Genomic DNA, 110,527 nt, shown 5'->3' on the forward strand with positions numbered 1-110,527 from the left:
CCCGGTCCATACGCAGGCCCGGTCCATCCATGGGCCCAACTGGCACTAGGCAGGCCCGGTCCATACGCAGGCCCAGTCCATACGCAGGCCCGGTCCATACGCAGGCCCGGTCCATCCATGGGCCCAACTGGCACTAGGCAGGCCCGGTCCATACGCAGGCCCGGTCCATACGCAGGCTCGGTCCATACGCAGGCCCGGTCCATACGCAGGCCCGGTCCATACGCAGGCCCGGTCCATACGCAGGCCCGGTCCATCCTAGGCAGGCGCAATCGGCGCTAAGCAGGCCCGGTCCGTCCTGCCCTCCCTTGCCCCCTGGCGAGCAGGCCGAGGTGCTGCGGGCGCTCCTGCTGGGCAGCCCCCCTCGTCCCAACAGGCACAGGCGCTGCTCCAGCGGCCCCTCAGCTGGGCAGGCGGCTGCCCCCTTTGAGGTGTCCCCGCCCCACTGCAGAGGTGGGCAAGCTCTCCCCGGGCTCAGGCAGAGCACACCCGCACCCCCCAGGCCGGGCGCTCCCTGTCCACTCCCCCAGCTCCCCGGCATGAGTCACACCAACCCCCTGGACACACGCCCGGCGGGGATGGCTCCTGCCCTCTGTGCTGCTCACCCCGCCAGCCCCGAATGCCGCAGGGGACAGGGCATGCGTCACGGGCAGGGACTGCAGCCACTGGCCCACAGCCGGCCGGGCTCTGGCCAGCACAAATCGCAGTCCCACAGCACTCCCCAGGCCGCTTGTCGGGCAAACGTTCTTGCACACAGGCCACATTCCCCCCATCCCCCGCCCCCGCAGTGGGGAGCAGAAGGCAGGATCTTGGGGGTCAGCCTGGCAGGCTGCAGGGAGCCCCACGGCCTTTCCAGCTGGGGGGACACGCTGCCCCCCACGGGTGGGCTCCCAGCCCGGGGACGTGGCACAAGGAACCCAGCACCCCCACTGATGGGCGCTCAGCGCTGGGGGGCAGGCGGGGGCTCAGTGGGAACCCGAGCACAGGGCCTGGACACGCCCTGTGGCTGGGAGCAGCCGCTGGCCTGTCCCCAGACCTCGGCCCAGGGCCCCCGCAGCCCCTGCCTGGGCACCCCTGGGGGTGGCGGAGCCAGCGAGTGCTCAGGTGTGTGTGGGGGGGGGCGGCCTGGAGCGACTCAGGAGGTGGAAATGGAGAAGGGAAACGAGGGTGGATAAAAGCGCCGCCAGCAGACTGACCCGGAGCCCTCCCGGCCCCGCACCCCGGGGACCGGCCCCGCCAATGCAGAGCTAGTGCCCGCCCTGGCGAGAGGGCATGGCCCCAGGGCCCGGCGCCCCGCTGCAGCCCAACCCCCTGGCCCCTCTGCCCGTGCGCAGGCGGGCTGGGATTTTGAGACGCTCCCTTCTGGCTGCAGGAGCGCGGGAGCGCAGCCAGCTGGCGCCGCGCCCGGCCCGGTTTGGGGCGATGGGATCAGCTCTGCTTGTATTGACACAGGGGACGGGCCAGAGCCGCAGCCGCGCTCCCAGGGACACGCTGTGACCACGCAGGCAGGGTTAAGTCAACAGTGCCGCTGCCGGGGCAGGGAGAGACCCAGGCAAACAACGCGCAGCCCGGAGCAGCCCCCGGCACCCGCGTGCCGAGCCCAGGCAGACCAGCGCCAGCCCCCGGCACCCGCGGGCCGAGCCCGGGCAGACCCGCGCCAGCCCCCGGCGCCCGCGTGCCGAGCCCAGGCAGACCCGTGCCAGCCCCCAGTGCCCGCGGGCCGAGCCCAGGCAGACCAGCGCCAGCCCCCGGCGCCCGCGTGCCGAGCCCAGGCAGACCCGTGCCAGCCCCCAGTGCCCGCGGGCCGAGCCCGGGCAGACCAGCGCCAGCCCCCGGCGCCCCCTCGCTCCCCCGTTCCAGGGAGCTCAGGACGGCCCAGCCCCATCCCTGAGGACCCACTGCAGCGACAAGCCCTCCCAGCCCTTTTCTCCACCCTGAGCCTCTCCCTGCCACGCCCCAGCACCCTGCATGGCGCCCAGCTCCGGCCAGGGGGTCCCCCAGGCCAGGGGGCCGAGCGCTGCAGCTTGCTGGGCTCCCGAGCGACAGAACTCGCCTCCCGAGAGGGGACAGCTCCAACTCCGGCCAGGCTCTGGCAAAGTGCGGGGGCTGTAGCCCAGCAGGTTCACGGGCTGGGCGAAGGCTTTGCCCTTCCAGCGGGGTCACAGCCGTGTTTGGAGGCCTGCCAGGCTGCGAAGGAGAGAGGCGGAGACTTTTCCAGCCTGGCTCTTCACTTTAGAAAGGTTTTTTTTTTGCCAGCTGTCACATTACCGGAGTTTAAGAGAAGCAGCCACGTCACTGCTGCGCCCTGGGGGTGGAGGCTGTTTGCCCCAAAAGTTGGTACAAAGGGGGGGCTTGTGAGATGTCAAACGAAAGCTTCCCTTCCCCTGAGGCTGGGTATGCTCTTCATATCCCTGTATAATGTCTGGCTGTGGCGTTAGGAATATGTGCTCTGTGTGGAGACTGGGAGTTTCTCTGTATGTGGTTAAGCGATGGGCTCAGCCTATGGACATGCTAATTAGCAAGGCTCCAGGGACAATAGGCCTCTTAAGTACCCGAGACCCACCTATGAAGGAATCTAGGTGCCTGGTCAGAGACCATGTGACTCTCTCCAGCTTGGAAGAATTCAGGAAAGGGTATAAATAGGCCATGTGGCCGACTCCATCTTGGTCTTCAGATCTGCTCGAGACCCCAGATGTGGCCTCACAGGGAATCACGAGCCGGGAAGAACTGTGGACCCATCCTGACATAGGATGTGCACCAAGGACTTTAAGCCAGTAGTTATAACATCTCTGCCGGAGCCTGTATCGAGAACTGGGAGATTCGATGCATGTAATGCACTATCCTTTAACAACCTCACTCTCAGACTTTCCTTTCTCTTAGTAATAAATCTTTAGATATTAGATGCTAAAGGATTGGCTCAGTGTGATTTGTGGGTAAGGTCCAGAGGGTAAATTGACCAGGGATCTGTGGCTGGTTTCTTGGAACCGGACAGAACTTTTTCGGGGTAGGTGGGATTGGGTGCTAGGACCCCCCACCTGTGTATAGGCCCGGGGCCATCTGGGGCACGGATATTGCTGGGGTGTCGGAGGGGTTTTGTTTGAGAGGCTTCTGACTGGCCAGGCAGGCAGCTGAAGTGCTCTGTGGGGCTGGTTTGCGGCAGTCTGGGGGCTAGAGAGTCCCGAATTCGAGTAATTCGCCCTCAGCTGTGCCCAGACCCGGCCCGTCACACCAGCCCAGACACCTGGGGCATGGCAGGGTGATGATCCTCCAAGGCCCAAGGCAATGAAATCTAGAGAGGCCCCTCTGAGCCTGGCTCAAGCAGAAGAGGGCAGCTCTGCTTGGTGTCTCACTTCTGGCTTCAAACGAACCCTGGGGAGAAAGGTACAAGCGCCCCCCCGGCCGTGTGCTGGAGGCAGCCGCGGGCCCAGGGACGAGGTGGCAGACCAGGCAGCTGGAGGCTCTGGGGCGGGGCGGCGCGCTGCATTCACCCTAGCGGCGGACTACACGGCCCCCAATGGAAAAGGGAGGCAGCGCGGAAGGAATCGAACCCAGGTCCTAGAGCAGCGCGGCGCGGGGCCGGGCGTGGTGCGCACCAGGGAAGCAGGTGCGAGCCCAGCTGGGCACTAGCGGATTCCCGCTGGGTGGGGCTGGGAAGGCGGGCGCAGTGGGCAGAGCCAGCGCCCAGCACGGTGCCGGAGATGCCGAGCCATTGCCACTGTTCGGCAGCAGGGCCAGTTCTCCCACAGCAGCGGCTACCGCGTCTTGCGCAGTCCCGAGGGCTCAGAGATGGGACCCTGGGGCTGACCCAGGCTGGCCAGTCCCGTGTGCCATTCTGACCAGCCAGTCCAACCCGCCAGAGGGGGCCCCAGCCAGGCGCCGGAGCATGGCCCCCATCCCGGGGGAAGGGCAGAGCATCCTGCCCCCATGACCGGCCCCGAGGCTCTTGGGACCGCCCTGCCCTGCCCATTGGAGCTTTCCTCCCGGCATGGCCCCTCCGATTCGCCTCTTAACCGTCTCTTCCATCCTCCAAATCCACGGCAGCACCACCACGCCGGGAGGGTGAGCCTGTCAGTGCCTAGTGGTGAGAGCATGGATCAGGCCTGCTGGCTAGAGCAGGAGGCGTTGCCCGGAAAGCGCGCAGGCTCCGAGCCGGGGGCAGAGGCCAGCGCTGAAGGCAGGCGTCTGAGCTGGGGCCCGGAGCCAGCTCGCCTGCAGAGAGGCAGGGCTGGGAACAGCAAGCAGAGGTGACGACCTGCTGCTGGGCGTAAGAGCCGGCCCGCTGCCACTTCCCCTCCTGTCAGGCCACGGCGCCGCCCAGGCAGCCTGCCCCACCCGGCTTTGCTCGTTTGGCCGCCCGGAGACCGGCTCCTGCAGGCCTTAAGCCCCGACCGCGTCATGGTGCAGCCAGAGCCGCCCGCCGGTTGCCGGCCCCGCAGCAGCTCCCCGGGCACTGGCAGCGGAGAGGAGGCCGGTGCTGCTGCACCAGGCGAGTGGGGAACCATCCCTGCCTTTCCGGGAGCACAAACGAAGGAAGCCGCCTGCCCGTTTCCCCCCCGCCGAGGTTAGAAAGTCACCAGGTCTCCTGGGCAGCCCGCGGCTCCTCGAGGGGGCGGACACAAGCACGTGCAGGGGGCCCTTTTCCTGTTTGGTGGTTCTACAACAGCTGCACTGCACAGAGCAGCGCCCGGCGCCTCCCCGGCCCCCGCAGCCACTGGAGCAAAGGCCCGAGGTGCCCCTCCGAGCCCCCCTCGGTACAAGCACGCGGCGGGACGAGGGGCCTTGCAGGTGGGTGTCTCTTCCCCCGGAGAGCCAGCTCCACCATGCTCGGGGCTCTGCAGCCCAGCGAGGGGGGTGGGAAGGCCCCAGAGGCTCTGCGAGGGGATGAGTCACCCAGGGTCACGCATCAGCACAATGCCGGGGAGGGAACCCTGCTTCCCCACCTCCCTGGCTGGAGGCAGACGGGTGGGACCACCCTGCCCCCAGGCAGCGGCTCAGGACGTGTTCCTTTCCCGGGGCCGCCCGTGCCTGGGCGGCAGGAGGCAGTGTCTGCACGGGGACCACCCCCCTCGCCCTCACTGCAGGGACAAAAACTCCCCGTCAAGCCAGCCAGCCCCTGACGCTCACCCTGCCCCAGTCCTGCCGCAAACCACCCAGCAAGGCAGGGGCGGACCGGCCTGTTCCACCAGGCTCTGTGCTTGGGCAGGCCAGCGGATTAGCCGAGCCCCACAGCCAGCAGCACGGGTGGTGCACACCTTTCTGTTCCTCAGTGCACATTTATTCCGCACACGCATGGAAAACCAGAGGGAACATGGTTCCCCCTCCACAAGCCGCTCCCGGTGTTTCCATCAGCCCCTCCTTTCGATGGAAGCTCTTCTGCAACAGGGAGTTCAGTTCCCCAGCACAACAGGCTGAGGACAGGCAGGCCTGTCCCCCACAGCCACCGGGCCTAGGACGGCTGGTGCGCGCCCCTTTGCCCCGGCCTGGCCCGCAAGGGGTGTCCAGCCGGCCCCTGGGGGCTGGCGAAGCAGGAGCAGCGTTTGCTGCCAAACATTTCAGCCCAGACCCATTTTTACACTTTGTCCAAACAAACCCAGCGTCCTTCAGCCAGCAACAAGCTTTTGGGGCTCAGGCTCTTTGCAAAACACCGTCTTGCCGAGGGCGGCTCATCTCCCCCTCTCCCCGCCCAAATGCCTGCTTGAGCCCAGACAGCCGTTGCCCAATCTGCCACCCAGCCGCGCCACCACAGGGAGTGGCTCTGGGCAGCGAGAGCCCGTTGCGAGGGGCGTGGGATTTGTGGGGCTAGGGGGACCCCTAGTGTTCTGCCAGGCTCACTTAGAACCAGCTTTGCCTCCCCCGGGGGGCTGAAGTCGAATGACTTTCACCCCCGGCCGAGGGAGAGGAGAGCCCTCTCGGGGCCCGGCTTGGGACCAGCGCCCTGTATCGCCGGGGTTCCTGCTGTTGTCCCTGCTTCTCTCTAGGAACCCGAGGGAGACACCCTGATTCCACTCAAGTCAATGGGCATTTTGCTCACGACTTCCCTGGGCCAGATGTTCACCGTGAGTTAAATTTAGGCCCACAGTGCGGAGAACGTGCTGCCGCACCGAGTTACGGCTCCCCACGTGCGAGGGAACGCTCCCCGTGGACTTCTCCTCAGACCTATCCAGCCAGGACACCGGCCTTGGGCCAGGCCCATAACACGTCTCAGTGATCACTAGGACAGAGGAAAAGTGACTCAAGTCACCATGAACACACAGCAGGGGGGTTGTTCTCACAGATGCAGCGTCATCCATTCCTGTTCTGTATCAAACAGGATTATTCTTCCATCACTCGCTGTCTGCCAATGACCAGGTAACAGGTTTGGCTTTTAGGTCATTGATGTAGAAGACTCATGTTCTCCTTAGCGCCTGGATTAAGGCTTAATCCAGGGTTAACCTTACTGGAAAAAACACTTTTGAATTTTTTAATGTCTGGATTTTGCAGTAAAGCTTTCCAATTCCATTGATGCAGCGGCTGGCTTTCAGGTGTGCTCTAGAGACACACGACAAGGAAGTTAGGCTCACAAGTGAAAGCTGACAGCTGGTACACCCCTCGGATTCTGTTGTTTCCACTCCAACTCACCTGAAGAAGTGGTGTTACCCACGAAAGCTCAGGATCCTGTGTATATTTGTTAGTCTCTAAGGTGCCGCAGGACTGCTTGTTGGATTTAAAATTTTCTGTACTGAAATAGTAAAAGCCACTACGAATAGAAGACTCAGGATTTAAAAGGCAAACAAACAAACCGGCTTTGGAGGCTTGAACAACGCTCCCAACGTGCAGGAATGAAGCGCTAGCATGTGAAAACCAGGAAACGCAAGAGTATAAAGCAGGAGAGAAACTAACTAGCAAAGTTTCACCATCCAACATTGGAGAGAAAAAAATAAAACTTCATCTACCCCACTGGACTGTGGATGCTAGCCCTCAGAGACAAGGCATCAAAGGGTAGCTTCCAAGTCTTTCCCCTCCCCAGGCCTCAGTTTCTTCTTTCCCGGCTCTGCGTAGGCCGTAAGCTTTCATGCACTGTCTTGTACAGCTAGCACAACGGGGCCCAAGGTGCTACCTTCCCATTTCTTCAGGCAGCCGGACGATTCGCATCCCCATGGGCCACTTACAGAAGTGGAAGGACATCCTGGGACGGTTTGGTGCTGGCTTTTTTAATGCTCTTTCGCAAACCTCCCATGACAAGTTTTGAGGAAAGCAAGAACAATGGCGTTTGCTCTGAAGATTGCCCTGGAAAACCACGCCCTCTCTTCCAGCTGCGCTCAGCGGTCGCGCTAGTCCCTGTGGCCTGTCTGAACAGCAAAATGCCCGTCACCGCCCGGCCATGCCGCGGAGCAAAGGGCCAGCACTTGCGTCCCTGGCGTGGTGCTGCGCAGAACAGCTTCAACTAAACTATTTCCAGAGCCAAGGTGACTCCACCAGCTGGGCCGCCCCTCCAGCAGTGCGGACGGGACAGCAGTGGGATGACGGCGTAAGAAACCGGAGCCTTTGCTTCTCTCCCACCCAGGGGAGTCTCAGAAATAACCCGGCTAGGCCTCCTGAATTTACAAGCACCAACCAATCAGCTCTGGGCGCACCACGGAGCCGCTGTTCCAAGGAGAGCTGACTCCTCTGTGCCGAATGTGCTGGTGTTCGCAGCTTACAGACGCCTCTAGCGGGGTGCCGAGCAGGGGCCCAATTGCTGGCCTTTCCCAAGGCAGCAGGCTGGACGGCCTTAGCACTAACCCTGAGCGCTGGAGAAGGGTGCAGCCGGCCCAGCCCCGCCAGTTAGACACCCGCTGCTGGGGGGCGTGCCGGGGCTCCCTGCCCCTTTGTGGAGAGGGGAGCCCTACCACCGCCCCTTGAGGACCTGGAGTGTTCCCCGACGGTGTCTGGCTCTCCGGCGTGGGGAGCGGCCCGCTGTCCCTCCAGAGGCGGTGGCCATGCCCAGGGGAGAGCGCGTCACTTGGCTGCCCCTCTGCTGGTGAGAGACCTGGGCACAACCCAGCCCAGTGGGAGCTGGGTGCCCCCTGCCCGGCGCCCTGAGCAATGCAGCTTGGATTTCAGCTCTGCCCGGTCAGGCAAGCTGCGTAGCATTGGCCGTACTCACCGAGGAGCGGCAGCCTGGCCAGCCAGGCGAGCACTGAGGGGGTTACTCGGTCTGCCAGGCAGCAGTGCCCTTTGGGGATCTGCCTGGAGGAGGAGCAGGGAGGAGCGTGTGCTCTTCCCGCACTAGCACGTGCAACATGAAAACATGGTGCGCGCACCGGCGGCTTAGAAACATGCTTTGCGGGGCCCTTATTCTGAGTGCGGCAGCCGCTAGAGGCCCCCCTGCGAGGCCACTGGGGCAGACGTAACACGAACGGTTGTGCCAGCAAATCTGTCGCTTGTTTGCTGGTGGAAAGCAAGCACCACGGGGTGTAAACCCGGCCTGGGCACGTTGGTATTAAAATTCAAACAAATATTTGCTGGGAATGTTTTTCTGTGTTTGCCCCAGGGCGAAATTCAGCTCTAGGCAGAGGCCAGGAAGGGGGCTGGGATCCAGTTAGCACTTGCTCCAGCCTCCCAGGTGCTGACGCCTTGTGCTAGACGCAGGGCTGTCTCCTTGTGCGTCTCCTGAGATTGGAAGGGTCATTCCGAAAGCCCCAGTTCAGGAGCCAAGCGAGCGAGGGAATCTCACCTTCATTGGAAAACTGGACTTCACGGGGGACAGAGAAAAGCCAGAAATAGAGACCTGAAGGATCAGAGACTGGAAGGCAGAGAGAGAAAATCCACCCCCCCCCCCCACCTGCCCTTTTAAAATCTCATGATTCTCAAGCCAAACTCGTTTTTGGGGGCTCACTTTGGCACGCCCCGGGTTGGCAATGCAGTGGCTGGAGACTCCTTCCCATCTGGGACATTCCGAACTTTTGGAAATGGGCAAGCTTACGAAACTCCATACTGCACCCCGGGGTCCTCTCCTGAAGCAAGCGGCCAAGGCCTGCAAGGAGAGGCCGGGAGGAACCCCAGCCTGTGGCAGACGAGTGCCAGAGGTACAGGAAGACAACACTGGCTCTGACGGCCGATTTAGCTACCCCGAGGAACAGCAGTGCGCCTGATTGTATTGAACGGCTTCGCTTCCACATCGGTTTCCGTGACGCGACCAACGCATGGCCCCTCCTGGGTCTAGTGGCATGGCAAGCTCAGCAGGGGGTTCAGGGGTTTGCGGAGAGCCTGATCCAGCGCACCCGGACAGGGAGGAAGAGCTCCCCACAAGCCAGCTCACTAGACACACGGCCACCCTCGCCAGCCTCCGTCCTGCCGTGTCTCGCTGCTCAACCCACCACGCGGAGCCGGCGGGGCAGAGCTCCTTGCCGGCGGGGACACGGGTCAGTTCAGTCACTTCCCCTGCCGAAGGGCACTGGCCGGGCTCTCCCAATGCGCCCACGCGGCTTAGGAGCACAAGTGCATGTGGACACGGGACTCCCGTCGAGGGGAGGAAGCCTTACGGGGAGAGGACCCGCAGACACCTACAGCAAGAAGGGCCCTGGGACGGAGCCCACCGCTCGAGTCCGAAGAGGGGCCCCTGCTCAAAGCTGCCCGCAAGCTGCTAAGCCCTGCAGCGCAGGCCATGGCAGCCAAGGACGCCCCGCGGTGCTTGGCACGACAGCACGCGCTTGTCCCCTCCTCAGGCCGGTGAGTGAGTCTAGCAGAGCCGAAGAGACGCAGCCGGCACGGCGCTCGCAGGGGGCTGACAGCAGCAGAGTCGCTGTCTCACGAGAACCAGAGCAGCTGGGCAGACTGGGGACAGTCCCGCGTCGGGGGCCTCTGAGCCGTGTCTACGTAAGGCGCTGGAACCGTTTCACCCTGGACAGCTCTCCTGGGCAGGGGCACCATGGAGGGGCCAGAGCCCCTGGAAAGCCGTGTGCTGCCTGAGGGGATGCATGGCACCCAGACGCTTTCTTCGCCCTGGGCCTGGTGGGCAGCCCTATCCCAGACAGTGCAACTGTCCTGCAGACGCATGGACGGCGAGGCAGCCACGCCGGGGGCCCTGCCTTGGTCCTGGCGTTTTGAACACCAGGGACCCGGCTGGACACGGAAGCGAAGTGGGAGTCAGCGAAGCGGGGGGAGGGGAGGCGTTCCCAGCTCAGCCTCTCACGCAGGTTCTCTCGGCGTTTGGCCCGGGGGCGGCGTGTGGGTACGTGGATCCTGGGACAGGGCCTGCGCGCCGAGCGGGAGATGGGAGCAGGTGCATTCCTGGCAGGGACATAGCCTGGTCGGCTGGGGGCAGGAGCCAAGTGGGACCCCCCTCCCCATTGGCAGTGCAGCTGTGTCTGCTTGGAGCGCCACGCCCAGGAGCTGGAAGGACGGCGGCTGTTCCGTTGCACGGCTGGCTCTGAACGTGCCCGTGTGGAGACTTGCCTGACGGGGCTGACGTCAGCAGGCGAGCGGCTGTCAGACGAGCGGTGGCTGTTCCGCAGGCCGAGCCAAACAGGCGTTCCCGCCTGGCTGGGAAGGAGAGCAGCGTTCTCGGGCGACGACCCTGACCCACGGCCCGGGCCAGAGCCCCCGTGCGGGACCCACACCAGAGACGGCTGTGCTGGGATGCCATGGCTCTTCCCACTGTGCACGTGGGGAGGCGGGGTGGCGACTAGGCAAACCCTGGCGCCCCCATGGCTGCAGCTCCCCTGGGCTGTGCCCGTGGCCCAAGTAGTCTCCACTGCCCCAGGTACTGCCCCCGGTGGAACCCTGGCCAGAGCGCGACCTGCCGAGGCGTCGCCTGGCTCCTGCTTTGCGGCAGCGCGCTTGTGGCAAAGCTACAACCAAGCCCGAAGTTCCTTGTCCTGGGCCAGGTGCCACAGGGCCCATCCCAGACAGCGTGAGAGGCCTGGGGGGGAGGGGAAGGGGAGAGGGTTGGCCCCGGCTGCACAGAGCTGGAAACCCACAGCAGCCAAAGGGAGACAAAACGCCGGCCCAGCTCTGTGCCTTGCCAAGCTGCCTGCTGCGGCCCTGGCACAGGGAGCTTCGCACGAGGGGCCAGCTAAACACAAGGCAGCCGGAGGCACGTGCTGCTCTGTCTGGCCTGCACTGCCCCTCTGCACATCAACAGCCAGCCAGCCTGGGCACAGAGTCCTCCTGCCCGGCCCATTGCACGTGGCCCTCCCCTCGCCAGACTAGGGATGTCAACTCCCAGTTAATCCGGCCACTGGGTAAACTTTAGGTTAACCGGGATCCGGGCAGGGGACCACGCCAGCCCGTTGGAGCAACCCCGAGCCGGCAAGGCTCTCGCTCCTAGCACCTGCCAGCTCAGCCCCTACCCGGGGGCTGCCCAGACTCCCACGGACAGAGGCTGCTCCACATGAGAGCAGCCCCCGCCCGCGGTGGAGCAGGCCGGGACAGCGCCAGCCCCCACCGGGTACCAGTGAACCGGAACCGGTAAGCGTCAGCCATTAAGGCAAGGCCAACCGGTTAACCTTCCACATCCCGGCGCTCCCGACTGGATACGTCGGACCCAGCTTCTGGGGCAGAGCGGCCGGCAGGCTGGGCAGGGCTGCCAGTGCCAGCCACAAAGAGAAGGCCCGAGGAGCGTTTTTCCTGCCCCCCAGCTAATGAGGAAGAACGCCGACGGGGCGGAAAAGCGGGAGCGTCCCCCGTCTCGGGAGAGCCGGCCGCGGGCAGAGATCTCGGCCGTTCAGGGACTTCAGCCAAGGAGGGTTTGAACGACCCGTTGCTCAGTGCAGCCCATGCTGCTTTGCATCGTGGGTAGGACGGAGCAGCCAGCCAGCGCTCAGACAAGTGAAACCTGGCACCCCTTCCAGTGGCTCCAGGGCTGGGTTGGCGTTTCCAGGTGGTTTCATGCCAAATATTTCCCACTAATTGCTACAGGAACAAGCAGTCCTGGCAGGGCACCTGAGGTCAGAGGGTGGGTTTCCAGGCCCCGAACAAAGATGAAAGGTAGATGTATTTGTTGGAGCCAACTGCCCATCCTGCTGCCTTCGCCTCCCGGAGATGTGGGTGATATTTCTGAGTGCAGAGTCCGAGTAACCCAACGATGCCAAGGCCCAGCAGAGGAAGAGCTGGCGGCACGTTGGCTGGAAGCATCGGCCGATGCCAACACTAGGGCTTCCATTGCCTGTTTTCTCAGAATCCTGAGATAAGAGAGAAAAGCTGCGCATCTGGCCAGTGTCTCTGGCATGTTCACACTGGAAACACCCAGCAAGGCCTGTTCCGATGGGAAAGTCACTCCTGCTCTTATCTCGACAGGCAAACAACCACAGCTGCCAGGTATGTAGTGCGGCGCTGACTCGTCCTCGCTGAGCACACGACCGCGAAAGGGGCCTCTGACGTCTGCGATGCACAGTCTCCGGCAAGAACAGAATTTACGTAGGGAGACCCAAATGACAAACCAGCGCCTGGCTCAGCCACTGCTGGCACGGATCCGAAAGTGAAACTTGCTGGGGCCAGGCCCGCACTCGGGGCAGCGTCTGGCTGTTCAGTCAGGGCTGAGACGGGCCCCGCTCCTGGGCACCGAGAGGCATTGCTGGAATGTACCTGGACTGGCGGGAGAACGCCGCGCCCAGCTGCAGAGAGGGACAGAACAACAGGACCTCGGGATGCCGATAACGTCGCCTTCCTCCTCTCCACGCTGTGGGGGGGGGAGGCTGGCAGCAGGTGGGATGAGATCCTAGCCCCCCCCATCGACCTGCGCCCCTTGCTGGTGGAGCTGGCGCTTAGGAACTGCCGGCTCAGCCTGCCCGTCGCTCTGTCTGGCGCCATGCGGGGTGGAGGAGGAAGCCCGCACATGCCCAGAGGGCATCTCGAGCTCGGTTAGGCCTGGCTGGCATCGCGCCCTGTCCCGAGCCGCCTGGCATGATGCTCTTGGTCCTCTGGCAGGGGAGTGTCTGTGGGGCAAGCCCTCCTCCTCCCCCCCGGTCCTGCCTCCCATCCCTTGGCTGCAGACGCCCCAGGCCCTGCTCCCTGGTTTCACACGGGGAGGAGTGCCAAGCAGACCCCCCCGCCGTGCCAGAGAGTGGGAATAAAATGGTGGTGAAGGGGACAAATCCACAAGGAGCCCTCACCAGAGGCTTCCAGCATCCCGCATGACGCAGCCGCCCTGGCAGTATCTGCACTCACTTGGGGGGTGGAGGCGCCGACCGCTCTCTCCAGCCAGCGCCAGCCTCCTTTTGGGGCCAGAGGCGGCTGGGGAAAGGGGCAAGTGCAGGCTTTGAGCTCCAAGCTCCCGTTTGCTACGGCCGCTGGTCGCTCCAGGCTAGCAACGGGCTGGGCAACCCGGAGAAGGAGAGGGCGGGTGGGCGCTCTCTTCCCTTCTAAGATCCTCGCACAGGCTCTGGTGCCACGGTAGCCAAGGCGCTCCCCGCCGAATGCCGCATGCTCGTGAGCGCCCTGTGGGGCCGGGCAGGCTGCTGGCCCAGTGACACAGGAGAGCCACGGCAGAGAGCAAGGGGCCGGTGGGAGGCTTGCACCGGAAATCAAAGCCTCGCAACAGCAAGCCACGGCCACCCTCGGCCCGCCTGCCACGGGCCTGCCGGCAGCTGGCTTTGACCAAGCTAGCACGGTGCATCCACATGCCGCCCACATGCCTCTCCCCGAGCAGGCCACCAAGCCCAAGTCTCCAGTGAGCGCCCCATCCCCAGGCCAGCCTTCCTCCACCCGGCGGCTGCCGTTCGGGTGACATTAAAAGCCCCCTCGGCCTGCCTTTCAACCCCCGGCCTCCCACCACACTGGGGTTGCTTTATCTTCGATGCTGCGCCCTGTTTCATAAGCCTCTTTCCATCCGAGCTGGCGCGCTGCCACTTGTCAGTCAGCCATACGGATCTCTCGCAAACTCTTCCATGTAATTCCTGCTTTGTTTGGCCGCAGCACCCTGCCAGGGGAATGCGGTTACCGTGCGGAGCGAGGGCAGGGCAGGCCTCGGTTCACTCCACACGTGTGCCCGCGCCTGCTTGCTCTGGGATTGGGAACGCTAGCGCTTCGCGTATGGACCGCTGCCGTCTGCTGGCAAGCACGGGCGCTCCTGGCCGGGCACTGTCCCTCGGCCGATTCTGAAACATTTCTTCATGCTTCCTTTCCCAGCTCACTCAGCCAGTCCCGGGGGCGGGGGGAGGGGGTCAAGGCCTCCACAGAGCGGAAGCCGAGGGGTTTTGTTGTCAATGGTTTGCTAGGCTCCGTCCACAACAGCCTTGCACGCTCCAGTGGGTGCTCAGCTGGAATTGTCAAAGGCGCCCCAAGGCCAGGTGCCTAATTCGAACGGGATTGGAGGGCCGAACGCCCTTAGACCGCGCTCGTGCAGTGGGCAGATGAGGAGTGACCTGGAGAGGGCACTGTATTCAGCAGGGCAGGGGGCGTGAGGGGGCACTGCGAGTCCCGACCCCCAGCTCCAATCTCCATCATGGGGAGCCTGGGAAACAGAGACAGCTGTCTCCTTTCCCCCTTCCGGAGCCCCCTGCGCAGGAGCCCTTGGACTGCTCCCCTAGATGAGCCCCAGCAGTGGCTCTCAAAATGCAGGTGGGGCCTGGTTTAATGGGGGCACCAGCACTGGCTTAGACTTGCTGGGGCCCGGAGCTGAAGCAAAAACCCCAGAGCTTCATTCCTGGGCAGCAGGGCTCAAGTGACCGGTCCCAGCTGGCTACCCCTGTGGTTGGGCTCAGACTTTGACACCCTCCTCCCCCAGGGCAGGGGAGGTGGGTGGGAGGGATCCGGCAATGACCCCCCTCAGAGTCCTGAAGGAATTTTTGCTGCCAGCTGGGGGTACAGTCAGTGGTCCCTGTAAGCTATGAGGCCACTTGGGAGACATTCAAATGCCACTCGGCTGATTAGAAGAGCACCCACAGCTAGGGTTTTGTTTCTACTGGTGGTGCACATTCACACCTGCCTCGGTGCATATACAATTATTCTGCACATGGGTGGAAAAGATTAGAGGGAACATTGGGCATGGTGCAAAAGCATCCTGTCAAAACTGGAACCCCACCAATTGCAGCCCTCCGTGCCAAGGGGCTACCCATAGAGCAGCCATTGTGCGGAGAGCCCTGCTGCTGGCATTTGCCTGGGAGACTCATTCCACGCATGATGTTTTAATTGCTGCAACCACATGTCCATGTGGAGACCTGGCTCTCAACCATAGAGCTGGCAGAGACCTCAAGTCCAGCCCCCTGCTCTAGGCAGGACCAATCCCAACTAAATCAACCCGGCCAGGGCTTTGTCAAGGTGAGACTTAAACACCTCTAGGAGATTCCACCCCCTCCCTAGGGAACCCATCCTAGCGCTTCGCCCCCTTCCAGGGAAAGAGTTTTTCCTACTATCCAACCTAGACCTCCCCGACTGCAACTTTCCATATGGGCATCCCAGAGCACCCCCCAGGAACACACATTTCCCTTCATTGCTGTGTCACTCTACCATCTGCCCTGCACCTGCCTGTGCTCGCACCTCGGTTCCATCTCATTAGCCTACAGCCCAGCTCTTCACTCCCTGGGCTTGCCCAGAGCGTTACAATTACCCACCAACCCCTACGGTTTCGTCATTACATGAGTCACTTCCAATAAACCCTAGACGCCGAGTAGCACTCTGACCCGAAACGCCAGAGGCGCAGCTGCCACGTGTGCTGTTCCTGGAGGGTATAAAGTTTCTTGGGTTCAGCCTTGCCAAGCTCTTCCTGTGGCTTGTGTCTGTGCTCACAAGAACTTGCCACAACACGTGTGTTGCAAGTACAACCGCAGAGACTCCAGTGCTGCTCGTACCAAGCTCAGTGACGTCGGCTCACGCCGGGGAGAGGCTCCCTGCCGGGTTACTTCGGTGGCCCGGTGAAGGACGCGGCCTCCTGAGAAGCTACCCAGCATGAGTAGCGGCTGTTTTCCTCCCAGCTGCCCCTGAAGTCGGTGGTGGCCAGAGTCAGAGTGGCCTGGGCTGCGGCAGGCACCAACTGACTGAATGCACATGGCGAAGGCTTTATTAGCCCACCAGGCTCCAGCTCACTGCAGGCCCTCAGGCCAAGACGAGCTATGGGAGAAGTCCACCTCCTCCCGCTTCTGCCCCCAAACAGGAACATGCAGCCGGCAAGAGCCCCCTCCTGCTGCCCCTCTCCCTTCTCCACTCCATGGCTGTTGTCCCCGGTATTTTCAACCCACCGAGACTTGGGGGAGCAGGCGGCTTTGGGCTGGGGCGGAAGCGTGTATGGAGCTCTGCCACAGGCTGCTCTGGGACGGTGCTGGGCAGGGAGGTGACTCTCCCGGAGAAATGGGGCGGAGCAGAACTTTACTAGCACGCAGAGGCTGCAGGCACCGTGGTCCCTGCTCTCTAGTATTCCAGGGCTGAGGTGTTCCAATGACCTGAAGTTGGACACGGACTTAAGGCCACAGTAAAATCTACCTTCTCCGTGCAGTCCAGTCTCCAGTTACATTTTACATGGCAGGCTCCTTTCACCATCTTATTCAAATTGGAGTAAGCACCAGTACGATGTCCAGAGTGCACCAGCCAGGTCGCTTCAGGTCCCGGAATTACGAACCTCAACCAACAAGGAGAGTTTACCTAATGCAGATTAGGGTTTTTGCGAAGCAGAGCTGCCGCCATCTTTCACAATCCAGGACAGGCGCGTCATGTGGATATGATTTGTTCCAAAGCTGGAAAATAGTCTAGATTTTGCAAACACCACACACAAGTCAAACAGGGATTTCATCCCTAACGACTGAATGGGATCAATTAGGAACATGCTGGGTCCCTTTCTGCCTTCATCCTTCCCTAATTTAGAATTCAAATATAGTAGGGGCAGGAACTGAACCTTTTTTGGGGACATTTTCAGAAGGGTGTGAGCCACATTTGCAATGCCTGGACTCTACTGTGTGCATCAAAGCCTGGATTTGTACATACATGTTTGCAGAGGTCTGGCCTGTTACATGCCCATTGGACCTTGCACGCATTCTTGAAAAATCCACTTGTTTGAAGTGCCATGCACACCTGACACGATACTGCAGAAGTGTTAAGGTATCTGTACCCCCTTCATATTTCACAATGCTCTCCAAGTTTAAATCGGTTCCAAAAGGTGCTGTGTCTGCCTGCCAAAGCCTCAGCACACACGTCTGTTTCCCATGCGCTCCACGGGGTGCTACTTTCCAAAGCAGAAGGCAAATGACAAACTCCTGTTTCAGGAAAGCAAGCGAACGCGGAGTGGGGAAGGGCGGCCATGTGTGTTCTTAGGGGCGTTGATGAAAGAGAAAAGAAATACACAGAAGAGTTAGAGCGCAGGGCCAGCCTGTAACAGTGGCTAGCCAGAAGCTTGGCGGGGCTCCACTTGTTCCCAAGTCTCCGCATGACGGATGCTCCGCACACATAGCTCCGTCTTCCCTGCATCACCCACCTTCTTGCCCAGTCACCATGGAAGGGCACAATAGAAGAGCTCACTAGGCCTGTGAACAGTAAAAACGGGGCTGTCCAGCCCAGGAGAGTGCTAAGATCCTTCTGGAGCCGTGTTGCTCAGCAGAGAATGGAAGGGAAAGCACACAGCACACCTCCAGCCATAAACTGCAGTGCACCCTTTGTAACTGCTGTCTGCAATTTCTTTGCTCTAATTCGATTCTAGGCCCTCTCCAACTGAGCTTCCACGTCTTACTCACCACAGGAACTGCTCTGCCAGTGTCTCAATGACTTCTTTCTAGCCAAAGCTCAGTACTAGCACTTCCTCCTCCTCAAGCTTCTTTCAAAGCTTTGGCCACATTTCTTGATGTTTTCTCTTCCCTTGACTTCTGTGACTGTCTGCTCCTGGTTTTCCAGTTTAGAATTCTGTGAATCTGATGGGGGTTCCCTTCTCTTTTCCCTCTACACCTTCCCCAGAGATAATCTCATCTGCAAATAAAAGCTATCACTCTTTAGGCTGGCAACTCACAGATCTACCTCTACTCCAGACCTGTCTTTTCATCCACACACAGTCTCAGCCCATTTGACACCTTTTGGAGTTTGGCCATTGGCTCCAGCTCAACGTGGCTAAAATGGAGTTCCTCATCTTTCTCCCCAACCTCTCAATCCCTATGGCTAAGACCACAATTCTACCCATATCTCAGGCCAGTAACCTGGGTGCCTTTAGAAGCTGCTCAGGGGTTTGGAACCATTGGCAGCAGCGCGACATGGCTTAATCAAGTCAAGTAAGCTAGTGGAAAACTGATTGATCAGTTGTAGAACTGGAGCAGGATTTGTCCAGGGATCAAGCCAGACCCACGGCCTTGCTGGAAGATGCACATGACTGCACATCTACTAGAGTTTTGTCTATGGACCTTGCTCAGGGCTCCGCTGTTTGTAATAATGGCAATGTGATCTATCCGAAGCCCACAAGCACTCCTCTTGCAGCTGGAAGGGAGGAGGAATTATTTGTCGTCTCTGGTTTAACCCAGGTTTCTGAATGGGTGTAGCTCTTCTGAGCTTTTATCCCACTGAGAGTGTATTTTGGACTTCCGTGCCAGCCTTTACTGTTGCTCAGAGCTTTCCCAAGATGCAGGGGAGTGAAACTGACCTGAGACGTGTCTGTTTCACTGCTGTACACAAAGGAGAGAGAAGACTAGTCAGCTTTCATTGTGCTAGAGCCTAGGCACAGGAGTCGTTTGCAGACTCAAGGCAAATGCTCGGCCATCACTCTGGTTCCTTTTGAAAGTTTTGCTTCACCTGTAAGGGCCAGATTTCTTCTGTTTTTAAAGAACAGATCTTCCAGAGCCAATAGCTCCCACCTATCCAGGTGACTAACTGCGGCAAGTGACTGGATGCTGAGATTTTTGCATGCACAAAAAAGGCACGGAAGGAAGTGACTTATCAGAGCTGGGCATTCTTAAATGTGTTATGAAAGATCAGAACCGTGGTCTGTGCTAGAACCCGTTTCCATACAACAATTCCTTGGCAGTGACTGCAGAAAGTGAAGCCAGACTGTTCTGGTTTAAAACCAGTCCTTAGTAATGGGAGCCGAGCATTGCAACTGCACTGTCTTTGTGGAGCTCTTGATAAAGACAGTTGTAGGAAAAATGGCTTAGCCCTGGATAATTTTGCCAGTAATTGCAGGCATATTTCATTGATGGGGGGTGACTTTAGAAATCTTGCCATCCACTTCTGGCCCTATCAATGACTGAGATTTAAAACAAAGTCAGTCATATGAAATGGGTTTCCATCAATTCAAACCCATGCTCCCTTTACAGCATCTCTTGCGACCGAATGCTCAATGGATGTGCCAGCTTGGTTATGACAGCTCATCACAATGATCACAAAACCCCCACAGCTTGTTTCTCCAGTAAAAGGCTGAGGACCTCGCCAGGTAAGGATAAACACAGCTTTTCAATGTGAGGTCTGGTTCCCCCAGGGAGCATGTTGCAGAAAGCGTGAAGGCGCAGCTGAGGGAGGAAGGGGTATACAGCGGCACTGCCAACTCTGGCCAGATACTGCCCTAACATAGCAGGGGAGAGACTGGCTGTAGTTTCCAAAAGGGGGCTCAGATTTCAGAAAGCCTGCTCTAGTCTGTACATATATCATAGCCACATCTGATGTCTTGCCCTTGTAAGCCAAAGGCTTCTAAACTCCGGCATCAATACGCATCAGACCCACAGGGCCTGTTCGGACAGCAATGGCCATGCATGCGCCCGCAGGGAGCCATAGGCTATGGGGCTCTCATCCTGAAGATGAGTGAACTAGTGGGCTGCTTGCTGGTTGTGCTGTGCGATCAGCTGCCCTTGTGCTCTAATGGGAACCACCCGAGTCTCCTGAAGGAGTGAAAATTCTGTTACCCTCAAGCTGAGTCAATGGAAATCTCCATCCATCATCTCTTTAAAAGCTGTGCCCATGATCCCAGCGCTCCTGACAGCTCACCGACAGGATGGAACCACAGGGGAGATGGGGCAGAAGTTCAGGGCACATGGAGGTGGCTAAGCTGACCATTCACGTTCAGTCTTGGGGCTTTGCCATCAAGGGAGGTGCAATCTAATGGCTTCATTGTGGGCCGCACAAATACTTCAACTGGTTCATAAGAACGGCCGTACTGGGTCAGACCAAAGGTCAATCTAGCCCAGTAGCCTGTCTGCTGACAGTGGCCAGCACCAGGTGCCCCAGAGAGGGTGGACTGAAGACGATGAAGAGATTTGTCTCCTTCCATCCCTCTCCAGCCTCTGACAAACAGAGGCCAAGGACACCATTTTATCCCCTGGCTAATAGCCTTTTATGGACCTAACCTCCAAGAATTTATCCAGCTTCTCTTTAAACTATTATAGTCCTAGCCTTCACAGTCTCCTCTGGCAAGGAGTTCCACAGGTTGACTACACGCTGTGTGAAGAACTTTCCTTTATTAGTTTTAAACCTGCTACCCATTAATTTCATTTGGTGTCCTCTAGTTCTTCTATTATGGGAACTAATAAATAACTTTTCTTTATCAGCCCTCTCCACACCACTCATGATTTTATAGACCTCTATTGAATAAAGATATATTTAAGCACCTGCGAGCTTGATACACTGGCCAGTGTTCGGGATTAAATTTTCACAATCATTGTAATAGAAAAACATTCTTTACTCTGCAAGGGTATGTCTACACTACAAAGTTAATTCAAACTAACGGACGTTAGTTCGAACTAACTTTCATAGGTGCTACACTAGCGCTCCGTTAGTTCGAATTTAATTCGAACTAACGGAGCGCTTAGTTCGAACTAGGTAATCCTCATTCCACGAGGATTAAGCCTAGTTCGAACTAGCTAGTTCAAATTAAGGGGTGTGTAGCCCCTTAATTCGAACTAGTGGGAGGCTAGCCCTCCCCAGCTTTCCCTGGTGGCCACTCTGGCCAACACCAGGGAAATTCTACTGCCCCCCTCCCGGCCCCCTTAAAGGGGCACGGGCTGGCTACGGTGCCCGTGCCAGGTGCAAGCCTGCCAGCACCCAGCCAGCAGACCCTGCACCTGGCACGGATCGAGCCACCCACCCGATGCCCCCCAGCCCTCCCCCTCTCCCCAGGACCAGGCTGGCGGCTCCCGGGAGCTTGCCCGGGAGCGCAAGAGGCGGGCACCCGCCTGGGCTAGTGCGGACATCGTGGACCTCGTCCATGATCTCCGCACTAGGCACAGGAAAGTGGCCGGCTTGGGCAGCAGAGCTGCCAGCCTCGCCACCCAGGAGCAGGTGTGCAAGAGAATCAAGGTGGTCCACTGAGACCCCCGACCCTGAGCCCTGAGCTTACAATGGCCGTACTGGGTCAGACCAAAGGTCCATCTAGCCCAGTAGCCTGTCTTCTGACAGTGGCCAACCCTAGGGACCCTGGAGGGGATGGACCGAAGACAGTGACCAAGCCATTTGTCTCGTGCCATCCCTCTCCGGCCTTCCACAAACCTTGGGCAGGGACACCACTCCTACCCCTTGGCTAATAGCACTCCATGGACCCAACCTCCATGACTTGATCTCACTTCCCTTTAAACTCTGTTTTAGTTGTAGCCTTCACAGCCTCCTGCAGCAAGGAGTTCCACAGGTTGACTCTTTGCTGTGTGAAGAACAACTTTCTGTTACTAGTTTGAAGCCTGCTACCCATTCCTTTCCTTTGGTGTCTAGTCCTTCTTTATGGGAACTAATGAAGAACTTTTCTGTATGCACCGTCTCCACCCAACTCCTGCTTTTAGAGACCTCTATCCTGTCCCCCCTCCGTCTCCTCTTTTCTAAGCTGAAAAGTCCCAGTCTCTTTAGCCTCTCTTCATATGGGACCTGTTCCCAACCCCTGATCATTTTAGTTGCCCTCCCCTCTCCCAGCCTCTCTCTTCCCCCTCTCCCACCTCCTTTTCCCAGTCTCCCCCAGTTTTGTTCAATCAAGACAGATTCCATTTTGGAAGACACGTTTTCTTTATTTTGTACATCAAGAAGAGGGGCTAGGGAAGGGTAAGTGGAAGGAGGTGAGGGAGGAATGGGGCACGAGCCCCCGATGGGGAGGACTGGGCTGGCTCTGCGGGCTTCTGGGGGTGGAAGCTCTCCTGCAGCCCCCCAATTGCCCCCTCTCCCCAGATGGCAGCCTGCGGCAAGTGCAGCCGGGCTGATGGCTGAGTGGTGTGATGTGCCCAGTGTGGGTAGTCTGGGCAATCCAAGCCAGGACTGCTTTGCAAGCGGGGCACCCCTGAGAACTGTCCGTCCAGGGTGGGGGTCGGGACCCTTTAAGCACAGCCCTCGGCTAGCCTGAGACAGCATCTCCACGCTCTAAGTCCTCCTCTGATGCCCTGCCGGCACTGCTTCCGGCCATCCTTAACCCCGCTTCAGGGTCCACTTAATGTGGACGTGCTAGTTCGAATTAGCAAAACGCTAATTCGAACTAGTTTTTAGTTCTAGATGCGTTAGTTCGAATTAGCTTAGTTCGAATTAACTAATTCGAACTAAGTTAGTTCGAATTAGCGCTGTAGTGTAGACATACCCCAAGTGTCTTTACAAATATATATTTATGTATTTAAGCCCATTTCAGGCCATAAAACCCTTAAAAACAACCAGTACCTTTTCAGCAAGAGAAACTGCAATCTAAAAATCGGAGGAGAAAGGCACCCAACAAGGGTTACTTTGACGCTCCTCTGAAGGCCTCTACTTAGCATTTGGAACCATCTTAAGTCATGTCAGCCTTTCATATGCAAGAACAGACTCCATTCAGTCCTGTCCTTACCACTCGCGGTAGGAGGTAAATTGCAATCACTTCTCCATAATTGCTTATTGTCTCAAAGGGGATATTGCATCTTGAAGACCAGTTTTTCCGAGAACCGTTTTTTGAAGAATGAGTTAAAAAATAAGATGCTACTTATGGACCCAATATTTTTGTGCCATCGTCTTAAAAGAAAAGCAGTTGAGACTAAAAAGCTAATCCAGATACGTACAAGATCCAACACTAGGGCTGGTCAGAAAATTTCAGTTTCTAAACAGGAAACAATTCTGCAATATTGTCTGCATAAAATCCCCTTTTTCCTCCCAGCTCTAACACAACCTTTAAAAAGCCACCCTTGTGTCTGTTGTGACAGTGCAGAAGCCCATCCGACTCGTGTGTTCAAGTACACTAGCACTACATTTTAGAAACCCTGCTGGCAAATAGAACGGCCTTAAATTAACTTAGCAAAAGTGATACCTAGAAAATATTCAACATCAAGAGATCTTATAAAAACGTCAGACTACAAAAGCATTCTAAGGCACAGTGTTCTGGAAGAAGTGCTCTCCCATTGGCGCTGCTTTATACACGGCGTGTGAGAGTAGGTCCAAGGGTGCATGGTGTGAGTGTACACACTGCCCCTTCCCAAGTAGCACATGGAAGCGTCACACATAGGCTCCCAGTGCTGCATGGAATTCAGTCAGACACTGCACCAGCTGCTGGAACTTGGGTCTTTCTTCAGGGTCGAGGGCCCAGCAACAGGCCATCACAGCAAACCTGAAGACAACAAAGGGGACACATCAGAAGACGACATTCACAAGTACCAAGAACTTAGGTAAAGAGAGATCCAACCATCAGCAAGGGTTCTTTCTTCCCTTTGACCCTCAATTAGGGTTGTCAGGTGTCCGGTATTGACCCGGACAGTCTGGTATTTTCACCTCCTGTCTGGTAAAAAAAACCCAGAGAATACAGGACACCTAAAATGTCTGGTATTTTCTGATTTTCCTCCCACCCCCAAAGGCGAAAATACCAGACACCTGGCAACCCTAGCACACGCAGCAACCAGGCCCAGCCTCCGGGCACCCCCCGACAGGGGCCCTTCCTTGCCCCCCCCTCAGGCCCCCTGAATGCCCCCGCTCCCCACTTAACTGGTTCCGCAGGGGAGCTCTCTCCCCAAACAGAGTAAGAAAACAAGATGGGCGCCGGCCAAAAAACCCCAAAGGCTTTAAAGGGGCTCTGCTTGCTTTTTTTTTTTTTTTTTGGCTTAATAGCTCAGCAACTTTGAACTCCCTCTCCCCTTCCCCCCCCCAACAGTGGTTTTTTATTTTGAGGGGGGGGGGGGGGGTTTCAGTATTTTTGGTTAAACCATCTGGCAACCCTACCCTCAATTATTTTAGCTTGTGACAGCACCAAAATTGTTTTTTCAGAACTAGTACATCCGGAGCGAGCAGCAGAGGCACTACTAACGGAGGTGCTGATCTGGTGCTCTAAAAACACTACAGATTTTCTGTAAGAGGGCGGAAAGAAAGGTAATATTGGGAAGATAGAAGGCAGCAGACTGAAACAAGGAAGAGAGTAGAAGAATACTGGTTTCCTTTATTTATTCCACTTATATTTCTGAGTTTGCTCTTTAAACGATGCAATTTTTTTTAATGGAGATTTAACACAACCAGGTCAGGCTGACCGACCTGAGATTTCCTCTCTCTGCAGAACTAACATTCTCTTTTTGGTCTGAACTGAAAAAAGATTTCTTGAAAAGTGGAACACTCTCTCTCCCTCCCTCCCCCTTCCAAGTTCACACTTACAGTTCATCAGGGCAGTTGATAGGCTGAGCTATTCTGTAACCATCCTTTAGATATGCAGCCATCTCAAAGGGGTCAATGTCCACATATGGCGTCTGCCCCAAAGTCATCAGCTCCCACAGTGTTACTCCAAATGCCCACTAGAAAAATAAGCAGCAAGTTAGCAGAACAGCAGAGTCTGGGACCTCTCGTTGGTTTCAGTTCCCTCACAGAATCAGTCATGAACACTAATTTTATAAGGAAGAGCTAGAAGCTTCATACATGTTAAATGCCATATTTTTTCTGCCTCAACAGGAAAATGTAAATCTCTCATTTACATGACCGAAGGCTGAAACAGGAACCACAAACTTAGAAACAAGAACTGGTTCAGCTTTCAACAGTAACAGATAGCTGTCAGCACCATGCTTTAAAAAACACTTGAATAAAAACAAAACGCACAGAAGGTACTAAAGGGCCGCTTTTCTGTAAAGCATTTGATTGGAAGATTTCACAATCTTTAAAAACACAAAGCTGAAGTAACAATGTACAGCAGAGTTTACTGTGTGAGACTAAGAATTACATTTACACAGAACTTTAGATGTTCACAACTGTGCAAACCAATCCCCACAACAGGTTCGGTGAGTGAGTTACTGACTTTGTCCTTTGTTCAGCAGATTTTCCACAGAACATGCCAGCCCTGGAGTGCCCCTTTCAGACCAAACATGACACTGCAGCCACTCCTTGCCTCAATTCTCTCCCCCGAGGTGGTCTCTTTCTCAGGGGTTCACACAGCTCAGCCCTCAGTGACTCCTGGGGCTGTTTCACTGCCACGTGGGCTTCAGGGTCAGACTGGCGCCTGAGCTCTGGGACCCTCCCAAATGACAGCATCTTAAAAGCAGGGCTCCCGCCTGAGCCTAGAAGTCACACAGCAATGACAAGCTCTGCAGCCTGAGCCCCGAGAGCCCAAAAACTGCCAACAGATGCAAACACGGGTTTGTAAAAAATCCAAAAGGGTCACTGATCAATGGACACTGGTGAGAGATTGGAAATAAGCAGCAAACTAACATTTAGGAAACTGGATACATGGATAATTCAAGGAAAATAACTTTCTAGAGACACACCAGTCTCGTTTCCCATTCGGTAACAGTATTTTTTCAGAAAATTCACATATAAGGGAAAAAGGCATCAGCTATGCTGGAAAGAAACCAGCGTAAAAACATGGCTCCTGCTGAACTAGGTCCCCCTCCCAACATTTTGGCTGACTGCCGCGGATGGGAAAGAGCCATTTAAAAAAGTCAGCCAAGCTACGTAAAAGAAAAACAGTTGAAGCCGGTTCAGCAGGACGTGTTTGAACCGTATTTTAACTGTTAAAGCACGCCTTCCTTTTTCTCAGAGACCACTCTGCAGAACATGTTGCATGCTGTTGATACCTAATATTTGTTCTTGGAGGAGAAGGCAGCTGAGCGTAGATCAGTAAAACAGGACTAAGGGAAACAATATGAGGGAAGTTAGGGTGGATAAGCCTTTCTTTCCATGTTCGTAAAACGATGAAGGAATGTTAATTTGGACACGTTACAGTACTCTAGTAGGTGGCTACAGTACTATCAATTTATTAACATGATCGATTAGACGTTAAGCGTGGCTGCATTTATTCTGTATAAAACAAAATATTTCCGAACTGAATGTTAAAAGGGGAACATTTAAATCTGTAGGGTCCTTGAGAGAGACCCTACTGCTTTCCGACCTCCTTGCTCTATTGACGGGTTTTGCTGGACAGACTTCAGCCTGGAAGGCGCCATTATAATTATTCTTTACACCCCCTGAGAATAAGCCTCTACTTCTGTCAATGCCAGGAAATTCATTAGCCTCCCTGGCATTTTTCAGTCGTGATAAAAAGGAGTGTTTGTAGACTGGGGAGTTCCAGGGAAGGGGCTCAAGAGAATTGCAGCTGATAAGTACAGTGTTCAAGTGGCAAGGGGTGAATCTAAACCATGCTGCTTCCAACTGTGCTATTTTATATCAGAATTAGGGATGTAAATGGTTAAAACCAGTTAAGCTGAACGGACCGGTAGGGGCTGGAACAGCTCCCCGCCACCCTGCCCCATCCAGGTTACATGCTGGCTCCTGGGGAGACTTTGCTGCAGGCTCTGCACCATAAAGCTGATTTAAGCTTTATATGGCAGAGCCCACAGCGTGTGGAACCGCTACAATTCTTCACGGTTACAGTTAAGTTTTTCAGCGCCTTTTTGCATCCCCAGCTAGAAGCAATACACGCTTACAAATCTATGACGCACAAGTGGCAAGACATGCACTATTTTATGCTCGTTGTGGTTCATAGTATTTCCTAACCGAAAGCGGCCTCCGGTAAAGTTTCAAAAGGGCTTAAGTGAGTTAAATGTCCAAATCCCATTGAAAGTTCAGGGCACAGATGCCAAAGTCACCTAGACTTGAAAACTGTATCCTTATATGATCTTCTCAGGACATGCTCACACAAGTGAATGCTTGAATAATCAAGGTTTAGTACTGGAGAAGATGTGAATACATTGTACTAATTCCACTGAATATACTAACTCCAGTTAATGCTGGCTATTGCCAATGAATCGCTCAAATTAGAAAAGCCACAAGATGTTAGGAGAGACTAGGAAATACCTAGATCTTTTCATGCTAATAGAAAATAGACTCTGCAATGGAGGTGCTGCCATTTCAAGGTCTTGATTAACAACCGAGGAAGTATGGCAATATGCAAGAGGAATGGGAAATGTCAGTGGAATGAGAGTATGTACACACAACATGGAAATTACCCTCTGACAGGAACAAACAGATCACATGGCCAAGTCATTTATCACTGCCTAGTACTGCACAATCTCAACTAAGTCAACGGACTGTGGAAAATAGTTCTTTCCAGTATCTCCAGTTGTTGAAAATGTTCATGAAGTAAAAGGCGTAAGGGATTAATCCTGCAAGATGATCAGCACTCAGCTACCCCAGCTATCAATTGGAGTGCCATAGCCTAAGCGTTCCTTTGAACAGGTCCTTCAATAAGAAACTCGGGACAGACTGAAAAAAGCAGATTTGATCTGGAACCGGCAAGGAGATTTTTTTCAGTGCATGGTATGATCTACATGTCACAACTTTAGTGACTGCACAGTTGTGTTGGGGGAACAAAAACAACAATGTACCAGCTTGATCCATGTGATGAATGTATCAAAGGTGCTTAGTGTAAAAAGAGTAATAATACATTATACGCCAAATTCCATACGCATTACATTCACAAGTCATGTCTAAAGAAAGTGGGAATGCAAAATATAAGGGTTTGTACAGTATGTAATTCTGAGCCATTAAAACGGAACAGAGCGGTAAGACAAGCTGAAGGCTGTCTGCGTAACGTGCTCAGGAAAAAGTGCCTTGCTTTTCAGTACTGCTCCTGCGTGCTACAATCATTCTATTGTAGCTCAGTCGCACACTTCCATTACAAGAAGACAAGCCAACAAAAGCCAGAGTCAATTGCCAGTGGACACTACAAGCAGAGTTGGGAGGAAGAGGACATCTTAAGAGGCACAGAAAACAGACTACAAGAATTCATGTTCTTCAATCAGGTGAGCTGTTCAGAAAGTTTCAGGATTTACACGTAAACCCCTGCTGGCCAACTCAGCGGTGCCAAAGCACAATGGGAAAGGAATGAACAAATCCTGTTGCCCAAGGGGCAAGCCCTCTGCATGAAGGCTAGCTACCATAAGCATGGCAGAGAGTCCCGGGAGCAGGTACAGCCGCTATTCTGGACATGTATGTTCTGCACAGAGGATGTCAGTCAGCCAGCAGCACTGTCAATTCAACTCCTTTTTTCATGAAAAAACTGTGTGAAAGGCGTTTAAGGAATAACCCATATCGTTATGAATTGTTTTGGCAAATGTCAATATAACTTACCACGTCACTGGCACTTGAAAATTCATTGTTAACCAAGCTTTCAAGAGCCATCCACCGCACTGGCCTGTTCTCATTATCTCCCAGACAATGGTAATCCATGGGGAACAGGTCTCGGGACAGGGCATTGTCTGTAATCTTAACCTGAAGTGCATCATCAATGCTGATTAAAAGACAAGAGCATTTAGTCATGCAAGATATGAACTATTTACAGTTGTATTAGTGCATCTTTAAAAAGACTATGTAGGGAACTTCAAAGATGAGCTTGGCTATGTCAGCAATGTTTTAAAACCTAACATTTCCACAGATCACAACACTGCTATGCTGCAGTTACCACTCCGCACATATCACAACTTCAGGATAAAGAGATTTCAAAATTATTTTTTGCTATCAAAAGATGAGCAACAGAAAGACAGAAGTTCACAGGTTGCCTCCTTCTCCAACTTTTACTCATAAGGGCTCCTAAGGTTTTTGCAAATAGTTTTCAAACCTTTTACATCTGAATGTATGTTTGGATAGCTTATGGGTGGAGTATCAAAAATGCAAGCCACAAACCATTAGTTTCATAATTACTTTCACGCGCGTCTTGGCTTCTTGGCACAGCACTTAGTTGCTTCTCTTGACATCTTTTAACCTAAGTGATACAATTTCGTAACCCACACCTCCACTAGCTCTACATCTAAAGCCACTTATTCACAGAAAGTGGAATTTCAGAGAAGACTGAGGAATGACTGCTTCATCAGGAACTTATGAAGTGTTTCTCTGTGGATCATGTCTGGCTATAAAAGCAGCTGGGGTGAGTGCGAACAGCATGCACTTCAGACTAAGGCATTCTAGGGTGTGAGATCCATGAGGGCCTAGCTATCAGGTGTGGAGGGACAAAATTGCCTCACTTTTTTAATGGTCCCTAGAGCAATTCTCCAAGAGTTACAGCTGTGACTCGAGTGCCTCAACTGTTCCTTTCTACACCTTCAAATACGTACATTTAATCCCAACTCTGACCTTTGTGCTTTTGAATCAAGGGGAGACCAGATCCGATCCGATTTCTGAGAGCACTAGAGGGGGCAGGACACGCTGCACTTTTTTTTTTTATTTGAAAAAAATCACCAATTTCTGTCATGACTTTTACATTGTGAGGGTTTGCCCCATTAGGAAACTGTTTTGAGACCTTTTCTCTTCCTTTAAATGTAAGCTAATGTTTCCATTAATCATTTGGTTATTTTAAGATGTCTACCAGGGACCAACAAGCAATACACAATCTAAACTGAGTACTAGAGCTCACCAAGTCCTTTTTAACCTGAAGTCTAAAACATAGATACACGATCAGGAACAAAAGCTTTGAGGGTTTTCAAAATACAACACTTATTTTTCTGCAGCCCATCTCAAAATAGCTCACCGGATTCACTTCATCTTCCATAGACCATACATGCAACATCTGAAACATCTGAGGATATGATTTGAGATGGGAATATTAGATTTATAACAGATAGCATCTCTCAGCCTTAACCACAGACAGGCTACAATCTCACTCCATTAGAGTAACTTAAGAGACAGGACTTACACACAGTTTCTAGCAGCCAGGTCTTTGTGAATGACCTCCCTTCTGGCTAAATAGCTCATTCCACACGCAATCTGAATAGCCATATGTACAAGATCCTGCTGGGATATTGCCTGCAAGAGCACAGAAAAATTATTACAACCACAAAATCCTACACACAGAGAATTTGGTCTGGTACCTTGGGTAATTTCTCTCTACTGTAATATTCCTTCCTTTCCATATTTTATCTCACCTACAAAAATTACCTGCAACTACTGGCTCTCTAGGACACAATGTCATTGCTCCCTAGTATTTCTTGACAGCTTATTTAAAACATTTATCCTTTAGTTTTTGAAAAGGCCCTATTTTTAGCTCTAAACTGGCTTTGAAATATGTCATAGCTTTAATATTCCTTATCACCAAACAGTTTTTCACATAAATCAAGCAAGGCTGGATCGAGACCAAGTGGTATCTGGATCCACCACAATTTCAGCCACCATGCCACACACTTCTCATAAAAGCAGCACCAATTTTCAGGGAACAGACTACAGTCAAGTATATAAAAGGAGCAGCAGGCTCAAATGTATTCCCATCCACCGTAATTTTGTCAGTGTTGATTAAAGGGGAGCTATGTAGACAATGTTTAATTTTAAATTTGTATATGTAAATGTACAAACAGGCTACTATGTGCCTGCGCTTGGAGACCTTTACTATGTCTTCTGGCCTGCTTTGGGATATGGACACTGATTTAGTATTTTAGCATTTTCAGGACCCCATGTCTTCTGCAGCATTTACTGCAGAATCCACTACTTTCCACAGATGTGTGCTTCAGGTGTCCTGTTCACAACGTCTGCCACAGTGGTGCTGCTTCTGTGCAAAGGTCTGTAGCAACATTGCAAATCTGGGCTACAATAAAAGATATTGAATCTAATATCAAATGACAAAAACCCACTGTAATGGTCATATTAATTCAATAAGACACAGATAATGATGAGAAAACAGAAGTATGGCAGCTAAATTGAAGTTCGCTACATTAATTGTTTTGAAGTATTTGAAAAAATTAAGGAGGAATAGCTCACTCAAAGGATTCAGATTTGATGGTGTTATTTCCCACTTTTTACTTTCATCTCACATTAAAGAAAATACAGTCAGAGCTAGTTAACAAGTCAGTTGTGAAAACACTATGTCTGTTTGGATTAACAGGGACTTAAAGCAAGAGTACAGAAACTTATCAAACTGGCTTAATGTTTTCCTTTACACTTTCCTTGGCACATGGGCAACAAGTCCTATGTGAAAACTCAGAACACAAACTCGACTAGATGGGCTAATTCTGGAAGCCTGGGAAGGAGAAGTAGAAGTCTGTAGACATTTGCAATTGAGAGATCAAGTCACAAAGCAGAAGCAGACACAAACATAGTCCCACAGTTGCTCACAGTACAGTAGCTCAGAAATGAACAGGAAGAAAGCCCTTGGCTACTTGGAACTTAGTGTACAAAGCAGGGATGACTTATTGACCTAAGCAAGCCAGATGCCACTTACTTTATTTTTATGAGCTAAGTCAATAATGTAGAGAAAGCCAGGCAGTGTTGTGAGAAGATTAAGAGGAGCCGTATGGAAAATTAACAAAACACTCTGGCACGTATCTGCTGTGGCTGATAAATCCTTTTGAGTTCAGATTTTCCTCACAAGTGTTTTGTTCCATTTTATTTCTGTTTCAGACCAACATTTACTATAAATGTCATTAGCACAAACACTATTAAAATGTTCCATCTTGCACAACAGTAAGTTCTCTTGTGTAGAAAATATCCCCATGCTCAAATTAGCTTGCAAACTTCTCATTTGCGTTTTTCTTAATGCTATTGTTCTCCACTGCCCCTCTTGAAACTCGTGGAACACTTGCTAGTAAACCTTCCTATTCAAATTTAGTAATATTAATCAAGCACTTCTGGTAAACTGTACAGATTCCACACTTCCTCTCCTTCCCACTGCCCCCCCAAAACTGTAATATAGGTCAAGAAAAATAGAGATAAAAGGATGTTAATTCTAACAAGTGCATTAAAATAATAAAACATTGAAGTCTGCACAGTTAAGGAACCAACATTCAAGCAATGATAAAAGTTAAAAGTTTCACACAACACCCCACCCCCTTTGTGGTGCATTATAATTTAATTTTATGGACTAATCTGCTTTTCAAACCTTTTTTTAAAAGTTAAGAATGATACACCTCTATAGCATCTTCCACTGTGTGGTTCTGTGTAGATTAGAAACAGCCTATTACAGCTATTCATGTCCAATATACGCATGAAAAGAAGTATGAAACTAAATTGTATAGCCAACATTCAACAGTTGCATAACCCACAGAAGTGGAGTGAAAGTTGCAGTAGAGTCTTAACTTGGGCATTTCTGGGTGGAGTGAGAAACTGCAACCGTAACATTTTCTTAAAAGTTTCCTGGAAGATTTTCTAAGGAAATGGCCATTCTCGAGCTCTGGCTAGATGACGACAGTGCGCACACAGCATGAAAGCAGTGCACTCATGGACGTAAAGGGGGCCTATGCAGCCATCTGACCAAGCATGCTGAATGAGAGAGGACTCCTAGGCTATGTCTAGACTACAAGCTTCCTTCGAAAGAGCGTCTAGACTGCAAACACTTTTCGAAAAAGCGAGCCGCTTTTTCGAAAAAGAGCACTGGATGCTCGCTTTCAAAAAAGCCTTGTTTGCATTCAAGAACACCTTTTTTTGGAAGAGCACTTTTGAAAAAAGGTGTTCTTCCTCATAAAATGAGGTTTACCGCAGTCGAAAAAACTGCCGCATTCTTTCGATTTAATTTCGAAAGAACACGGCAACAGTCTAGACGCAGGTGAAGCTTTTTTGAAAAAAGATCACGTTTTTCAAAAAACCCTGTAGTCTAGACACACGCCTACAAGGAACTGCTGTTTTCTAGGCACACCTGGCTTAAGCAATGCGGCCATATTAACAGACAGAGTTACAACAGAGCACTGCCTCACTAGCAACGTGCCCGCCAGGACCTGGTGTTACCACGATAGCCAAGGCGGCGCATAAGGCAGTGAAAGGAGGCTGTTGGTTTCTTAGAATTTAAACCCTCCAGCTATTTGACTATAGATTTAGGGACCAGACGTTAGACACCGATATTGGAAATTCTTGTTCTTGCTCTATAAACTTAAACAGAGCACTTCACCCTGCGGCAGGTAAACGATCTTAACATTTTAAAAGAAACTGATGTCTAGCTGTGAAATATTATTCTGAAAACAGATGGAAAGTGAAGTGAAACACGTGATTAATATAACACTTCCAATTTGCAGTCCAAAGAGGGAGTTGCTGAAATTAGCAGCACACTCGAGTCAACAACTGCCTGTGACAAATGCCCTGAAAAGTTACTTTTTCTTGTGAACTACAGAAGTATACACTTGCTATGGCTGCTTTTAAGATTCAATTATGTACCAGGCTTTCCCATTCATGCAGCCCTGGAAGAGTGATTGCTGTACTGTCTCCACAGCTGGATTTTAAAGTCCACAGAAAGTTCAACCAGTTAAAACACTGAGGTGTTACATTAGCCATTTCTCACCTGAGGATTGTTGGCTTCTACTAACTTGCACTGGCGCAGGAAGAGCTTAAGGTTTCCCCAGTTCATGTAAGGCAGCAGCACCATGGGTTTCTCCCCTTCTTCGATACAGACATGTGTGATCGGAAGCAAGTTCCTGAAAGATGAGAGCAGATCTGCCTAATTTTAGAAAGGCAATATCTGATCAAAGTTAGCAAGACAGCTAGGCAGCTAACCATCAGAACCCACCACGAATGGTAATAAAGCACAGCAGAAAAGGCAATTGACATGTTTTCATGACAGTACGAAAGTCTCCAGACAACTTGAAGCTGCATGTTTAGGAATGTGGGCAAACATACGAGTAGTTTTCCATCAAGAAGAGAGAACTTCTGCATGATCCGAAGCAGATTAAGGATACAAATCCCATGAAGATTATTCTTTACACAAACTATGAGGAATGCAGCAAACTGCACTTTCCCCTCGCTCCCTGGTAAAAGGGAACAGCCAGCAATGTCCCCATCTGGTGGGGTGAGCTTCAGGGCCCCCTGCCCTCCCTAAAGGGTGGAGAGTGGGGCAGGTAAGCTAGCTCCTTTCACCTGCTTGGCCTATATGGTTTTATTGGAAGCAATCCCATTCCAGGCACATCCTGTTTTCCTGACGCAACCAAACCTTGACCTTAAGTTATGATAAGAGAATGCTGCATATCAAATTTGGTGGCCCTAGCTTTTACCATTTAGGAGAAGTTCTTGAACAAACTCTTTTAAATATAAAGATTACTTGTATTCCCTTAAAATCAAACTGCTTTTATTGTTTTTTTTAACCCCGTGTGTTTGAATTCAAGTGTTTAGGAAACACTCTTTGGGATAACAAGATGTGTGCATATCCTTTCTACTAATAAAAGGACAGAGCTTAAATAAGCTTGTCCTGTCCAGAAGGCGGCTGGGCAGTTCAGGACACATTTCTGGAGGGAAATTAGGACTGGGGGTGTGCTGGGGTCACCCCACAAAATAACCAATATAAAAAGAGCCAAAGCATTGCTGATTAGCTGAAACACACACAGACACAGCAAGGATGGACTTGTAGCTGGAGGCTGTGAGCAGCCCGGATTGGAATCTACCATAGCAACGGAACGTAAGAGACACTCCAGGCTAGAGGGCAGGCATGACAGATAGTTTGGACAGTACTCTGGGTATGGCACCGTGATGTACAGAAATTATTGGCAGGATTTTGGGATGACTGTGTGAACAATGTATGCACAGTTACACAAAGTTCTCCTGGCTCTGATTGGAAGATAAACAGGGGTGTGGATGGGATGTACATCTGAGAGCAAGACAATACATGTAACAAACTTGCTCCAGAGAGAATATACAGTAAGTGCCAGCAGCAGCTGCGCCTGGGCCTGGGAAGTGGTGAAAGGGGCTTGCTATATGCTCTTTACTTTAAGCAAAGTGGCTTTGGAAAACCTACAGTTAAAATTCTACCACACTGCTCATTATTAAAGGGTCTTTTCAGCTTTCTATAACTTTGCCAAACATTTTTGGACTGAAGTATGAGTCACTGAAGTTTGGAAGTGATTCGTTTCCGAAATTTTTAGTGCTGAAAAGCCACGTATATTGTATTTTCAATACACATGCATATACATTTCATTTCATTCTTATGCTAAGAAGCTTTACAGTAGCAGTATTCACCTGTGATGAAGACCTCTGAGTTTACAGCTTTCTGTCAGCATCATTGTCACTTGCACTTCTGAGGCTTGATCTAAAAGGAGAAAACAAAAAGAAATTGTGATTATTATTCATTCTGAAAACGAACACAAGGGCTTGCTTTCTTTTTAAATAAAACTGGCAAAAATAAAAACCTCCTGGTCTGGTGGTTGAGAACAGACGCCAACCCGACATCACCCTTGTTGCTGTTGCCTCTATCTTAACCCCAAGATGCTCAACAGGCTTTTCTCCAATTTCATACTGAAGCTCTGAGCAATCCTACTGCTCCTACAGCCTCTACCTTCCCGAATCGTTTATACCCATCCTGTTATGTGAGTTACCCTACCACGTCTTGTTATCCCAGTCACACCACAGCTCCTTGACGGTCAGGATTTCCATTCATTCCTGTTTATTTCCCAGGCTGCTTGCATTCTTGTACAGGCACCTTTAATAACTAGCAGATTGCCCTACTTTCTCAGTAGGGACCAGGCGGCTTTCCCTGTGCTTCCTCCTGGTATCCCGCATCCCTACTTCCTGCAGAGCTTAGAGCACCATTCCCGATTAACCTAGTTTAAAGCCTTCTTCACTAAGTTAGCAAGCCTTCCTGCAAAGATGCTCTTCCCCCTCTCTATTAGATGGATCCCATCTGTTCCTAGAAATCCTCCTTCTTGGAACAACATTCCATGATTTTACCTCCCCAATGCGATGGTCCCTACCCAGACCTTTTCTTTCAACAGGGAGGATGGACGAGAACGACTCCTACTCGCTGATGCAGTGCCTCAGTCAGGTAAGGTGGTGAGTCCGGAATAAGGGGGAAACATTTTGCCAAGTGCTGTAGTCAACAGATACAGCATATGGAAAAAACAAGAGTGTGGAGGGAGACAGTTAATGAAAAACTCAGACCAGAAGGAAACAGGAGCAGGATGACAACACTACTGGAGGGCCAGACAGAGACACTTACACCCCATGCAGTACTCCCCCTCAGCCCATACAAAACACTGTTCCATGCTCTCCCCAAAGTCTGAAAACATTGCTCAAATGTTCCTGTTCTTCTGCAGTGTCCCTTGCACTCCCCCCCCAAGAGACTGGTTGCATGATGAACGCTGGAGTTACACATGCTGAGAGGCTGACCCTCATTGCCATGTCCTTGGTTTGCAAAATAAACATGTTTTACCCTTGAGTTAGAGTGAAGTCTTTTAAACAAAATGAGTGTGTGTCACACACAGTAGTTGCTACTAAAATTCAGACAGTGACTGTGGGCAGGAACATTAGCTCAGTACAACTAAAGCTCAGGAAGGATAGCATTACAGGGGTCGTTCAAGTAAACACTGCCTGGCCAAATGCAATACAAAGATGCAATACTGAATGAAGTTCACTGTCAAAATGCTCCTTCAAAGCCTCCCTAATCAGAATAGCTCCTTGCTGAACTCCTTTATTGCCCCGGTATCTGGCTGCTCAAAATGAGCAGCCCCAACCATCCATCCACTGCTCAACTCCAGACAACTTCAATTACCAATTTCACTCCCACTACAGTTCAGTTCAGTGCCAGAACTATGACACTGTGAGGAATGAAGTTGTTGAATGTTATGTTATAGGAGTGTTAGCAAGGGCGTTGTGAGCAAGGCGTGAGAAGTCATTCTTCCGATCTACTCTGCGCTGATTAGGTCTCAGTTGGAGTAGTGTGTCCAGTTCTGGGCACCACAGTTCAAGAAAGATGTGGAAAAATTGGACAAGGTCCAGAGAAGAGCAACAAAAATGATTAAGCGGCGAGGAGCCCTGTGGCACCTTATAGACTAACAGAAGTGTTGGCGCATATGCTTTCGTGGGCAAAGACCCACTTCATCAGATGCATTCGTTTTTGCAGATGCATCTGACGAAGTGAGTCTTTGCCCACAAAAGCTTATGCTCCAACACATTTGTTACTCTAAGGACTCCTCGCCGCTTTTGCAGATTCAGACTAACACAACTACCCCTCTAAAAAATGATTAAAGGTCTAGAGAACATGACCTATGAGAGAAGACTGAAATAACTGGTTTTGTTTAGTTTAGAAAAGAGAAGACTGAGAAGCGACACGTTAGCAGTTTTCAAGTACCTAAAAGGGTTTCAATAAGGAGGAGGGAGAAAAATTGTTCTCCTTGACCTCTGATGGCAGGCCAAGAAGCAATGGGCTTAAATTGCAGCAAGGGAAGTTTTGGTTGGACATTAGGAAAATTTCATAATTGTCAGGGTGGTTCAACACTGGAATAAATTGCCCAGGGAGGCAGAGGATTCTCTGTCACTGGAGAGATTTAAGAGCAGGGTGGATAGATATCTATCTGGGATGGTCTAGATGGTGCTTGGTCCGGTCCCTTCCAGTTTTAGTGTTCTATGATTCTATGTTTTATTTTAAAACCTGTTTGCTTACTCACATAGAAAAGAAGAACCGACTCAGCAATAACATAGTTTTTGTTTTGTTTTCAATCAGAAATTACATTGCAATAAACTTATGTTCCAGGTCAAAGTTCTTTAAACTAACTGTGAAATCTACCAAACAAGTTAAGCCTGTTTAGAAAAACTCCTGAAGAAGCAATAAATTCATCCATCTCTTCGCAATACATTGTTGTGTTGCAGACAGTATAGTGCTTTGTCAATGCCCTTCTCCATCACAAAAGCCAACAATGGCTCACTGAAAAACTCCTGTGTGTTCCACTGTTTCCTTGCAGCTCAGAAAGAACTATATTTTAGTGGTAAGGCACCCAAAGGATGATTGACTCCCATTCAAGTATATACGGAAATCCAAATCTTATCTTGTGAAACAGTTCCAGCATCCGTATTGTGTATTCTTATCAATATTATTTCCTTGTTTTCTATAAATCAACCTGTTTCTGCAGGAAAACAAAATTATACAAATGCAACACATTCAAGACAAACAATAGGAGTACAAATCCTGCAACTAGTTACACCAATGACAATTGAAAGGAACCACATGAGAGTCAATACAATTATTCTGGATTTCTATCAGCTGTGCCTCAAAAGAATTTGATCTACTGCTTCCAAAGTTTCTGTGGAAGAATGGCTCATTGTCAAAAGGATAAATGGACAGAAATAATGCACTTGCCCTGTTGCAGTTATTATAATTCATTCTACTAGCTTTTTTCTTTAGTTACACTGGCCAAGACATTGAAAAATGGGTGCTACAATTAGGGTCGTAAATGCATACTTAGGAACCATCAGCAGCAGCCTAATTGTCAAGAATTCTGAGTATCCAGAAGTTTCCACAGCGAGCCAGCCAGCCAGCTTTGAATGTCTGATAATCATGTAAGAAGGATGGTTTTGATAATGCCCCTTGAGGAACTAGAATTATTTACAAGGAAGATCTACAACTGCCTTGTATTAATTGTGCTGTACTTTGGGCAGAATCCACAAAACAGCACGTGCACAGCCCGTCAGCATCCACAATATTTGACACAGGATACATGTTCTTACAACATTTGGCAGGTGCAGTTTGGCACCTGTAGTGCTAGTCCTATGGGGAGTCTTTGCACTGAGGCTAAGCTATGCAACTGTTTCTAATGATCTTAACTGCCTCTACTTGGGCCATAGGGCAATTCTGTGCTTGAAACCGTAAGTCAAATCCCTTGTATCACAGCCTCTGTATTATGGGCAGTGCTTCTCAAGACTGACACTGAATTCATATCAAGCTGCAACTTGGAGTTTAAGCCAAACATTCCAGGGTTCCCACAAGTTGACACCTTCAAGACTTTAAAGAGCGTTTCTAATTACCTTTTCCAATGTTCGTTTTTATTAACGCTACTTGCCTCTAAGGCTTTGTCTATACCACGCAGCTTTTAGCAACAAAGCCACTTCAACACAGCTGTGTTGCTGTAAGTCAGACAGTGTAGCCCCCAGGGGGACGGACTTTGCGCTGCCCTCCTCCCAGTTCCCCTGCAAGGGGCACACAACACATAGGGGCACATGGCCCCAGCAGCTGGCGACTTCGAGCAGCTTGGTGGTGCAATAGGCAGGGAGCCTGCCTGAGGGTCCTGGTGGTCCGGAGCCAAAGGCTTTGTGGGCCGGATTTTGCTCACTCCTGATTTATCTAGTAACATTATATTTACCGTCTTAGTATTTATCCTTCTCCCAGTGGTTCTTAACATTGTTAGTTTTGCCTCTTGCTGCACATTGATGACTGGTGGTGATTTTTTTTAAAACATGACCTGAAGCATTTGCTTGGAAAAAACAAATATTGTGACCTGATGAAAACCTGTTTAGGTTCTGCATCTATCATCCTGTTAATTCCTTTCTATATGCAAAGGGCAGAAATGCACAGATTGGCAGGTTTGTCTAAACAAGTTTTTCAACTTTTTACAAAGAAACAAACAGTACAAAAAAAAAACCACACACACACACACACACACACACACACACACACACACACACACACACACACAGAGGCTACAGGAAAACGGGTTACTTAAACTTTAAAAGCTTGCTGGCCATTAGTCAAAAAATGAATCCAGGAAAGGTTCAATTTGCTGTGAAAGCCAAGGTAGAAAAGGAAATCTTCAGTATTATATTAGGGTTCAAGATTGCAAAATGGAAAATGGCGAGTTACAGAAAAACCAGTTTATCAAAATGATGTGAGAATGTTGGAATTAAAGCAACACTGGCACAAACGGCTGTTCAGACAACTTTTACAATGTAATACTTAATTGGTCTCATCGTACTGAGTATGTTAACCTCTAAGATTTGTGGAGGGAAGGTCTGTATGAGTTTATTTCATTTAAGATACTGACATGCTAGAGTATGGCTAGGACACGTCTACATGCTGCAGCAATGGACACTGCCCAGGTGCAATTTCTGAAGTGCACTAATTAATTTACATAGACCCCGCTGGGGAGCATTACCAATTCCCTAGTGCCTTTTAATGTATTGTATTAATGTATTACTGTTTGAAATGGAACCGTGTTAAAGTAAACTAGGGACTGCTTAGTCCACAGCAGGAGGGTTTACCTAGACAAATTGGTGTCGCCTACATTGTGCGCATTAGAAATCGTACCTCCATAGTACAGCTCCATTGCTGCACTACGGAAACATGGCCTTCAAATAACTTGACAATGCATTTAGATAGATCTTCCTCAGACTTCATGATTTGCTGATCCTATTATGACTCCTTAAAAGTACGCTTCTGTAAAATATGAACTTTACCAATAAAAGGGAAAGTGAGTTTAACAAGTCTGCATGATTTTAACAGCCATGTAATGTTTTGGCTATCTGAATCATTGTCGGATTTAGAATGGAAGTATCTTGGGCAATAGCCATCTCTTCTTCCTCTATGTTTAATAGACAGACCTGTAAACTTACGTTGCTTTAGATATAAAAAGTTTTTATGGCATGTCTAAGCTAACACTCAATGCATTGTGAGGGGACAAAACAGTGTAAAGAGCTCATGTTTCAATTATTTGTGTGTGTTATCACCATCTGGAAAAAAAGGTATTGGTATTTCTAACTCACATAGGACTAAAGTCATGGAAAGTAAAGAAATTAAGGGTGCAGAAACTGGTGTTTCTGATGGAGGGTACAACCAGCCTTTCTTGCTCAGCAGATGAGAGCGTTCATGTACCTGTAATTCTTTACCTACCATTTTAAAAGGCAGGTTTGATGCAATGAACATGCCATAGTCTATATGAATAACCTGAGGAAGAAACCACTATGAAACCTACCTTTGACTGTTTTGACAAAAACTTGTCTTTCTTTACTGGGGTCTTTTTCCTCTATTAAAATTCCATGAAAAATGCGTCCAAAAGTACCTGTGAAAAGACCACAGAAAATCATTCTATTGTTTTCTGATAAGTTATTTTAGATTATGTTCCTGTAGGACGTAGCAAAAGTTTGGGTACTTCTGTAAAGTGACATTTGGTCAAAAATATATTTAAGACAGACTTTGAACATCTCATTAAAACTGTCAGCCTATGCCCCCATAAGCCACCAGGCCCAGAACTGTGTGGAAGACATCACCCCACCCCACAAGAGCACTAGGACTTTTGGAGCACAATGCCTTCCCTCAAGTGCAGGGAGCAACCAAGACTGAGAGAAACCGTACAGGGGCTGCAGATGGCCTTTAAAGCAAGGGCCCACGGATTCCTGCAGACTGTTTTCTGAAGTATGCATTGGGAACATTCTCTTCCACCATCTGCTCCAACACCACCCCAACACATCCCTTCCTTTGTCTTTTATCATTCTAGACAATCTACAACTCCACTTAACATAGCCCCAGGGAAAGGATATAAAAGAACAAAACTAATTCACTGAACAGGAATTCTGTCATCATTGCACTGTTCCCTCTACTCATGTTATATCCCTTTCCCTACCCTTTGGCCATGTCTACGCTGGCAGAGGTCAAGTGCTGGCAGTTACAGACTGGCTCTCAGAGCCCGGCAGGGAAACTGCTGTGGCGTGTCCACAATTTGCTCCTTGCGATAGAACATGTCCACATTAGCAGCTCTTGCAACGCCACAAAGAGCAGTGCATTGTGATAGCTAGCAAGTGGACGCAGGGTGTTGTGAGAAAGGTTTTTAATGCTGCATGGGGCAGTCACAGTCACATGAAGCAGGTTTCCCAAGCCCATTGCTCCTTGGTCATCCTCCTACATTGACAGCTGCTTTCAACTGAAGTCTGGGGAGAGGTGAGAGCATGACAGAGTGTGTGTGAGGGAGGGAGAGAGAGAGAGAGAGTCAGTTCACACAGCAGCAGGAAACAACCAGCCCTGAGGCAGGGGGAGGAGGAAAACCTGACATCAACCTCCACCCTCACTCCTGGGCTCTTTGCATAGCAATCTCTCGCAGGCTTTGTCTGCACTACCAAGTTTTGTTGCCAAAAACTGCCTTTTGTCAACAAACCAGTGAGAGCACTCACACTGCAAGGGGACCATTGTCTGGAACACCACCCACCGAAAACTTCCACTGCTAGGAGAGACTTTTTTATTTCCCTCCCTTTATCATGGACAAAGGGCCAGTGTGGACTCTGTTTTGTTGACAGAACTGAGTTAGGCATTATGGATACTGGCAGATCTCGTGGCTCTGTGCTCAGTGATTTGCCCTCTGGTACCCTGCAGGCCTGTGCCTCTCCCCTTTCAAAGTGCCAGGAAGTATCTGACAGATGAGCGAGCTGCTTCGATTGGGGAACACACAAACCACTGGAATGGATGGTCCTGTTCTGCCCCTGAAGGGAGAGGGGACAGCTCCTGTGCTGCTCTGACATTGCTCACCCTCCGGCGATTTTTGTTGTGTCAACTTTTAGGTGTGGACGTGAGTTGTGTCAACAAAACTTGGGAGTGCAGATATACCCTCACACAGACGCCTGCTTCTGCATTCAACAACAGAGCATTCCACCTGGCTGGTTTGCCGTGTCCGGGAGCGGATCAGCACAGCATGCAGGCTCGTCTGACAGGGAGCATGTGTATGTCTGCAGGGCAGCCAGAGATCAAAACAAGGGGCAGAGTGGCCATGGTAGGGATTATGGGCCATTTCCAAAGGCCAGTCACAATGCAGCATACAACTGAAGTGTCCACACTGGCAGGCCAGCGCAGTAGCTACGGGGCAGAAAACTCTATGCTTCTTGTTGAGGTGATTTACTGAGAGCACAGCAGCTGCAGAGTTAGTGTGCACTAAATACCTTGCCAGTGTAGACGCCCTCAGGAGCTAGAGCTGGGAGCTGATTTACACAATTATAACTTGAAAGTATAGACTGGGCCTTTGTCTCATTATGTAGACTGGAAACTCTTCAGCGTAGGGACTATGATTATATAGTGCCTAGCACAATGTGCTAGTGCAGTGTTTCCCAACTGGTGCGCCGCGGAACCCTGGGGTGCCGCAAAGCGAAAGTAAGGGTTCCACGCCAACTCAGCACTCCCCCGACCCTCTTAAAGAGACAGAGCCTTCTCTTGTGTTTCACAAATTGCGGCAGGACTCAGCTGGTCTTTATTTATTTATTCCTTTTTTGCTTGACAAATTGTGGCTGGACTCAGCAAGGCTTTTTTTTAAAAAAAAAAAAAAAAAACCTCTGGCAACCGTAGGGGTTCCTTGAAATTCTTTCACGCTGAAAAGAGTTCCGTGGCTAAATAAAATTGGAAAACACTGTACTAGTGTAATAATATATGCAAGTTTCTATATACTAACTAGTAAAAAAAACCCAGATTCCCTATTGTTACATGCAATGATTTCTATTCCCCCACAGGCCCTTTCCTGTAGTCCACATGAAAGGCTCTAAAAGGACAGTGTGCAGCCATAAATACACAACCTGGACTGTTTCAAAAGGCAAAGCAAGCCTTTCTCCTTTAGTCCCGGACTAGGGATGTGATAGTGAACATGGTTAATCGATGAGCCTGAGCTCATCGATTAACCTTCATGATTACATGCAGGCTCCCCTCCCCACACAGCCTCTGTATCTGAGGCAGCAGCATGGGGGAAAAGGAAGACAAACGACAGGCACATTCCAAGTTCCTAATCATTCCCACACCTTCTACTAAAAATCATGAGGGGATCAGAAGTAACAACTGTAACGTTCTTGGGGAAAGAACAAGAGTATATAATTCATTATATCATTCATGACACTTAAGTGTTTGAAGAAAGTCTCGTAAATACCTTCTTGGAGTACATCTTTAAGAGTTATCCTCTCTCTGGAGATTGCTATGTCCTTCACTTTAGCTTTTGCCTCCATCAAGGTGACACTTTTAAGATCATTCTTCTCTATCCGTAATGTAGGATAACCTGAGGAGCCAACAGAGCCAAACAAACCAATATAAATACCCTTATATTCAGAGTCCAAGTACATCACTTCCCGCAATACAACTTACAGATGGAAAGAACATGGAATTAATGGCCAACTGTAAATAACCAAGATTAGCTTTCAGTATAAAATACGAGCAGGAAAATAAATTGAGAAGGCAACATGAATGTAAATGCCTCTGAAGCGTGAACATGCTCATTTAACATATATAACCAACTAATTCCATTTGTCTTTGTTTACCTTTTGAAATACCAAAGCCTGGTATTGCTCTGTTCCAAATGATCAGGTAGTATTCAATGAAGCCAACTTTTTACTACAGATTATAAGAGCAATCTGAAATAGACAGTGCCCTCTTCTGGACATCAGACTTCTAAAGAGAAGACTATATTCAGGAAGGTTTTAATGATATTGTAGAAATGGAATCCATGGATAAATGTTTAAAGGAAAATCTTGAAAGTCATACTCCTCCAAAAACTGCTAACACCTAAGATGACTAAAACCAAACGAAGTCAGAGAAAAATATTTTTTTTCAAGTTTATTTTGGTCATGTACAATCCCATTCAATCAGTTAACTGGTTAAACATTATGTTTAACCAGATAACCTGGAGTGCCCTGGCCATGGCACACTGGGTCAGGCCTATTGCAGACAGAGGCTCGTCTAGTTGGGTTGCACCAGCCCCCGCTGGTTAACTGTAACCAGTAAGCATCACTTAATAAGGGTTATGCTTGCCAGTTAACCATTCACATTTCACACCTCAGACTTCAGAATTCACTTTGTTAGATGAGAAAGTGTAAGCAATTTAGAAAACTGTTGTGAGAAACCATAGGAGCACAACTTCCTCCAACTGGAGGCAAGAATTTTATTTGGGATTAAGACTATTTCTGAAAGCAAAGGAGATTTACCAAAATGTCTCCTGATATACTAGACTGGTGGTGTGGGTAACATCAGAGAAGAGCAGCAAGAAGAATAAACATGAGAACATTTTTGGCCACATGCTTTTTAAAAAAATGAACTATAATATTTTTATGTTAACACTCACCACAGTTGAGATAACAGGATAACAAAATAGGCTTAAAACATCAACTTATCCCACTGCTAAACAATACATCTCAGCCAATATACACAGAACTGCCACATGCTGAGGCAAACAGCTGAACTTTGTCAAGAAAGAACAAAAGAGTAATTGAAGTTTTACTCTTTCTAAACTAGTCAGTATAATAGTGCTGAATCTGGAGATACATTTCTATTGAGAGAAATATGTTGCTGGGGTTAATAGGAACATGGCGTTAGTTCCTCCTCTTGGGTTTCACTGACAGTTCACAAGCATCCTGTGAATGTGGAGAGTCATATTCCTCACCTCCTTTTGGAACTCTCTCTGAAACACAGCATCAAGTTTACATTCCTAGGCTTGGAAAGCCGTCACAGACTTGCCCTTTGCTACATCTCTGACTGCATGCCGCTTTTAGTATTATCTCTATCCCTAGACCCCTCACTTCCTTAACCCTCTCAATATTCCCTACTCCAAGCTTTTTCCTCCCACACTGCTGCATAACCGGAACATACTGCTGGCACCCATTCCAGAAACAGGCAAATCAAACAAAACTTCTGCATAAAAAAATATATTTTTGGAGGGGGGAGGCGAGAAGGAACTCTGCTAGCTAGCCACCTAAAGAAAAGCACCTTGCGTCTGTTTAATACAGGATTCATGCACTCAACCCTTCCAGAAGAGATGTGTCTTTTACAACCTGCACAGCCATGTCAGAGAATCCGCTGCCACTGCTCAGCCCCTCTTCCTGCTGTGGCAGTACGGCACCAGGAGAGAGGCAATGCCTCCTTACTGTTGTGATTTTATAAATTAATCTCTTTTTCAGGAATTCCCCTACCCTTTTTGCAGCTGCATAACATAGTGATCCCAAACTGAATCATTCAAAAATAACCTCTAGCTCCTTTTCAGCAGTACTACTACCTGGCCAGTTAGTCTCCATTTTGTAACACATTTGATTTTCCTTCCTAAGTGAAGTACTTTGAACATCTTTATTTTATCTTGTTGATTTCAGATCAATTCTCTAACTGGCTACGATTGTTTGAAGGACAGGATTACAATTCAAAAATGCTTGCAACCCCTCCTAGCTAGCTATCTACTACTAATTTTATAAGCATATGCTCCACTCCACTATCCAAGTCATTCATGAAAATATTGACTTAGTACTGGACCCAGGACTGACCCATTCTTGTGACCTCAAAAAAGAAATGGGCAGACAAATTGATATCAGAGCCCCAGGAAGTACAGGCTAACCAGACACCAAGCCCAGATCTTATTCATGCTCCTCCCTTCTGGTCAATACAAATATCATCATCAGAGCATGGACAATAGGCCAGCCCAGGGTCACTTGCTGTACATTTTTGTAATTAGATTAATACTTACTGGTTACTGGTGTGGCATTATTAGGGGTGTCAGCTCTCAGGTACTGTGTCGTCTGTGTAGAGGGTTGGGATAAACCTTGTGAACTATTGCTGTCACTTACGCTGTTTTAAAATAAAAAAAGTGACAAAACATCAGACTTACTTCTCTACCATAAAATACTTAAGATGCTGTCAGAGCAACTCCAGCATATCCAAATTAATTGACAAGATTATCCAGAATACCAAGATTAACGAAAGCAGTTCAATTTGATTCTCCACAACCTTATCACTACTTTCCTTTAATGTTCAGTGAGTTTTGTTATTTGATTTGCATACTGATCTATCTTCCATTAAGTTTTCTCAATCCTAGTTGAAATGTTACGGTATGTATAGAGATATGACAAAAGGTATTACTTATCTCCAGGAAGTTTCATAGTCCTTCCTTATTTTATTAATAATAGTCTTCTATTATATTTGAACAGCACCAGTCTGAGCCAAGCATACAGCTGACAGGTGCAGTTCCTGCTTCCATATATACACACGGTGTGCTCAACTCTTTGAGGTAGTGGAATATTAGTAATACAGCACAGACAAATACACAAGGAGAAATCATCTGCCCTTTCATCTTGTCAAAGGAGACAAACAACTGGAGACATTCTAAACTCTTTAGTCCTATTCAGGTAAAAGGCTAGTATATCCTATCAACATACAGTCTGAAGGTTTTCCTTATCTTTCAGAGTGAGGCTTCAGAAAGAAAGTTGATGAGTATACATTCTGAGATTAAAGTCCTATACCACTTTGGTAAGAAATGTATCTTTATAGTCAGGTTACTAAGGTCTCAAGTTCTGCTACCTTCCTGGTGAAAGTGAGAGCTACCAGGAATGCTACCTTCAGGAAGAGATAAGAATAGGAGTGTGTATCCGTAGATTCAAAACGGAGCCCTATTAAAACCAAAAGAACAAAATTCAGATCCCAGAATTGTGTGGGGACTTTTAATAGGTCAGAAGAGCCTGTTGAAATCTTTCAATAATCTAACACTCACAGGATAAGGGAAAAACAGATCTTTCCTTCTATAAGAGGATGGAATGCAGAGATAGGTGCCAGATGAACTCTCAGAGCTGACAGTACTTTCTTTCAGGTGAAGCAGGTAATCCAGAGTTAACTGAAAAGGGTTGCATGAAGGAGAGATCTCTCTGCTGGGACCACACTGAAAATCTCTTCTATTTCTTGTAGTATGTACTCTCGTGAACAGTGTCCCGCTATTTAAAAGAACATCCAAGCCATCAGCATAGGCTGCAAGGACCAGGTATTGTAAAATTATGACCAAGACTTGAGGGAACATTATAGGATCCTAACCTGAAAGGCTCAGTAGATTTAAGTATCAATACTGATGGGGCCAAGCTGGTGCCATTAAAATCAGATGGACTGCCACTGAATTTTGATTGACTGGAGGGCACCCAAACTGCCTGCATTCCTGATTGCTGCCTTTTTACTTATCCAGTACTATGCACTTTTGCTAGCTTACTTCAAGGAACCCAGCTATGCAGCCCAGTGGTCAGAAGAAAAAAATGTCTAAGTACAAGGAAGGAAAGGAGGTACTATGAAAAGCAAACAGTGACAATTTAGTTTCTCGGTTTTGAAAAGTGATTTTCAGTATCTTGTCTCTCTTTGCACAAGACACATACAAGCCTTCACAAATGTCTCTCAATTATAAATGAATAGAATGTATACTTTACCTGTCATCCAACTCTATTCTTTTCATACTATGAAGATGCAAGACAGCTAGTATTATTGCTACCAGGAATATAACAGCACAGCAAACTCCTACACTGATATAAAATACACGGGTAGAAGTGGTGGGAGCAGCATTTACAGGATCAACTGAAATGGAAAGGTAAAGAATGTCACAAATGTATTTTTCTCCAAAAGATATATTACACGTACCAATTTCAAATGAGTCCACATGTGATTGTGCAAGGAATGTGTTTATATGTTTACATCAATCTAATGCTAGCACTTATTTCACTCAAGTCTAAAAGCACAGAATCAAAGAAAGGAGCTCTGATGTGTCTCAATATTGAGCTTTAGCTTAAAGCAAAGATTTAAAGACTTTGGCCAGCAGGGGTCAGTACAGCACAGAGGAAGCAGACTCAGGAAAAGATCACAACATTCCAACAAGAACAATCTTCCCAAATCCTACTGCATTAAACCAAGGCCAAGACAGGGACCAGCAACCCAATGAATATATACTCACCAAGGACATCCTGGTGTCCTCCAGATAAATGCAAAGAGTGAAGGGGTCTCCAAACTGCTGGTCTTGTGAGGCTGTTTACTGGAAACTAACAATCCCTTCCCACACAAACGTACTATTGCTACCAAAGTACACATGGGGGAACTGGGAAAGGTGCAATCAAACCAGCCACTTGCTTCTAACCATCTCTACTCTTTCTTCCAAAGTCTGGAAGAAACTGTACTACAGAAGAGTTATAAACGGGCATCTCTTTGCAGCAAGGAGAAATCAGACTCAGCCTGTAACAAGCCTCATGGGTAGGATCTCAGATGCCTGCGCTACTCCTTATTTAATGCAGTAGCATTTACAGGTGATTCTTAGCCAACCAACAAACCTCAACTGCAGATTTTTGGAGGCTTGTCAGCCACTGGGTTGCCTGGCAGGCTTGCCCCTATGGAGCTAATGAGCTGCCATCTGCATACACCTAAAGGAGGCAAGACCTACTCCTACTTTAGAAAAAACTTAAAACACAACCAATAGTCTAGTGGCAACTTAAAGACTAACCAAACATGTAGATGGTATCATGAGCTTTTGTGGGCCCAACCCACTTCTTCAGAAAGAGCCATACTTTCCTCTATCCCCCCAACATTTTTAAATGACACTCAAGTGATAATTAAGTTTAAAAAAATTAACACCACAGGAAACTGCATAAAGCGGCCAAATGAGTTCCAAAAGGATTTTTAGAAAATGCTTGTGTTTTGGATACCATGAATACCATGGTGTGGTTGACATTTCCGGCTCAGGATAGGGTTGGGGAGATAAAAAGGGCTGAAGTCAATTGACACTGTGCATTTACTTCACCAAGTTATATGGCACCCACAACAGAGTCTAAGTCTAAACCTCAGCTTTGACACATGACTCCAGAGGTTTTGAGCTATCAGGCAAAGTTCTCATTGACCACAGAACAACAACTTCTCACACCCACTATATATTGCTGACTGAACAGGAGAACTGAGTAAAGAAAACTGCAAAAAACCCGTCTCTACAATCTGAACTTGACAGATGTTACTGCTTTCACCTCATTTCCTTCATAAAGAAGATACATCACAAGCTCCCTGTAAAGTTATGACAACAGTAATAAGTGCTCTTAATATTACTTACAAATAGTTTTGCTGCTGTTTCTGTCTGACGGAGTTTTTACTTCTTGTTCAAGTTCTAAAGTGACAAGAGAAAAATGTGAAGTTCTAATATACGTGTTATATTATAATTCCTTTACATCGAATCACCTGCTCCATATTGCTATAAAAATGTGTTTTCCTAACTAGACATACTGAATAAAAATCTATTGTTTCAGATTGTCTCTGATTTCCCCATGATCCCAACTCTCAACAATTCTATTTCTCAACTGAATGTGTCTTGTTTGCTCTCAGCTGATTCTCTCCCCCACCTCAGTTTTGAGAGTCACCTAATCCGGTACATAGACATGAGTGGGGAAATGACACTGTAAAACCTTTGTGCACAAATTCTCAAAATCTAAGGACTACTGATACACAAGAACCCATTTAACCACCATAAGTCATCAAAACTAATTTTCACCAGAAAATTTTTCATTAATAATGACTTTCCTGCAAAATATCAGCTTTCACTCTCCTTGCACTATTTTTTTGTATGGGAAGTAGCTCAACTCTTTTTTGTTCATATTTTCTAAAAACTTTTCTGGAAATACATAACCAATTAGAAATGAAGCCAGGCTGGGTAGGGGCATGAGCACATGCGCACAGGAACTCACCCTCTTCCCCCAAATGCTATCAGGAAACTGTAATAGTATGAAAAGCAGGTGAACCAAGGCAGTGACCATCTCTGCTAAGAGCAGTCGGAGAATAGATGATTTACAGAACTCCCAAACCTACCCTTTGTCAAAATGGCTGCGACTCAAGTAAAAGAGAAGAGCTCAGCTATGAAAAGCAGCAAACAACTATTAATCCTGGCCAAAAAAATATCTTCAAACGTGTAGCTTTGTTCTCCCATTGAGTTTTAACATTATGGGGAGTTTGAAAAGTCTGCATCGTTTTTTACTGAGATCATAAGACGACTCTCGGGGTGCCAAGTTTAAGTGACCCATTTTAAGAACATTTCAACTTACTTTATACATTTACTTTTAAATTCTCAGAAAAGTCTTTCTATATTCAAAATGCTATAATTTGGGGAGATTTATTTCCCAACATAAGCAGTGAAATACAAAATTCAGTCATAATTAGGAAGCTGCAGTCACTATCTCCATAATATAATACCAGTTATTCAATTAAAGCCCACCAACTTTCCTTCCCATTTCTGTGTAAATTTATCATCTTCCATTATTCAAATGTCCCTTATTTTTCTGGAAGACAAGACATCTTACCCATCCCTCCTTCTACTCTCACATTCCAGTAAACCCTTTTATTTCACTCAGATTCTTATCCTAAAACCCATCACCATAATCTCTCCCTCATTCCTTTCCCCTTTACTTTAAGGCTAAAAGTTTTTGAATCCTGGAAGCCGGATGTCTTACTTTTGTAGCACATTTTCCTTCGTTTGAAATTTAAGACTGTGATATTTTTTGAGGAATTTATTGTCAAGTTGAGCTGCATTAATATTGTAACCTCAGAGTCTAGTCTGCCCATGCAGGAGAGTTCAACACGAAACACTGGAAATAGAAAATGAGAGATGTTTGTTTATAACATATTTCAACAGTATTTTTAATGCAATTGTGAAGTGCTTCAGGATATTGTTGAATTTTAACTTAAACATTTTCTTAAAATTTCATTTTGGTGTTCAAACCAAATCTGGGAATATTTAATAGTATGTCCAGCAGAAGCTTTCAGATAATTGAATTGAAAAGAGAAAATGTAAGTTTACAGATCTCAAAAACAGTAACATCTATGGGTAAACAATTGTCAGTCGCTCATTTTGCAGAGGCTCAGTATATTCTGAGCTATCCTGGAAATACACAGAAGTGTATTTATTTTATTTTTTACAACCATCAAGATGATGGCCTTTCTGGGAGTACCCACACCAGTCTCAGCAAATCTGTAGCTTAAATTAATATGACTAGGTTTGTTCCCAAGGCTCTGTGCCAGCATCACCGATATTAGCACAACTGCAGAAATAGGCTTGGCTCTCTACTGCTTACCTGTACAAAAAGGATAAAAAGAAACAAAAAGCCAAGCAGCAGCATTTTACATCTATTGTGCATAGGTACAAGTAACTCTAAAGAGTACAAAGACTTAACTGCTGCTGCAGCAGCAGATGAACACATTTGTGCAAATCCCACACAATGAAGTTTTACTGCAAATACATGTTTTAGAGGAATGATTACACATCCAACCGTTGTTTTCATCTGACTTTTTACAACACAACATGCTTAACATGTTAAACTTATTAATTAAAAAGTTACTTATCTATACACTAAAGAAGTGGGATTAAAATCTATGTTACTATTGGTCATACTGGAATAGGAGCATTGTATATACTCTTGGAATGTGACGCGTCTTTTCTCCTTTTTCCTCTCAACAATAGGGGTAGAGGTTTATTATTGAGCATTTCCATTTATAATTGCCTTCTAACAAGGAGCCAGGGTGATGCACATGCCAGACCCACAAAGAACAATCACTGAGAAAACAGATGTTTGTTAGAAACAAACTGCTAAATTTCTAGCTAGCAGAAGTAAAAAATTCATACAATCAGAAAGGCTTGGAATTTCACTTTGATTTTTCTTTGTTTATAGCATGCTTCAGAAAGTAGAATTTGCTTATCGCGTATCAGTGCATTTCATTTGATGTAGATACAAGTATTAAGATTTTCTACATACAGAATTATCTAGACATATTATAATTGTTGTATTTTGTGTGTTATTTACAACTAAAATTACATGGAATTATATAGCAAGCATTCCCAGGAAAACCAGGAAAAGTTACTGAGTGCCAGATAAACAATGTCCATGGTAGTACTGTGATTGTGCCTTCAAAGCTAAAAAAGCCTGTTTACTCACCTGATAATGCACGAGGGACTTCTCCTTGTACTGAAATGTTAGCCTGAGGCATATCTATAGCCATAGCATTATCTACCTGAAATCCCAGTTTATATTCAACCTGAAATCGTGAGAGAGAAGGTTAAAAATCCTCAGTGACAAAACAATTGATATTAAGACCTCTTCAAGAAATTTTTATGTAATCATTTTCGGGTCTGATTTTGTATCTTAAAGTACCTCAGGTACATCACCTAAAAAGGCTTGATTTTCAGAGGGCATTTTGCTCTGTACTCTGAATAGAAGGCTCTGCTAAGGTATTTCAAATTGAGCATCCAAAAGCACTCTAAATCACTAGTGTTTGAAAATTCAGCCCAGGGCTGTTTTGTTTTTAATAATCCTTTAAAAATTCTTAAGATAAGGCTAATTCCAATACAGTAAGTGTATATGTTCAAAAGAGACCTAATTAAATCTATGGGAATTAAATCAAAAAGAACTTTACCACTCACCTAGTAAATTGAGTAATAAGAAGGCTATAAAGGTAAAAACTTGTTCAACTACAGTTAAGGTTCTGTTTCCATTTTAAGACCCTGGCCCTACAAATGTCTGAGCATGACAAGGATCAAGGCCCATGTCAATTAAAAAAAAAGCCACAACAGACTACACAATCATCTTTGCAATAGCAGTTTCTCAAGATTTGCCGCTGCCTGAATGCTTCCTCCTTCCCCCTGTAACCCTCTCATTAGCTGAATATTTTTTTATTTTTGGGTACAAGACAAGTAAAAGTTATTTCCCCGCTTTGTTTTAAATTTTTTTTTAATTATATAGCTTGTTCTATAGGCAAAATGCCTTGATGTAAAGAGAAATGTAGCCCAGAGAAATCTTCATTGAGGAGTGTCTGATCCAATACAAATTGATTTTGATTTGCCCTTTGAAAACTGCCTCTTGCGCACACTCCACAAAATTAGTATTTTTATGAAGCACTTTTTTGTCAAAGTCCTAACTAGCTGATCATGTACAGGGAATTAAACCGGGACTCCCAGAAGCTCAGAAAAAGTCCTAATAAAAATTCATGTGCATGCACACTCCTGTAACTTGCAGTGTGTTAAGAACACATGCAGCTCATGGCTAAATCAACAGCTCTATTCATGGCAATGGAGAACTCTGCTGTGATAATGACCAAGGACAAAATAATTCAATTTCTCAGAAGCTAGCCTGTATAGCCTATGAAGTTGCCTACAGTGTCCTAAAGGAGAGCCTGCCTACCCTGTACCCAGCAGCTTCCATTGCCTGCAGTGGAATACTCCTAGTTTATAGCAGGAAATGACTCGAACAAAAATTCTGGCAGAACGCATCCTTTAGATATTTGATTGATACAATGTCAAACTTTTTATTAACTTACTCAAACCCAGCAAAATCATTGTGATTCAAACTTCACAAAAACATATACTGAACAACTTCAACTGCAAAAACTTCAGCCACAAAGCTGAAGTAATAAGTAAATCAAAATCCTTTAAAATGGAAATGCTCAGGCAAAATTTTCTACAGGTGTTGCAGCACACTCCAGTTCCATCTTACTGGGACTTGATAATGTTCTTTAAATACCATTCAAATAGATACCTCTCCTCCCTCAAGCAACATCTTTTCTAGGAATCCAAAGAACAAGTGCCCCAGGTTTTCTAAGGTCTGAATTCACAGCTGCCTGTTTCCTGTTTAACTCACTGCCAGTATCATAACTGACAGAAGCAATCTGTAAATGTATGTATTTTGAAGCAGAAAAGATGATGTTCCAAAGAACACTTTAAAAAAATGCTCTCAACATTTTACACATGTTCTGTATCCAACAAGCCATGCTCTTTTCTCTTCCATCTTAATTTCTTCCTGAGTACAATTAGTTGGCTCCCTCTAGCTACATAAATACAAAAATAAACAGAATATCCTTTTATGCCCTAGCATAATGTGTGTACAGGAAAGAGGCAAAAAATGGCCCAACTATTGGTATTGACCTTTGGTTCAAATCGAGGCAAGACATTCATAAATTAAGGCAAGCTAATGTGTATGCTTACCTTGGATTTAGCATGCCAACTGAAATGCAGATTGTTGGTTTCACTGGGTATTAGTAGATTGAAGGATAATGCATAGTGATTAATAAGATCATTCCTCACATAATATAGCTCTGCATCAAGACCTAGAAAAACAACAAAAACCACTAGTAACTGAAAAAACCTAGTCTTTTATTTAAAGTATTCTCAATCTTTGTACTAGAACAGGGGTCTCCAAACTACGGCCCGCGGGCCGGATGCGGCCCGCGTGGCCCTCTCATTCGGCCCGTGGAGACCTTTTTGGATTCAAAGGCAGAAGAAGTGAGATTGTTTCAAAACCCATTTGAAGCAGATGTGGCCAGTTGCCCAGATGAACTGCAGCTGGAAGTCATTGAGTTGCAAGCAAATGACCTCCTTAGGGACAAGTTCAAAATAGGACTGGTGGGTTTTTACCAGTTTTTGCCCAAGGAAGACTTTCCTAATGTCAAAACTTTTGCATCAAGGTACCTTTCAATCTTTGGAACAACATACCTGTGTGAACAAACATTTTCAAGAATGAAATACGTGAAGAACAATTTGAGAACAAACTTGTCCGATGATAATCTCAGGTCACTGTTGATGTTAGGGACAACAAATCTAAAGCCAGAAATGTCTGCTATTTTGGCATCCAGGAAACAATTTCACCATTCACACTAATACAGGTGTTCATGTGTAGTGTATCAATGTGTTATTAAATAATAACTGAATAAAATAATATTAAATAAATAATTAAAAACAACATCCATGTTTTGATTGTTTTTTATTTGGACCTCAAGTGTGTAGTCGGCCCCCGAACTGCTGTTTGATAGTTAATGCGGCCCTCGGGCTGAAAAGTTTGGAGACCCCTGTACTAGAAGCTTAGGTCACTCACACTCACACCTTACAGTTCATGAATTCTATTTTTAGATGTAAGTTGTAGATATACCATCTTTTTGCCAGTGTTGAGAAGTACTGAAAATTCCTAACAAAATCTTAGTTCATAGGAGGTGCTCACAAACTTAGGGCAGAAAGGCAGACCAGGTCAAGGAAGGGGAAACAAAAAGGACTTTCTACACAAACTAAGAAGAATCACCGCAGGTTGAACCCCTCTAGTCTGACACCCTCAGTACCTGACCAGTGCCAAATCTGCTGAACCACAGGAGACCAATACTAGGGATGTAAAATCACAATTAATCAGTGAACCGGTTAAACATTAGCAGGTAAACTGATTAAGTATGATCCAGGGTGGGGAACTGCTCTAGCCTGGCTGGAGCAGCCCCCACCCACTGTAGGCCCAGCCCAGTGCATTGCAAGCAGGGGCACTCCGGCCCTGCCAGAGCAGGCCCTGGCTGCAAGGGTCCTGACCTGGCTGCTCCAGCCCAACTGCCCCCCTTTAAGCAGTTAACTGCTTAAACAGGATTTTACACCCCCAAGACACAGAGCTTATGTATACATAGAAGTTGAACCTATACAGCTAACTCAGTTTCCAAAATTATTTTGTTACTTCAATGCTCCCTCTACTATTTAGAAAACAGTTTAGTCAAATAATTACAAATGCCACGTGGAGAACAGGCCTCAAGTCTTTCAATTTAAACAAGCCGCAGCAAACTTACCCAATTTATCATGTAACTCTCAAAGAAGAAATCCCGTGGCACCTTACAGACTAACAGATATATTGGAGCATAAGCTTTCGTGGGCAGAGACCCACTTTGTCAGATGCATCTGATGAAGTGGGTCTTTGCCCACGAAAGCTTATGCTCCAATATATCTGTTAGTCTATAAAGTGCCACAGGACTTCTCATCGTTCTTGCAGATTCAGACTAACACGGCTAACACTCTGATACTTGTCAAACAAGAAAGTTCTTAAATTTACAGATCTTTGCTCAAACATAATTCTAGCAAAGGTAATAAAACCAATCAAGCAAAGTAGCTTAAGGGGGCAACAGGACAAACATTTTCAATAATACTAACAAGTATAAACCAAGTTTTAACATAAATATGCTTTATTAAATTTTCAATCCAAAATCTTACCAAATAAGCGCTGCTACTGTAGGTGATGGCCAACAACATTATAAAAGTAATTTGGGAACCTGATTCTGCAAAGTGCCAACTTCTTCCTAATATGCTGAGCAATGAACCTCATCTTTAAGTCAAGGAAATGTGAGATGCTTACAACAAAGGATGTTAAATATCGGTTAACTGAACACTCAATTAACCTCATGAATTAGAATAGAACTATAGAATAGTCCCCGGGGGTGGAGCCAGAAGCCAGTGCACTCTGGCCCCACTCCCGAGGAGTGTCCTGCCACTACGTGCTGCTGCCTCTGATACAGAGGCAAGCAGCATGGGGTGCCAGGCAGGAGCTGGTCCGCAAGGGGAGCCAGTTCAAAACCCAGCTCCCCCCGTAGACTGGCTACCGGTCATCCTGTGTTGCTGCCTCTAACACGGAGGCAGCAAGGCAGAGTGGCAGGGGGCTCCAAGGGAGTGGGGCTGGAACGCACTGGCTGCCAGGCCCACCCCTAGGGACTACAGAATAAGAATTCATGAGGTTAACTGACTATTCAATTAACCGATATTTAACATCCTTAGGGTGTATGAGCATTTGGAGTTTCTCCATTTCCTTGTGTTAGGCAAAATTCTGTGTCTGTTCTCATGAGAACACAGACTACTCTGATACAGAGGCAGCAGCAGCTCTGTTTTGAGTGGGGGGGGGGGGGGGAGGGAAGGGGAAGAAGTCTAAGCTCCCAGACCCAACGCAAGCCAGGACTGAGCCGAACTTTTGCTTATCAGTTAATCGACTATACTATTACATCCCTACTTACAACTGCAAAAATCAAGCCCTAAATTAGTAAATAATTGTGTACATCACAGAATAAAGAAGAGAAAACACAGATAGCTTTAGAACAAGTAGGTGGACAAAGCATTTATGAGAAGTCCAGCACTGAATTCTGTATGCAAAGCAGCAAAACAAATGGAAGATCCAAAAATGTTTTAGTGAAGAAACTTCAGATGGGTTCAAACTTCAATACAAGGAGGATTGCGGAAACATTGTAATTATTTTAAACAGTATATTGGACATCAACTAAAACAAGCCAATTCTAAAATATCAAGCTGTAATTTTGCTTTGGCAAGGGTCCTTAAACAGGTTCACATGCAGTGTGTGCTCAAGGCTGCAGGATTTAGTTTCTCATTACTTGGACTTCACTAATCTAAGCAGACCACACTAAAACAAAAAAGGTCGACTTTTTTGCTTTTCATAAAAGTAAAAGGAGCCTTTGCCTTGCCCAAGCAACCCCTAAATCACATTATTAACTTACATATCTTTGTGCCCCACTGTTGGACATATGCCAAAAGGAATAAATTAAATCAAGAGCAAACAAAAAGGTAAATTTAAGCAGCACCATAGAAACAAGATCATTCTTCAAAGTTTTTAACATGACAAAACAGACTGAAGACGGTCAGACAAGAAGGGAAGGCAAGGTTTTCATTCCCAATCAGAGAAGATGCTGGAGAGCCTTATGTTCACTATAGAACTGGATCAATGCTGCTCTAGAAATCTAACAAAGCACCTCTTTTCAACTGCCTCTTGTGCAAATGCAGTCTAGCTTCAACACCTTAAAAGGTTTTATAAAATCAATCAAAAAGCATGCTTCAGTTATCATGGGAAAAATGAGACTTTAGTCATTAAAGAAGGCCCTCTGTTCTGCAGCATGAATAAAGAACCCATGCTCTAACAGAAAAATGGACAAACAAGTGGATTTCATGTCCTAAACAAGTAACAGGCTTCAAATCATTACAGGGCAATGATCAGAGATGCTATTTTTACCTTTACATTCTATTTAAATTTAATTAAAATATGACAATTCAGATGGACACACGTTCCTGTTACAAACTATTTATGCTGCAATAAAGTATGGCTTCAATGTTCACTTTCAAAGCAACCTGGTAGTATTTCAGATTCAGGAATATAATACGATTCGTACATTCAGCTTTAAAACTTCACCTTACACATTTCAACACAACTTCTATGCTGACCCCACAAGATAAAGCCAAGTCCTTGGCCTTCCTAGATCAGTCTTTTTCCCAACTTTATGCAATCTCCCCCCTTAGATTGCAGAGGACAGAGAGTTTCTTTCCTCTTCTCCTCCATGGGAAACCTAGTTTGAGAGATGAATACAACAAGCCCACACTTTCATTTTTGTTAGCTTTTTGAATCACTTTCATCCTATTAATTCAATGTCTTCCCTCCTCAGTAAAACCTCCCACTCCCACTGACAATTACCATCAACTGCAGGGCTTAGAAACAGTCCTTCACACAAACAGTTTCTTACAGCTTCCCAAAGTTTCTTATTCCCCTATCTGCCTATATGCTTCATCCCTAGCCTTGCCAAAAAGAGGGGTTGGTCTGACGAATCTCAGCCAAACAGTAACAATTCTCCTAATCAGATGAGGAAATAGCATTAGGTAAGAACGGGAAGAGTGTGCCTGGCACAGTTTTATGTATCACCAAAACAGAGTTCTTAAAACATGCAAAGGATGCTGCTTCAGATTTGGTGGAACAAGGCCTAATACTAGTGGTAAATGGATTCTTAACACCAAACTTAATAGCCTCGGTGTTTTGTCCTATAAAAGAAATACTGACAGCCTGCAGAAGTTCTGCTATAAATCTACAGTGAATGTTTACTGTGGGCAATGAACAAAGCTGCTTAAATTAAGACAGTAAACCGTAACATCAACATCAGGTGAAAGGAATGCAAACGTGCAAGTTGATGGCTTTTGCTTTTAGCTTCTGGCATAAATGGTGAAGAATGTTCGTATGGAACACAGCCGGAAAGATTAAACAACATGCTCTGACAGGGAATGCAGCTTCCTAGCAGCTTGAGAAGGGGATTCTCACCAGGAAGCAGCTCATGAATTCCAAGAGGATCCCTTCATCCACAGTGTCTACTAGGGATGTTCCAGTGTAAACAACTAACCTTTTAACCAATAAGAGGATGCTTATGTTTAACAGTGTCAGTTCCAGGGAGAAGAAGGCTTCTCTGAGTGTGGGCCCCGAGGGCAAGGGCAGCACCTCGCTCCCAGGGATGTTTCGCTACAGGCTCTGCAGTATAAAGCCGGGAAGCAGGCTGGTGTAAAAGTGCAGGATCTAGGCAGGAGGTAGGGTACAGAAAGGTCTCAATGGGAGGGAGGATACAAGAGGGAGCAGGAATTAGGGTCCGGGCAGAAGACAGGATGCAAGAGTGGGCTGGCCATGGGAGGCTGGGTCTGGGTGGGAGAGGTGCAAGGTCTGGAAGGGAGGGAGCAAAAGCGAGGTTGGAGTATGGGGTGCAGGTGGGAGGGGTTGCACAAGTGGGATGGGAGTGCATGGGATTGGGGTGCCTACCTGGTACAGTTCCCAGGGATAGGTGTCTTCACCTGGCTTTGCAGGCTTCACGAATGCGCTCCCAGCAGACAACATACCCCTGCCAGCCAATGGGAGACACGGGGGTGGTGCCTGCAGAGAGCACGACCCTGGAGTGTGTAGAGCTGCCTTCTCCCTCCCTCCAGGCTTATCAGGCTCACGAAGCCCCTACTGCTGCTCTGAAAGACCCTCAGTAATACCCTACCTCGCATTGCTTGGGGGAGGGGCTTCGGGCAAAGGGACGGGTCAGGGATAGACTTAAGGGAAGGGGTGAAGGGGGGTGGGACAGGGTGAGGCAGAGGTGTGGCCTGCCACAGAGGGGTTGCCTTGGGCCCTGTGTCCCCCTAAGGATGGCCCTGATTCTTGTAAATTAAAACATGGGTGCAAGAGTGGGATTCTTCAAAAATTTAAGTATGTCAAAAGCAAAAGTCTCAATGACTTTCAAGTCACTGGTAATGCACAATCACATATGCCTTGTCTATACACAGAAGTTGTGCCCTTTAACTATTGCTGGCATTATTAACATTATATTACACACCAAGGATGAATGCAATTAGCTTGGCATAGCTTTTTCCATGGTCAAAAGGATAAGCAGCTATATTAATGCAACACACCTTTGAATCAAATAACTGTATCTACAATACGGGGTGTACCATTATAACTATATTAGTTTAAGAAAATCACACCCTCATCAAAATAATCAGTATAAAAATGATACATGCCACGTGTTCAGTTTTTGAAAATTTCACCCTCCACTCAGAGCTGTTAATATGATGAAAACATGATACCTTTTGCATCTGTTTGGTAGTAAAAGGGATGCTGCCAAGCAGGACCAGAAGTGAGAGAACACATTCTCTTTTTGCAAATAGTGGAAGTGTCCAGGTTTTTTTTAAATTTTATTTTTAGTCAACCAGTTGGCTCAGTCCTCAATCATATAGATCTCAGGTTTTTCAAGCTCTTGGCATTTCACATTGGAAGAGCCACAAATGGCATAGTCACTGTGCATTTTTTCACCTGTGCAAAGACTGCATCATATCTAAAACGGATCCCTCAAACCTCATCAGCTGATGCCCATGGTGACTGACTCTAGGCTGTCAATCTTCAGATCAGGCAGCTTTCACTAGGATAATATACTAACAAAGTGAACATTTAGCAATTTCCAATTTCAACAGCACACAATTTAGATTAGGGCAGCAAAGACCAAACACTTCATGTGAGGAATATCAAAGAGCATATAGAAAATACCAACTTCACAAACACTTGATAAAGGAAGGTTTCAATTTCTCCCACCCCATCTCATCAGCTCTTCTGGCTGAAGTACCATCTGCCCAAGTCAAAGAAATCACAATTCAAGTTACCACCAGTGCAAGCAATCTCCACTACACATGCTTTACCTCCCCCCCAAAAAAATTCTAACATTTCAATCCTTTCAAGAATATATGAATTTTTGAAGTCTATAAATTCCATAGTTATAGCATGGTATTTTGTTTACACAGCCACAGATATTTCCTAGGAACACTGTAAGTGTAGTGTAAGGCACAGAATGTTTAAAAGTAGCTCTGGAAAAAGTAAGAACTCAAAATCAAAATTTATCAGAAAATAAAATTACTGCAAACTTCAACATAAATTTGATGCTAGCTGCAGTAGGCAGTAAATCAGAACACCCAAGCTCAGTAAACAATATTATTTAAAAAAATAAACCAGATTGCCTAACTAGATGATGCAAGTAACCTGTTGCAAGATTGTGAAAACAGGATATGTCTAGTCATGTGACAATCTGAAGCCTTTTAAGCTTTAAAAGGCCATTGATACAAATGTAATTAGCCTACAATACTATTAAACTGTTCATTAAACAACAGTCATTTTGTACCATTAGGCTTATCAGATTCCTGGGGGATGTCTCAACAAGAGTTATTCTAATTAGCATACCCAATTAAGTACATTATCCTGTAATATTTTATTTAAGATTACCACCAAAAAATGCGCACTCTTGAGTTTCAAACTTTCAGCACAGGACAGAATTTAAGATATATGGATAGTTAATCTCATTGTATCACCAAGCGGCATTAAGATGGTACCTTTTCCATTTCCTTTGGAGTGATATATCAAAATAATCTGTGCCTATTAGGACGGTCAACTGATGAAAAATAACTGAGTGCTATCATGTCCCTTCTTAGTCTTCTCTTTTCTAAAGAAAAGAAACCCAGTTCTTTCAGTCTTCCCTCACAGATCATATTTTCTAGACCTTTAATAATTTTTGATGCTCATCTCTGGACCTTCTCCAATTTCTCTGCGTCTTTACTGAAATGTGGTGCCCAGAGCTGGACACAATACTCCAGCTGAGGCCTAATTAGTGCAGAGTAGAGTGGAACAATGACTTCTCCTGTCTTGTTCACAATACTCCTGTTAATGCATCCCAGAATTGTGTTTGGGGTTTGTTTTTTTTTTTGTTTTTTTTTTTTGCAAGTGTCACACTGTTGACTCATTTAGCTTGAGATTCAGTATGACCCCTACATCTCTTTCTGCAGTACTCCTTCCTAGACAGTCGCTTCCCATTCTGCGTGTGTGAAACTGATTGTTCCTTCCTAAGTGGAATACTTTGAATTTGTCCTTATTAAACTTCACCCTATTTTCCTCAAACCATTTCTCCTATTCGTTTTAAATAATGACATGATCCTCCAAAGCACTTGATACCAAGTTGGGACGGTTTGCATCTGCAAACTTCATAAGTGTACATTCTATGCAAATATCTAAATCTCACATGACTTAAAATAAATATGCCAAAAACATACGGTTATGTAGGAGCAACCAAAACCGGTCGAGAAATAAACTTATGGGGAATAAAAGGCATAAAACATTCTAACTGGAATCAAATACTCTTAAATCTCCAAACAAATGTATTTTTCAGTAAGCCACTTACTCATTTTAGAGTAACATGTAAAAATTTTAAATCAAACAAAGTTCCAGTTAAGCTCTACTTCATAATTAAGCAAATGTATAAACAGGAGACAGCAACCTCAAGACAGCAATCACAAACTAGATTAAAACAGCATTATTAAGGCTGCAAAGTTAAGCATTCAAAAGTTAAGAAATACCAGACTTCAGATTGCTTGTGCAACCTCAATTTTGTCCTCTTGTCTATATGCATTATGATAATTAATTTCTTGATTGAACACTATTTTTCTACAGGTCCCCAATTTACTCACTGCATAAGATGGAGCTGTTTTGGCAGGAAACACTAAAACGTTAGGTTTTTTTTTTTTTAAATAGAAAAGGGGTTTTTATTTAAATACAGATTTATTTTAAAAACTATTTAAACTTAAATTTGAAATAGTGACAACTTATGTTAAGACCTTCACTTATGACAACTATTCAAGTCCCTTTATAGTACTTTTAAGAATATTAAAACACTACATGTTTGCTTTCAAGTTCAAAAGCCACACCAAGTTACTGGTCAGGTGGAAGGGTCTGACTATGCCCCTGGAACCAGACTTTGGTCTGATTTACACTACAAACCCATGTTGGCATAACTATGTTAGAGGGGTGTGAGACACACACCCGAGCAACACAATTATACTGACCTATCCCCGACAGAGACATTGCTGTCAGTGATAAGAATGTTAAATACTAGCCAACTAGTCAATTCCCTCCCCCCCCCGCCACCTTGCTACCTTTATCAGACAGAGGTAGCAAAAACGGGGTGGGGGAGAAGAAGGGATACTTCAAAGTGGCAGCACCGCATAGAGCCCAGGGTATGGGCTCCATGCAGCGCTGCCACTTTGAAATGCTGCGGCGGCATTTCAAAGAGGCAGCGCTGCACAGCCCCAGGCTACGTGTGGCACTGCTCCTTTGAAATGCACCCGTGGCGATTCAAAGCAGCAGTGCCACATGGAGCTGACCCCAGGCTCTGTGTGGCACTGCCCCTTTGAAACGCCACTGCAGTTTTTCAACAGGACAGCACAGAGCCCAGGATTAGCTGTGCGGTGCTACCCCTTTGAAATGCCACCACAGCATTTCAAAGCAGCAGCACTGCGTGGAGCCCAGGGTCAGCTGGGGACTCCCTAGCTGGCCCTGGGCTCTGTGCGGCATTTCCGTGGAATCTGGAGTTAGCATCCTGGGTTCCGCAGAAATGTTGCACGGAGCCCAGGATCAGCTGGGAAGTCCCAGCTGACCCCAGTTCCACATGGCATTTCAAAGTGGCAGCACTCACATGGAGCTTGGGGTCAGCGAGAAGTCCTGCTGACTCTGGGCTCCACATGGGCACTTCTGCTTTGAAATGCACAAGAGCTCCCAGACTCTTGTGCATTTCAAAGCGGAAGCACCCATGTGGAGCCTGAGTCAGTGGGACTTCCCGCTGGCCTACGCTGCACGCGGAGTGCCAACTTCGAAATGCACAACATTTCAAAGGAGGAATGCAGAAGTGCCTATCGACTAGTAAATTACTTGATATTTAACATCCTTAGTCGGTGAAAGAGATTCTCCTGTCAACACAGCTTTCGACTCTTGGGGATGTGAATTAACTATGACAACAGAAAAACTTTCTCCCATTGGCACAGAGAGTCTTCATTAAAGAACTACTGCAGTGCAGCAGTGCCAATGCAGGTTTTAAGCATCGACCTGCCCTTCACTGAAGTGCTATCTAGCTTTGGATACCTCTTTTACCTTTGGCAGGTAAAGAGAATATTTTCTTAATTTCACAATTCAACTAATTCATTCAAAGTTAAGAAATCCACTGGGAGTTGAAAAAGCAGGAAAGTTTGTTTTCTTTTTCCAATCCATGAACAAGAATTAGGTGTGAAAAGATGAGATACAATAGTTCAAAAATCTGAAGGACAGTCAGACACTATCGGTTTAATTCATTAACTACAGATAAACTTCCAATGAACAAATACCACCTCATCCAATGCATTTGTGTTAAATTAGTTTTAAATACAAAACATTTCTGATAAAATGCTGATAAACTCATGTGTATCCACCACATTCAAGGGAATTTATGTAATAGAAATAATTTCAAAATGCTATTTTATGTAATTAATTGAATTCCATCCAAATAAAGCTTTACAACAAGTGAAAACCTAATCTAGCAAATAAGAAATTCATCGTTCACCATTTCTAACAAAATATAAAAGTTAATTTGAGTGTAAGATTCACAATTGCTTAAATAAATGTGCATGTACACATACACTTCGTACCCTCTTGATCAACAAAAAGCAGCATCACATTTGGTTTAAGCTAGTGTTTCTCAAACTGTGCTCCGTGGAGTCTCAGGGCTCTGTGAGACATCTCCAGGGGCTCCGCGAGGTTGACAAACTGGAAAGCCTTCAAAAGAATAATTGAGAATTGCTTCAAACTGACGCAATTAACACACACCGCTGGGAAGCCACATACATTTTTACGCATGTAAAGGGCTCTGGAGCACAAAAAGTTTGAGAACCGCTTTTTAAGCGCTATATTTTGTCAACCCATGAGAACACCACCTTCTTTTAGGAAAATAATCTTGTTCTGAATTTGTACTTTTTTATTAAAATTATTTCAACCAATGCACCCCATTCTCTAGAGATGTATTAGGATTCACTGAATACATTGCATTATAGAAAGGTATGATCTGCAGTAGGGATGTTAAATATCAGTTAATTGAATAGTCAAGTAACCTCATGAATTCTTATCGGTTATTCAAATATTCTATAGTCCCTGTGGGCAGGACCAGTAACAGCGTGAGGTGCCAGGCAGGAGCTAGTGCATGAGGGGAGCCAGTTTAAAAACCAGCTCCCCTTGTAGACCAGCTGCTTGTTGCCCAGTGCTGTTGCTTCTGATAAAGAGAGCAGCGCGGGGTAGCAGTAGCCCCTGTCTGCAGGGAGCCGGATGCCTGCCTGACCAGCTCCTAATACGCTTTATGCGGAGCCGCAGTGGGGGTAGGTCCTGGACCCAGCGCAACCTGGGACTGAGCCGGACTGCTGGCCAGTCTGCTAAATAATTTACTGGCGGGGGGGAGGGGAGGGAAGAAGAGAGAGGAGAGAAATGTGTGTAGTCTACAGCATTAACTGATAAGCTTTTGCATATTGGTTAATTGACTACACTATTACATCCCTAATCTGCAGGAGCCTGGGTTTTTTGCTGCAGAAATTGAAAGGTGCGGAGTGAATGAGGCAAGGCACTGTATGAAAAGAAAGGATGGTTTGGTGGTTAATACAATTAAATGCTGCGCTGGGGATTTGGATTCCATTCCTGACACTGAGTTCCTATATGCTAGGCAAGTTACTTCATCAATACTTTCAATGGGTGTCTATTAACTGGGCATTCCTCATTTTTTAAGAGTTTTGATTTCAGACATTGCAACTGATCTGCAGAAATGCCAAGAACACTCAGCTACAACGGAAGTCACTGGGAGCTCTATGTTGAACATATAAACTATTATATAATAGGGATATAAAATCCCATATAAAAGGGGGTTAAACTAGGGATGTAAAATCCCATTTAATTGGTTAACTGATTAAAGAGGTATTGGGAAGAGGTGGGCAAGGCTGGAGCAATCCCCCCCACCATAAACAAGAGCTGCTTCAGAGGACTGGTTAAAGCAGACCCTGCCTGCAGTGAGGAGAGGGAAGCAGGTTGGGCCTACTGTGGACAGGACTGCTCTGGCCGCCTGGTTAGAGCACCTCCTGCCTCCGGCACGCCACCTGGACCAGACCCACCACAGACGGGGCAGCTCCAGCTGGCCGGTGAGAGGAGCCCCTGTCTGCAGTGGGCCTTGCATGGCTGAAGCAGCCCCCTGCCCATGGTGGGCAGGCAACCCCTTCTGCCCTTACCAGTTAACCACTCACACCCTTAGATAAGGCTAAGTATTCTGGAAAAAAAACCAGGCTTCTTTGTGCTCTAATCACTCTATATCTGTTTTCCAGCTGTATAAAAGGGTGATAAAACTCCATCTTCTTGCCTAGCCCATGTCATTTCTCCCTTCATCCAATCTCTCTCTGGAGCATTCACTGCATGGACAGAATCTTCAGGGAATTTAGCTACTTAAGTCTCTACTACACATGTAGAAACTGGGATTTTTCAAAGGTTTTTACAACTTGGCTAAGTTGGGAGATTTTCATTGGGATGCTTTTTACATATCATGACACAAAGGTCACCCTACCCTACAATTTAAAGTCCATAATCCAACACATAAGGCTCTCAAGATCAAAGGTCACCAGAATTTTTTTTAAAATGAGCCAAACAGAATTTCCCCTGCCCTTGTTCCTGGAAATGGCCAACCCACTTCTGCTGAAGTTTTAGAAAACAGGTCAGGCTAAACCAGACACCTGTCATGGAAAATTTCAACCAAAACAGTTAAAGTTTGGCCAAGTTATAAAATGAAAACTGATCAAGCAAATGGGGATACTATTTGCCCCCATGTACCATAAAATCAGAGCGAGACACACACACACAGTGACCCTGGGTAAGTCACTAATGCCTCACTTCTTCCACATCTTAAATTGGGAAACCATACTAGCTTTCCTTTGAAAGAAAAAAACCCTTTGCAATTGATGAAATGTAGTCTGTAAGATACATGTATTGTATCTGAAGCTAATAACATTCCCCCCCGCAGTCCTTCAAGTTACCAGGAGAAACAAACCTGTTGACAGCAAGAGCGTCACTCTGCAACAGATTTTAGAAACTAACGGTAAAATAAGCCAGCTTTCCTTGGTTAAAATGGCAGAACCATCAATCCAGCAATATATGGCTATTTACCCTAGCAAATAAATTCACTTTTCTAGCTACACTGAATTCTAACAATTACAAAATATTTTTTCCATGCAGATAATTACAGAAATGAAAGGAAATTGGAGTGTTTTTCCCCCAAGTGTATGCATGCTATTAGTCATGTAAAAACAAATATCTTATTTTAACTATAAATGTTGCTTGATATACCAATTCAGGCACTACAGAACTGAAGATCTAAGAACGGTCATTAATTTTGTTCACATTTTTAAAAACAAATCTGTTCCTTCCAATAGTCTTCTGTAGGAAAGATATGCTTAGGGCCTGCCCTACCAAATTCACAGTCCTTTTTGGTCAATTCCATGTGTTTTTTAAATGATACATTTCATTATTTCAGATAGTTAAATCTCAAAGTTCATGGTGTTGTAAAATTGCAGGGTTCCTGAGCCAAGAAGGAAGGAGTTGTGTGAGGGTTGAAGTATTGCTACCCATTCTTCTGCATAGCTACTGGCAGTGGCTCTGCCTTCAAAACTAGGCAGCTGGAGAGCAGGGACTGTTGGCCAGGAACCCAGTTCTGAAGGAAGAGCCACTGCCAGCAGCAGGGCAGACATGAGGATGGCATGGTATTGCCACTTTTACCTCTACAATGCTTTCTGCAGAGCTAGGCCCTTAGCAGTCTTCACTGTCCAGCTGCCAGGCTCTGAAAGCAAAAGTACAGAAGGGCGACATGGGTATGATATTCAGAGATTCGAGTGTAAACGACTAATCATTTAACCGTTACGTGGACGCTATAAGTTAATGGAGTCAGTTACACTCAGTGAAGCTTTCCCCCTGGGAGCTGGGTGAGTGAGGGCTGCCAGCTCTGCTCCTGGGGAGGGGGGGGGGGGGAGAGGCTTCCCTGCAGCAACCAAGCCTCCTCCCTGGGAGCAGAGGCGGGTGGGCAAGGGCTGCCTGGCTCCATTCCTGGGGAGGCTTCGCTACAGGCTCTGTATAGCCCACAGCTCAGGTAACTGGGTAACCACTGAGATTTTCAGCAGATACAAGGTTACCCTATTGCACAATTTTTAACATCTACAATGGTACTACCATCTTTACTGCTGCAATGCTGGTGATGAGATGCTGCCTTCTAACCTGGGAAGTTGGCCAACACTACAACCACACCTCTCCAGTTGCCCAGCTCTGATGGCAGTGCAGATCTAATGGTGGTAATACTGTGACCCTCCTAAAATAGCCTTGGGATCCCCCTGCAACTCCCTTTTGGGTCAGAACCCCAATCTGAAAAATGCTGTCTCCCTCATGAAATCTGTATGGTATAGGGTAAAAGTACACCATCTGCTACATTTTCATGGCTGAATTTGGTAGGGTCCTACATATGACTAAGGCTATGTCTACACTGTGTTCCTTACAATAGCCCGGCTGTGCTACTACACCTATACTTTCACAGGGCATGCAGCATAGCCACTCTGTCGCTGAGAGAGTGACAAAATAAAACCAACTCCAAGAAGGAACAGTAGCTTCCTTGCTGGGAGCACAGCTCCCACTACTCACAAAAGCACAGTCCACACCAGCACTTTTCATTATTAAAACTTTTGTTAATTAGGTGGTTTTTTTCACAACCACAAGTAACAAAAATTTTAACAATGAAAGTGCCAGTGTAAGACAAAGCATTAGAGTGCCAGGTTTAGGTATGTCTATATTACATGCTTTACCTTAGCCAAAATCTCAGCTATGCATGCCATAATTTCATTTTAGAAGTAAGTAGCATCAAGAGAAATAATTTGATCACATAACCTTCCTTAAAACACCAAACTGTTTACACATGGTCTTAGCCTTGAACAGGCAGAGAAGCAATACTGTAAACACATAAAACAAACATTCTGGAACTAGAGGAAACTACCAGAGAGCTGTCAGCAAATCTCAAGGTTTGTTGATTCACAATTACACCAAAATATAGTGTCTCTGAAGCAGTTCAGATATTTTGGATTCATCATATAAGTTATATAAGCAAAACAGCTAGTGCTATTGTCTTGAGTAATTAACTACCTAGCCATACTGACAAACAGCAGCCATAGAAGATACATTTTCAGGTCTGATTTATTTAAGGAGCACACCCACATGTAGTTTCAATGGGGCGGGGAGTAAATTATGTTCTTTAGTTTGTGTCATTTTGAGGAGGTTTGTAATACACGTTTCAAATACTAGTCTCCTGTTTACAAGTACAGCTTGTAAACAAGAAAAGCTATAAAAGGAGGCTGTCAAAATAAAATATGCAAGTCATCTGACCCTTTTAATCCTACATATTTAATAAAGTAGCTATTCGGTAATAAGTACAACCAATGTAAAAATGTTAAGACAACAAAAAACTAATTGGCACAGCAAGCCGCAGGGGAAAATGTTTATAAAGCTATTCGTCCCCAAGACCCAACAGCTCCAGCTATGTACTCCCAGTGCAGGACTAGTTGGAACCATTTCTGTTTTATGTGCTTTATGCAAATAATGTTTAAAGCCTGCACTGTAAGAAGTTCTATTTCCACTAAGTCACACACAGGCCACCTCTAAAACACCAAACCAATCTAGATGCTTATACATTTCTTTTGTGAGGCTCCAACCATAAAAATCGAACCAAGATCCAACATGCCAAAATGTAAGAGGAGTCCTTATTTACTAAAACCAAACCTCTGCCTCACATGGAGGAACGCAAGCATAAAAAAGTGGCAAAATATTTTGATACCCCCTTCAGAGGAGAAGGAGTTGTATCATGTGCACAAATCCTCCGGCGTGTTTGCGTAGTGATTATGAAACCGCCTGGAAATGGAGATTCCTTTCACACACTTTCCCAATTACTGTCAGGTCTCCTCAGTGCCCTCTGAACGCCACTCATCCCACTAATTAAGCCATGGCCCTCCAGTCGCTGGGCGGCTTACCCCGCTCCAGCCACATCACACCCCGCCCAGCTGGATCGGGGGGGACCTTCCCCCACTGCAAGGGCCCCGCGACAGCACCGAGACGGTGCTCTCCATATCCTACCCCCAAAACCGGGGCCCCCCACGCCCCCGCCCACAGCTGGGGCCCCTGGGAGCGCTCCCCGCACCCTCGCCTATAGCCGGGGCCCCTGGGAGCGCCCCCCACCCCCTCCCCGCACCCTCGCCTATAGCCGGGGCCCCTGGGAGCGCCCCCCACCCCCTCCCCGCACCCTCGCCTATAGCCGGGGCCCCTGGGAGCGCCCCCCACCCCCTCCCCGCACCCTCGCCTATAGCCGGGGCCCCTGGGAGCGCCCCCCACCCCCTCCCCGCACCCTCGCCTATAGCCGGGGCCCCTGGGAGCGCCCCCCACCCCCTCCCCGCACCCTCGCCTATAGCCGGGGCCCCTGGGAGCGCCCCCCATCTCTCCCCAGAGCCGGGGCCCTCGGGGCTCGCCCCCCACTGCCCCAGAGCCCCCGGGGGGGGTCGCCCCCCCCCCACATCCCTCCCCCGCCCCAGAGCCCCCGGGGGGGGGTCGCCCCCCCCCACGCCCCAGAGCCCCCGGGGGTCGCCCCCCCCCACGCCCCAGAGCCGCCCCCCGCCCGCACGCACCGATCAGGCGGCGCACCTCCTCCTCGCTCAGGTAGAGGCTGAGGCCGGGGCCGGCGGGGGAGCCCAGGCCGAGCGGGGCCCCGGCCAGCAGCAGCAGCAGCAGGGGCGGCAGGCGATGGCGGCGCGGGGCCGCAGGGCCGCCGGGCAGAGCGCGACCCCCGCCCCGGGGCCGCCCCGCCTCTGGCCCCGCGCCCCGACTGCCCGGCCCCATGGCGCCCGGGAGCGGCCCCGCCCGGCCCCTCACACGCCGCGGCCCGCCCCGCCGCTCATGCCCGCGCTCCCGCCGGGCCGCTCGCTGCGCCCGCCGCAGGCCCCGCCCCCGGGCCGGGCTCGAGCGCCGCGCCGCCAACCGCCGCGCGCGCGCCCGACCGACCGCGCATGCGCCCCCGCGCCTGGGGCATGCGCGCGAGCCACGCCCTCCCCCGTGCTCACAGGCTCCGCCCCTTCTATCACCTCTTGGCCCCGCCCCATCCTCCATCACTTTGTCCCCCCCCCCATGGTGCAGGTGGCCCATGTCCCAGCCCTGTTCTCCTGCCCACTGGTCCCAGCACCCTCTGCCTCCCCCTCAGGGCCCCCCGGCCACCCTTGGACAAGGACGCCCGTCTCGGGGTCCCCACCCTCCCCAGCTTTCACTTGCTCCCTGGTCACCCAGGCCTGGCCAAAGGGATTGCGGGGCCCAAGGGAGGACGCTGGGAACGGGCCCGGGCCTGGCCGGTGGATACGCCGCAACACAGCACCCTGAAGGCATGGGGCCCAAGGCATCTGCCTTCCTCGCCTTGCCCTAGGGCCTGGCCTAACCCTGCCCCCATTAGCCCAGACACCCCCCTCACCCCCCCACCACACGATGCACTTCTTAATACTCCTCTCTGTCGTTCCTCCTGGCATCCCAACCTCCCTTCCTGCTCCAGTGCCTTTATCTCTTCCCAGGGGCTCCATTCTTGGAGTCATACGGTCACACCACAATTCCAGCTTTCAGCTTTGAAAATAACAAGTGTGAGTCCTTATGGATGGGTAGAAAAGCTTGAAAATGGCACCATAGTGCGACTGAGGCAGTCCTGTCTGCTGGCTATGCAAAGCGAGGAGAACCATAGGCACGCGCAAAACATTTCATTAGGGTGTGCACCCAGGGAATTTTATTTTTTATTTTTTTTAAAGGCAAACATTTATTGAATACTCAGTCATAAAGGACATTTTTTTATATTCATCAAACAAACAAAGGAAACTAAAACGTAACTAAACATGTTTTTTTTTAATTAACTAAACTTTACTTAAAAAATACAAACTTAAGTATGGGACATTGTACTTCTTAGTTTGTTTTTTCCATGTGCAATTCAGCGCTTATTGCATAATACAGCAATCCATACTTTAAAAATAAAAGAGCGTATCATGTGATTAAATTAAAACGCAGACTTTGGAGACATTATAGGGTTACCACATAGTCTTAAAAAAATACTGGACACACTTTATGGGGGGGGGACCGGCCGGGAGGAAGGGGGAGGCCAGGAAGCAGAGCTGGCTGAGGGAGGTGGTGGGGGCTGGCCGAGGGAGATGGGTGGGGAGGGAGGCCAACGGGAAGCTGAGCTGGTCGGTGCAGGAAGGGGGTTGGGCGGAGCGGGACTGGCTGGAGGAGATCGGGGGAAAGGAGGGGTGGCCAGCAGGAGCAGGGCTGGCAGGGGAGCTCAGGAGGAGGAGGGGAGAACTGGCCGCCGGAAGCAGTGCTGGCGGGGGGTGCAGCGGGGCTGGCCAGGGAAGATCGGGAGGAGGAACTGGCCAGCGGGAGGTAGAGCTGGCAGTGGGGGCGGGGGTTGGGTACAGCAGGGCTGGCCGGGGGAGATTGGGAGAGGAGGGGAGAACTGGCCGCGGGAAACAAGGCTGGCGGCAGGTGCAGCGGGGCTGGCCGGGGAAAATTGGGAGAAGTGGGAGAGAACCAACCGACCGGCCAGAAGGGGGCGGGAGGTCGTACCGCCCACAGACAGGGGTGCGATAGACTGGGCCACTAGGCCTTACTGCCCCGCTGTCTGGGGTGCTATAGACTGGGCCACTGTGCTCTACAACCCCACTAGCAGGGGCTGCTAGAGACCAGGCCGCCGGGCCTTACGGATTGAGGGCACTACAGACTATGCCGCTGAGCTATAACGCCTGGCCAAGAGAGGCTAGATTACAGGGTGAGGCGCTCTGCCTGGACAGGCTACCCATCCCGTGACACTCTATATGAGAAACTGACCACGGGCTGAGATGGTAGTGCCAAGCCCAGGGGTTTCCACTTGCCTTAGGTCAACTTTGCCTCTTCCTTTCTTGGGCACGTCTGCTGGCAAGTCCTGCTCTACCTATGGCTTCCATGACATGGTTGGCACATCCAGTTCTTGAAACACTTGTACCCACCTTCCTCCTAAGAGCTCTGTCCCCTGCACGTCCGTTCTATGTCGGTTCTCACACCACAGTCCTCACCGTTGTCTCTGCCCACCGTACGTGAAGCAAGATGACTACCATGTGGCGCATGTTTGTTCTCTCATCCCTGGAGAGAAGATCATTCAGAGGAGTCTCTTGGTTAGTAGGGCTGTTGGTTTCTTTCCTAGGTCCTCACCCCCAGGGTCTTGGATCCAGACACACAAGGTTCTTGGGAAGTCACATTTCAACCCTCCACCTAGCAGCCTGCTGGCAATAGATGACCTGAAACCCGCAAAGCCCGGCCCCGTGTGACGCTCTGCCTTGAGGTCTGATGGGTAGAGTCCAGCGCAACTGGAGACCTGGGCTGTCCCCTGCTCCAGACTGTGCGTTGTGCTTCCTGTGACGCGCTGTACAGTCCTGCATTGCAACCTGGCCCCACTCCGCCATGTAGATACTGACAAGGACTGGAGAGAGATCATTGGGGAACCTCCGAAATGAAAGCTTTTCCCCATCACCGTTTGCTCAATGGGGCATTCTCGAGGAAGGAAGGACCTGCTGCCTCTCTTAAACAGTATCTTGTGATCAACAGTGTGAAATACTAGCGAGAGGCTCAGGAAAATGAGAATGGAGGTCCGCCCTCTCTTCAGGGGCGACCCATGCCTGTGAGACAGGGGGGCAGAGTGAGTGTACCCAACTCTGGCAAGTAAAAGGGGGGCACACGACCCCCCCATGCATCAGCTATGCCTCTCTTCAAACAGATCACCCATCAGAGCCACTGAAGCAGTTTCAGTTCCATGTGCTGGCCTGACTCCAGCCTGCACCAGGTGTAGAATAGTTAGAATTCGAAGATTTGCTTTCTGCCTTCAGGCCATTTCTCTGCTCTTTCCGAGAAACTTACAAATCCTGTTTTAGTTCCTTCTGGGCTGTTTTATTGCATCTTGGGCAGCTTTGATTTCTCTGGTGCCTCAGGTTCAGCTCTTTGTTCCATCTTGGCTCAACAGGAATAGTTTGCAACTTGTGCCTGTTGTTGACACCAGCATTTCCCTGAGACTGTGTGGTGGGCAGGGTTTGGGGAAAGATCTGCTGGGGGACCCCTTTAGGTGTCTTGAAGACAGCGTCAAGGGGACCATCGTGGGGCTCGGGAGTGCCACGGTACATCAGTCTGTCTCAGAATAATCCCGCAGGTCAACGCTGGTTACCAAACCCAAGGAAAGCAGAATAAGCACTTCAGCTGCTCAGCCTCTGCGGGTCCTAACATCAGGCTGGTTCCAGTAAATATTCCCGCACAGTTTTCAACTCCACACTGCTCCCTAGGCCCGGGCCACCTTGCTGCTGTGGCCCCTCCCCGCAAGTGCCCACTAAGGCCCCTCTCACCCCAGACCAGGTGCTGCTGGTGACAGAGACAAGCTTTCAATCTAGAGAAGAGCTCTGTGCACCTCCAACGCTTGTCTCCTTCACCAACACCACTTGGTCCAACCAAAGAGATTCTCTCTCCCGCCTCGCAATGCCTGGCACCGACATAGCTACAGCACTGTTCACTAGCAGCACCTTGTAGCCTATCGAGTGACTTTCCTATCCAGGAGCGGCCCTAGACAAGCTGCCGGCAACTGGCGCCTTAGGTGAAACACGCAATCAGTGCGCGATCGGCGCCCCCGCCTCCAAACCCCGCAACGGCTGTTTATCTTGGCGCCCTAGGCGACCACCTAGCTCGCACCTATGGGCGGGCCGCCACTGTTCCTAGCATGCTAATAATATGTTTGTGTTCATTTAGATTAATTCGGTGATAGTTAGAAGCTGTAATGCAAGAAATCTTCTGCAAGCTGCTCTCAGCATCCCTGTAGGCCCTTTGTGTTAGCTGGACTGATGTCTGGGCTCAGGTGTAATACACTAGGGCTGTGTCTAGACTGGCCACTTTTTCCGGAAAATCAGCCGCTTTTCCGGAAAAACTTGCCAGCTGTCTACACTGGCCGCTTGAATTTCCGCACAAGCACTGACGATCTCATGTAAGATTGTCAGTGTTCTTTCGGAAATACTATGCTGCTCCCCTTCGGGCAAAAGTCCTTTTGCGCAAAACTTTTGTGCAAAAGGGCCAGTGTAGACAGCTCAGATTTGTTTTCCGCAAAAAAGCCCCGATGGCGAAAATGGCAATTGGGGCTTTTTTGTGGAAAAGCGCGTCTAGATTGGCACGGACGCTTTTCCACAAAAAGTGCTTTTGCGGAAAAGCGTCCTGCCAATCTAGACACTCTGTTCCGCAAATGCTTTTAACGGAAAACTTTTCCGTTAAAAGCATTTCCGGAAAATCGTGCCAGTCTAGACGCAGCCTAGGTCTTATGTGCGCCCAAGTTTGTGAAGGCTGCTAATACTAACACAGCAGCACTCAACTCCTGGGGGGGGCCTTGCCATTAACCCACCTGGGTACAGGTCCATGCCCTTTCTTAGCTGGGACCAGGACATGTTGGTATATAAGAGTCTAGCAAGTGCCCAAATTAGTGGTCCTGCTGCTTGTACCTGTCTGTGGGCAGATGCTGCTTCCTTCCCCCACACAGCCAACCACAAGCCTGTTGGCGCCATGCACTGGCTGAGTTGCGTGGCCGTCCAGATGCCATTAGGCATAGGAACAGCATGGGTGCAGGACAGCCCAGCCCGCGGCTGTCTGGTGAGTCGGGTTCCCTGCACTGCAGTGGCTCCTGCTCTAGGATATAACAAGATGGTCCAGCCTCTGAATGCACTTCCCAATGAGTGCCAGGTCTGCAATGAGAGGGCAGGGTGGTACTTGAATAAAAGCACACACACAAGCTCACAGTCCGGGTCAAGTAACGTGGGATTATCTTGTATCTTTTGTCCAGGCTGCAAGAGGCCATTTGCAAGATCAGCAGACACTGAGGTTTGCAGACTTCCGTGGTTGAAACATGGTCGCACCCAGATACCGGTCATAGCTTATTTCTGGTTTCCTGGGACTGAAAAAGGGGAACGTAGGTCTGGACCTCTCACCCACATAGGATGGCAGGAAAAACACCCTCAGACTCAGCAGATGTATTATTAGATAAAAGGCCCAAATAATTGGTTCAGGCTGAGTTGAGTAATCAGGACACAGGTCGGGATAGTTGACCACAAAGGCCCATGGCGACGAATTGACGTATATGATAATAAGTTAAGAGCAATGATACATTGACCAATAGGAAAAGGACACTTCAGCATTAGACACATCCCCTATTGGCTATGCATAAAACATGTTCTCGTCAGTGTCACTCAGTATAAAAGTGGGACCCCAGCCCCGGGGCGAGAGGGAAGAGAAGATGTCGTCCTTGGAAGGGCCAGAAGGATGGCCCCTGGTGATGGGGAAGGGGAAGATAATGAGAAAGATGATGGGCTCACACCTAAGATTGTTCTAGAAGGAATGATGTAAGTGTATGGTATGGCAATATGGATGCGCATTCCCGGTCTTATGAAATCGGGGTGTGTGTGACTGTGCTAACCGTATTAATAAACGACATTTGTAAATACACAAGAGTTTCTATAGGGTGAATGTTGCAACTGTGCACATCAGGGTTCCCAATCATAGTATAATTGAATACTGGGCCTCATCCTGGGACACAGATCCTGTCAACCCTAAAGGTGGGTCACTAGAATTTAAACATTATCTTAGATCAGGTTACAACCTGCTCCCGTATTGTGCCACTTGCTGGAGATACCCTGAAAAGGCCACCTTAGCACACAGCCCTGGAACATGGGGGTATTCCCCCCTGAAACCAGAGGGGCATCTGAAAGCAGTGAGCGGGTTTCTCTGGCCACGTGAGCAATCCCACGACCCACGTATTCAACAGGCTTCCCCGAGCCAGGTTCTCCACCAGCCAGGTCCTCCAGCAGCACGTCGCAGAAACGATGTCTTTGCCACCACTTGAGACCCTAAACTTCAAGAGGCTCTTCCATGGCAGTTTGGAAGGCGAGGGGAGTCGAGCCTTGTGTGACGTAGTGGGGGTACCTGGCTGGTTTCTATGCTGCTGGCTCTGGGGTAACCCCCACTGGCTGCAGTTGGTACCACGGCCCAGCAAAACAGGATGAGTCATTATGCAAAGGGTGTCTCAACCTGTCTGACCAGCCATCCCCCATGGAAAGGAACAATGGAAGGTGGATGCTGCCCTGGCTGGGGGGCAGGGCTGGAGGACAGTAAGTTTAGTTCCTGTCTGGAAAGCAGGGGAGAAGGAGCTGGGGAGGGGGGCTGGGACTCCCCCATCTCAAGGGGGGCACTGAGGCCTCTTAGCCCCAGTTCCTGTAACCAGATGACATCTGTGCTGTGCTGTATCCTGGAGGAACAATAAACTACCTCCATTCTACTGGCTGGGGGAGTCTGTTCGTGCCATTTCGGGGGTGCAGGAGACGGGGGACCCCAACGCGCCGTCACACCTTGCCAAGTGAAGAAAGCCGCTCTCAGTTTCCCCAGCAAGAGAGGTGATAACCACTGTACAGTAGGAAGCTTGGTCCCAGGAGAGGCCTCTTAGCAGTCCCAGCACAGCAAGGGCAGTCGGCAAGTACGGCAGGATCCCGGCCACGGGAGCGGGGCTACACCGGGAGGGTAGCGTCACGCCCCAAAGAGAAAGGGAATCACGAGAGATGCAGCATCAAGCCCAGCAGCATTGCGAGAACACGGACCTCGTCCGCTAACTAGAGCATTAGACAAGCGGAGGCTGGAGCAGAGCGGAGCATCTGAATATTATTACAGCCTGTGGTCTGCAGGATACATACCAGTCTTTTGTTTGCCTTATAAGGGGAGTGGTATGTGGTGTAATAATGCTTCACATGAAGGGAACAGCCCGGTTTCGGAGAACACCGTGGCCTTTTTCCTCCTCTCCGTGCTCACGGGACACGGGCCAGCCGAGGACAGAGTCTGGCTCTTAACGGGGTCTGCGATTCGGAAGCATTTTCACGGCCCGCGCAGGCCAAAATCTCTGACCATCCTGTGAGGAGGGACGACAGTACGCGGCCAGTGACAGGCAGTCTCCTTCTGCTTTGCAGGCAGACAATTAGGGTAGAAGTCTGGTGGGAGATGCCAAAACCCCCCCAGCCCCACGTCACTGGGGACCAAGTGAGCGGTAATATATTTGCTTTCGAACTTCCTTCCAAAATTCCTTGGCCCCCGGGCCGGGCCTGCATTACCCCACAGCTATCGCCCCTGCGTCGAGTGGAAATAGCCATGGGCGATCTTCCATGCACTTCAGCGGCCTTGGATCAATTAAAAGTCACCCTACGATGCTCAGATGGAAGGAGCAGTTCAGTAGCTTTGGCTTCTCCGTCGGCGTCAGATCCAGCTCCTCACTCCACCAAAACTAGGGCTCTGCCTTTTTGTGCCCCTGGGGGAACCCTGTTCCCCCCTTCCTAGGCTTTTAACCAGCCCCCGGCTGTGGCAGGAGGGTCCCCGCTGTGCAGGGGAACACGCAGTCAGACCCTCCCCCCCCACTCACGCCGTTCAGCCCTGGGCATCCTGTTCCACTAGCTTTGCCTCGGCCTTTGAACGTGCTCCCGGCTGGGGCCGCCGAAGCCTGAACAGGATGTTTCACCTCGTTAAAATGCTTCGTGCCTTGGGCTTCGTTCCGCTCTGCAGCGGCCGGCGTGGCGGCAGGGCCTGGCCTTTAAAGCCGGGCTGTGGAGCAGCCGGCGGCGGAGCTGCAGGAGGGGCTCACAGGCGCGGGGGGGGGGATTCTCCTCTGCCTTGCCCCATGCACAGGCATTCCCACCTGCACCAGTGGAGAGGGCCTGGGGGAGGGGAGGTGCGGAGGAGGGGCCCCCTCATGGCGGTCAGTCGCGTAGCAGGCTCCTCTTGTCCAGCAGTCTGTCCCCTTCCGGCTGGGTCACGTTTGGCTCCCCCTTTTGCCCAGGACACATAGCTCAGTGTCCCTGCCAAGCCCATTCCCCACAGACCTCCTCCGTCCCGGGCTCCGCAGGGCCGGCCGCCCCCAGAGTGAGGCCTCCCCGAGCTGGCTCCCCGGAGGCCCGGCTCCAGACTGGGCTCCACTTTTGCTGGTGCCTGGTAGAGGGACCCAGTCCCACGCTCCCGTCCAGGGACCCTGTGGCAGGCAGCTAAACTCTGCTCCCTCACCTCCCACGGTGCCTCCCTGGACTTCGTCCCTGAGGCTTCCTGCCCCCTCCCTGGGCTCACCGTGGTCCTGCCTCGCTGCAGAGGCCTTCCTGCCACCCAGCGACCCAGCGACTCGGAGCTCTTCCTCCTCTGCCTGCAGCGCCCTTCTCAGTCCATGAGCACGCAGCATACAGGGCAGTCGGGAATCCGGTTTTACTCCTCCGTTCTTTTTACTGTTGGCTCGGAGTCCCGCTAGCACCGCCGGGCTGTGCTCTTAGCGGGTTCCTTCGCATTTGTTCCATCTCCGTGTAGAACACATTTTGTTCTGTGCACCGAGGCATGCGTGGCTGTGCACCACCAGGAGAAACGCGAGCGCTCTGCTAATCAGCTGGGCGGTATTTGACTCTCTCCTGGGCGGCTGCCCAAGCGCTCAGCTTCCAGGGAACATAACCCCCTCCAGTTCGTAGGATCCGTTCCCCAAGCTGCCGTCACCTCTGCCGGCCTCCACTCTGCCCCCCGCACGGAGTGGGTGGCATGCCCCACACTGCTCCAGCAGCAGTGTCACGGTGGGAGTCTCGGGAGCTGCGTGACGATGCACAGACATGTCTGTGCGAAGGACTCTGGGTCAGCTCTGTGGCCCGTTCCAGGAGCGCCGGCATTCCGCGTGTGGCGCCGTCTCCTGGCAAAAGCAGAACTCCCTAATCTGTGTGGCTGTCCGGGCGTACCTGGGGGGGTTTCTGTCGCAGGGGAAGGCTGAGGCCCCTTTTTAGGTGACACCTTTTGGGAAAGCAAACCCAGAAGAGCTGGGAAGGGTCACCAGGACACCACAAGGCTGATGTTTTTAGTCAATTAAAAAGAACTCACCCAGCCTTGCATTAATTGGAACAAAACACTGGGCTGCCACCTGCTGGTAGACAGCGGTAATTAGACGTGAGGAGACCAGGCAACGTTTGTAAGGCCTCGTCTTCACGAGGCGGAAGATCGATGCTGCCGCACGTCCATCTTCCGGAGTTCGATTTAAAGTCGCACTAAATCGAACTCCCAAGGAGCCCCCAGCGGTGCCGGGACTCCTGCGAGGCGTGAGGGGACTCTCCCGTTGGCCTCCCTCGGTGGAGCCCAGGCAGACACTCGAATGAAGGGGGGTTGTGCCCGCGAAAGCGCAGGACACTATCTTGGTCGTTTTGTTAGTCCCTAAGGTGCCACAGGACCACTCACTGCTCTAGGGCTAATGCTGTCGGTGTCAACGTAGCTGGAGTTGCCTATCTGAATTCGACCTGCCCCGCAGCGTAGACCTGGCCTCAGAGTCTCAACAGACGTGAAAGATCCTGAGCTGTGGTAGCTGGGCAAATACGGGGCTGGTCAGAACTCCTGGAAGAAGGTTTTCTAGTGACCTGCAGCGTGGGGAGGAGGTTGCTGGGGCTCTTTAGGAAGAGGAACTAGAGCTGTGAGCCTCCGACTGAGGCTCATGAGCCTCCAGTAGCCCGTTAGCTGCCTGGCCCCTCTTTGCAGCGCATTTAAACCCTGTGTCGGTTACTTCTTAACCCATCCGGATGCTTTTACTATGTTATTAGCCGATTACGGCATCAACGCGCGCTAAGTTATTAACGTATCCCTGGAGGGAATCCTATTATAAACCCTAAACGTTCCCCGTCACACTGTTTAAATATGACTGTGTAGTGCTGCCGTAAATGAAACCGTGATCTGGCTGTCCTGGCGCTCTGTTGGGTAATGAGGATGCTGCTTCGGCTCCGGAATCCCTGAGGTTGGAGTGTCACTGAAATAGAGGGAAGAGTTGAGCCTAAATCTTTAATCCCTTGAGCCACCTGAAAACTTTTGATCAACTTTGAAAACTTTGAGAAAACGTTGCCTGTTTGACTAAATGGCTTTGCCCACACTTGTCAGGTTAAAAATGGAAAGCCAATTATTTTGAAACCATTTTGGAGTTTGTTTTTTTGACATCCCCCCCCACTCCACCCACACAGCCCTGGAAAACCCTGAAATCCTTCTCTGCTTGCAAAAGGAAAGGTTTCTTTTTTTAAATCACATTTTTTCCCCCTGAAAATAAAATACCTTTTAACCAGCTCTTAGTCCCCCATCTACCTCCACGGAGCAAAGCCAATAACAGAGCCAGCCTCTCTGAACTAGTGTCGTTGTCAGAAGACAAACTGTAACAAACAAATCTTGTTTTGCTCACAGCTACTCCCTGTGCATCTTCCTTGACTTTATAGATTCCTAGGCATGGATTTTTAAGGCCAGAAGAGACCATGGTGATCGGCTAGTTTGACCCCCATCACGTTTCGCCCAATAAACCCTGAATTAACCCATAATGTGAGGGCTGACCTAGAGCACACTGAGGACAGACTGTTTTTAACAGTGAGAGTAACTAACCAGAGGACCAATTTCCCAAAGGAAGTGGGAGATTCGTCATCACTTGAAGTCTTTAACCCCAGGTTGGCTATCTTTTCACCCCATCCACAAGACTAGACTGGCATGATTTTCCGCAAATGCTTTTAACGGAAAAGTTTGCCGTTAAAAGCATTTGCGGAAAAGAGCGTCTAGACTGGCACGGACGCTTTTGCGCAAAAGCGCTATTTGCGGAAAAGCGTCCGTGCCAATCTAGACGCGGTTTTGCGCAAGAAAGCCCCGATCGCCATTTTCGTGATCAGGGCTTTTTTGCGCAAAACAATACCGCATTGTCTACACTGGCCCTTTTGTGCAAAAGCATTTGCACAAGAGGGCTTTTGCCCGAACGGGAGCAGCATAGCATTTCCGCAAGAAGCACTGATTTCAGACAGTAGGAAGTCAGTGTTCTTGTGGAAATTCAAGCGGCCAGTGTAGACAGCTGGCAAGTTTTTCCGCAAAAGCAGAAAAACTTGCCAGTCTAGACACAGTCCCTATGTGATTTCTTCCAGTGGTTAATTAATTGCCCTCTGACTTGCAAATATGTGCCTTGTTTCCACCCAGAATTGACGTAGCTTCAGCCACAGGATTGTGTTATGCCTTTGTGCGCTGTATTAAAGAGCTCTCCGCCAGCAAAACCAGTCACCTCTTAACCTTCTCTGTCCAAGCTAAACCGCTAGAACTTCCCTCGAAGGATGATTTTCAGTCATTTGTGTAGCTCGTCGTGGGACCGTTTCCAGGTCATCCACATCCTGGCACCCTCGGCGTGGCAGCTCCTTGTCCTGGCATGGTTCGCCCCCCCTCTCTGAAGCCTGCCCCTTTTGTGGCCTCAGGGGGACCCTGGCGCACGCCTGTCTGGAATGGGCCGGGTTGCATCCCCGAGGGGGTTCTGGCTGAACTTGTCTCCACACCTTTCCATGCATCCGTGCCCGGTCCAGGCCCATGAAGGCGTGAGAGCGGCTCGTCCGCCTCTGCTGTCCCTGCCCAAAGTGGCCATGGCGGAGCAGGACGGAAGAAGGGGCGCTCTGCGATTGTGGGGCCTGTTTTCGTCCCTCCCTGCTCTCTCACTTCTGGGCGGAGCTCCTCTGGGCGGCCCCCTACACCGCTGGGAGGAGCAGGGGGCGCTGGCGGGAGTTCTTTGCCGGCGTCCCTCTCCGGGCCTCCCGTCTGATCTCGGCTCCTGTTCCTGTCAGCTCTGCGCTGTCCACCACGCTCTCTGGAGCCTGGGCCCAGTGGTTCCCGAGACCCGCAGCCGTGGCCTTCGGAGCAGCGGAGACGTACTCCGAGTCCCCAGTCCGAGGACTCTGCTGGGGCGGGCTCACTACCGCACTCGGCTCCCGCGTCACTGCAACCTCCTGCTGAGGACAAGTAGAAGCCCCCTGATGGCTGGGGTGGGGCGGGGAGAGGGCTGCCTCAGCCCCAGGCTCTCCAGCCCACGGGGCGAGCCCCACCCTGCCACAAGCCTGCGACGGTGGCCTTTCCGTGGCTGCGTTCCAGACGGCGCGGCACGCTGGCGTTGTTTACGGGCTGCTAGCCTGGGATTCGAGCCAGGGCTCACTGCGGCTGGCAGTCACGGGGCGGGGCTGGGCGCGCTCGGACAGCCACCGTGCTTTTACCACCGCATTGTCCCATCGGGCGGAGCCGGGCCAGCGAACTCAGCGCCCCCAACGCCCACGTCCGCCGGTGGCCCAGCCACACGACCACCTTCCCCCCGGTACCAAGTGGGCAGCAGGGTGTGACCATAGGTCACAGTTTGGCCTGCAGGGACCGCTCCCCTCTCCATGAGATGCTCTCAACAGAACTGGGCCACAGCTGGGGGTTTGTTGGGGGGAGGGATATTTTCTAACGACATCGATTCCCTAGTCCAGTGGTCTCCAACCAGGAGGTCGGGATCTGCTGGTCGATCTTGGAGCCTCTGACAGGTGATCCTGACGGGTTTGGCCAAGGGGTTACCAAGCCCAGCACTTCAGCTGTCCCTGCTGAGCATTTCCTGCCCTTTGCCTTGCAGCTGTCCCCTCAGGAGCTACAGAGCAGAGGGGGCACAACAGGGCTTGGGAGGGAGTTTGCTGTCTGCTTTTGGGAGTGGTGCAGGGCCAGGGCCAGGGCCAGGGCCAGGGCAGGGGTGAGCCACCTGAGGTCAGCAGGGCCCAGCTGGTGCCCACATCCCGAAACCTTACCCCAGTCATGAACCACTTCCTGCACCCCAAGGCCCTGCCCTAGCCCTGAGCACCCCACATCCAAACCTCCTCCGGCCCCAGGCTCCACTCAGAGCCCTTCCAGATCCCTTAATCTAAGACCAGAGCCTGCACCCCAACCCTCTGCCCCAGCCTGGTGAAAGTGAGGGAGGGCGGGGGAGGGAAGGAGGATGGAGTGAGCAGGGGCAGGGCCGCAGAGAAGGCGCACAAGGGAGGCGGGGCCAGGGGATTTGGGTTTCAGGTCGATCGTGGATTGCATTTAAATTCAAAAAATGATCTCATGCTGAAAACGGCTGGAGCCCCCTGCCCTAGTGTGCGCTGCGTGGAGATCCAGGTTTGAAACTGAATTGAGTAATAGAAATGGAACGAGGCCACGCTGCTCCTCCCCTCCGGGCCGGAAAGGTCGGACTGACACCTATTCTTTGTTTTCAGATTAGAAAAAGGCCCCATTTCAATGGGAGGAAAACATGGCACGGACCAGTTCTACCAGCACAAAGCGAGCAGCACTTTTAAAAATGTAAAAGCTTCAGTTTGGTAGCCAAGCTAGGCTGTAACTGGGAACACTTAAAAAAAATGAATAGTCCTGCAGCACCTTAGAGACTAACAAAACATGGAGACGGTGGCATGAGCTTTCCTGGAAACAGCCCACTTCTTCAGATGACTGAAGGATTAAAAGTCCTGATCCAAAAATAAATAAGGGAAGGCGGGAGAAAAGAAAAAAAAATAGTGAATTGGATTGTTCAAGTTACAAGAGGCTGATAAGAACAATTTGCACCTCTATAATAAAATATAATATCAACTATAATATAAGTACAATAGATACTTATAGAGGGGCAAATTGTTCTTATCAGCCTCTTGTATCAGCCTCACCTCAAAAAAGATATTTTGTCCTTGGAAAGGGTTCAGAAAAGGGCAACTAAAATGATTAGGGGTTTGGAACGGGTCCCATATGAGGAGAGGTTAAAGCGACTGGGACTTTTCAGTTTAGAAAAGAGGAGACTGAGGGATATGATAGAGGTCTATAAAATCAAGAGTGGTGTGGAGAGGGCGGATAAAGAAAAGGTATTTATTAGTTCCCATAATAGAAGAACTGGAGGACACCAAATGAAATTAATGGGTAGCAGGTTTAAAACTAATAAAAGAAAGTTCTTCTTCACACAGCGTGTAGTCAACCTGTGGAACTCCTTGCCACAGGAGGCTGTGAAGGCTAGGACTATAACAGAGTTTAAAGAGAAGCTAGATAATTTCATGGAGGTTAGGTCCATAAAAGGCTATTAGCCAGGGGATAAAATGGTGTCCTTGGCCTCTGTTTGTCAGAGGCTGGAGAGGGATGGCAGGAGACAAATCACTTATGTTCTTATGTTGTAACCTGAACAATCCAATTCTCTTTTTCTCTTCCATCCTCCTTTCCCCCCCTCCCTTCCCTTATTTATTCTTGGATCTGGCCTGTTAATCCTCCAGTCATCTGAAGAAGTGGGCTGTGCCCACGAAAGCTCATGACCCCACCTCCATGTTTGGTTAGTCGCTAAGGCGCTGCAGGACTAGTGGTTTTTTACAGTTTGTTTGTCTTGGTTTCCCCCGTTTCAGCCCTCCCGTGACTGAACAGCTTTACCGCCCCTCTGACCCACCAGCCCGCAGCGGAAGGATACCAAGTATTCTTCGGAGGCGGGTTCTGGCCAGCAGGAGGCACTGCAGCGCCCAGCCGGTGAGTGCTGGCTGTGGGTGAGCTCCCAGCTGGGTCTACGCCCAGTCTCCCCTGGACGCCTGCCTAGAGGGGTGGGGACGAAGGCGCAGGCCCGTGTTTTGCTTCGGTGCCACTAGATGTCAGCGTCCCCCAAGATTGAAGGGGAAGAGCCCAGGTTTGTGCCTCCATCCCAGACCGGCATCGCGCCCTGCTGCAAGCCAGTGGAGTGTTTGCGTTGGGCGCTCCTAAGGGACCGCTCTCCACCGGGGCTCGGGGGAGGAGTCCTGGGGCACCAGATGTTTTTGGGCAGAAGCTTTCATGGGCAAAGGCCCCGGCAGCAGGTGCCTCTGACCGAGTGCCCACGTCAATCTGGGAGTGTCTCAGGTGAACCCGGCTCCCCTCTGGGATGCTCGCTGCGGTGGCAGTGTGGGGACGGCGTGAGGAGCCAATCGATCCAGTGCCCAGCCACGGCGCGGGGCGTGTTTGGACCTGACCTGCCTCACAGCGGGTCTTTGCCACCCATGTTTTGCTCGCGAGCAGCAGGCTGTGGCCATTGGCCCGCAGGAAAGGGGACAATAGAGCCTGGGAGTAACAGGGGGGTCCTGGCTCGAGCCGGGCGCGGCGTTGTCCCGCTCTCCGTCGGCTGTGGAAGGTGCCAGGACCAGCGAGGGGAGACTTGTGCCCTTGGCAAGTGGCACCGGCAGGTCGTTCCCAGGCGGCGTCTCTGGCACCGCAGGCGAGAACGGCTTGTTCACTGTCCCGACTCCGCTGCCAGCACGCGGCTACGAGGGAGGCGCCACAGGCCGAAGGACTCGGGCGCTGTGAGGGACCCCGCCACGGGTGCCACTGCTCCTAGGTGAGGTTCTGTCCTGGGGGTACGTGTGGGGCTTTCGCTGACTGCAGCCATCCCCCGTCTCCTGAGGGCTTCACCCCACCCTTTCCCCCAATCCCGCTGCTGCGCTAATGTCGACACGACACGGTGCACGCTGGCCTTTCGCGCCAACACCCCAACCACGGCGCTGCTCTGAGCCAGTGTTTCAGGCTGCCTGCAGACTCAGGAAGGCAGCTCTCCACTGGGCAGGCTACCGTCACGAATGGGAGCTTTTCTTCCTACCCACCAGGTCTAGAAAGTAGCCTTTGGTTTTTAAATGAAGGCAGGGTCTGACAATGCCTGGGGAGCCACAGGAATACGCCAAGAGGCACCTGGGCCAGGAATTGAAGTCCTGGCAGGCAGAGATCCATTCGTGCACCCGGTGTCCTGTTAATTCTGGAGCCGTCTAGTCCAGCCCTTTGCATTCTGGGCTGTGGTTTCCCATGCACCCGCGGCTGAAGTTAAATCTCCAAAGAGAGCGTGAAGTGGCCCAGGCCCTAGGGAAGCCATCCGCTACTCAGACCGCCCCTCTCCTCGTGGCACTTCTCTGGTCAGCCAGGGCCCACGAAGAGTCAACAACCTGGCCCCGCATTTCCTGGCTGGCTCTACAGGGAAACTCTGGCCAACCAAGTCCAGGTCTCCCAGTTGTTGTCATTAAAAACAGAGGAGGGGGAAGGCCTGAGGTCGCGAGATTGCTTCAGGCTCTGAGTCTTCCAGTACCTCTCGGCAGACTAAGGGCTCACCAGCGTGCGAGAGGCCGCACTGGTGTCATGACAACACGCTACCGCGTGACCCCAACGCACGCCCCAACGCGCAGCGGTTAAGCCAGGCTCACACGCTTGACGCGGACGTAAGGGCTGCCGATGCCGAATGCCGCGTGTAGGCACGGAGATGGAATTGCCCTCAAAGAGCGATGAACATCCTGAAGACTGTGGCTTGCCAGCAAGGCGCCCATCAAATGCCGTTCCCATGCCGCATCCACCGAGTGACTTCAAATCAACACACCCGTAAACCCACCAAACTCCACGGAGGCATCGTTTGAGACAAGGAAAACGGGCGCAGTCGTTTGGAAATCCTCGCTGGCCTCTTCAAAGAACAGGCGCACGGGGAAGAACTGTCTTCCTCGGTCACCGCCACTTGGAAGTGCTTGGCTGACGCAGACTTGGAGGGCTGGTCTGACGAGAACGAGATGGACCCGGGTCCGTTGCTGGGGTGTGGGAAGGAGCCGCCCCCCTGCGGGCCGTGGTCTCCCTTTGACAGCGCTCCACTGGCAGAACTCTTCTCCCAACCGGGCTACGGCCTCTCGGGAGCCGTATTCACTCCAGCCGGGGGAAACCCCTCCTCTCTCTGCAGCAGCGAGGCGGCTGTAGCATGTCCAGTGTAGCCACAGGGATGCTCTACCCCGGGCCAGGGGCCATCGGTGACGTTCCAGACACTTGCCTGGAGTCTGCCGAGAGCTCTGTGCTCACACGAGGCTGCCTCGCCTCGCCCCCAGCTGCTGGCAGCAGAGAAGCGCGGGGCCGGAATGGCTCGGTTTCATCGGAAAAGGCCCATGGGTCCAGATGTCTGCGGCAGCCCCGCCCCGCGGACCAGACAAGTGTGGAACGACGGCAATTTCTCACAACCCGGGACCCCTGCGTTTTGGCCACTTCTCGTTCAGAGACGCTACAGGCCCCGGTGGGGGTTGCTCAGGGACACAGCCGAAGGGCTGGTACTGGAACTCCCTGGCCGGCGCAGTGTGGTGTCCTGCCCTGGATGGAAGGCCGGTTCATCTGGTTCATAGCAGGCCCAGCGCGAGACCCTCGGGCCTAGGCCCCAAGCGTTGCTGGAGGCGCCCTGGGCGGTGTTCATCTCTGAGAGGGGAGTCTGCCCGTCGGAAGGGAAGGGCTGGTGCACAGACGCTGCGTCTTGGGCTGTGGACGTGGCGATGCCCAGCTGGTGCCTCTTGACGTGTGTTTTCATTACAAGCTCCGGGGGCAGAAAGTCTCCTGTTGATGGATCTGTACAGCGCCGAGCGCCAGAGCCCTGATCTGTGGCTGAGATTTCATCTCTGGGATTGGGAGAAGAGCTCCACCAAGGGCTATGAGCCATGTGTTGGGTCCCAGGAGCGGGGACTGATCACACCATCATTCCCCTGTTCTGCTCACTCCCTCTGGGGCCCCTGGCATTGGCCGCTGTGGGCAGCCAGGATCCCAGGCTGGGACCCAGCACGGCCGGTCTCTTGCAGGTGTTCTCACGGGACTCGTACTACAGATGCAAAGAACGGCTCAGGGATGCGCCGCGTAAGACCCTGGCTGCAAAAGGAGAGATCTCCCCCGTTACTGGATTCTTAGGCGATTCGGTTTGGACTCGCCGCTCTCTTCTCACCCTCGCTGCTTCGTTTTCTTCTCCTCCTTGCAGTGTTTATCTCCTTGCTGCCTGGGGCTTTCGTTCATTGACTCCTGGTTGATTTTCCTTCTGAAATATGCGATGGTGTCAGAGAGATGGACGAGCACATTCCAAGCTGCAGCGATGTGTCCTCGGGGCTTGGAGGGGCGCAGGAGAGGGGGCAGAATTCCAGCTATTCGCCCTGCCTGGCGAGCGGTTCGGGAAACACACACGCTGCAGCCAGGAGGCCGCGTCCAGGCCCGGAGGAAAGCGCAAACAAGCTAATAAACCCCTCCCCAGGGTCCCATCGGTTCTGCTTCCCCAAGCCAGGTGACAGCCGTGGCCGTCCCCCTGGAACGCGCGGGGCTGGCTCTCTTGGGAGCAGCCTCACGGAGGAATGCAGCTGCTGGCCCTGGGACAGGCGCTGACATTCCAGCGCGCAGCTCAGGAATGTGGACAGACTGTTCACTCCGAGCGAGCCAGAGGCACATGAGTTCATGCCCCCGGGCTGGGCCGGGAACGGGCGCTCCGAATGCCAGCGAGGCTGCGGACCTCTGGAGAGAGCCTGCTTGCGCCAAGGCGTTCGCGCTCACCTGGCCCTCGGGCAGGGGCTCTGCCCTGTCTCCCAGCCTGGAGCACACCTTCTGGGGACTGTCTCAAGGCTGGAACCGCCCCTCTTTCTATTGGTGGCGTCCTGACCCTCCCCTTCCAGCCAGGGTTACACAACGGTCCTCGCGCGGTTACACAGCGCTTCCATGGCACTGCACTACTGGGGGGGGACGGTTTCTTGGAGTGCCATGTGGCTGCTGGGCGCACAGCGGAGAAGCCAGCAGTGTACGACCAGCAGAGAACCGCTGGCAAGTCGGGGACCAGGCCTCCTGAGGGGTGTTCTGCGTAGCCAAAGCCTTCTGCAGGCTTGGCATTTGAACCCAGCGCGAGCCAAAATCAGACCTTCAGCTCATCCCCAATACTCACCCCAGGGAGGAGCTAGCTTTGCAAGGCCACTGTGCCAACACGCAAGAATTGCCCCATCCTGGCAACACACCCATTGGAAGCCAGCGTGTGTGTGTGTGTATGTGTGTGTGTGTGTGTGTGTGTGTGTGTCACCCATTGGAAGCCAGCATGTGTGTGTGTGTGTGTGTGTGTGTGTGTGGTGTACACACACCAATAAAAATAATATCCAGACAACTTGGATTATTCCACCACATCCAATTGGTTGGCGTGTTTAGGGCAAAAAGGCCCCTGGCCGGATTCACCGCTCCATGACCCCAGTCCTACCCCAGTGGTGATCCAGAGGACAGAGAGGAGACGTGAGTCCCCTGTAGTTGAGATTTTAACTCATTCCTCGCTGAGCACAGGATTGGGGCCATATTTCCTGCTACCCAGATGGAACGCGCTGGGGTCAAAATAAAGCCACGTGGGAGGAGAAACAAAGATGGTCAGAGTTACAGGAATGCCTAGACCGATGCACAAAATTATGCAACAAACCGAGTGAACGAAGGTAGAGCTTCAGGAGTTAGATCTTTCCCGGCTTGCTGAATGGAAGCTCAGGTCTGGGGGCAGGGGCGGCCCATGTGTATAGGCCTAGGGCGCCGCGTTAAACAGGGCGCCCAATGAGGATGTCACGCCATTGAGGGCTGTGGAGGCGGGGGCGCCGATGGCGCATTCCACCTGGGGTACCAGCTACGGGCAGCCCGCCTCGGGCCACCCGTCTGGGTGGGGTTTTACTAAGACTTTGTCCACACACGGACATTGACCAGAAGAGCGACTGTGGAATGGAATCGATCCCCCGCCGGTAACTCTCGTCCGGAATCCTCGGAGCCCTTTGTGCGATTTCTTGACAGGAGCTATTCCAGCCAAGGACAAGCTCTTTCTAACCCCATTCAAAGGTTTTCTGCCCATCCCCGACCAATGCTTGTTAGGAGACAGTTTCAGCAGAAGCAGGGACAAAGCAACTGCCTGCTATTTTTCCAGATTATTTCACTTTCTTAGAATTTCCTCTCGTGGTTTCTTCTGCTTTTTTTTTTTAATACAACATTTTTGACAGCTGGAAAAATAATATGTTTTGGTTGCCATGGCAATGGATTTCTAAACTTTAGCTGGGGCGGAAGGAACGCCAAGCGGCCCAGGCCAGCCAGTAATGTAGAAGGGGAAATTACCATAGTTTCCCAAAAGTAGCCTGCACCTTTCTAAATGGACACGGATGTGCCTTCCGTACCCATGGCTACTCTGAAAATTACGGCCCTGACCACAGAGCACTGGCCACGGTTCTCGGGGGCATGCCATGGGACCACAGGCATGGGCTCTCATCACCATGGTATTTCTTCCCACTGAATCTTACGCAAAAGCCAGAATGCAGAACTATTGCTCGGGGAGGCTGTAAGAGTGTGGGTGGGAATATTTTCCAGCGTGTGTCACTTTCCATTTAATCTGATGTGCAAATTGTGCACCTTCTGTGTGTGGCCCTGTCCCTGACACTCGGGTTTTGGAATTGTGATTTTCTCACCGCCCAGAGCCGCTAATACGCCCTGGAGAATTGTAACTGAGGCTAACCCAACCACCTGCGAGCACTGCCAATGCAGTAACACAGTCATTTGTGGACCAACAGCCTTGTGACATCTGGCTAAATAGCATCAAAGGCATCACCAGTCCGACGATTGTCCTAGAAGGCCTGGCCAATGCGTGCCATGCAGGGTCGATTTTCCATTTCATTTTCCTCCTGCCTTTTCCTAGTAAACAAAGGGCCCGTCTGCCGATCTGCAACCCCTGAAACACTTGGGAAAGGGGAGGTGGCTGGTACTGCCACATGCACCACAGAATTCCTAGAGCTAGAGAGACCACACGAACCTTTCCTCCAGGACGAATAATTCTACTCCAGGGGCTATGCCTGCCAATCCTGGCACCCACCCAGAGCCTGCGGGACGTCGCTAGGGTGGGTCTGCCTGTGGGCAGCCAGCTGGAGAATCAAGTCTGAGTTTAGCTGCAAAATCCAGAGGCGAGGAATAAAACGTGGTCAAGTAAAAACAGACGTTGGAGTTCATTGTGACGGCAGCAGCCACAGCCAGAGTCTCCCTGAACCCGGGGGGCTATTGGAGAAGTGAGGGGGTACTCACTGGGGCGAGGATGTCCCCACCTGGCCTCTGATAGGAAGAGGAAACCCCAGTGTCCCCAAGGGGGCTAAGACTCAATGCCACGTACGAAGGAAGCAGCATTCTACTGCAGCAGCATCTGTCCAGCAGCAGAGACGGTTCGTCCCCTTTAGCGGTGAAGCTTCGGATGCCACCGAAAAGGGGGGAATTCCCCGGCTTGGCTGAAGCCAGTTTCACGTTGAGGGAGATGCTGAAGATCACAGAGAGGAGCTGGGTGTCCCGCGGCCTTTCATGCCTTTGCAAATCACGGGGCTGGCTTCTGCGGTTGCTTTGCTTTGCGGTTGCGCATCTCGTCCTAAGATTGCAAGGGGAAAACGCAGCCTCCCTTGCGAAGAGGTTTGCCACGGACTTCAGTGGGCCCCGGCTTTCACCCCCCGAGCAGACAAGAGGCTACACGAACGCACTGACCACTCAGGGGGGTGCAGAGTGGACGTTGTCCACGTTGCTTTCCTTCGAAAACGGCAAACGCCAAATCTCCGCTCCGCCGTCTTTCGGATTGGCAGGGTGTTGGGCTGATGTCCATGTTTTCCTCTGCAACACCTTGTACGTCCGACGGGTGCTTGCACATCTGCATGGGCACCTCCTTGTTCATGCCCCCGTTTTTACACACACCTACGAATGTATCCTCGAAAGGCGGACACTCCTCCTGCACCTCTGCAGCATCCATGCTGGGCACCCCACAGCTGGTCTAGACAACAACACTCCTACTTTTCGCTCAGCCTTCCTGCCCAAAGCCGTATCCTTCCTGCAAGGGTATGAACGACAAAATGTCCAAAACATTCTCCTGCACAGCAAACCAGCCCCTAGGAGTCTCTCGTGCAGCTAGATCTTATTTTGGGCAGGTCCTGGGGGGTTTTCCGTGAAACCCCCCCCCCTGCTTTTTCCAGAAACAATTGTGCTTGTAGAAATCATTCACAACAAACTCCACCATTTCAACAACTTCCAGATGGAAAACAGAGAGACGGGAAATTCAGAAACAAGCAGACTCCTTGTATTTATCCACAGCTGTGTAAAAAACCCAACTAACCAGACCAAATGCAAGTCATCCTGGGATGCAGGGGAATCTCGAGTCAGAAACGCAAGGTTAAGGTACCTCTGCTTTTGGCTCGAATGTGACCACTGCTGGAATCCCGTGTCCAGCTCTGGTGCCCAGTATTCTAGCCCGTTAAATCACAGCCAGAGTGCCATGTGGCATGCTCCATGTGGCTCAAAGGGCTGGGGGGAATCAGCATTCTGGGTAGCGCTGAGGGCTGGCTGCCCCTGGCCCCGCCCCTTCCGCCTGAGGGCCCGCCCCTTCTGGGAGCACAGAGCCAGCCTCCCCCACGCTTGCCCAGGGGCCGCAGTGGCTGTTGGCTCCCCAGAGTGAGAGTAAATAACCATTGGAACGACTTACCCTGGATTGTCGTGGATCCTCAATTTGTAACATCAAGAGGCACCCTGCTAACTGACCCCCAGTTCAAAGCATCTTCCTTATTCAAGGAGGAAAGTGAGGGTTTTACCCTCCCCCCAACGCCTGTGTCAGCTAGTGCGACAGCACGGACGTGCACGTGGATTTGTTCTGGCGTGTTAGCAGCTGAGTTCAGGCGATGGTGCAGGGTGGCAGGCTGGGGAGCATGTGTCGGCTGGCGACAAAAGCTACAATGAGCTGTTGCTCAGCGATATGCGCGACCGATGTGAGACTCATGGCTCCAGAAATGCCTGCAGAATTTAACCCCCACCACTGCTCAAGCCTCTGCATCTCAGGCCAGGTCTACACTACAGGGGAAGGTTGAATCAAGATATGCAACTCCAGCAAAGGTAATTACTAGGCTGGAATCGATGTACCTTGTTTCGAGTTTCCCTGCCGGGCAGGGGGGCACAGAGGGGACAGTGGCTCTGGGGCCCAGCAACTGAAAGGGGCCAGGACTTCCAGGCCTTTAAATCACAATTGGAGTATCTGAGTTTGATTTAGTGGGTCTTAACTAGACCCGTTAAATCAAACTCCAGAAGTTTGATCATAGTAATATCCATCTTGCCTGTAGTGAAGACATGGCTTTAAAGATTAAAGTCAACTGGCTAGTTTGACAAACCAAATTTTCACAATGGAAATTTCAGCAATAAGAAATGTTTCCAAGTAGAACATTCCAGCATTGGATAAGCCCATTTTCAGACTGGAAAGTGGCTGATGACTCAATCTGAAGGTTTTAATGTATTTGTCATGGAATGTTCGTTAGGTTAAAAGACTTCTCCATTTTTTCAAAGCAGAAATAAATGCAACAATGGTTCCCTTTCTCCTGGCCTCAGAATACACAGTCATGTTCCTTCAGATCCAGCCTGGGTGCTTTCTGTCCCTTTCCACTAGAACAATTCATGCATAGCATGGACAATACCACAATCTCTATTATTGCAACCACCTGATCATTATAGAAATCCGAGACTTACTTCACCCTTGAGCTTACTCAAGAAGTGGGGATTTTGCCTGGAATTTCTCAGGCATTTCTCTGTCCAGAGGAGAATGTGTCTGACAAAGTTTGATATGAATTATCCAAGTTGCCTAGAAAACAGGAGAGTGTCAAACACGAGGGGGTTTTGCTTTGGAAAAAGTCTTCGAATTTTATTTTGGAACGCCAGCTCACAAATACCTGTGGCTGCAAATTCCAGTTTTGTTTTTGTCAGCTGGCCTAAATGTGAACTTTGCATATTTTTAGGAAGGATGAGCGGTTAATTTTAGCATTCTTTGCACTGGATCTTTGAAAAACTCGTTCATCCTGTCCTGGCAGACGACAGATTTAGTCAGTTAACCCTTCAGCCAGACACTCTCACCTGACCCTAGAAAAATCAAATTCTAGACAAGTTTGTCAAAGGCAGGGTTGAAAAAATATATTGATCGCTGGGGTTCAACGTGGCTTTCAGTTCCCATGAAACCCTTCCCTGCCAGTTCTCTTTTCCCCTCTCTTCCTGCCCCGTGGCCATCAGCCCCAGAATTCCTACCTCATGTTTGTGCTCCTAGGGGTTGGTCTCTTCCCCTACATGCTGGAATGACACGCGATGGTTGATTGTCCAAATCAAGAAACCTTGCTCTGTGATCCCATGGCTTCTCCAGCAACACGACTCTCCCATATACACACCTCTGCCCCCGCCACTCTATACTGATTGAGCACAGATGTCGGGGTTGTGTGTGTGGCACCTGAGATGTTTTGTTTCCTGCTGCCCATGCGCAGGGTTGCCAGATTCCACGGGTTTCCGCCCGTGTCGTTTTTTCTACCGATATTACAAAAGTGACATGAACGAAGCCAGGGCCTGCGAAGGGAGGTGTGAGCTGATTGCACCCAGCACTGGCTTGGAGAGCCGTGTGCTCCCTTGGCAGCCAATCCCGGTGCTGCAACGGTGCAATCGGCACCCTACAAATTCTAGGTACACAAGTGCAGTGAGCAAAACTGCCCTGTCCCGGGAGACCGTTGGGTTACGACCGTCCTGCGGCCACTGGGAGGAAGGAAGCTGCTCATGCAGCCTGAGTTCCCCATCGCTGCCTTAAGCCCTGTGGCCCGGGCGCAGAACGTCTTACGTTTTACGCTGCAGTCAGCTAGGGCCCGAATCAATAGTCTTAAGCATGAGCTAATGCTGTGTCGAGCCGGCCAGAAATGATGCATTTGAAATGTTGCTTCATCAGAAAACAACCTGTTTCCCAAAGCCTGCCGTTCTTTTTCTGATTGGTCAGGATTTTGACAAATCAAGGTAAACAAATAATCCTTTTCCGATTGTGAAAAGTTTGGGGGGTTTGTCCTTTTTTCTTATTTTTTCCTCCTGGTTTTCCTTTTGAACCAGGCAGGCAGCGGGCTGCTCCAGCCTGGCCAGGCCCACTGCCCTGCACCACAGGCTGGCTAACGTTTTCAATGGGAGTTTGCATCCCTCCCACCAGGAAGGACCGGGAAGAGCTTTCCGGCCACGTTCTCTTGAACTGACACAAGAGCAGAACTGTGACTCCGGCAGCTAAGATGTTATTTTTGCGTGGCAGCCGAGCTTAGGGTTACCAGGTGTCCGGTATTCACCCGGACAGTCCGCTGTTCTCGCCTCCTGTCCGCTAAAAAAAATCAGAGAATACTGGACACCGAAATATCTGGTATTTTCTGAATTTTTCCCCGGCCAGGAGGCAAAAATGCCGGGCACCTGGCAACCCTACAAACACTCAGCACCTGGCCTCCCCTCCCCCCGACTCCCTCCTGGCCCCCAACACCCTGACCCCAGCCCCCATGCTTACCTGGTACCCCAAGGCTGCCAGCACAAAATGGCTGCTGGCCAAAAGACCTAGGGGAAGCAATGCCGCCCTTGGGTCTTAGTGCTCAACCTCTCCCCTGCTCCTATCCCTGCACTCACTCTTAAAGGGGACATGCTGTTTTAATGATGTTTTATTTAAAATTTTTGTTTTTGGCTAAGAAGTCCTTGGGGCCATTTTTTTCTCCCCCCCCCTTTTTTCCCCCCTTCAACAGAATTTTTTCCAGGTGTTTTTTTTGGGGGGGGAGGAAGGGGGCGTGTTCGGTATTTTTGTTTCAACCATCTGGCAACCCTGGCCGAGTTGACGACACCACATTAACATCTGGCACCAGGCCAAATGCTCCAACAGCCCCTCGTGGCCTTCCAAATCTCTGAGCCCAGGGCAGCCGGAGCAAGGCCCGGTAACGCTGGGAAGAAGAAGGAAGGGAAGCGTCGCAAGGCCTCGGGCTTCCCTTGGTCAGGTCTGGCTCAGGCCGTACAGGCCCCACGCCAGGAAGGGTGAGTGAGCACTAATCCCGCACAGGAGCGTGGGCGCAGGGGCTTGCCGGGGCCGGAGCCAGGGCCAGGCCACCACGACCCATGTTGTTTTAGTAAGAAGATGCCTGGCGCATCACAGGGGTGTCGGGGAGTGGGCAGGGTGGCGGAGGAAGTTCTGGGGGTGAATAGCCGCATGGGACGTGCCGGAAGTGGGGTGCAAATGAAAGGCTGAACCCCGCCCGCAGGAGCTGGAAGGGAAGCGTGGGTTGGCCCTGCATTGTGGCCTTGTGTGTCCGTTAGTTTGTGTTTTCCCCCAGGAACGCTTGACCCACGTGGCATCCCCTTGCCGATGGCAGGGGTGGCTGGCCCGGCATGGCCGTGGAAGCGGCCGGGTGACTGGCTAGGTGGGAGCAGCGCATGGCACACCCTTAGAAGAGCGGGCGCGGGGTAAGTCACACCTGGCCGGGAGGGTTTCGGTGTCTGTGTCACACAGAGCGGAGGCCCTAGTCCAGCGCCTGCAGAACTTGGAGAACACGAGCTGCCCCAGAGCCAAGCTCCAACTGTTCCCTGGCCCCAAGGCCTCAGCTACGCACAGTCCGTGTGAGGTGCGCCTGCAGGTTAACAAATCCACCGGGGATTCATGCAGCCACAGATGAGAAAGCCAGGAAGCCCCCGGGATAATACACGGGCTCAAACATACCCCTGTGCTTACCTGCTTTGCTGGACGGGCCGTAGCGGTGGGCTGTGCTTTTCACTGCCTCGCCCACGTCTTCCTTTGGCACTTGCGCTGGAAAGCAGCTTCTGCCCTGGAACGCCTCTGTGCTGCCTGCTTGGGTGTCAGCGGGAGCTGCAGGGCGCGGATCTGCGTCCTGCCCTGCTCCCTGGCGGTACCTGGCCCGGGGAACCAAATCAGCCAGGCAGCGGAGCAGCCTGCCGGAGGAGTCCTGGCCGTGCCGAGGTGCGCGGCCGCGAGCTGGACGCAGGTTCCCACGGGCGGGGGAGGGCAGAGCAGGCCCCAGCCTGGCCAGCACGGCTTTTCCTCGCCTGACGCCGCCGACTCGGCAGCCCTGCCGGTGGTGCGCCCGCGGTGAACATGCTGCGGGTGCCACTGAGCGCAACCTGGGAGCAGCAGTTTCCCTGGCAGGCCTCAGTGACCGGGCCTGTGTTTGGCTGGGTCTGGAAGTGGCCCCCCACCTCTCCCAGGATGCACCGAGACTGGGGGCCGAGCTTGGGGGACCCAGTTCTGAGTCTCAGCAGGGATCCGGGTGAGTCTGCGTCTGCGGAACCACGGAGGAGTCCCGGAGCGCCTTAGAGAGTCACGCACTGGGACTCCGTAAGGCGCCCAGGACTCTTCGCTTTTCCGTGGCTTGGCTTTCCTGCCCGGGCTTCAGCGTTTCCTTCTGGCTTCCGCGAAATTCATTGGGAACGAAGAAATATGAGGAAGTGGGAAATGAAAAAACAATCCCGGAACAGCTTGTGACCCTAATCATTGATTTTGCTTCAATTACAGTGGCAATTAATGTTTCAAATTAAAGCCGTTCGTTAGACGTCGCGCGCTCGCTCTCTCAGACCCCTGGGAAATTAAAACGTGGTGTTTCTGAAATGAATAGATGAGCTGGCGGCTCAGGCCTAGCCAGCCCCTCGTCAGGGCCGTCCTTCTGCGTGTGCTGAACGCTGAGGCCACGCTCCGGGGACGCGAATGCGCACTTGCTGACTCCAGGCCGACATGGAGCTGGGAAAAGGGGCGGGACTCCTTTGAAAGAAACAGGTGGGTTGTGCTACACTGGCGAGTCCACTTCTCCTGTGGAGTCACTCCTGATTGACGCCAGGGTCAATCCAATCCGAATCAGGCCCATGGCTCTTCCCCAGTACCAGCGTGGATGGGAGTGACGCATGGAGATGTGACTTTTAGAGGCCCTGGCGTCTGGGCTGAGTCCCGTGCTTAGACGGCAAGGCCAGGATGCCTCCGGGGAGTGACGCGAGGGTCGGTAGAGGGACGCGCAGCCTTCCAGTGCCGCTCACGGAGCGTTTCCCAGCGAGGGCGTCTCTCCGCCTGCACCTCAGTCACTGGCTCTGCATTCCAGAGGAGATCCTTTGGGCTTGACTGGCACAGCATTGGATTCTGCTTCCCAGCCTCAGCCCGTCCCCTAGTTTGAACTGGATGCCATTCCTGCAATTTGTAGCAATGATGAAAAACCTCCCAGCGGGCGGCTCCGGGGAGAGTCGTGACCTGCAGGAAGCTTCTCGCCGTGTCTCATCTTTCTCCCCGGCCTCGCTCTCCCTTCCTTTTCCCTGCAACCCTCTCCTGTTCTCCTCACTTCCCAGGACTTCCCCATCCCCCTCTCTCACCTCAGTCCTCTCCCTCTCGGAGGCTCATGGACCTGGGGACCAGTGAGCAGAGCTGGGTGATAAACGGGATTATTTTCCTGACAGGATTTTTTGCAGAGAAAAATCGCTCCTATTTGTAATGGAAAGAGTAGGATTTCCTCTGGGAAGTTTCACAACAACTGTCATTTTGTTTTGACTTCAAATTGCTTACTACTACTAATAAATTCATTGCTTTGCAGTTACGTCTAGGAGCCGCCGTCGTGAACCAGGCCCCACGGAGCTAAGGACTGCGCAGAGAAGTGCGAGGTTCCCTCCCCCCGAGAGTTTACAAAAGAGAGGAGATGGCTGCGCAGACAGACGGGCATACAGGGGAGACACGAGGAAATACCGAACGTCGAGGTCTTTTTTGCTTTTTTAAACCGACTCTTGCATTGTGAGGGCCCTTATCCTTTCCCGTTTTAGTTCCCCCTCTTACATAAGAACATAAGAACGGCTGTACTGGGTCAGACCAAAGGTCCATCTAGCCCAGGATCCTGTCTGCCGACAGTGGCCAACACCAGGTGCCCCAGAGAGGGTGGACCGAAGACAATGATCAAGCGATTTGTCTCCTGCCATCCCTCTCCAGCCTCTGACAAACAGAAGCCAGGGACACCATTTTATCCCCTGGCTAATAGCCTTTTATGGACCTAACCTCCATGAAATTATCTAGCTTCTCTTCAAACTCTATTCTAGTCCTAGCCTTCACAGCCTCCTCTGGCAAGGAGTTCCACAGGTTGACTACACGCTGTGTGAAGAAAAACTTTCTTTTATTAGTTTTAAACCTGCTACCCATTAATTTTTTCCCTTCTGGAAAAAAGGGCAGGGAAAGGTTCAAAATGTAGGCGCTAGGAACTTTACTTTTTTGATTAAACAGCTGAAAAGTTAAAGAAATGTCAGAAAGTGATTTCTCCCTCCACTTCTGAGGACAATCTTCCAGTTTGTCCGGTTGGAAGGCATGGGGAAACCTCCTCCCGCATTTCATACCGTGTTCCTGGGTAGCTAAAAGAGTGACAAAGCATGCTCATTTGAAAACAGTTATAAAACAAGGTGGAGGAAAACCCACAGTCCGGAAAGGATTCTTTTTTAAAACCCACAGCTTTTGAAAACCAAACGCCTCAGAAAATCAGAGCCTTCCGTCAAGAACATTTCTCCTCGCAGAAAAACGTCATTTGTCACCAACTCCTATGTGCTGAGGACAAACCGCCCTGTCCCCTGGCCAACGTTCCGTCGGTTCTCTGAGCACGTCGAGCCCTACGGCTGGAGGAGCTTTGGGAAGAGCCAGAGCTCTAACCATCACCGAGAAACGTGTCCGAGCCGTCCCTCCGCATCAGTGGAAATACCCAAGTAAACTGGCCCATCGTCCCCGCGGGTGGGGTGGGGCCAGAGCAAGGAGCCGGCAATGTCTGTTACTCAAGGGCTCGTCGAGAATTTAAAACATCCCAACCATTTTCCAGGGGTTAAAGAGCCACGAGAGGAGCCTCGACCCGGCCTCGCCAAACATCTGCTTGAAAGCCCAGACAGCAAAGAGCACGGAGCTGCGGATGTTCTCACAGCCCGACCCCGGGAACCAGCCCAGCATCAGGCACGGGGAGCTGGCTGCCCATCCCCAGGAGGGAAGGAGAGACGAAGATACCGAGGTGGGCACTTGGGAAACATCAGTGCAGAGAACACGGCGGAAAAACCCATCCCAACGTTCCCGAGCGCGAGCGCAGACTGCACGGAGAGCAACACCCAGTGGGCCAAAGCCAGGTCTGATGGAGCCCCCTGGCCAGGGCCGGACGGAGGCGTGGGCGAGCCGGGCAGCTGCCCAGGGCGCCAGCTGATGGGGGTGACTGGTGTTAGCTGTAAGGGACGTGTGGCGTCCCTTACAGCTGCCAGCAGGTGCCACGTGCCCGGCTCCCGCAGCGCCGGCCTGCCTGCATCCCCACGGCACCGGCCAGCATCGCCCTTTCCCCCACGGCCACGGGGCCCTACATGGCCTGGGGCGCGCCAGCAGTGACAGCCGGGCCGGACTGGGCCGCGCTTACGCCCTGCGGCCGTGGGGCGGACCCCCAGCTGCACGTCAGTGGCTGTAGCCGGGCCGTGCATGTTCCCTGTGCCCTGGGGATGGGCCTGCGCACCCTAGAGGGACGGGCCCGCTCCCCATGGGCATGCGCTGTGTGCCGGGGGCGATGCTGCATGTCCGTGCCCAGGGCGCCAGAAAGCCTCAGGCCGGCCCTGCCCCGGCACACAGGGAATGACCCAGCGTCTGGAAGAACAGCAGGCCAGACCCTCCGGGGCGCTCATCAGCGCAGCTCCCTGCCCACAGCACCGCGCCGATTTCCATCCGTGCAGGATCTGGGCCCGTTTAGCATCGGCCAGCGTTGCTGTGCCATGTTCTCCAGCCCCGGGCGGTGTCAGCCAGACTGGTTGGCTGGTCCTGCAGGGGTTGAAAGAGATAAGCCCTCCAGGGAAGGGGCCCGGTCTCCGTTCCGTGCATCCCTTTGCCGCTTCCCACAAGCGGGTGGGGTGGAAGGTGCATGGCTTCCCGCCCTTCTCCGGGCTCACGCAGCCTCCGCTGGGAGCAGCACCCGCCGCAGCAGGGAACGGCCAAGGCAGCTGAGCCCCGGCACGCCTGCTAGGCAGGCACTGGTGGGGCTCAGGGCCAAGCTGCCGCAGTAAGGCCCTTTCCAGGCCTAGTGGCCGATGATTCTAAGTGTGGGACGCAGCCGCCAGCCTGGGGCTTGCCACGCCCATGGGTGGTGCCCGTTTGGCATCCTGCAGAGGGGCCGAGGAGGAGACGATCTTCCCAGCGCTGCGCTCTCTGCCCCAGCAGCGAGTGACGCCGGGCGCCCAGGCACGAGGAGAATCTGACGGGCCCAGGGCGGCCCATGTCTCATTGCTCTGCCAAGAGGGAACTGACTCACGTCAGGGAACTCACGTTCTGGTCACAGACGTGGGCGCAGACGTCACTTGTCCCCAGGAGCCGGGGAGGGATGGAGGAGCCGGAGCAGCGGCGGTCCCAAGCAGCGTGCCAGACCTCCCTTTCACAATCCAGCCATGCACCTGGGGAGCACAACAGCACAGAGCGTAGGACATGAGAGCTGGAAGGGACCTCGAGAGGGCAGCAAGTCCAGTCCTCTGCCCTCCTGGCAGGACCAAGCACCGTCTAGACCAGTGTTTCTTAAACTGCAATCGGAGGTGTGCTGCGGAGACCAGCAGAGTTCAAAATGGCCACCCTTAAAGGGGCAGGCCACCTCTTTTTTTTTTTTTGCTCAACTCAAAATCCTTTCTGTTCCTCATAAAAAAATAATTGTTCGGTGTTCCTTGGTCTTAAAAAGCTTAAGAAACACTGGTCTAGGCCACCCCTGAGAGGGGCTGGTCCAACCTGCTCTGACAGATCTCCAGTGATGGGGCTTTTGCGTATAGAACGCTGATAGATGCAGGCCGCACACAGGCCCCTAGACAGGAGGAGGCACAGCCCTCTGAATTCATGCAGCCTTGAGACCCCTGTCCCATGTGACCCACACCCAGGGACACGCAGGGTGCCCAAAGGACCCGGCCCGCACTCGGCCGGCCTGCGGCGCCGACGAGCAGAACATGGACCCCCCGTGTGTGCTGAACTCGAGTGTCAAGAAGCTGCTTTAGCCCCGAGGGGCAGGTCTTGCCAGCAGCAGGCATGGCGGAGGCAGGAAAGAGGGCAGAGGGGAGGAGCCATTCACCGGAGCAACGGGAGTGGTCTACGTGGAAGACCAGGGCGTCCTCAGCAAAGCTCTGGGCAGTGGGAGGAGGTTTTCAAGGGACGCTCAGCAGCTGCACCTCAACACCCATGGGCCTGGGCTGCTCGCTCCCAATCGCTCGCTTGCACCCGAGCGCGCCGGTCACGCGTGGGAATCTGAACTGTGCTGTTGCGATTGCTCCGCCCGGAACACGTGCCCACGGGAGGGCTCGTGGGAAAGGAGCAGGAAAGCGCCACGGGGGCGGGGGGTGAATATACGGACCAGTGGGAGTGAGCAGGAGCACACCGGCTCCCATGCTGCCCTCCCTCCCTTCCAGCGGCCTGCTCCCGGCGTGAAGACCTGCAGCGAGTCAGGGTCCCACGGCCAGCCCAGGAAGGGGGCCTCCTACACCTGGGCCCCGAGGAGAGTCACCAATGGGCAAAGGGCTAGAGAGCCTGCCCTGTGAGGGACGGTCCCCACCTGAGCATGCGCAGTCTCGCGACAAGACCCCCGGGGCGGGGGAGGCGGGGTCTCACATACGCTAAGGACTGTCAGAAAGAGCACGGGGCCTGGCTGTCCTCATTGCCCACCACCAAGCCGGGGCGTAGCCAGCAGCAAGGGAGATGCAGGGTGGAGATGCGGAAAAGCTTCTGACGACAGGGCCAGGTGCCCCAGGGAGCGTGTGGAATCCCCGTCGCTGGAGGCGGCAGACCAGGCTGGACGTGCATCTGCCAGGGATGGGCTGGGGTTACGTGGCCCTGCCTCGAAGCAGGGGGCTGGGCTTGCTGACCTCGGCAGGTCCCTCCCAGCCCGGCACCTGCCGAGCAAACCAGCACCACCCACAAGCAGAGCCCTGTGGTGTCACGGCTCCGGCGCACGGACGCCACCGGCCTGGCCTAGCTCAGATGGCGCTTGTCTGTTGCTTTGAACGCGGTGCACCAGCGTCGGCCGGGCACGACTGTCTTGGAAAGCCCGCAGACAAACCGAGGCAGCAGCCCTCCTGGACAGCCGGGCGCCAAAGCCGAGAACGTTCGGGCACTCTGGAACGCCCGCGCGCTCAATCCGTGGCTGGCACGGGCCAGGGCTGGACGTGCTGGAGGCCCAGCCTGCCACCCTGCGGCACCTGCACTGCTGGCGGAAAAGGGGCGCGCCGTTCGCTAGTGTAGACAGTGCGTGATCCAGATTAACTCTGGGTTTGCAGCAGATTTACCAACCCATTAAAGCCCTGACGCGGCAAAGTGCTGAAGCAGGTGCCGGGCTGGGCTGTTGTCTGGAGCCAAGGCCGTTCCATCGTAGGGACAGCACACGTGTTCAGAAGATCCCCTTCGCGCCTAGAGCGTGGTGCGCCGTGGGACCCCCCAGCTGGCCAGCCCATCAGCGCTCTAGAATCCAGCCTTAAGGCAGGCGTGGGTTAATCCGGTCTGCCAGGGTAGCCGCTGGTGGGCCCCACACTGCCGTATTTACCTGTTCTCCACAGATTCGGGGGATCACAGCTCCCATTGGCTGTGGATCGCTGTTCCCGGCCAATGGGAGCTGCGATCGCCCGTACCTGCAGAGGTGCAGGGAAATATAGCAGAAGCTGCCCACCAGGGGCGAACCGCCCCCGTTTTACTGCCCACCCCTGCCGAAGGGCTTCTCTCATGGAAGTCCATGCGTGTTCCACGGCTCATGTCAGTGGGGCTGGCCCTAAATATCCCCCCCGCCGCCCTGCAGCCTGCTGGTGCAGCACGAGGGCAGGCCCGTCACGCGCGGCGCTGAGGGGGGCGGGACAGAGCCCCTGCCTGGTTTTCCAAGGTCACCGAGGTGGTGGGAAAGGCAGAAAAGTGCGAGGAAATAAACGAGTTGACTCAGAAACCACATGGAATGTGTTGCCTTTCGAGAATTCCGGGAAGAGAAAAAATAGCCACAGTTATTCAAGGCATGCCAGGATAATAGCAGGCTGTTTATTGTTTATGTGCAAGGAATGTCAGGCAGCCGGTCCGGCGCAGGAAAGAGGGACGAGGAATTCGTCCGACTTGTTCAGACACACAAAGGCTTCTGCTGAGCCAAGCACAGAGCAGGGAAGAGCTCCTGGCTTTGCGCTACCTGAGAGTTAGCGAAGGGAGTTAACTCTCTCTCCAGGCGGCGCATACACCCCCTTCCCGCTGCAGTCCGGCCCACGCGGGCTCTTGGCGTGGCAGCGGGATGGGACTTCCATGAGACAAGGACGGCCGAGGAGCAGAGGGCTACCCGGGGGCTCAGGAGACTCGGGGTCGCTCCCCTGCTCTTACTGTGTGTGAGACTGTGGGCAAGTGCACAGACCTCAGTTCCCGCTCTGTGAAATGGGCAGAGTCCTCGTGCCCAACTGCAGTGCGGTGCGGGGGGAACACGCTCTAACACTGGTGAGGTGCTCAGTTACCATGGCGACGGGGCCTAGGACCTGCAAGTCTTCCCTGAGAGATTCCCTCAGGTATCTGAGAGAGGCCAGTGAGATCTGCCTATGCGGGGGCTTCACGGAGCTTGGGCCGCGGTGTCCATTTCCCTGGTTGCCTCTACCGCTTTCCCCCAGGCCCGGCATGGCCTTGTTGCTCGTTGGCCTTTCGGAGTCCTGCGAGCGTGAGGGGATCTCTCTTGTGCACGTGCGTCGCACGTTGGCGTGGGAAGTGCCTCTTGGTTGCAGTCTCTCCTCTGGCCCTGCCTCACGCACGTGCCCATCTGCGGTGGCTGGTCCGGGGGGTGGGCTGAAGGCGGTGGGATGGTGAACGCCGGTGACACGCCATTGGAAACACGGCCCTGAGCTTTGAAGAGGCGACCAGGCGCTAGAACAGATTGCGGAGGGATTCTCCATCAAGTTCATATAAGGAGGGGATGTCTCCTGAGAAGAGTTTCTCTGATGCCTCCAGAAAACTGCTCGCCATGCAGGGAGAGATTCTTTGGCCTGTTTTACGCAGGTGAGGAGAGGTTCCTTTGGGCCTTAAAATCTCTCTGGCTGTCCCCAGGCACGGGGGCGGGGGGGGTACACTCGTTAGAAATTCAGACTAAAATTGGCAGAGCGATGGAAGAGGAACGCCGACAGCAGCGGAAGACAGACGAGCCCAGGAGCACGGACGCCGCACAGGCACGGGAGAGGACCAAGAGGGAGGTGCTTGGCCGGACCGATCAAAGAAACGCGAAGCCCTGTTTCCTGTTTACGCCTCTCCCAGCGACACACGTCATTCCGGTGACGGGTGCAGGACGCGGGCCTCCCCCAGACGGTGCCGTTCCAGAAGGGCCGGCTCAGCTCCGTACAAGCAGCGATGCCATCAGGAGCTGTACCAGAGGGGCCTTTTTCAAATAGCTAGACAATAAATAGCAGGAGGGTCAGTTCTTGGAACGGTGCGCAGGCTGCACGATGCCCTTCGGGAGGCTGGCCCAGAAGGAGCGGGCAGACAAGATAAAGGGGAGATGTTTTTTCTTGGCATTAATATGCGTCCCATTAATAGCGTGCGCCCATCACCACCCTTTAGTCACTGCATGGCCTGTTGCAATCTGCCCCACATTCTGTTCATTCCATTGGCTCCGTGCTCACGGAGATGTTCCCTTGGGTGTCCCGGCAATCCGGTTGCTTAATCGCCTGAGCATTTCTCACTTCCTATCAGAAACGGCATCCACCTGGCCGGGATTGCCTCTGCTCGGCCCGGCGGCGGCATGCTAAGCCCCACGGGCCACGCGCATCCTCGGTGTGACTCCCAGAAGGCCACGGAGACTGACCCTGAACGAATAAGGGCCAGATGTCCAAGGGCGCTCGGTGTGAGCGTTGGGAAAGCCGGCCTGTCTCGAGGTGCTGGCCCCGGCTGAGCCCTGAATACCAGGCCCGGAGGTCTTCAACATTTGGTTTCAAGATCCTTTCCTCTCTGCTTCCTTCCAGGCATTCAAGAAAATACAAAGTATTCGAAACCCTGGGCCTGTCTCTGGTTCCTGCTTTTCTCCCCCCCCGCTCCCCCGGGCACAAATGCCACCAGGATCTTGTTCTTATGTGCAACAAGTACCCACTGGGGTCAGTCCTGGACTCGGCCAGACTTCTGCCTGGGTGAGGGGCAGAGTAGAGGCGTCAGGATCGGGCCTTCATTGCTCAGCTTGCCTGACGCCCCTCCCCAGGAGGCACCTGGAGAAATTGGATTGTCTTTAGCAGAGGAAACCGAGGCAGCGGCTCGGGCGCTCTTAGATGGGTCGTCCTTCTGGACGTGTCTCTGCAGTGGCGGGGCAGGGACGTGGCATCCAACGGCCGGCGTGGCAGGGGTCCATCAGCAAGAGCCTCTTCAGGGCCCTGGAGCAGCCAGGAATTAGCCACACAGGCACGGGAGGGTCGGCCAGAGCTGTGGCTTGCGCAGCCACCGCCCCAGAGCTTGCTGGCCGCTTCTGCCGCGATCCAGCTCCCCTCAGGGACCCAGGCTCCCTGCCCTGCACCCCATCCCCCTAGGGCCCGGCTGGCTGGTGTGGCCTGTGCACCTTGTCCGGCGCGTCCGGCGGTTGGAGCCCTCCCATTGGCCGAGCCGCCCGGAATGTCCCCGTGAGCTGCCAGCTGATGGCAGCGACCAAATGCTGCCAAGTGATCCAAACAAGCGCCCAGCCCTGGCTCTGAACCTGGCCCTGACCCTGGCCCTGACCCTGGCCCTGGCCCTGACCCTGACCCTGACCCTGGCCCTGGCCCTGGCTCGGGCAGGGAGGAGGGAAGCAGTGTCCGGCCGCGGCTCTGGCTCCAGTGAGAGGATTTCTAATGAGCCCGGAGTGTTCCTGACGCGCCGTCTGTCTGAGCAGGTAGGAAAGTTACTGACTCACCTGTGGGACTCGGCCCAGCTGCAGGAAATCCCCAGCGAGGCCACGCCCCGACCGGCAGGAAGCGCCTGAGAGCCTGGCTCGGAGGGGCTGGATGAGTAAGGAGGCGATGCAAACAGCCCGCGCCCGGGAAAGCCCCGCTTGGGGGGCCAGCAGCAGCAAGGGGCCGGAGGGGGGAGACTGGCTCAGCCCAGGCCTTACGGGACCCTCCCACTGCAAGCCTGCAGGCCCCCCAGTGTGCGCAGAGCAGACACCTGGCCAGGCTCCAGCCCGTCAGGTGGAAAACCTGCCCCTGCCCTGCCCTGGCGGGAGTGACGGGGTCAGGCCCCTCGATCTCACCCCCGGACGTCCCTGGGGAGCGGTACAGCCCTGCCCGCCTGAGATCCGGGGAGCAGAGCCCTCGCTTCCCTGGCAGCTTCTGGCCCCAAGGTGCATCGCTCCCCTAGCCCGGGGCAGAGCCTGCGGGGGGGGGGTCACGCGGTTCTCCAGCGCCCACACGCACGGCCCCGCATGGCGCCGCACGCCGAGGCAGGCGCAGCCCCGAGGACATGGAGCCATTCGGGAGAGGAAAGGGGCTGCCCGCGTCTCACTCTGCACCCCTCACCGCCCCTGGCGGGGGCATCCCTGGGGGTAGCAGCAGAGCCCCGGGTGTGGGGCTGACAGCTGGGGCCATGGGGCCAGTGAAGCCTCTAGGCTCAGTGCATGGGACCCGGGTAGCAGCAGAGCCCCTGGCAGCCGGGCCCCCCTGGAGATGGGGCCAGGACCTCAGGCGGCAGCGGGGCCCTCAGGCACAGGCTGGCGGCTGGGACCCCAGCACAGAATGCAAAATCTGGGGGGGCTACTGCAGCACTCCCCCTGCACCCCGACTTCCCGCGCCTCTGGACCAGCCACCGGGGAGTCAAAGCCAGTGGCAGAAAACAGCCTCACGCTGCAGGGCAAAGACAAGTGACTCCGGCCCAGCTGCAGCAGGAGCAGCTGCGGGCCTGGGGACCAGCCTGGGGTAGACACAGCGATTCCCCTCCCTGACGGGGAGAAGACAGTGGAGAAAACGCCCGGATCATGCCTGGGAACACGGCCTCCCCTTTGCACCCCCGCCCGGGGGAAGACAGGCCGGGCCCGGCAAGCCCAAAACGGTGCCTCCCAGGCCACGGAACGTGGCAATCAGGCCAGAGAAATCGGGGGCATCTACGTCAGGCTGAGTCCGTGGCCCAGAGGGAGGAGCGGGCCCATGAGCCACGCTGAGTAAGAGCCGACTTGTGTTAGAGAGGAGGGCGGAGTCGTCAGAGGCCGGGGAGAAGAGCCAGGCTTGACGTGGGAAGCGGCGTGTCTACGCTGCTAGGGCTTACCTCGGAATAAGCTGCGCACATTGCGCCATGGCAGGCGCGTAGCGGCTTTCGAAACGGAGCCCTTCCCCCGACTTCCCTTAGTCCTCGTGCAGCGAGGGGTCCGGGAGTTGGCGTAAGAAGCCCGCCAGCGCGGCAGTACGGGGCACGATTTCACATAGCGGCCGGCTGCGTAGACACGGCCGTGCCCTAGGTACCGTGTGGCAACCAGGGCATTGCCAAGGCTGAGGAAAGTGGGGGAGGAAAACAGGCCAGCTGGTGCGGAGGCTCCAGGAACATTAACCGTCTGGCGTAGAGCGGGTCAAAAATGCATCCGACTTGCTGCAAAAAATATTTTTTAAAGAATTTTGTTGTCACGTCCTCCATTTTTTGGCAGAATTTCAGGTTTTCCTTAAGCCCCACAAACGAACATTGTTGGTTTTCAGCATCTGAGCACTGGACATTTTTTAACAAAGATTTTGGACGGAGACAGGCCGTCCCTCCCGGCGGGGAACGATCCTACAGGCCACCCCGCCGCGCGTTCGGAGCCCCGGCCACGTTCCGAGAGCTCGGGGAGCTGCGCGGCAGGAAGGGCATGAAAACGGGTGGAATTCCACTGCCACGTGTGCGTGGACGACTCACAGCTGGGTCACGCTTCCCCTTTGCCCCGGGGAGGGGTCTCTGCCGCGGGTGGGGGCGCGAGACGCGGGGGTCGCTACATCGCAGTCCACGAGACTGGCCAGACGGCCATCGCAGTCCACGAGACTAGCTGCACAGAGGGGCAACACACGGCGTCCGCTCGTCTCAGCCGCCGCCCAGGGCCTGCTGGGAACGGCTGGGGGCGCCGGGGCACGTGCAAAGGGAGAGCTGCTGCCCGGAGCACAAGCCAGACAGCTGCGGGCACAGGAGAGGAGCGGGATGCCAGGGATGCTGTGCCCACGGGCCGGCATGCTCCAGGCTGCGGGCACCGGCTGCTCTCCTGCCAATCCCAGCGGATGGGGCTTTTCCACACCCGACGGCCACAGGCTGGGGCAATCGGGCCTCAGTCCCTCTTGCCCTGGGGCAATCCGTGTGCTCGCTCGGAGAGCCGAGGGGCACCTTCTGCCTCGCCCCCGTGCTGCTACCCCTGCTCTGCTTGCCCCCGCGCTGCTACCCCCCCATGCTCCCACCCCCCGCTCCACTGCCCCCGCGCTGCTACCCCCCATGCGCCTACCCCCCGCTCCACTGCCCTCCGCACTGATA

The 110,527-nt window shown here is 51.1% G+C and overlaps 1 protein-coding gene and 1 long non-coding RNA gene across 3 annotated transcripts; both read right to left on the bottom strand.

Moving 5' to 3' along the window:
- Window positions 1–21,818: 21,818 nt before the first annotated feature.
- Window positions 21,819–71,550, bottom strand: RYK (receptor like tyrosine kinase). Of its 2 annotated transcripts, none has more exons than XM_075937221.1 (15): window positions 71,250–71,550; window positions 54,582–54,703; window positions 52,540–52,639; window positions 51,061–51,195; window positions 49,674–49,727; window positions 48,019–48,163; window positions 46,305–46,405; window positions 43,734–43,859; window positions 40,815–40,901; window positions 35,098–35,167; window positions 33,434–33,566; window positions 29,873–29,982; window positions 28,315–28,474; window positions 24,415–24,551; window positions 21,819–23,386 (listed from the first exon to the last, which is right to left on the bottom strand). In XM_075937221.1, exons 1-15 carry the CDS (start codon window positions 71,458–71,460, stop codon window positions 23,275–23,277), a joined length of 1,803 nt encoding a protein of 600 aa, XP_075793336.1. In that variant the 5' UTR covers window positions 71,461–71,550; the 3' UTR covers window positions 21,819–23,274. The 2 variants fall into 2 exon arrangements, with proteins under 2 accessions (XP_075793336.1, XP_075793335.1); XM_075937220.1 differs by having other exon boundaries at window positions 43,734–43,867; window positions 46,304–46,405.
- An 832-nt stretch (window positions 71,551–72,382) lies between these two features.
- LOC142830717 (uncharacterized) lies at window positions 72,383–110,027 on the bottom strand. Its single transcript, XR_012906162.1, has 3 exons — window positions 109,310–110,027; window positions 102,392–102,516; window positions 72,383–73,764 (listed from the first exon to the last, which is right to left on the bottom strand). It is a non-coding gene; the product is annotated as an uncharacterized LOC142830717 (long non-coding RNA).
- Window positions 110,028–110,527: the final 500 nt, after the last annotated feature.

This window comes from Pelodiscus sinensis, chromosome 10, assembly GCF_049634645.1.
Source record: "Pelodiscus sinensis isolate JC-2024 chromosome 10, ASM4963464v1, whole genome shotgun sequence".
Classification (NCBI taxonomy): Eukaryota; Metazoa; Chordata; order Testudines; family Trionychidae; genus Pelodiscus; species Pelodiscus sinensis.

Bases quoted from the DNA above. Each gene is read 5' to 3' on its own strand.
- RYK (XM_075937220.1), bottom strand. From the start codon at position 71,460: ATGGGGCCGGGCAGTCGGGGCGCGGGGCCAGAGGCGGGGCGGCCCCGG. The intron at 54,704-71,249 runs GTGCGTGCGGGC...TTGTTTTTCTAG, and splicing joins GGAGGTGCGCCGCCTGATCG to GTCTTGATGCAGAGCTATAT. The intron at 51,196-52,539 runs GTGAGTAAACAG...TTCTATTTCCAG, and splicing joins AGTCCCTCGTGCATTATCAG to TGTTTCGTGTTGAACTCTCC.